This window comes from Nelumbo lutea, chromosome 4 (genome assembly GCF_056320005.1).
Source record: "Nelumbo lutea isolate HS-2025 chromosome 4, American lotus-T2T, whole genome shotgun sequence".
NCBI lineage: Eukaryota > Viridiplantae > Streptophyta > Magnoliopsida > Proteales > Nelumbonaceae > Nelumbo > Nelumbo lutea.
Window position 1 is genome coordinate 60,541,339 of NC_142687.1, and position 144,179 is coordinate 60,685,517.

The window sequence follows — 144,179 nt, forward strand, 5'->3', positions numbered from 1 at the left end:
TAATCTTGATGGTAATAATTAGGTTTTTTCATGCATTATATATATATATATATATATAGGTTTTTGGGTGACTTTGACTTTGAAGATTATCATCTTAATGGTAATTAGTAGAGCCCCACCCAAAAAAAGAAATTTTTTTCATCCTCAGTGTTTGCATTTGGATGATACTAGATCTCAGGGATAAATGGGCATAAAACCCATTTCAAATATTATATTGGAGATTGCCTAAAAATTTTTAACAAGTTTTTAGCCTAACATATCATTAGAAAAACATAGTTTTTATAAATTGGGAAAAGTTTTTAATGGCCCTTAACTAATAAATTAATTGACAATGTAATGCGTCTCTTGATGGCATTATCAACTTGGATAACCCGATGATGTTTTCTTATTAGAATTTATGATTCATGTGACTTGTTTTTTGTTTTTCTTTTTATTTTTTTTTTGTTTAGTTATTCTAATGCCTCAAATGAAATATACAATTGATTAATTTTGGGAATTCTTACCTTTATTTATTCAGGATGGGTTGAGAATCACTTCTGGATCAAGGAATAGACTGAGAAGTTTCAAAGGCTTTGTTTACGAGTCACCCAAAGTGGTTGAAACACAAGCACCTTTGAGCTTGGCTTGCTTGGTGCATTTGGTGGTAAACAATAATGAAGTTGGCAAACCCAAGTAGTTACCAAGGTTTGTTGAGAATCACTTTTGAATCAAGAAATGGATTGAGAAAGAGAAGGCTCAAGAGCTTTGTTTATGGGTCATCTAAAGTGGTGGAACACAAACACCTTTTAATTGGCTTGCTTTGGGAATATGATGGTAAATGATGAAGTTGGTAAACCCAAGCAGCAACAATAAGAAATACTCTTTGGAAACTACTATAATTCGATTAGTAGGTGTTGTCACAAATGGGACTGAAACCCCTTCCCCATGTACAAGTGGGATATTTTTTTAATTTTTGTTTTTAAATGTTACTTGGTGTTCGTATTTCATGAAACAATTGTTAATTGGATCCTTTTTATATTAAAAATAATGTATGCTATCATTTCATATGATATATTAGGGTAAAATCTCAATTCTTAGAGCATAAATTTTTAATTGATGTTGATCTATGCCAATGGTCATAGGATGTTTCGTAATTTTTTTTTTCTAAATCAATATCAATCTATGTTGGTGGTTGTAAACTACCAAAAAAATCTATTTGAAGTTAATACTATCTTTGTCGACAGTTGTTAAATGTTTCCAAAAATCACTTTTAGTGATGATTAAAGCGGGTTTTTTTTATGGCCAACATTTCCTATCCATGAGAATAAAAAAAGGGAGTTAACTGCAGGTTTTTCAATACTACAAGGGAGGTTTTGTGAAAATGAAACCATAGGGGAGGGTTTTATGATTGTCATAAACCTTAGGAGAGATTTTTATATTTTACCCAATTTCAAAAATTATTGAAGATTAAACTATTGTTATTTATTAGATATTAGACTATACTAATTTAGCTAAAATTAATCATTGTTATTTTTACATATTAAAAATTATTAAAAGTAGTATATAAAACATAAATAATTATTAATTATTTAAAAAGTTAAAATATAAAAGTTGTCTACTCTTATGTACTTTTATTGTTTAATTTTTGCTTAATAAAGCTTGTGCATTGCACAGGTCTTCGCTAATAACTATCTATATAGATACAACAGTCAAGGATGATGTAGCCATAGTTGTCTAGATATTTCTTAACCATCCGTCATTATTCATGGTGGCGGGATTTGCCCGAGTGGATTATTTGGATGATGAAACTATAGAGACATTTGCTATCTATCTAGCAATACAAAAGGGATTAAAGAATAAGGAATGCTTATGGTTTGGAGTGGTAACATGCTTGTTGTTAATGGGCTAAATGAGAAGATTCCCTCATGTTCATGGAGTTGTCAACCAATTATTCTGGAAATCCTTCACTTAGCTAAGGACTATTATGATGTGTCTTCATTGTCAAGTATAGTGAATCCCTGAGTCCATTAATATGGGCTCTTATGGGCCCATGATTTACACTAAATGATCATTGAGTCCAGTATTTCTATGAAGGCCAATGGACAATGGACTTAAATAAGATATAACCCATTAGGTAATCAACCCTAAATGGTCACTTACACTTAATCTCTCAGCCCATAATGATCAATATTACTCGACAGGAAAGGATCTCTTCCCCGGCTACAAGGTGTAGTGTTGCACTCCTTATTTGGATGGGTCCCGGGAATTAAAATCTTTTGCAAACCTTTTTCTTAAAACACACACACACACACACACACACACACATATATACTTTGCAAAACAAATCAGAAATAGTGCAGTCCTGATCATTCACTTTGTCCGACAAAGGGGTTGATTCTGTCACTATGATCACCCACTCAAGTGAATCCTCAAACTGCCCCAACATACCCAGGTTTTGACTCCAAAAGATCTCACTGATTGGCATATCAAAGACAGTCCAATCTAACATCCAATGTAGTATTATAATCGAGTATAAGGGTTATGTGCAACTTTTCAGTTTTGCCCACTAGTCTCCAATGTCCAAGGCATAACTGGAAATTGGTCTGGGTTTAGCTTTTCAAACAAACACACATTACATGTGCTTCGGGGTCCAACCCTAGCAGCTGAGACAAGCTGCCCCAACCTTCTTGGTAGTATATCAGTATCAGCCTTGGCAGGATAAACTTCCCCAAGTCTGTCCAATGGCTAAAAACATTCTAAACTAACACGAGTCTCATAGGTGTCCAATTTAAGAACATTCTAAACAATTATATACGTTTATTCATTTAAAATAAATGGAGATGTACATCAATCTGATTGAAACTAAAAGCATACACTATCTAACATTTGCAATACCTGAACCAATTGAACTTACACTAGTGCCAACAAAACCCAAAACCAATAGTGTTTTCGGGTGCCTACAATACCTTATAGTTTGGCTTAATAGAGATGCCAACAAAACCTTAATGGTGTTTGACAAGTTGAACACCTACTTGCTCAAATATTTTTTACTTCTTAAGCATAAGAGCATGTTTACATGCAATAAGCAAATATACACAATATAAACTTAAACTAACTCAATTGTTAGAGTTATCTATAGATGCTCAGCTTAGGGAAGAACATCGCAATAGATGGATGAAAATAAGCGCAAGGGCTTCTCAAACAATCTCATTTCTAACACAATTGAAGCTTAGGTATCTCTTCCTCAAAATGATCTAGACCTACCTTGCTTTTTTTGTAAAACAACTATATATATATATATATATATATATATATATATATATATATATGTATAAGTGAATGCACAAGTTATTTTTCACAAGCGTTGATTCAAAATTTTCCTTGCTTCATTGTGTTTTAAATCAAGCTGAACTCCTTTATTTATAGAGGATTTGAGAACAAGTGACAGTTTTGTAGTATTGGAGGGATTTTAATTAAATTATAACAATGGTTTTTTTATGATAAACTGTTGCTATAGATGACTTTTAATAAGGTTTTATATAAAAACCATTGTTGGAAGTGTGTTATAGAACAATTTATCAAGAAAACCATTCTTATAGATGGCTTTTAGCAATAGTTCTATATAAAAATTAATGCTATATCATATTATTAGCAACTGTTTTTATGTAGAAGCGTTATTTTTTTATGATAAACTGTTGCTATAGATGACTTTTAATAAGGTTTTATATAAAAACCATTGTTGGAAGTGTGTTATAGAACAATTTATCAAGAAAACCATTCTTATAGATGGCTTTTAGCAATAGTTCTATATAAAAATTAATGCTATATCATATTATTAGCAACTGTTTTTATGTAGAAGCGTTTCTGAAAGCCATAAATAACAACAATTCTATATAAAAGCCATGTCTATAGATAGTCTTTAGCAATGGTTACTATTACTATATAGATGATTTTAAGTAATAGTTTAATATAAAAAGGCGTGCTAGAAGTGTGTTATAGTAATGGTTTTCATAGTAAACTATAGTTATAAACAGCTTTTAGCAACATCACTAAAGAAAAAACCATTGCTATAAATAGTTTTGAGCAACAATTATATATAAAAATTATTGCTGGAAGTGTAATATAGCAGCAGCTTTCATGATAAATTGTTGCTATAGATAGGTTTTAGCAACAGTTTAATATAATAACCATCATTGGAAGTGTGTTGTAGCAATGGTTTCATAATGAACCATTGCTATAGGTATCATTTAGCAACGGTTCTATAGAATAACTATAGCAACATATTCACCATTTTTTGCATTGTTTTAGCCATAATTTTGTCCATTGCTATAGTCATTTTAGTAATGATCTTATCAACACCAGATTTTTCTTAGTCCTCTATCTGAACCCCCAATCACCCTCGAACACCAATCAACCATTCTAACCCTACCAAAACCCAAAGAATCCCAAGAACCCAAATATCAACCCCCAAATCCCTAAAATCCATCATTGAACCCACCTAATACCCTTGACCAGATTACCAAACTTACCCTCCATTCCAAATTACAAAAATTACCCCCTTAACCAAATCCCCAAAATACCCTTGACTAAATTCCCAAAATATGCCCTTGACCAATTACCAAAATACCCCTTGACCTAATTCCCAAATTACCCCTTCTTCCAAATTCCCAAAATAATTCCTTGGACCAATTACCAAAATACCCCTAACCTAATTCCCAAATTACCCCTTTTTCCATATCTCCCAAAATATCTCATGACCAAATTCCCAAAATACCCTCCATTCCAAATTCTTGAATTACCCTTTTAACCAAAATTACCAAAATGCCCTTATTCACAAAATTACCTAATTATCCTTCCTAATCTACCCCTTTTGACCCAAAATGCCTCAAAATTACCTAATTACCCTTTTGTCCCAAATTACCAATTTACCCCCCAAACCTCAAATTACAATAATACCCTTCATGAACCCAAGTACCACTCTGAATGGGCCCTTTCAAACCCTAATTGTCAAGTTACCCCAAACCCCCATTCACTTTGAAGTTTCTTTGAGAATCCCCTCCCTCCTATTATAAATAGAAGGCACCCATCCCAAGGAGAGTGGGGTCGAAGGGGAGGAGTTTAGAAGTGAAGGGGTTAGAGATCCATCTTATGGATGGCCGAACCCTGTAGGTAGGTTGGGCGAAATTTCAAAAATTTCCTCTCCCTTCATCTGGGAATCACATTCCCTGTTTTAGAAAATATGCATTTTCAAGGATCAATCTTGAACCATAAACCAAACCATATTTGAAACCAGAAGCAGGAGAGGGATATACCTGATACGGAGAAACGATATCTCACAATGGAGGTGTTCACGCCCAAGGAAGGATCCAAAAACTGCTCCCACTGAAGATGGCGCAATGTAGGATGGAGCAGAGTCAGCAATGTTCGTCCAACGAACCGAATCCTTCACAAGAATTCACTGGAGGCTATGAGCAGAACTTCAGATCAGCTTTTCCCCAAAAGTTGATATCAAGATCCAATCTTGATCGTTCCTACTAGAAGGAGGAGATCGAATTGGCAGTTATGGTGGCGGCAAGGAGAAAATAGATCAGTCTTACTGGGTGCTATGTTCTCTCTATGATTTAAATTGTTGATCTTCTAAAGCTACCGCCCCTTTCTCCTTTTATAACCTTAAAGGGATCAGCTCCTAATCCCATTAGGAGTTGCTGATCCAACTCATATTTGGATATGAATTCCCTTTAAGAGATAAAAATAGACCATTATCATATATGCAGATTAGATCAGCCCTCTCCTAATCTTATCAGGAGGTTTCCATATCTGAATCTGTATTCAAATTTGGACTCTCTGAGTGGATAGGGTAAGACCATATCCTATCTGCTAATCTAATCTCAGATTCGCCCCTTTCTTTAACTGATCAAATCGGCCCTGTTCGAAATGGGCTTTAGGCCCAATAAGAGTATATGTGCTCACTTAGCCTTCCAAATTGATGCCCAGTTGGGCTTTCTTGTGTGGCGTGAGACCCAAGCATTGATCTACACATCAGCCACAAGGGTTCGGCTCAGTCTTTGTTACAAGGCCTAGCCGAATTCACTAGAAAGCCCAGTGAACCCCCTGAGCCCATCACATGGACTCTATGGGCCCAACACTTACACTAAGTGGTCCCTGGGCCAAGCCACCTTGTAACACCTAGGGACTGTGGGCAGATGCAAGATTAGCCCATCAGGTATACCCTCAATGGTCTTACACTTAACCACTCATCCCATAATGATCATACACTGCCCGACAAGAGAGGACCTCTCCCTCGGCTACAAGGAACAATGCTGCACTCTCTACTCACATGGATCCTAGGAATTAAAACCTTTTGCAAACAATTTGAAACCGTAACATATATATACTTTTATATTCGTATATAAAATATATCTTGCAAAACAAATCTCAACGATTAAAATCGGCTGTCGGTAGTCTTGGTTTCCATCAGAGAGAGTGCATCCCCGATCATTACCTTTGTCCGACAAAGGGGTTGATCCCGTCACTATGATCACCCACTCAGATGAATTCTCGGACTATCCCAACATACCCAGGTTTTGACCCCCTCTAAGGATCTCACTGATTGGCATATCAAAGACAGCCCAATCCGACACCTAGTGCAGTATCATAATAGAATCTAGGGGTCAGGTGTAACTTTCCAATTTTGCCCACTAATCACCAAGGTCCAAGGCAATACTGGAAATCTGGTCCGATCTAGGGTTTCAAGTAAACCTACACTGCATGTGCTTTGGGTCTCACCTTGGCAGCTGAGACAGGCCACCCCAACACTTGGCGGCACACCAGTGTCATCCTTACATAAATCTCCCCAGACTTATCCAAAGGCTGTGAACATTCTAAACTAACATAAGTCTCATTAAGTGTCTAGTTTAAGGGTATTACATAGAAACACACCACAAGAACATGAATCAAATATGCACTTTATTCATTTACAATAAATGTCATAAGTACATCATTCCGATTGGAGCTAAGGGCATACAATTGTCTAATAGGAAGGGGAGGCTCTCAGTGCTTTCCTTTTGAGGAGCTGTTGAGTTGAGAATTAAGAGGGAAAGAGTGGGGGGGTGGGTGAAATTCGAGGAAGGGTCTTAAGGGGTTTGGTTAAGATGGTCGAAGGGTGTGAGAGAAAGAGTGAATATCAGGCAATAGGGAGAGAGAACTTTCCCATTTTTTTTGAGAAATTAGTAGAATGGCTCATGCGATGCATGGGATATTTGAACCAATGGATGATACCACAACCAGATATAGATCTTAACCAAGTTGGGTGTAGCCACTTTTTTTATTCTTCACTTGTGTTAGTGCCAATTTGTTTGATTATCCTAAAATAAAATCATACTTCAATTATTTCATCCTAGTTGAGTGTGAGTGGTAATGTTAAAGAAAACAAAACTGACTTAAAACATGATCAAGGATTCCATTTGACATATAATGTAATGTGTGTGTGTGTATAAGTACGCAAAAAGCTCCATATTGCAACATTAGCACAACGGCTTAGAAGGCTATGGAATAAACCATAGTGCTTCATGCCAGTCATAAATTAAAATCCAAGGACTGATCTTAGTTGGAATGGTGTGGCATAGATTCAGTTCAATTAAAGAGCATAGCAACAAGGGGCGTTTGCTCTTGACTTTCCAGTGCAAGATGTTGAAACCAAACCTAGAGGATGCCAAAAGCAAACTAGCACAAGGGTTTTGCTCTTATCTTGCAAGTGCAAGATGTTGAAAGCAAACAACTTGGATCTTCATGTAGAACAAGCACTAAGTTTTGGCAGTTTTATGGTGTCTTTCACTATTGGTTAAGAGAATTAGGTGTGTGAGAACTAAAAATTAGAAAACACCAGAAAAATGCTTAGAAATTACAAATACAAACTTGATTTGAGAAAGTGTAAGCCTGATAAAGATGCAAGATTAAACATTGAATTAAACCAAAAGATAAAAAGTGCTTGAAACTTATAAATCAAAACTTATTAAATCAAAACTAAATATGATCAACGAAACTCAGTTTTAAACTAAAGCATGATGTGAAACCAAAATTCCTATGGCATTTTGATAACTTAAAAGAGTGAAAGAGATAATAGAACTTTGCAGTTGTGATAAAGATGATATTGAGTACGATTTTGGCATATATTGTTGTTGAAACTTCTTGAGATGAAAAAAACTGAATATGATCGAAAATGAAGAGCAAAAACAATTGGAACTCCATTAGTTCCAAGTGTCTAAACACCTATATTATTTCTGTTAACATATTTTTCAATCAATCACCTAAAGGTGTAAATCGGGCCATGCTAGGCCAGCAGGGCACAGCCCACATGCGGCCAATGCAAGGTGTAGGTTGTGCTGTGTTAAGCCGGGCTGCGCCATGCTTCCCTCCCCTAGGATATTTTGGAGGGTTGGTCTGGCACAGCCCACGTAGGCCCGTGTTGTACCGTTCCATGGGCCAAACCTTGGTCTAGGTCGGGTTGCAAACTGGGCCAATTCATGTTTTTTTTTTAATTTTTGAAAAAATAATGAAATTTTTAACATAAATTAAAAAAAAATATTTAGAAATTTTAAAAAAGATACTAAATTTTTATTTTATATGAATTTTGATGTATACAAGTGTTTAATATGCAATAATAAAATGAAATAATATAATAAAATCGGAAATAAAATTATATATTAATATATTATATAATTATTATAATATATATACATATTATATATTATATATATAAATATATATGGGTCATGCTGGGCCCGACATGTGGGCTACAGGCAGCATGGCCCCCATGATCATGCCTTTCTGGGCTGGGCCGAGCTGGCTCAAAATTGTGTCAGACCATATTGCGACAGGAGTGGCACGGTCCAGTTTACACCTCTATAATCACCCCTTATTGTTGGTTTTTAAGAAAATAAATTAATAAACATAGTTACAGGAGTAAAACATATAAATGATATAATAAATAGGGAGGGTAATTTTGGAAATAAAAATCAGAATTTCCAAAACAAAAACTAATGGACTTTTAAACAACGACAAAGCAAATAGAAATAATGATAAGGGGTAATTTTGGAAATTAAAATTAGGGAGTTTAGACGAATGGGACGATTACCATTCCCATTTTTATTAGCATATGTTTGGCATCGATGTCGTTGCTCTAGGAAATGGTGACACATCATCGCCACGTCGAAAAAAATGGTGCTCCAGAAAACACCTATTTGTTTGGAACCATTTTTTCATTAAAAAAAAACGGTGCTTCAAGCCATGCCTTGGAAATTTGGAAGGCATGTCTTGGAGCAACATCAAATTTGGCATTTCCTGGAGTTGTAGCTCGTTGCTGCCAATAGGGACATGAGGTGGTAGTGATAGGGACATGATGTGGCACTAGATAATAGGTGCCAGTGCTGAAAGCATTTCCTAGAGCATTGGTACCAAATAGAAAACATTGTTGTTGCTCCATGAAACGTCCTAATTGCTAGCAACGCTTCCAAAAAAAAAAGGCATGCTTCCAACCCACACATCATTGGCAAATGGTGTTGTATATGCAATTTTGCACCATTGATGCCAAACAACTTAATGGTCAATAGCAAAGGGCACGGGAGAGAAAAAGCGCAAGAAGAGGGGGAAATCAAGAGACTAAGAAAGAGGGAGAAAGTTTGAGAGAGAGAGAGAGAGGAGCATTGATTCAGAGCAAAACCCACAATCCCCATTTCCCTCTCGGCACTTTCATCCTTGTCTAGTGAGCTTCGACTGTTCTGTCTTCGACCTACCACTGCTCTGCCATTAAAGCCTCAACCTACCACTACTCTGCCATCGACTTGCTCCCGCTGCCACTATCGAGCTGCCGAGGTAGGAATTCCTTAATACTCATCAAGCTCTCCAAACCCAAGCATTCATTAGTTCTATGAATACCAACAGTAGCATCATTGATCCACAAGAGGTAAATCTTCTACCTCATCCTCTCTTTTTTTTACATTAAGAGTCTTTCCTATTGGTTGAATTGAAAATCCTTAATCTAACTTTGATTTCTCAATTGCTTGCTATGGACTTAATCAGTGCATTCAGAGAAGGAAGTTATCTCACTCTCTCCAATCCTCAAACTTACCACCTGAGTCCGAAGGTGGTGATTTTGATAGAAAACGGGTGAGGATTCTCACCCTTTTGCTCAAGTCCCTACATCCAAAAGGGGTTGGTTTGAAAGAGGGGGAAGATGCGATCTCAATAACACCCCTCCAATTTGCTAGAAAATATGGATTCCCAATCCGCCGAGCTATGGTGTTTCTTTGTTTTAGAATCAAAATTAAATTAAAAAAAAAAAAAAAAAACAGAGAAGGGAAATGTAGTATTCACACTGATCAGAGAAAGGGGTGCCTAACCCCTTCCCTCTCTTTTTCTCAACTGACCCAAAATGGCCTTGTCATAGCTAAATGGTATGGAATCACTATTTATTTCAAGATGCTTTATGAAAAGCAAATCCGAGAGCCCCGTCACTCCCTGTTAGTTATTTCTGATGGGTGGCGACTCCATCTATTTGGCCATGAAGTGAACTGCCAAGGTCATTTTCCTGACGTTCACAATCAACATAGCATTTGTTACAAGAGATAAAAATCATAGCAACAATTATGTCCATTGCGAAATGATATTTCTACAAAACTGTTGTTAGAACATATTGTCATAATGGAAGCGGCTTAGGTTTTGTTTTTATTTCTAGCTCATTGCTATAGGTCTCTAAAAATAGTTTTTTTAGGAGTTCTAGCAACAGTTTCATTGCTAAAAGTTGATTTTCTTGTAATGCTAACATTTTGTACACATGAAGTACGGAGAAATGAGTTTATAAATTATGGGATCAATTGACATAGGATCGATCACTCCTATTTACATAATAGGATTAAGCGCTAGTTCACCAACTTTGAAGGAATTGATCTTCACTGCCTCTACCAATTAATGGGCATATACCATTAGTGCAACTACCGTTTACATTTACAGTTAATTTACTTTCAGCCACCCTTTTACATTCTATAGTTACTTACTTTTAGTGTTTTTATTTATTTGTTTAATTGCATTACCATTAACCTGATAGAAGGGTGTACATTTAACTGTTATATTTTATTTCAGTTGTTCTCCACTTGTTAGTAGTTATTTTTTCTTATTGTTTTACATTTATTAATTACTAATCTATGCAACTCCTGCTATTATATTGTTGATTTGTTTCTTGTAGTTGCAACTTTTGATTCTTCATTAACTATTGAATCCACTAACTAAGCTTATTCCATTGCATCTTGTTGAACTACCAAGAAGGCTTAGCTTCAATGTTGGGGGGAATGGCTGGAAACTCGATTTGCTTTTAACAATACTAACTTCACCCTTCCCTTTAGAAAGGAAAACTTCCAAAAGCAACTGAGCACCAAAACTCTTCTTATTTGCCTTCGCAAATGCTTCCAGAGACATACTCACGAGACACTGGCAGGAACCATTCTATCCTTTGAAAACAAGTTATCCAATCGAAAAGAGTAACGATAAGGTCCTTGTATAACTCTTATGGAACAAGTGCCATTTGATTCAAACCAAAACTAATAGATGACATGGTCCAACTTGTACTCATTGGTTGGAGCAATTATGCCCCATTGAATGAACCACAAGTCCACAACAGAGAAGCATGATAACACGAAATCTCAAAATAGCACTCCCTCTCCCAACATGGACTAACTTGCTGCCAACAATGGTCGCCCAAAAGTAGGTGTAGAAACAAGATCTAGATCACCTGCCTACAAGAACTTTGTCCACACCAACCCACAATACACTACCCCCCTGTGAATTGGGAACATCTCCCCCTACATAATATAATGCAAAGGATGAGATGTTCCCCATGTGTGTCTCCGATAAACGTGGGCAAAGTTCTCGTGGGCAGGAGGTCCGGAACAATTCTCAATGCAGGCAAGGAAAGGCTGACAAACAAACTCCCTAGAACTATCAATGATGTTTTAGAGCTTTCCAACTAAAACCAACACCCTATAGGAAACCCAACGCTTCCTATGGCAGAGAACATGGTCCGTTCTTCAACCTTCCCCTTTCAATCCATCTAAATTTTACAAGAAGATATTCTTAGAGTAACACCTACCCTCGAGAAACACTCACAAATGAACACACAAAAGTATACAATTCACAAAAGAATTAATTATTGATTTACAAGAAAAAGAAAAAGAAATGGTATTTAAATCATTGTATAAATCTATACTACTTTAAAAAGTACGAATGGCCTCTAGAATGTTTCGGGAATTTTCTAAGGACAATATTCACCCCTCTATGTTTAAATTTAATGATAAAAAATGAGGGCAAATAGGGTAATTGGTTCTTGATATTAAATGAGTTGAAAATATGTGATTTAAAGATATCCAATGCATTCAATCCTCTCTCATTAAATCCAATATTTAAGTTATTAACTTGCATTCATGTTCATTGAATCATATATTTAAGTCATGGTAATTTCTTCTCATCATTAAGTTATATTAATTAAATCCATACTTAATAAATTAATAATTCCAATAACATAAAAGCTTATACCTTTAAAATCTACCTAGCAAAAATAGTGTTTTCATCTAAGTGGTGGTAAGAAATTAAATCATTTTGGGTCAAATGGGTTAATCCATGTTGCCATGATTAAATAATAAAATTAAAAAATAAATAAAATAAAAAATAGAAATTAAGAAAATTGGGAACATTTTTAACATACATATTAAACAATAATAAGTATGTTAAATAAGAAATGTTTTTATTAATAATGAAAATGGAATATAAAATTTAAAATCAATTAGAAATAAAAATATTTACCTATTCTCTCTCATCGAATCCTATGTTTAAAATATATTTTTCTCATCATTAAATTATTGTAATTAAATCCACAATATTAATTTTAATAATATAAAAATAAATATTTTGAAAGGTAATTTGAAAACAACCCATTTTCTTCTCTCCTGGTGGTGGGCAAGCAATTTGACCATTTGGGGTAAAATGGATTAATAAATAATTTTATAATTAAATAATAAAATTTTAAAATAAATAACTATAAATGTAAAAAGTATTTTTATTAATGATGAAAATGGAAATCCAATTTCAAAATCTACCTAGAAATTAAATGATGTCATAGTCAAATAATAAAATTTTTAATAATAGAAAATACAAAGAATCACAAAAATAAAGAAAAATAAGAGAAAATTTTGGGTACATATCTAATGTTATATATTTATAAAAAATAAAATATTGGGTAAATCTCTAATGTTGTACATTCATTATATTAAATAAAAATAAGTTTTATACATAATAAATAATTTTATCAATAATGGAAATGTAATACAAAATTTAATGTCAACCTAGAAATCAAACAATTTTTATTTTTAGATGGTGGGTTAGTGATTTGAGTAAAATGATACCATAGACAAACAAAAATTAAGTGTGATAAGTAAAAAATATTTTATATAATGTAAATGAAATATATAATTTAAAGGAAAAATTATAGTCAGTCAGTTGTACATTTAAAATTAGGTTGCAGGTTGGTCCAGAAACCAACCAAACTCTGAAAATCGGCTCTACATTTCAAATTATAAAAACCCCTACAATGTCATCAAAGGCTTATGTGATTGTTGCAAACATGGGACTCTTATTCCATGTTGGACACAACAAAAACCTATATCGAAAATAGGTTTTCAGTTTCTCTCCCACTCCCTTTGTCTCTCAATCTCCCTCTCTTCTCTCTCACTCTCACAGTCATCTCTCGATCTCCCGCTCCCTCTGTCTCTTCCACTTTCTTTGTTTCGATCTGTAGCCAAATCAAAACCTCTCTCTCTATTGTTCCCCCTCAATATTTCTCATTCTTCTCCCTCACTCTCCCTCTTGGTCAAAATTTCATTCTCACTCAATCTCTATCATTCTCCAATTGGTGTAAGTTTCATAGCCAAGAGTTTCTTGTGAATTTTTATCAATTTGGTGTAATAATTTATGAACCATACCAAGTTGGTTTCATGTTCTTTTATATGATCTAATAAATACCATACAAGTGTGTAAGGAAATAAGAAAATAAAAAAATGAGAGAGGGAGAGGGAGAGAAACTGAGGGAGAATGATAGAAATTAAGGGAAAAGGAGAGATCAATCGAGAAAGAGAATGAGAGAAATTGAGGGAGAACGATAGGTAGAGAGAGAATGAGAGAATTTGACATAGAGAATATAAATATAGAAACCAAAAGCCATTTTTATTTATTTTCAAATTACATAGTCGTTGAGCAGATAAAGATGGCTGTGAGTGAAAGAGTATGTGTGTGTGTGTGTGAGAGAGAGAGAGAGACTAAAAACCCTTTTTTATTTTCTAATCACCCAACATTAAAGGGCAATTTCAGTATAGGCTTTTTATTATGTCCAATATGGATTAAGAGGCCCATGTCGGCAATAGCCACATAACCCTCTGATGACATGGCAAGGGTTTTTATAACTTGAAATGTAGAGCCGTTTGTTAGAGTTTTATTGGTTTGTAGACCAACTTGTAACCAAATTTTAAATGTACAACAGACTTCGACTATAATTTCCCCTAATTTAAAATTAATCCAAAAGCAATGCTATTTTTTATCTAGATGGTGGGTTAATGGTCCAACTTTTCAAAACAACGCATGATGTCATAATTGACTAATAAATATTTAAGTTTATTTTTAATCATATTGTTACTTTTTTTAATTTTCAATTTCTATCTTAACTATGATATATCTAAAATTCAAGTAATTAATATGGAAAAAAATTTCCAATGTGCAACGCATGTGCTTAATTACTAGTATTGTAAAACATGGGGGCTAAAATGAATTTCTTCCCCATGGCCATAGTAGAGGCCATCCTGATGTGATATTGGATCCCAACACAAAGGGAAAAGAAACCGAGAAAGCAAACAAGTATGGTATAAATTAAACACAGATCCATCAACCACATTACCAACATCATCAGCCCTCTTGCTCCAATACTCAGATGAATTCTTCAAAGATTGCTTCCCCTTTTCAGAAGAGGAGAGCCCTTTCTACATATTCTCATCCTTGGCTAATCATTCTTTAGAAACTTCCTAGTATCCTACCCTACCTTGCTTGAAGTTGTTCAGCATCAATTAACACCGGCCTTTAAACTTGTTACAATGAGATTCAAATATCTTTAGCATCAATTCCGATTCCGCGGTGACATGACAAGCATGGGATACTGGCAAACTTCCTAGTGATGGTGTCAAGGGTGAAATGAATAACAATATTCTACTTGGAAACCATTTTGGTCAATAGAAGGAAGAACAACGAAAGTTAAAAAGCACAAAGAAGAAATACAATAGCAGAGGAAGATGAACAACATTTATAGAGATTAGAGAGTGGAAATAAAATGAAAGCATAAGGCTCAGTTTGGAAGGAGTATTGCAAATACAGATATGTAGAGTGCAAAACCTTATATTTTATATTATTTTGTATGTATTTATACTGTATGTATTTGCATTTGCACTCTTTCCAAATTGAGCCTAAAAGGGAAATAAATCAAGCAGCTGCAGTATGGCTGAAGATCTTGACAGTATGGTACACATTGCAGCAAGCCACACAATAGCTTGTTGGGTAAGATTGGATTGATGTTTCATTTGCGTAAATTGCCATCATTACACATTTAAATTCTGGCCATAATATAAAACATGCATCCACATGGGCCCAACATTGGTGTGTTCACTTGGGTAGGGATCTGCTACCAACATGTCTCCCATGAATGATAGAGAACAACTTCTCCCAACCTTGCATTGGGAATATTGCTCCATGAAAGAAGGCACATAAGTACAAAGATATTCCTAATGCAAGACTATAAAGGTTGTTTGAACGGTCATTGCACTGACGGATGTTGGAATACTATTAGGAGCACTTTGTTGTTACAAGATCCAAATCATCCTATATTCACTCATATTTGATTACATTAATTTGCTGTTAATACATAGTGGTGAGAGTAGGTCCAATATGCTCCACAACCATGCTTCTAGCATGATTTGACACTGCACATCCCATGCATGGTGGGAGTCAAGATTGCTTCTCACATTGACTTCACAACATGTCTTGGCCACACATTGGGAACATTTCCTACACTTGTATTTATTATTCATGGAGAGATGTTCCTAATACATGGTGAGCAATTCAAATCTCTTACCCACAAGAATCATACCCACACCTACACACAGACACTAGACACTACAAATAGGGGTGTCCATGGTTTGGTTAACCGAACCATGGCCCTTTTTTGTAAACCGAATTAGCGGTACCGATTTTTCCATTTTGCTAAACCGAAACCAATCTGGTATCACATGGTCCGCTGGTTTCGGTTTTTGACCGGTTCTGTTCTTTGGTATTTCATTTTTTTTATATTTATAATATATTATATAAATATATGTATAATATTATATTATAAATATTAAATGATATGCAATATATTATAAATATTTTAAAAATGTATAATATATATAATATATTTATAAATAGATCATTATAAATATAATATAAGTATATATATATATATATAATGAATATATATTTACATATAATACATAGAAAATATGTGACATATATTAAAAATATATAAAATATACATATAAATATATGTACCGGTCGGTTTGGTTACCGTCGGTTTTTTGTAGGTTAATCGAAAGCCAAACCACTCCTTCGGTTTTTTTATAAATTCTGAACTGAAACCGAAACGATTGGTTCAGTTAATCACATTTTACGATTCAATTTTCTCGATTCAGTCTATTTTTTGGCTTTTCAATTCTTCATGGACACCCCTAACTGCAAATAAGACATTCCCAAAGTACATCTGGTTACTGGTTAGTGGTTAGTATCCTTGGGGGCAGAAGAGGTCCGAACTCCACGGTGGGATGTGGCTATGAGGTCAGTGTGAGGGATGTGGCTGTGAGGTCAGTGTGAGGAGAAGATCCAGCTTGCTGGGTCGCGGTGTGAGTTCACGTTGGAAGTGTGATGGTCCTGATGGAACAGGTTTTGTACGGAGCAGATTCCAACTCAGCAGTTCCCGTGTACGCGAGTTTACTCACCGCAAAATAGGTGCATTGAACTCAAAAACTCGTTATTTCCCATTTTCCCTTACTCTTCCAGTCTTCTGTATACTTTTCCAGTCTACCACGATCTGACGGTTGGATTTCCAATTTATCTACATTATAAGCTTCTCCGGTTTTCTCTCTCTTCAATTACGAAAATTTTCTTTCCTGTCCCCCGATCCACTCTCTATTTTTGCAAACATTATCTCTCAATCTCTCGATATTGCTGTGAAATTCGTTATTTCTTAGTTGCTACGACATATTTATTGGATCTAAAGGTATTTCTTTGCTGCTGTCCAAGTTTTCAGTTCAGTTCATTCTCTTTTTATGGTTCAGACTTGCGAGTATAATGAACTAAATCTCCATTTGCTTTAGCATAACTTCAGTATTCCATGCAGGAAGATAGAAATTTGGTTTCTTAGAAGTTATTTTAGTAATTTGTGGGAGTATGGCGTTATTTGCTTCCAATAATTTTTGGTTTTGGATGCAAAGCAAGACTTGATTCTCTTTAACTGAGTTGTGGGACTGATTATTTTTTTGTTATTCTTCATGCTTGTCAGATTTAGTTTAATGAATCGGTGAGTGAACTGCTCAAGATGGGAATTTTCGATGGACTGCCTACTTCGCCCGAAAAATCTGTAAGTATTTCTTATATGGTCCTAATCTTATAAGCAAGTAACCTTTTATTAGGAATTGGTTATTATATCCCAAGCATTGCTACTGATATGGTTACAAATTTCGGGTTCATTGTTAACTTCAATTTGTTGAAATGAGAATGTCCAATTTACAGTTTAAGCTCTTAGTTTCATACTCCCTGTAGACATATGAATAATCTTTCTCTGAGTTATGATGGGAGAAAATAATCCTAATTGATTTGGGCTCTTTTAATAGTCCTTAACAAGCTAAAAACAATTTAATTAATGAAAGACAATTGTTGAAAATGAGAATGTTTAATGCATGTATTATTTTTCATTCAAGCTATTTGGTCCACTTCTATGTGAATCGGACCTAATTGTTATATCTTTTCTTTCACTATGTTTGGTTGTTTAGTATTTAAAGGAAGAGCTCTCAAGAATTGATGAAAGCTGGGTGGCTGCACGTTTTGATTCGTTACCTCATGTCGTCCATATTTTGACATCAAAGGATCGTGAAGATGAAGTCCATTACTTAAAGGAACAGAGAGAAATCGTTGAAGAAGTTGTAGATGAAGTTGTGCATGCTTACCACAGTGGTTTCAATAAAGCAATCCAAAACTATTCCCAGGTTCGTGACATTTTTGTCCCTTGATCTATTTAATTTTTAATGGTTATAGCATTGGAAATCTGAGACCTTTAGGAATTGTTAGGGGGGGGGTTGTAGGAAACACAAATGGGAATTTATTTGCTATCTATTCTGGTCCAATAGGGGAAGGGAACTCCTGCACTACAATAGGATGGTTTAAGCACTAGGCTCAAGGAATGTGGCAGTATAGATATACTGTGAAGAAAACCGAACAGCTGGTTTGAGAATTGGCTGTTGACTGGAATTGGACCAATAGAACAGCTAATAATGCAGCTGACTCAATTGCAACACAGGGAGTTAATAGGGAAGATGGGGAGTAATCACATAATGTGCGTCTAAATACAAAAAGGGGTTAGGTATCTGCTGTTATCCTAAATACTGAAAATCTTGTAAGTACTACCTAGCTATCAAAGAGAAAAGGTACTCACTTATGGGCAAAACAATTAAAAAAATGTTGCAAGAGGATTCTTACTATTTTTATGTGATTAACTATCCATTGGAGGTACATCATTACATCATTTCTTGCTAAGCATAATTATACATCTTTTTTTGATATGGAAGGATAAACAATAGCACATTTATAACAAGGCTTCTAATTTATTCTCTTTCTTCTATTCCAGATATTGCGTTTGTTTAGTGAATCTGCTGAAAGCATTGCCATCTTAAAGGTTGATTTGGTAGAGGCTAAGAAACTTCTTGGTTCCCGCAATAAACAATTACATCAATTGTGGTATCGATCAGTTACATTGCGCAACATAATTTCACTGCTAGACCAAATTGAGGGAATAGCTAAGGTTCGTATAATTTGTTTTGCATTTCCTAGTTCAAATTGTAGGCAAAATTACACAATAAATATTCTAGAATATGACGACTCTGTGAATAAGTTTGCATAGGATATAAATTCTGATATTCTTCTTGATTGGTCTTATGATTGAACTTGTACTTTAAAATTTTGTCTAGGGTTTGGCTGCCTTGTGATGATAATTTTATGCCAACTAATTGGGTTCTATGCTCTGTTTCCGCGATGAACAGTGTATTAGAAAAAAAAATTTCACTCTTGATAAAAGATTGAAATTTGTTGAGATGTAGATATAGAGAACAGAACTGCTTGTATTGTATGATTTCAATGCAGACAAATTCTTTTTGATAGTGTAAAGTATTTTTTTTGGTAATAAATAAAAAATAAAATTTATTAATAAAAGAAAGTAGTATATCTGATAGTGATGAGATATCACCAGAAAACAAAGCTACAAAAGAGAGGGAAACAAGCAAAAAGGAGACACTCAATAGAAAAAAGAGAGATGCATAAAGCCATAAACCAAACAAAAGGGAAACTGTTAAGCCAGCTCCGGAATGTTCCAAATTCCAGAACCAAGGTCTTCTTTTGTGATTCCTTCAAACTCTGGGAGAATAAGCACCCAGTCCATAATTCTTTTGCCACATAGTAATGTGATATGCTCCCTTGTTTGAACCTTCTCTTCAAATATTCTTCTATTTCTTTCTTTCCAAAGTTCCCAATAGACAACAAAAGGAATGCAGCTCCAAGCGATCTTTGCCTTGACATTTCCCCTTGCATTTGCCATTTGGAGAAAATCTCCTCTACTAAATTAGGAGACCACTTGAAAAGCCCAAAGAAGAAGCCCCAAATGAACTTGGAGAAAAGGCATTTAACAAGCAAATGGTAGATATTCTCCTTTGCTTGCATTTAACAAGCAAGTGAAAACCTCTGTTTTGAAGATGGTTCAATGCGAAAATGCTATCTAACGCCACTAGCTAAGAAAAAGCTTCCACCCTTGGGGGGACAGGGGTTCCCCAGATAACTTTCAATTCTAAACTTTCTCCATTTGATCTTCACAAAGTCTTGTAGAAATATTTGATTGAGAACAGACCATTCGTAGATTCTTTCCACCATCTTGAATCCTTCCTTTCCACCTGGGTTTCAGCTGACTGGAGTTTTGCCAGAAGATGCACACACTCTTGAATTGCCCAATCAAAGAGAGATCTCCTAAATTTTGGATACCATACTTCTCTACCTTGATTTATCTCAAAATTCTTTTGCAATAGAGCTATTTTTTCATACCCAACCTATACAGATGAAGGCAAAAACCACAAAGATCATACAACTTTCCAATACCCAGCCAATCATCATCCTAGAATTTGATTGTTGAACCATCTCTAACATTGAAGGGCACAAGGTTGAGAAAAGCCAACTAGAAGCACATAATCCTTTTCCATACACTTACTCCATAAGATGTCTTCACTTCTTTGGACTCCGACCCGAATCCAATAACCCCGTATTTGCAAGTCACCACCCTTCTCCAAAGATCCTGCCTCTCCAAGATAAATCTCCACAACCATTTCCATAGAAGATCTTTATGAAAATCTTCAATCTTCCTTATCCCCAAGCCCCCATCTTTCTTTTCTGTGCAAACCTTATCCCACTTAACTCAGTGGAATTTCTTCTCAATCCTTTTAACTCCCCATAATAACTCCTTTTGCATTTTTTCAATTGAACTTATCACAGAAGTTGGAGCCTTTAATGGTGAGAGGTAATATACCGTGAGATTGGACAATATACTCTTTATAAGAGTAATCCTTCCACCAAGTGAGAGATACATTCCCTTATAACCTTCCAGTCTTTGATCTATTCTGTCAAGAACTGGTTTCCATGTTGAAGAAATCGAAGGTTTTGCCCCAATAGGGAGACCCAAATAAGTAAAACGGAAATCCTCCACCAAACAACCCAAAGTTGTTGTGCCTTCTTCCAAAAGAGATTCCGGGGTATCACCCACCCCAATCATCACACTCTTGTTCAGATTGATTTTTTGTCTTGTCAACATTTCATAAAATCTGAAGACCGCTCTTAAATTCAGCACGTGTAGTGTTGAGGCATCCAAAAATATCAATGTGTTATCCGCAAATTGAATATGAGTAATGGATGTTCCATTTCTTCCTGCTTTAAACCCTTTAAACATCCCAACTTCTGCTCCTTTACATAATAAGCGGTTTAGAACTTCCATCACCAAAAGAAACAATAGAGGTGACACCGGATCTCTCTATCTCAATCCTCTTTGGGCTTGAAAAAAGAAATCTATCAAGTCTCTTCAAAATATGTGGATCTTGGCCATTTGATCAAGTATAGCCTGACTCCAATTTGTTACTATCAACCAATCCATTGCTTCTGACAAACTCCCTGAAACTCCTCATAGCCCTGGTAACCCTATTATCCCTTTTGCCTTTTCTCTCACTTAGCTTCAAACAAACATTGAAATCTCCCCCCAACAGCCAAGGAAAAGCCCCCCACTATGAGCTCCCTCTAGCTCCTCCCACAACTCCTTCTTACCCCCTTCCCTTGTTGGGCCATAAACATTTGGTACCAACACCCTACAATTCAAGCCCACATGATCTAGAACCACTGACATAGAGAACACACCCTTGAAGAAACCCACCTTTGTCCACACATTAGTATACCAAATCACCACTAAACCCCCAGATAAACCCTCAGCTTCACAATTGGCCCACCCAAACTTTGGAGCCCCCCATAACTCTGCAATAAGTGCCCTGTCTGCCTTTTCTAGTTTTGACTCTTGAATGAGCAAGAGATCCAAACTAGACTCCCTCACGAAGTTCCTAATCACCTCCCTTCTAAAATCCCTCAACCCCCCTAACATTCCAGGAGACAGCTCTCAACATACTGCTGAAGATGAGAATTGTGTATAAAACTTCAAGACAATATTTTCCTTTTTTTCTTTTTTTTTTCTCTTTTCTTGTTTTTCTTTTTTATCTCTTTTTTTGTCTTTATTTTCTTTTTTTTTTTCCCTAAAACTGTAAAATAAGTAACTTGATGTTGGTAATTTGTAATTCACCTCTAGCTCTTGGAACATTTGTCTTGTGAAAGACTCACCCTCCAAAACCACTAGACCTAAAGCTTTGCTGACGCCCACTGCCTATTCTGCAATTTCAGAAGTTAAGTCAACAGTCATATCTAATTGGTGTGTTTCATCTAAGCAAACTTCTTTATCACCCTCCTCACTTAGATTTCCGTCCTCATCTGAAGAGGAGAATTCATCCAGACTCCTTTTACCCTAACGGATTCCAATTCAATCATTCTTGTTTGATTTGTGAATGCAGTCTTCTTGTTGTCTTCTGGCTCCATTTTTGTGTTTCCTTACTATCTTACTGGGCCCAATGTCAAATGGGCCTCCTCTTATCCTTGTAAAAACCTTTGATGCTGTTATCTGCTGTTGGCTTTTTTCTGTTTTTCTGAGTTCTGCATCTTCTAGCTGCATTTATATTTCTGATGACAGATTTTTGACCCCTATCTGACCCATCCTCCCCTTTCAATTCTTCTTCCTTTTCCTTGAATCTATTCTCACGGCCTTCTTTCAGCTCTTTCATCCCTTGAGATATTAAATACTAGAATTACAGTCAGCCACTGGATTATCTTTATTTTTGTTCTCTTCATTTCTTTCCTCAGACCTGAATGTTTCCTTCACAAACTCCTCTCCACCTAAGAAGAACAGACCCAGAATCCTGCTGACTTCCACTTATTTACCACTTTTTCAATGTCCCAATTCTTCTCCACCTTATGGACCTCATCAATCATCGGATCAACCTCACTTTCCTCTCCAGATCCCTCCCCTGAATCCATTTTCTCTCTCCCCTCCCTGTTTTCTTCTAAAGGAAAAGTTCTATATCTTTTCCTTTTGTAGGTACTAACCCACCCCTTTGAACTCTTTCCCTCCAGATTAGATAACAGAGCCGCACTAAAGTATGGGCCCTCCATTATTCTTCCCCCTTCACCATCAGTCAGAACTGTGAGCTGGTCCATGTCCACAGTCGAGGCAAGAGCCTCCTACATTCATTGGTTGTGTGTTTTTAACCCTTTTCCCCTCATCGAAGTCAGAAAACAGAAAGGGGTTGACATAGCCTACCTCCACTGTCGAGCATTTGTGTTCCAATACACTATATGGCTGAAGGAGATGTCATCCAAAAGTTCTTTCTCCATCCCTAAGAACAAAATTGAGTCTTCCTCAGTCTCATCTGGATGAGATGACGTTGAAGCAACTCCCAAACCTCCGTAGGCTCTAGTCCCTTCGCAAGTTTGCTCCTACATCGTTTGAGCTCTTAGATTTTCTTGGACTAAATCTCGCTGGCTCTCTGAACACTCACCACTACTGTAGGAACATTTCGTCACAAAGCATTTGTACTCACCCCTTCGAAAAACATTGGTAGTCTATGCCCTTGCTCGAAACAGAGGTAGCTCTGTTCATAAAAGAAAAAGAGCTGGGTCATTGCTGGGCCGAACTGGCCATTGGACCAACCTGACTTGGTCCAACAAAATTCTTATTTTCTTTTTTTTTTGATGAATAATTCTTATTTTCTTTTCAATCAAAGGGTTTAGAACTTTTCAAATTTACCACGCAGGCCCCTGACCTTTCACCTTCGATTTTTCCCCTGTTTCTGCATCTCTCCCAGAGCAGCACGAGCCAAATGCGATTTCTTTAGGTTGTCTGCTTTGAAGGCCTCTCTTGCCACCTTCTGGTTTTTCCAGCAAAACAACAGGTCTTTTTTTTGAAGGATAAGGAGAAAATTCATTAAAAAAAAAGAGAAGTACAGCAGAAGGTGGTAAGACATCATCAAAAGCATGAGAGCCAAACCCAAAAAGCTCAATACAACCACAGCTTACAACCATGATCATTGCCCAATCCCCCAAAAGAAAAACGAAAACATAGACCCATAGCAATCCCCTCCCCCACCCCCCCCCCCCCCAAAAAAAAAAAAAAAAAAAAAAAAAAAAAAACAAAAAAAACAAAGAAAAGGGCCAGTACCCCGACCCTAACCAGAAATAAAGGTCCTAATCTGTGAATTCATCTTCTTGGTCTGAGAAACCCTCGTCCCATTCCCCTCTCTGTTGCAACTGAGCTTTGTTTTTCTCTGTCTCTTCCTTTTTTCTTCTTTCAAATTCCTCAAATGCTTTCCTAGCAAATCCCTCACCACCCAAGAAAAATAGTCCCAAGCTTTTCCCAATCATAACTTCTCTGTTGACTAGATTTTGTAAATTCACTCTTTTTGGTTCTTCTTCAACTACAACAGAATTCTGCGTTGGGCTGGCCATATTGGGTCTTCACTAGTTATCATGACCCTGAGTTTGAAGACCTCCTCAAGATAGAGCAGATCCAGGAGTCCTAGAATCGAACTCACATCTTCAGTCTCAATTAAAATTCTTGCAAACCGTATAATCTCCCATCTTCTATTTCTGAAACCAAATCTTTTAAAGCTTCCCACAGCATTTCTGATCAGTGTTTTAAAGGCGAAAGGCGCACAAAAAGCGACAGGTTCCAAATGCACTGAGGTGCAAGGCGCAAGGCGAGGCGCACACCTTTTCAAAAAACAAAGTTAATTACTTAATTATTAGCTCCTATTTTTCTGTGAACAAGAAGAAGAAAAGAAGAAGAAGGAGAAAAGAAGAAGAAGAAGGGGGCAGGCGGAACCCCTGTTTTCAGTGTAAGAAGAAAAGAAGAAGAAGAAGAAGAAGGGGGTGGAGCCCCTGTTTTACTGTAAAAATATTTCAGAAGAGAAGGGGGCGGAGCCCCTGTTTTACTGTAAAAACATTTCAGAAGAAAGGCTGAAAAAAAAACAAGTAACAAGAGTGGGCGGAGCCCTTGTTTTTCTGTGAACAAGAAGAAGAACTGAAGGAGGAGAAGAAGAAGAAGAAGAAGAAAAGAAGAAGAAGAAGGGGGCGGGCGGAACCCCTGTTTTCAGTGTAAAAAGAGAAGAAGAAGAAGAAGGGGGCGGAGCCCCTGTTTTACTGTAAAAATATTTCACAAGAAGAAGAAGAAGGGGCAGAGCCCCTGTTTTACTGTAAAAATGTTTTTAGAAAAAAGACAATGAAAAAACAAGAGTGGGCGGAGCTCCTGTTTTTCTGTGAACAAGAACTGAAGAAGGAGGAGAAGAAGAAGAAGGAGAAGGAGAAGAAGAAGAAAAGAAGAAGAAGAAGAAGAAGAAGAAGAAGGGGGCGGGCGGAACCCCTGTTTTCAGTGTAAAAAAAGAAGAAAAAAAATACTGAAATACCTGATGCTGATTGCTGAAAGCCTGTTGGTCGTCCGACTAAGAGATGGCCTCTGATAGAACGTTGAAGGTGGCTGTTCGATTGAGAGATGGCCTGAACTTGTTGATCCAAGAAGAACGTGGGGGCTGAGGGCTTGCAACTTCGACTGATACTGGGAGTCTGAGAAGCCTTGCATGGCAAGTTTTTTTCTCTCGACAGGGTCATGACTTTCTTTTGGATTTGCTATACCATATCCAACCATTTTGGCACATAAAAGGAAATGATCTATACACATAGCATTATAATCTATCTATAAAAGTCAATTTATAAACAAATTAAAAAACAAAAGGCAACAAATATAGGCACGTGCCTGGACCGCCTGGCGCCTGGTCCGAGGCGCACGCCTTAGGCGCAGAGGCGAGCGCCTTGTTAACTACTCTCAAAAACGCCTCGCCTTGCGCCTTTAAAACACTGTTTCCGATGGCCCTAAAAACCTCTATACTCCAGGCATGCAACGGTATCCAATAGACATCGATCCATACATATCTCATTTTCTCTATATCCATTCCAAGGAAAGGTGACCAATGGCTGTAGAAGATTTCGGGATTTATTTTTTTCCCATTTCATTCCCTTGATAGGGCTTCTTCCATATCTTCTTTCCACCTAAAGCTGAACAGGGATAGAGGCACCCCCATCCTTAAAACACAGGAGAAATTTAGGTTTCTGACCCATTTCTCCACATCTTTGATGTCAGGATCTGAGCGAACAAATATATCTACTAAACATCTATTTAGGAATCTTTCTCTAACCTTGCCTCCATCCCTAACAGACACACCTCTTGTTGTAATCAAAATTGGTTCTAGCTATGTCGCTGATGCTGACCCTGAAACACTATTCAACACTGCTATTTCTTTTACTTTGTTTAACATATCCAGCTACTGTCGTTCACTTGCCCTACTGTCATTTCTTCAGGAGGAGAAGAAAAGAAGCTACGTAGAAGAACAGAATTTAACTCACTTGACCCTACTAGATGAATCCTGTTTTCCATATGTGCATAGTTGCAATTCTGCCATTGCATTATTATCAGGACTTTACTGATGTTGTCCAGATTTAATGGGCCAACAAGAGAATCACCATCTGACATTGAAGCAATAAGGAAACTGTTCTTTTCAATTGATTCTGAACCCATGCTATAAAGGTCAACCTGGCCAAAGAGTTGTTGGTTGTCTTAGTCATTATTAAATGCATTATTATCCATTTAGCCTAATTCATCAGCTCATGCACCCTCCCTATCTCTAACCCACCCTCCTACTCACCTTCTTCCAACATTTTAGGTGAGGACGAGAAATACCATCTTGTCATGAATAAAATCTAGGGTTAGAACAACCTGAACAGCTGGAATTGATCTTTTCCCAACTATCAAACAAAAAAAAAAAAAACAAATAATGATTTTTTCCCTCAGTGGTAGGAATTTCCAAAAATATATTAACCTTCATTTGATGAGTATGAGATTTTATGAAAAGTTCCATAAATTAACAGTTATCAGCTGGTGATGTTTCTTTGAATTCCAAGGTGAGTGCCTTGTAAGGCTGATGGCTATTGGCGGTGGAGAGTCTCTCTCAAGACTTAGACGTTATTATTTGATTCCAATTTGGTGTTCTGACAATGATTCTTTTGGTGTTTTGAGTGTATGGAAAGTATGAAAGAGGGGAAGGAGGAGGAAAGAAAGAAGGGAATGTGTGCTGGTTAACTGAGACTCACAACCCCCATTCACAATATTTTATTAGGTTGAATTATATGAAGGATGAAGATATCAGTTCCTCTCTACAAGAGATATAATGACAGATCATATATTGGATATATAAAAGCTCAATTATATCCTTACAACTTGAGCTCAATGCCTATGTTGTTATTGATTGATCAAATTTAAGATTGCATTGGATGTTACTTTAAGTCTTCAATAATTAACATGCATCCTAACATTGTCTTCTGGTGATCTATTATTTTTGTGGAAATGATTCCTGAGCTACAAAAATTGCAATTCTAAAGGTTTCGTCCATTTTTTTTCCCCATTTGTTTTTCAGGTTCCAGCACGTATTGAGAAGCTCCTTTCTGAAAAACAATTTTATGCTGCAGTGCAATTGCATGTCCAGTCAACATTAATGCTTGAAAGAGAGGGGCTTCAAGCGGTTGGTTCTTACCCTTTCCTTATTGTGGTCAACTTTTGGAATGCTATAATGCAGTTAATTGGTTCTTAAAGTCTTCATATAACCCATGCTGTCAAGTTCTATTTTGTGTCTTCATATTTGTTATTAAGGCTCAGTTTGGAAGGAGTGCAAATACAAATATGTCTTCATATTTTCTTTGTATTTCTGTTGATATCTCATCACTATCAGATGTTATGTACTCTCTTTTCAATCAATAAATTTTCTTTTTTATTTATTAGCAAAAAATATGTAGAGTGTAAAACCTTGTATTTTTGTATGTATTTGTACTGTACATATTTGTATTTGTACTCTTAGGGCTCAATTTGGGAAGAGTACAAATACAAATATGTTCAGCAGAAAACCTTGGGTATGGTACTTAGAAACCTTGTATTTGTACTGTACATATTTTGTATTTGCACTCCTCCCAAACTGAGCCTAAAGTACATCTCTTTTTGTTTTCTTCTCCTCTGTTTCAGGTTGGGGCTCTGCAAGATGTTCGCTGTGAACTAACGAAATTACGAGGAGTGCTATTTTATAAAGTTTTGGAAGATCTGCATAATCATCTCTATAATAAGGGGGAATATAGGTAATTCTTTTATCTATTCTCCATATCTTTGATTATTGTAATTCTTTTTGCACATCCAAGCTTACTACTTTTCACTGAACACAATGGAATGGTGAAACATGATTTATGTAGCTGATCCAATATAGTTTTGGACAAAGCTTAGATGATGATGACTCGTGCTTTACTAATTTAAAATCTGCCCTTAACTTTTTTCCTTTTACTTTCTTTTTTAAATCTTTTTGTGGACGTTGTTGTTGTTATTAAACTTACTATTAGTTCAGTAACTCTAGTCCTAGAATGTCCTGGTCTTACAGTTTAACCCTTTTTGTAACTGCTACCATCTGCAATGAGGCTGGTCATAGTTAGACCTGAGTGCATTCCCAAAAAATGGAGATTTGGTCAAATGGGTGCTCTGTCAACATCTGGTTAGCGACCTCCCTTGAAGCACCCCTTTGGAGTGATGGTTGCCATTGTTTTAAAAGGTTTAAGCTTTGAGGCAAGGTGCACTAATTTTTCTTCAAGGCTTAAGCCTCACAAATTTGATGCGAGGCTTAGGCACTTACCAGAATGAGGCATATGCCTCAAGTCTCAAGGTGCGGCGTGTAAAAAGGTGTAAGCCTCAAGAATCACATATTATTTAGTGATTGTAATTTTTCTGGATAGAGAGAAATGAGAGAGAAGAGAAGGGAGAGGAGAGGAAAAGAGAGAGGAGAAGAGGAGGGAGAGAGAGAGAGAATCGATTGGTATCAAAAGACAATAGCTGGCCGGTGCCCTGCTTACCATTTATATTAACTTAATATAAAGAGAAGAGAAAAATACAATTATGTCCCTGGCCACTCCCTACTAACAAACAAATAACAAGAAAATAAGACACTGGCTGACAGCATCTTAGGTTGACAGCATGCTATCAACAACTGTAAAAAAACAAAATAAACAACTCTCACAACACTCCCCCTCAAGTTGGGCTGAATATGTCTATCATGCCCAGCTTGTCACATAACTCATTGTGCTGAGAGTATGAAAGCCCTTTTGTGAGGATATCAGCAAGTTTTTCCTTGGAGTTGACATAAGGGATGCAGATTTCACTTTTTTCCAAATTTTCCCTTATGAAGTGTTCAGTTCAATGTGTTCAGTCTAATTTTTCCCTTATGGCTGCCTTGTTGTCACAGTAAAGAGACATAGGGTTATGAATAGCAACTCCAAGCTCCCCTAGAAGGTTCTATAGCCAAAGAACTTCAGCCACCCCATGTGCCATAGCTCTATATTCCACTCAGATACTACCAGGGCTTCTTGCATAGTTCTGGGAATGGGTATAGTAGCAATGGACACCAAAAAGGACTTATATGATGGTGAGAGGTGGTCATAAGAAAGAAACTAAGAGATGCAATGGGTTGTAGATGAGGTGCAACGATGCTTTCCTTTGCGTATTGTGATAGGAAGGTCAAGATCATCTATTGGAGGTTGAGGTTCAATGGTGGTGATAGGCATATCATCTGCAGTAATGGGTTGTAGATGAGGTGCAACGATGCTTTCCTTTGCATATTGCAATAGGAAGGTCAAGATCATCTATTGGAGGTTGAGTTTCAATGGTGGTGATAGGCATATCATCTGCAGTAGCTGTGGGTATAGAGGGTGAATTACCTGAATCTGGTGTTGTAGAGGAGACTGGAGGTGGCCCGGACTATTCATTACTTGAACCGACCTGCTTCCACCATTGTCTGTGGAACACTGTCAACTCTCTACACTTCTGATAGCTCCCTTCACTACACTCCCCTTCATTGATAGAAATAGGCAATGGAACTTCCTTAGCAAAAACACCCTTCTCACCACTCTCCCCCTGGGATGAAGTCCTGGAGTAATAAGGGACATCCTCAAAGAATGTAACATCCATAGACGCAAACTTAGTCCTAGAGATGGGACCATAACAACAATAGCCCTTTTGATTTTGTGCATACCCAATAAAAATACATTTGGCTGCCTTAGGATCAAATTTAGAACGGTGAGGCCCAAGGATTTGAACAAAGCAAGTGCACCCAAAGGTCTCAAGGGGAATAATGAACTGGTCCTTATCAGGGTATAGTAGGTTAAAAAGGCGCTTTTATGTCTAAAACCCGTGAAGGAACTCTGTTAATAAGGTAGACAGCTGTGTGGATGGCATCCCCCCAAAATCGAATAGGAAAATTAGAATTTAGCATGATGCTTCTAACAATTTCAAGAATGTGTCTACTCTTTCTCTCAGCCATTGCAGATCAAAATCTGTTCCTGCCGCCCAGATCTAATATTTATATGTTTCTACCATAAAACGATCTACAATGACATCTATGCCCTTGCTGCCCAAAAGACTCCTTAATAGACAATAACAGCAATATTAACAACAGCTAAAGCAGGCCTGGGAAGGCCTAGAAAGACTAATAACAAGGTCTAAAAAGACCAATAACAGGTAAATAAAAAAACAACTAATATGGCAGGGACTTCACTAATTTACTAAACTGTTTCTCCACATTTCCATTGAAGATGAACTCAGAAGCTGAAGAGACTGGTTCTAGTTTTCAAAAAGAAGAAGATCTAGACGCAAGGAATTCAGAAGGTGAGGATAAAAATCCAGACAAAGAAGAGAGTGAAGCGGTTGCATCCAAGACTTGTAAGAAGAATGTGATCATGGAGCTAGAGAGAATTATGGATAGAATGCAGAACTTGAGAGATTCAAATGGCTTTTCTAGCACAATCAAAATATCTAGAAACAAGAAAGATTATCTAATCTAACTGTCAAGGCTTCAGGTCAAAAGAGGCCTATTTGGGATTGGGCCTAGTAGGAAGATAGAGAAGTCAAAGAAAGTAAGAGGAGCAAAGAAGTTCTGATTCAAGCTTCTGGGGAAGCTGGTTAACTTGTGAAAAATCTTTGTTCTCTGGGACCCAATGTTTCTAGGTTTTTTTAGAGGGTCATAAAAGTTTATCTTGTGAGGGTGGCTGTTTCTCATTCTTTTGTTTGGGGTTTTAGAGGAGTCTGGGGATGGATTGATGATGTACTGGGGCTTTATCTCTTGGTTTCTGATATTTAATGGGATCTTTGGGTCGTTAGTTTTTAGGGTTGTATTGTCTTCTCTTGGGTGACTTCTGGTCACCTTCCTTTGTTTCTTATTTTTTTTAATAAAATTGTATTTTATTTACCAAAAAAAACTGCTACCATCTTAGGTTTTCATTGGTGCCCTACCATCAGATTACACCACTTAGAATCTCCTGAGGAAAAACACCAGAACATCTAAAGGAAGGTTCTTTGTTTTGAAGAAAAGCTTAGGCAATTATTTGTGTTATTGACATTTGCGCCCATTAATTTCTGCTGATCATTTTAAGTTTTGTTTATTGTTGCTATCTTCTATATGGTTTTCTCTTTCAAATATTCTATTTTCAGAACCTTGTCTATCTCATTTACGATTTACCGTAATATTGTTAATCTGGTCATTGCAGTTCAACTACCATAAGCATACATGAAGGGGATGATGAAGTGCTGACAACAACCTCTATTGCATTTTCAATGAATAATTCGCAACCACTTTCTCGAAGAACTAGGCTACTGAAAGGTGATAATCAATTTAATGCAGCTGGACATGGAGATGGATCTTATAGGCCAGGCTCTGTTGATGGAGGGTAGGGCTGGATGGTTTTTGTACTTGCATGCAATATTATATATCTGTTCTTTTGAACTTTCTATTTTAATTTTTAATTTTCATTTCATAAAATTTTACTTTTTGTAGTTTCACCTTCATTTCTTTATTTTTTTGAAAGGTAAAGTAATAAATTTATTGAATCAGAAAGAACTTGTTACAATAGAAGAGCAAGCCACAAGCAGCTGCTCAGATTACAGGACATGTTACAGATCCCAAATGGATATAGACCTAAATAATTCAGGAACATTCAACTCTTTAAAATCAGGTGTAATAGACACCCAAGAAATTAGCTTGCTAACCACCTGCTGCACAATCTCCTCAGTGCTCTTAGCTTTGTTGCTGAAGACTCTTTTATTCCTCTCTGATCAAATTACATCACTGCTGCAGGAATAGTTCTCCAAATTATATTTCCTTTTTTCTTCAAACCTTGGAGATTCCAGCAAAGCAGCAGGTCTTTAACTGAACTTGGCATGACCTAATTAAGACCAGCTGCACCTATGAAATGGTACCAGACTCTCGAAGAGATAGGACAATGTAAACACAGATGGTCTGTGGACTCAGGCAACAAGCCACACAAACCACACATCAGAGAAGGGAGCTGAATACCCCTTCTGTCCAGGTTGAGTCTTGAGAGACATTTGTTCAGCACCATAATCCATACAAGGAAGATAGACTTCGAGGGAGCACAAGACTTCAATACTTGCTGGTAGAGGAACTCAGTAACCCCCGTACTACTAAGTTTAAAAGTAAGGGATTTGACTGAGAAACAGCCATCCTTACTCCAGGACCAGATCCATTCATCTTCACCTGCAATGTCTATCGTCTTCTCCTGTAAAATCTGCAGAAGCTGTATCACACCTTCTATTTCCCAATCAAATAACTCTCTTCTGAACTGAGGATTCCAGATCACTGAGTTGTTAGTAATCACTTAAGACTCCACCACTGAAATTTCTTGATTTACTGTACATTGAAACAGAAGGGGAAACGCCTCAGCTAAAGGTCTGTCCAAGCACAAGGGATCTTTCCAAAATTTCAGCTTGTTCCCATTTCCCACCTTAAACCTACACACCCTCATACATCACAGGAAGAGATTTAAGAATCCCTTTTCAAACCGAACAACCCCATGTTGGGTATGGATTCTGAGACTTCCAATTCCCCAATCCACACCAAATTTTGTTGCAATTAGGGACCTCCACCAAGAAGATCTTTCTGCAGAAAATCTCCAACACCATTTACTCAATAAAGCCGAATTAACCACCTTTAATCTTCTAAGACCTAAACCACCCTCTGCCTTAGTAAGACAAACTTGATCCCTATTCACAAGATGCATCTTCTTCTCTTCTTCCCACCCTCTCTAGATAAAATCTCTCTGCATCTTCTCAAGTTTGCAATTTTAGATGGCATAGGAAACATGGGCATGAAGTAGGTAGGGAGGTTGGCAAGGGTACCCTTGATAAGGGTCACTCTCCCTCCTATAGACAAATATTTTGCCTTCCAGGAGGCCAATTTTTTCCAAACTCTCTCAATTACTGGATCCCATAAAGCAGAAGAATAACATTTGGCACCTAGTGGGAGGCCAAGGTACTTACCCGGAAGATAATCCACCTGGCAGGCCATGCATCAACCTAGCAAAAGAATCCTGCTTAGGAACGGGGCCCACAGGGATTATCTTACTTTTATGAAGATTAACTTTAAGACCTGTGACTACTTCGAACCAGCAAAGTATACCAAGTAGAACATCCACCTGGTCAAAAAGAGGCATGAACATCAAGGAAACAGAGAGTATCGTTAGCAAACTGCAATAGATTGACTTCGAACCAGCAAAGTATACCAAGTAGAACATCCGCTTTTGGAGCAGTTGCAAAACCATTCCACAAACCATTAGCTGCTTCCTTTAGGGAGAATTGGGTCAGGAGTTCTGATATACAGATAAAGAGCAGAGGAGAGAGTGGGTCCCCCTGTCTAAGACCCCTCGAACTATCAAAAAACCCCACAGACTAGCCATTGATCAACACAGAGAATTTGGGAGAAGAAACACATACTTTTATCCAATTCTCCATTTCTGTCCAAAGTTCATTTTCTCCAGCACCTGATCCAGACACCTCCAGTTTACACGGTCATATGCTTTTTCTATATCCAACTGTTTTTTTTGATCAGCAAAAGGATTTTATTAATAACAGAGAAATATTGAAATGCAATAGATATTGGTTGTAGAAAGCATTAACCCAATCTGCAAACACTACAGAGCATTTACAGTTTTGCCCAGTACAAGGTAGATCTATTTGCCCCCTGTTTTGCTAGAGTGTCCGCCAACTCATTTGCAGTCCTTTTGATCCAGCCAAATTGAGTGTTGAACTTCCTTGCAATTATGTTAATTTCTCTGTATATAAATTTGAGCTTCCAAGGTGTTGATGTAATGTTTTTAGCCCAAGAAATGATCAGCAGTGAGTCTCCTTCTATTTCAAAGTTTGTTGTGCCAATCTGCTCAGCCATTTAAGCCTTGAAGTAGAGCCAATGATTCCGCTTGTATCGAGTCACCAATACCTATTGGTCCCGAGAAGAGTGCCACAACTTCACCTAGATGATTTCTAATAACACCTCCTATACTTGCCCTTCCCGGGTTGCCGAAGGAATTCCTGTCAAAGTTTAGTTTTAATTTGTTCAGTGCAGGTGGCTTCCACTCCGCTCTCACAACTTCTTTGGGAACATCTGTCTGTGCTACTTCAGTCCAGCTTCTTAGAATTTCATTCGTAGAGAAATTTTTGAATAGATCCATGGTCATCACCCAATGTGCAGTTCTCATTTTTATGGTTTCAATGACTTCCTCCTTTGATTTACTTTTTCTAGAGAAAATTCTTTGGTTTCTTTCTGTTAGACAGTATATGCCCTTAGCTCCAATCAGAATGATGTACATTATGACATTTAATGTAAATGAATAAAGTACTGATTTGATTCATGTTATTATGGTGTGTTTCTGTGTAATACTCTTAAACTGGACACATATGAGACTCGTGTTAGTTTAGAATCTTCACAGCCGTTGGATAGATCTGGGGAGATTTATCCTGCCAAGGCTAACACTGATGTGCTGCCAAATTGGTTGGGGTGACTTGTCTCAGTTGCCAGGGTGAGACCCGAGGTACATGCAGTGTGGGTTTTCTTGAAACCCTGAACTGGACCAGAATTCCAGTATTGCCTTGGACCTTGGAGATAGATGGGCAAAACTGGAATGTTACACATGATCCCTAGACTCGATTATGATACTGCACTAGGTGTCGGATTGGGCTGTCCTTGATATGCCAATCAGTGAGATCCTTAGAGGGGGTCAAAACCTGGGTATGTTGGGACAATCCGAGAATTCATTTGAGTGGGTGATCATAGTAACAGGATCAGCCCCTTTGTCGGACAAAGTGAATGATCGGGGATGCACTCTCTCTGATGGAAACCAAAACTGCCGGCAACTGATTTCAAGTGTTGAAATTTGTTTTGCAAAATATTTTTATATAGAGATATACAATATATATATATATTATGGTTTCAAAATGTTTGCAAAAGGTTTTAATTCTCGGGATCCATGTGAGTAGAGAGTGCAGCACTGTACCTTGCAGCCGAGGGAGAGGTCCTCTCTTGTCGGGCAGTGTTTGATCATTATGGGTGAGAGGTTAAGTGTAAGACCATTGAGGATAATACCTGATGGGCTAATCTTGCATGTGCACACAATCCTTGGGTTTTTATAAGGTGGCTTGACCCAGGGACCATTTAGTGTAAATGTTGGGTCCATTAAGAGCCCATGGTGATGGGCTCAAAGGTTCACTGTCTCCTATAATGAATTCGGCCAAGCCTTGTAACAGAGGCTGGGCTGAACCCATGTGGTTGATGTGTAGATCAATGATTGGGTGCCACGCCATACAAGGATAACCAATTGGGCAGTAGTTAGGAGGCTAAGTGAGCAGATGGACTTAATGGACCTAAAGCCCAGTTCGAACTGGCTTAATGAGATTAATTAAATAAGGGCGGTTCTGGGATTTAGATTAGCAGATAGGATAAGGGATTATCCCTATCCACTCAGAGAGTCCAGATCCAAATAAAGATTTGGATAAGGAAACTCCTAATTAGATTAGGAGGGCTGATCTTTATCTATAGATAAGATAAGGGATTATCCTTATCTCTTAAAGAGAGTCCAGATCCAAATACAAGATTTGGATTAGGAAACTCCTAATGGGATTAGGAGAACCTCTCTTTAAGGCTATAAATAGAAGAGTAGGGCGAACCTCCAGTTCATTCAACAGTCTACTGTTTTAAGAGAGAAGACAACATACAGTTTGACTGCTTTTGTCTTCTGCTTTTGCTCTCTCTTGCTCTTGCCGCCATACCAGTTCGATCTCCACCTGTGGGAGCGATCAAGAAGGGTTCTTGATATTACCTTTTGGCAGAAAAGGTAATCTGAAGTCGTGCTCACCAGCCCTCCATCAGATTCTTGCTGAAGAATCGGGTTCTTGCTGAAGAACCATCCTGCTGATTCTGCTTCATCCTACACCGTGTCATCTTCGGTGGAAGCAGTCTTTGGATCTTTCCTTGGGTGTGAACACCTTCATTGGAGGTTGTTGTTACTTCATATCAGGTATAACCCTCCACTCCTTTTTGGTTTCAGATCTGATCTGGTTTGGGTTCAAGATTGATCATTGAAAATGTAGTTTTCTAAAATAGGGAATGTGATTCCTGTGAATAAACCCTAGTTGATTCTAGGTCAAAGTAGAGAAGGAAGAAGAAAGAAAAGAGAAAGAAGAAGAAGAGTGTTAAGCCAAACTAGAAGAGAGAATGTGAAAAATCACTCTCCTAGCCGACCCACTTGAATTTTTATCATAAAACTTAGAGTTACAAAAAAGATAGTTTTGTCCCTCATATAAGATGGGACACATAACTTAAACTCAGATACAATAGACCTTTCACTTTCAAGAAGATAAACTAGAATGACCAAAATACCCCTGACTCGAGCATTCTAACACTCCCCCTCAAGCTAGAGAGTATATATCATATAGTCCTAGCTTGTTACAAATGTAATCTATTCTTCCCTGAGACAATCCCTTTGTGAAGAGATCCGCCCACTGATTTCCTGAGCTCACATGAGATGTAGTTATTACCCCACTTATCACTTTCTCTCTCACAAAGTGATAATCCACCTCAATATGTTTAGTTCTTTCATGGAAGACGGGATTGGATGAGATGTGAACAACAACTTGGTTATCACAGTATAGTTTCATGGGTTTGTCAATTGAGAACCTCATCTCCTGTAGTAAGTTCTTCAGCCATACTAGTTCACATGTGATATGGGCCATAGCCCTGTACTCTGCTTCTGCACTACTTCTTGCCACCACTGTTTGCTTCTTGCTCTTCCAAGTTACAAGATTGCCACCCAGGAAGGTACAATACCCTGTGGTTGACCTCCTGTCTGATATAGAGCCAGCCCAGTCAGCATCTGTGTACGCTACTATCTCAAGAGCTCCCTCCTTTTGGTATAACAAACCACGACCTGGAGCACCCTTTAGGTACCTAACAATTCTCAGAATGGCATCCCAGTGAGGAACCCGGGGATGTTGCATAAACTGACTCACCACACTCACAGCAAATGATATATCTGGTCGGGTAATGGTCAAATAGTTCAACTTTCCCACCAACCTTCTGTATCTTCTAGGATCATCAAACTCTTCACCTGCATCCACACTTAACTTGGCATTGAGTTCCATAGGAGTCTCTGCTGGTTTAGCACCTAACAATCCGGTTTCTTCAAGTAGATTAAGAACATATTTTCTCTGACATAGGTTGATCCCCTGTTTTGACCTCGCAACCTCAATTCCTAGGAAATACTTTAGCTTCCCCAGATCTTTCGTATTGAAGTGGTCCTATAAGAATTTTTTTAGCCTGTCAATGCCATTGCTGTCACTTCCAGTTATAGCTGAACACAGAATGATCAACTTGACACTGTTTCATCCCAAAGGCCTTCACCACTTCACTGAACCTGCCAAACCATGCACGTGGAGATTGTTTCAGTCCATAGATTGCCTTTTTGATCTTGCACACCTTACCAGCCTCTCCTTGAGCAACAAACCCTGGTGGTTGCTCCATATACACCTCAACAAGATTACCATGTAGGAAGGCATTTTTGATGTCAAGTTGCATGAGAGGCCAATCAAACATAGCAGCTAATGAGATCAACACCCGAACTGAACCAATTTTAGCCACAGGAGAGAATGTCTCCATATGGTCCACACCATATAACTGAGAATAGCCCTTGGCCACTAACCGTGCCTTCAATCGTTCCACACTGTCATCAGGAAGATGTTTCACTGTATAGACCCATTTACACCCAATAGTGTGCTTACCAGGAGGAAGGGTGGTGAGTTCCCACATGTGATTATGTTGTAGAGCAGAGAGTTCTTCTTCCATGGCTTGCCGCCACCCTAGGGAGGTAAGGGCTTCCTGTACAGTCTTGGGAATGGGAACCGATGAGAGTAATGATATAAACTTGCAATGAGAAGCAGAAAGGTGAGTAGTGGAAACATAGTCTGAAATGGGATGAGAAGTACAAGTATGTTTACCTTTCCGCAAAGCAATAGGAAGATCAAGATCTGAGGGAGAAGGAGCAGCAGCAGGATCTGTCGACAGGTGCTGAAGCGGAGGAGGGGCCGAAGCACTTCTGCGGGTATACACTTGAGTAATTGGTGGCCTCTCTGTAGTAACAGGCATATGATGTGCATCTGCAGTAGGAATGAGAGCTATGGGGAGAGGGTCCATAACCAGTATAGGAAGAGGAACCACAGAGGGAGAAGAAGAGACCCCGACATCTGAGAAAAATGGAACTGATTCAAAGAAGGTGACTTCAGAGCACACAAACGATTTATGAAATTTTGGGTTATAACACTTATACCCTTTTTGAGTCCTCGAGTAGCCAAGAAAAATACATTTCGTAGCTCGAGCATCTAGCTTGTCTACTCCAAGCCCCAAGTGTTGAACAAAACAAACACAACCAAAGACTCTTGGGGTGAGAGGAAATGGAGACAAAGTGGGAAACAACACGGAGAAAGGGGATTGGCTTCCAAGGATTGACATGGGCATCCAATTTATCAAAAAACAGGATGTAAGAACAACATCACTCCAAAAATGCTTTGGGACATGCATATTGATCATCAAGGACCGAGCAATTTCAAGAAGATGTCTATTTTTCCGTTCATCTACACCATTTTGTGGCGGGGTGTAGGCACAAGAAGTTTGATGAATTATTCCATGATGTTCTAGGTATTGCTGAAATGGTGAAGAGATGTATTCTTTGGCATTACCGGAGCGAAGTATTTTTATATGAGCACCAAATTGAGTGCGTATTTCAGCATGAAATTTCTGAACAGTAGAGAATAATTCATTTCGGTCTTTCATAAGATAGATCCATGTCATCCTTGAAAAGTCATCAACAAAGATTACAAAGTACTTAAACCCATTGTATGACACAACTTTAACTGGACCCCATACATCAGAATGAACTAAAGCAAAGGGACTTGAGACACGACTATCAATTCTTGGACTAAATGAGACTCGATGATGTTTTTCCAACTGACATGACTCACAATCTAATGATGAAAGATGACTCAAAGAAGGAACTAGCAGTTTCAAAGCCTTGAGAGAGGGACGACCGGGTCTGCAGTGCCATTGGAGAGGAGTAAGAGACGACTGAAAAGCCACTGGGGGGCCACCACCATCAACGTAATACAAACCACCTGCTTCATGCCCTCCACCAATCTTCTTCCCCATCTTGAGATCCTGAAACACACAAGAAGAAGGATAGAAGGTTACAAAACAATTAAGAGACTTGGTTAATCTGCTAACAGACATAAGGTTAAACGGGAACTTAGGAACATATAAAATAGATGCTAAAGACGAGGAGGAGAAATCAACATCACCAACACCACAAATAGGAGATGTAGAGCCATTAGCAAGAGTAACTGACCGAGATGTGGAGGAGTGAGAAAGGGAAGAAAATACATCAACAGTCCCAGATATATGGTTCGAGGCTCCGGAATCAATGATCCAGGGTGAGGCTTTGGAAGCTAAGCAAGTCATACCTGAATGGGCAAGTGTAGCTGTGTTTCGCTGAGATGTTTGAAGGAACCGCTCATATACTGCCCATGGTACACTCACCATTTCCTGCCCGGAAGCACAAGCGGGTGTGGAGGGGGTTGAGGCAGTTTGTTGGCTTTCAGTAATTGTGCTACTACTCTTAGATGTAGCATGGTTAGCCCAAGTGTTGGGTGGACCACGCAACTCATAGCAGAATTTAACTGTGTGCCCCTCTAAGCCACAATGTGTACATTTTCTCTGAGCGTTACTCCTTCCTCTTCCACGACCTCCCCCTGACTCTCGGCCTCCAGTCCGGCCACTAGCCCGCTTAAACATGTGTCCACCACGGTTACTTGGAGGGTCACTGCTGCTACCACCACTTCTACTTCCACGGCCACTCCCTTTAGTCACTACCAAACCAGATCTATCAGAGAAGGAAGAATGTTCCACCGGCTCAATGGATGTCCTTTTAAGACGGGCAAAAACTTCTTCAAGTGAAGGGAGAACTGACCCCCCCAATATCTGTGCTCTGACAGGCTCATACTCAGCCTTCAAGCCCACAAGAAACCTAGTCACATCAAGCTATTCACGTTGCTTTTGTTGGATCTGGACATCTGATGTTAGAGGGTGATACACATTTAGCTCATTGCGGATGTTCCTCAAACTTGAATAATACTCCTCTAAGCTTTGACTTCCTTGCTTCAAATTGAAGTACTCTTGGTATAACTGATATACCCTAGTTGTGTTGTCTTGTCCAGAGTACAATTTTTTATCATGATCCCAAATCTCTTTGGCTGTATCTAGGAACATGAAGTTCACACTAATCTTTGGTTCCATGCTGTTCCAAAGCCATGTCATTATCTGTGCATCATTTTGTTCCCAATCACTGAACCCAGGGGAATTAGAGGAAGGTTTCTCCTCCCTCACATGTTTTACTTTCCTCTTGGTTTTCAAGAACACCTCCACAGATTTTGCCCATGGTACATAGTTCTCACCATTCAACTTGATGGATGTCATTTGAACACTTATATAATCTGAAGAAAGCATGATGCTGGTTTTGTTGTAATTCCCATCTACGGAAGAAGCCATCTCAATTATTTCACCTTCAAATATACAACATAACCCCACACTCTTTCACAAGGCTTATCTCACTTATAACACCACCAACCCCAGCTTCTTTAAATACACATTACACACCACAGACTAAGGCTGAAATCACTCAGTCTTCACATCAAACACCTGGGCTGCACTCTGCAGAACCATTCACCATCAACACACTAAGACTGAAATCACTCAGTCTTCACATCAAACACTTGGGCTGCACACTGCAGAACTGATTACACACAAGGTCCAGGACACAACCACCACCACCACCAATCACCACGACACAACCTCCACCAATCTACTGCTGTTGTGAACTTCAGCAGTCGACAACTCTTATTTCAGCATACATATGAAGAGAAATGCAGAGAAACATGACTGAAATGCATATCAGTCACATCGAGCATCACCACAACCAACTTTTGAAGCAAAAGGAAAACATTCACAGTCCCTTATTTGGACAAACAACAATAGTGTTCATACTTGTCCACATTCAGCCCTCTTCGATACTGAATAGAGGGTTTAGTATACCACTTCAACGACCACCACAGCAATGACCGGAGGCATTCTCACTTCCAGGCCCACAAAACGATAGCTCCTTTTCAGCCGACCCACTTGAATTTTATTCATAAAACTTGGAGTTACAAGAAAGACAGTTTTGTCCCTCATATAAGATGGGACACATAACTTAAACTCAGATACAATAGACCTTTCACTTTCAAGAAGATAAACCAGAATGACCAAAATACCCCTGACTTCGAGCATTCTAACAATTCCCACACGGGAGAGAATTTTTTGAAATTTCGCCCAACCTTCCTGCAGGGTTTGGCCATCCATATGATGGATATCTGATCCCTTCACTTTTCTCCCATGTAGTCCAAACCACAAAAGCTCTTGCTACCTTCCATAGGAACTTTCCTCTTTTCTTCTGTTGCCTCAGGAAGGAGGGATTGAACAGACTTACCACATCCTGTGGGGGAGCCCATCTGCATCCAAAGAGAGAACAAACAATTTCCCAAATACAAGAAACAAAAGAGTAGGATAAGAGTAAGTGGGGTAGGGTTTCACCACAATCCATACAAAGGACACACACATGAGGAGAGAGACATTTATTTGGCCTTCTTTTTTGTAGCACATCACAAGTATTAACCTTCCCTAGGAACACTTCCCAACAAAAGGCTTGCACTTTAGGAGGGATCGGTTTACACCAGATTTCTCTCACTAGAAAGTTCACCCCCAAAGGATTAGAATGAGTGAGTAGACCGAAGAAAGAGGCACAAGAAAATAAACCATCAGGAGTTGGGGACCATACTCTACTATCAGCTGTAGTTTGGTCTAAATAGACCTTCTCAAGGGTTGAAAGCAAAAGCAATAGGAATTCACATTCATTTTCCCTTAGCCCCCTTCTAAAGCCAAAGTCCCAAGAGATACCCAAATCTGAAAGTATGCCAACCCTAGCAACAAGTTTGTTTTTAAGGTTTGACAAAGAGTAGAGGTCCGGAAAATTATCCTTAAAAGGCAAATCCTCAACCCAAAGGTCTTCCCAGAATAAAACTTTATTGCCACACCCAACATCGAAACGAATAAATTGAAGAAAAGTTGGTAGTACCTCAAAGATTGCCTTCCAGGGGGAGTTCGGAGCTGCATTGGAGGCTAATTTTGTATCGCAGCCGTTTCCTGCTTCACCATGAATGCTCTTAATGACCCTATGCCACAACCTATCTTCTTCACAAGGGAATCTCCATAGCCATTTCCCTTGAAGGGCCTTGTTTTTTTGTAAGATGTTCCCAATACCTAGGCCACCTTGCTCCTTAGGTTTACAAACTTGCTCCCACTTTACTAAATGATCCTTCTTTTCATCACCAGGTTCCCACAAGAAATCCATCATTATCTTCTCCAACTTCCTTGCTGTTTTCATTGGGATTTTAAAGGTGGAAAGGAAATAGGTAGGGAGGTTTGCTAGGGTGGATTTTATCAAGGTGATTCTACCCCCTAGGGAAATATAATTTCTCTTCCACATTGCCAACTTCTTTGTGAATCTCTCTAATTGGATTGGAGGAATTAGTGGGTAAATTTATAGTCTCAATCAAATTCAGGCAGGTGACATTAAACCATGCCAGGTATTATAAACAGTACCAGATCAATATTTATTTCAAACATAAAATTCAATATTAGCTTTTGTTTCTGCAATAGATTTTTTGGTTGATCTATTAGAATCATTTGCATTTTCTATAACCTTATATCATTGTATATATATTTTTTTGATCAGCAATATATATCATTTATATTTTTTGCATATTTAAAAATGTTTCTACCATGACTATAATTTTTATAAATATTTCAAAATGATATTTTTGACATTTCTGACATGTTTCCTATATTTGGACAACTAATATTTCTATTGACATCAACATTTTAAACCTTGATAAAGAGTCACACTCCAATCTAGAGCCGGAGTCTTGCAATGCTTATCCTGTTGTTACGTAGGGATTTATATAGGAGTCTTCGTCTCATTAGGTTTCCTCTACCAAAGTCTTACTCCAATTAGGATTCCTAGCAAGTGTTGTAAATCTTGCTAGTGACACCCTCCTCTTGTTTGAGGCTATAGATTTTTTTTTTTTTCCAGTAAGCAACACTTTCATTAATTAATGATTAGTAAAATTACAATGATCCGGATGGTTTTTCTAGACACCCAACATTGTCAATGGAAATTACAATTCAGCCCAAAACAATTGGTCTCTATGCATACCCTGTTTTTCCATACAGTCTGCTACTTTATTTACTGATCTTCTAACCCATTTGAAAGTAGTTTCCACTTCCTTGGCTAAGGACTGTATTTGATTTAATGTCTGTCTGTAGACCTGTCTCGGTGAGGAGTTCTAGTTGCAATAAGAGTCTAGTATTCTGGCTCCAGGTGATTCTAAAATGAATATGGGAAGTCCTAATCAAACAGGGACTCTCAGTAGATCTAGGTGGACATTTTAGTATTTTGCTTTAAAAGAATTTTAATGTTTACTTATTGGTGTCTATAAATATTCATATTTTGAAAGTGTTTTTAAAACCAATTTCTTGGAGGTGTCCTTATGGTTTTAAAATTCTTGGCTAAATCCATATGTGGTGAGGATTAGTTAAAATGGTGACTCATTGTGGTTTTCGAATTAGAATTTAACACTGTTGTGTGGAACAGAACCGTTAGTTCACTTTGCATGAAAGAGCTTTTGTTGTAATTTACATTATTTAAGGATACAATTGCAAATCTGTTGTTGGACTTGTTTGCAATTTTAGGAAGTCTTTCTAATCCTAACCGCAGGTTAGAGAGATTAGAATGGAGATTTCAATAGGGCATCTCTTTGCTAAATCCTAATTCTCAAGGATGGAAACCCTAATGGATCTCACATCACTTGGATGTCTTACACTATATATGATATAGATGCTCAAAAAATGCAGTTTGTCCAGTCCTAAAAGAGCAGATCGTATAGCACATATTGGTGCCCAAGAGTTCCAGTTTTGAGTGCAATGATTGCATTAGACAAAGGAAGTAGTGTGGTTTTGATTGGAGCAATCAATTGGCTACATTGGATCTTTTTTTCTTAAAATCACTTTCAGTTATTCATGTTTGATTTTTTTTTTCTGATATAATCAATTTTCAACATGTAGATCTGGGTTTAGGATGAATCGATTTAAATTTCTTCTTCCATTCACTCTTCATCTGATCTGATTTTCTTTCTTTCTTTTTTATTTTTTATTATTTTTTATTTATTTTTGCACTTACTTGAATCGATCAAAGAATTATTTCTGGTTTGTCTTGCTACTCAAGAAGTGATTTTAAATAGTGCAAGTGCTACACTCTTTATGCAGCTTACTATTAAGGGGCTCTAGGCAACGCTTAGTCTGGTCATGGATAAATGAAAAAGATGACCTAGCAGCTTCTGGAATTTTCCTTTGTCTGTCTACAACTTACCGTCATGAATATTCAACCTATAGTTGGCATTTGTTGGAATATCAGCCATCTAGGACCTTAGCTTACCAGCTTCCTTCAATAGGTACAACACATAACTCTAATAGGAAATAAAGATTTCTCTCCTTGACCTGACAACCTTAATGTCCAGGAAGTACTTGGGGTTTCCTAAGTCCTTGATGCCAAATTTGGATGCCATAAAAACCTTGAGCTACTTGATTTCCTCAAAAGCATTACCAATAACAGGTGTAGTAGATTCTATGTCATGTTTTATAAACAGGGTTTGATCAGAATGGTTCGTTGTATATTCAGTCTTCTTAACGGTCCTGTTGAACCTGTCAATTCTTAAGCCTGTAGATTATTCAACCTAGAAACTTTCTTTTCTCTCCCAATAGGAAGGTAACATGAGCACTTAGTGGTCTTGTGTGATTTGCTATAATAGACAACACTGCACTGATGGAATTCACATTAGCAACTGGAGCAAATGTCTCTATGTAGTCAAGGAAACATCTCTAAATGAGTATTTGGGGATTAAAGTTTAAGGGGGAAGCTATTTAGGTGGGGATTTCACCACCAGAAACTAGGATTGTTGGATGTTGTGATTTCTTGGGGAGATTTCTTTATGGGAAAACAATAAGAATCTAGGGTTTTGTAGTTTTTTTGATCAAAAAGGAATACAGGGTTTTGTATGAATGAACTTAAAAACTTTCTAGAGAGAAAAGGCCATTACCCACCGTTGGCCCAACTATCTGGGTTTGGGATGGGTAGACTGGATGCGGTCCTAACCATTGGCATTTTTGCAGAAAGTGACCACTCTTAGACTTGAATTTCCATTCTCCTACTTGCTAACTTGAGATTTTACTGTTACACCAAGTAATGACCCCTTAAAAACTTACTAGAGATCAACTTATCAATTGTCCTTGAATAAATTGGTTATTCATACTAGGCTCTGAAAGCCTGTAATAGAAAATCTAGAGAGAACAAGATGGAGAAGATAAAGGTGACATTACTAGTAGGCGATCAAGACTACAATCAACCTTGAATCCTAATGGATTTCAGATTAGAAAAGGTAGAAGAAAAGTAATGAAAAGAAGAAAAGAGAGGAGAAGAACAGGAGAACACAAAGGTTTGAAAGGAGGGACAGATTCACCAATTGATCTGCCGCCGCCACTCTCTTAGTATTTATAGGTTATGTTCAGTACATAGAGGAAATGACAGATCTGCCCTTAACAAGCTGACCACCATCTAACACTAACACGACTGAAACAAATAATTGCACATAGCGTCCTACGAACATAGTGGGGACCACAACTGTGGGGCCCACATCAGTGTTCTCTACACTCCCCCTCAAGTTGGGAATACATATTTATCATTCCAAACTTGGATAGGTCTGCCTCTAACTTCTTCCTTGGTACAACCTTGGTTAGGATATCTGCGAGCTGCATGTTGGATGTGATATACGAGAGACACACTTCCTGTGATGAGACCCTCTCAGACAAAATGTCGATCAACTTCGATATGCTTAGTTCTGTCATGCTGCACCGGATTGTGAGCTATATTAATAGCCACCTGATTATCACAATACAACATCAAGGGCTTCTCATAATCAATACCCAACTCTTCAAGTAGTGATCTCAGCCATAGGATTTCAGCTACTCTGTTAGCCATTGACCTGTATTCAGCTTCGGCACTAGAGTGGGAAAACAACACTTTGTTTCTTACTCCTCCAAGAGACAAGGTTATCTCCCAGAAGGGCACAATATCCAGAGGTAGACCTCCTGTCATCAGCACTCCCAGCCCAATCAGCATCTGTATAGACCTCCACCTTCATGTGATTATCGTTCTTGAATAGTATACCCCTACCCGGGCATCTCTTCAAGTATGCTAATATTCTCTCTGCCGCAAGAAGATGAGTAGTTTTAGGGGAATGCATGTACTGGCTGACAACACTAACTACATAACTGATATCTGGCCGAGTGAGGCAGAGATATAGGAGCTTTCCAACCAATCGTTGGAACATAACTTTGTCTTCAAGAGGCTCCCCGCCTTCTGCACTGATCTTGTGATTCTGTTCAATGGGTGTATCAGCAGGCTTGACACCTAACTTTCTAGTTTCCGCCAACAGATCTAGAACATATTTTCTCTGAGAGATAAAGATCCTTTGTTTAGATCTAGCAACCTCAATACCCAAAAAGTACCATAGTGCACCAAGATCTTTCACCTCAAACTCTTGATGAAGGAGCTGTTTGAGGGACTCAATCTCACTACTATTATTTCCTGTCACTATAATATCATCCACATATACAACAAGCAGGGTCAAAGAGGAGTCCACCCTTTTAATGAACAGTGTATGATATGACTGGGCTTGTACATAACCGAATTTTCCAAGGGCTAGTCAGAATCTATCAAACCAAGCTCTAGGTGATTGTTTTAATCCATACAATGCCTTATTCAGTCGGCAAACCTTCTTACCTATCTCTGTATCATAGAATCCAGGAGGCAACTGCATGTAGACCTCTTCTTGTAAGTCTCCATTCAGGAAAGCATTTTTAACATCCATCTGGAACAAGGGCCAAGAATAACTTGCTGCAAGGGATAATAGAACTTGGATGGTGGTCATCTTGGCTACTGGGGCAAAGGTCTCCAAGTAGTCTATACCATAAGTTTGGGTGAACCCCTTTGCAACCAGCCGGGCTTTGTACCTTTCAATGGATCCATCAGCATTATGCTTCACAGTAAATACCCATCTACAACCAATTGGCTTCTTTCCTTTGGGTAAGTCAACTAGCTCCCAAGTGTTATTTTTCAACAGGGCATCCATTTCAACTTGCATTGCATCTTTCCACTCTGGAACTGATAAGGCTTCTTGCATTGTTCTGGGAATAGGGGCATTGGCAATGGAAGTGAGATAGGACCTGTAAGAGGGAGATAGGCGATCATAGGATAAAAACTAGGAAATGCAGTGAGCTGTAGATGTGGTGCAATGCCGTTTCCCTTTTACGGACGGCAATAGGGAGGTCAAGGTCATCCGCAGGAGGGGAAGTGGCAACAGTGGAAGGTGACTCAGTGGGCCCTAGGACTGTAATACCTGGATCTAGAGCTGTAGAAGGAACTGGAGCTGGCCTGGACTACCGATGACCGGGATCAACCTGCCTGCATCGCCTGTGATAGACTTTCAATTCCTGATCCCTCTGACCACCCTCACCATTACAGCCCTCACCATTACAACTGTCATCACCCAATGGAATAGGTAAAGGAACAGCCTCAGATGTGTTAACCCCACTCTCACTACGCTCCCCTTGAGGAAAAAGATCCAAATCCCCACTCTCACTACTCTCCCCCTGAGGAGAAACCCTAGGATAATAGGGTGTCTCCTCAAAGAAGGTGACATCCATGGAGACAAACTTTCTCCCGGAAACAGGATCATAGCAGCAATAACCCTTTTGAGTTTGTGCATAACCGAGGAAAATGCATTTGGAGGCCTTAGGGTCAAACTTGGAATGATGGGGCCCGAGAAGCTGAACGAAGCAGGTACAACCAAAGGTTTTAAGAGGAACAGTAAACAACTCCTCGTCTGGGTATAGAAGTGTAAAAGGGGGTTTCATATCAAGGACCCGTGAAGGAACCCGATTAATGAGATATACTACCATGAGGATAACATCACCCCAGAAGCGAATAGGTACATTGGAGGTAAACATAATGCTTCTAGCCACCTCCAAGATGTACCTATTCTTCCTTTCGGCAACCCCATTCTGCTGTGGTGTATGAGGACAAGTGCTATGGTGAATAACCCCATGATTAAGGAGGTAAGAAGTTAATGGCTTAGCAAAGTATTCCTTTGCATTATCGGATCTGAGAACTTTGATTTTGGCCCCAAACTGGGTTAGAATCATCTGATGAAAGTTTTGGGTCAAAGCGGGAACCTCATCTCGAGAACGCATTAGATAGATGCATGAAAATCGGGTATAGTCATCAACAAACAACATAAAATATCTGTACCCACCCATAGAAGGGATGTGATGTGGTCCCCAAACATCAGTATGCACAATATCAAAAGAATTATTACTCCTTTTATTACTCAAAGAATAAGATGTTCTACAATGTTTGGCAAGCTCACAACTCTCACATCTCAACCGACTCAAATAAAGAAGGAAACTGACTCTTCAAAGACCGGAAAGATAAATGACCTAATCGATTATGCCAAAGCATAACTGAACTCACAAACCGAGAAACAAAGGACTTCTTATCCACTGGCTCCTCCCAACGAGAACTCTCTCCGAGCAGATAGATCCCATTCGTCTCACGGCCAGTCCCAATCACCTTCCTCGTCTCGAAGTCCTGAAAAACACATCGGTCAAGGAAAAAGGTTACTGAACAATTCATATGTTTGGTAGTACTATTGACTGAAAGCAGGTTAGTTTCAAGCTTAGGAACATGCAAGACAGAAGATAAAGAGATGGTATCAGATAACTTGATGTCACCCTTGCCAGAAATGGGAACAAGAGAGCCATCAGCAATGGATACTTTATCTCTACCAGAGGATAAGTGATATGTAGTGAACAAGGATGGCAAGCTAGTCATATGGTCGGATGCACCTGAATCTATTACCCAACAGTGTTCAATATTACCTGGAACTGAAACATGGTAGGCTGAGGCTCGAGTACCTGAATGTGCAAATGCAGATGTGACAGGGGCTGATGGTGACTCAGATGGCTGAACTGAACTCCCAACTTCCTTTTCCAACTGTATTAGGGCAGCCCGAACCGCGACTAAGGTCTCTAGGGGTGTGCCTTTTGTGCCTGACGAGGATGCTGAATCAGTATTCACAGCCACATGAGCATTACCCTTCTTATTTCTCAGTTTTGCTGGGACCAAATGAGGGTGCAACTTCCAACAAGTATTTTTTTTTATGCTTGGGTTTCTTGCAATGTTCACATACCAGATCCCGTTTGTCTTCCTTCTTTTTGTCCCTTTTTGTATCCCCCCCTGACTTAGGTTTAACAGCTGCCAGGGCTGGGGAAAAGGGCTGAGGTTTAACAACTGCCAAGTCTCACCAGCACCCAATAGCCATCATGGTTGATTGGGCCCATTCCAAGTAGTTTGACCCGTCAAATCTCACAGTTGTAATCTGAAACCTAGTTATAGATACACTACCATAACTGCTGTTCCCAAAACTACCTTCTCCCTGATTTTTAAACTCCATTCTTGGTCAAGAATCAGTAGTTACGAACTATTAGGGTTATTACAACAGAAAACAGCACTTGAACAGTCGATCACAATCAGAAATCAGTATGGAATCAATGTAAGTCTGATCTGAAACCAATCTGTAATCATGGTATATGCATGAAAGTAGTGCAGGTCTGCTCTGAAACCAATCGACAATCACAGTACCAAGCAATCTGTACAAGTTTTCACCCCCTAAAAGAGTTCGGAACCAAGAGACAGGTCTGAAACCAGCTTAGAGAGCAATCTGAGACACTAACATGACTGAAACAAATAATTGCACATACTGTCCTATGAACACAGTGGGGACCACAACTGTGGGGCCCACATCAGTGTTCTCTACATTACTGAATGCTGGTCCTGGTTATCTGGGGAGGGTTGGACTGGATAAGAACCTAAACTTTTTCATATTCATGCAAAAAGTGGCTTCTTAGGCTCAAATCCATGTTCTCATGCATGTCAGCCCTAGATTTTAAAAGACACATGCTGTCTATGAACTAGAGAATCAAACAACTAATAAAACAATGATTTTGGTGCTTATGACCCATATCATAATTCCCATAAATGTATAAACTATCCTTTTATGATCTCCATGATAATGTTTTTTGATTTTTGGAAAATTAGATGTTAATAAAGTATAATATTTTCCAGATCTCTCTGTATTCCCCTTATTTGTCTAACCTTAGATAAAGAATGTATCCAGATAACTTTTTCACTGTTTGTGGGTGAAAGGAAAAATTTTCATATGCTATGATATCCAGATACAGAAAGGGCAAGTTGGATGGAGAGTTTAAACTTAAAATTCAACTGTACACTGGAATACAATACCCATCTAGATAGATATTCATATATGGTGACAGACATGGAAACCATTGATTATGTTGCTTCACATATAGGACTTTGTGAATTGTATATTATTATCTTAAAATTTTGATGATTCATATTTGATTTTGAATTTGCATTTGCAGTTCTTCATTTGATGGCCATGATGATGAGAGCGCTATTGAAATACTTGATGGGTCTGCCTCAGATGGCTATGCTGCAGTGACAAGAGTAGGTGGTGAATGTAACACGAAAGACATCAAATTTGTTTCTCGTCAAATTCCAACATGGCTATCTTATTCCACTCCAAATGAGTTTCTTGTATGTCCTTCCAACTATATATGAAATATCTGTAAACAACACTATTTTGTGCCAACTTTGATGTGATTGGCCTTGTATGAACTGAAAATTGGGAGTCTAAATTGTTTGTAGGAAGCAATGAAAAAAAGTGATGCTCCTCTCCATGTGAAGTATTTACAGACCATGGTTGAATGCCTCTGTATGCTGGGCAAAGTCGCAGCTGCTGGTGCAATAATATGGTGTGTTACTTGAGTACATGATATTCTATTCTGAGCATTTTTTTTGAAGCTACATTTTGCTATCCAGCATCTATCTGCCATCCCCTCAATATTTCAGTCAGTCACTCCTTTAAATTTATTACACACTATGGCTCAATGTGCATTGATTTAAATCTAAAAGGAAGATAACATCTGTAATTCTTTGGTTGAGGGGGTCCACTGGTTTTATATTTTTCTTGTATGGCCTGTGGTTGGGTTGCCTATTGGACCCTTTTTTTTGGACATGGACTATTAAACCCTTTGTTTCTTGTCTCCTTTTATTGTCTTCAATGTACTTTTATATATCTAGATTGCTTTGCATATTGATCTTTCATACAAAGTAATGATTATTGATTAAAATGGTATACTTGTGGAGGTCTACAAATTGTCAGCATGGGGATATTAGATGTGTGCTAATTGGTTGATTTTAGTTGAAGAACTAGAGAGACCGCTGTGAAAGATTATTAAGAATCTAATTGTTGACTGTCATCTTGTAATTATTATTAATACATTATATTATTTATGTACAATTGCAGAGCTACCCCTATAGGTTGAAAAAAATAATGAAAGTAAGTTATTAACAATGAAGTACATGCTACTATATAGCATGAATTATGCCAACATTGTTGCTGTGGTTGTTATTATTATTACTTAGAAAGTTGAAACAAGTATTTTATTTGTCTCTGTCAGATCTATGTCTACCTTTATAGTTTATATTTGATGATAAGTCCTTTGTTGAATCTTATTCATTTTGTTGTGAACCAGCCAAAGATTACGCCCCACCATTCATGAGATCATCATATCGAAAATAAAAGGACATGCAGCAGCTGTAAATTCATCAAGGCCTGGCACTGGCCAAGGTGCTAAAACTGTTAATTCAGGTTTACATTACTTGAAGGGACAGCTGGAAAGCTATCAGTTGCAGAAACAGAAGCGCCAAAATGGGATATTGCTGGCTGGAACACTATTGGCAGTTAGTCCTGTCTCACCGCTCATGGCTCCCACAGGAGCAGCACAAGTTGCAGCCAAAGAACTTCTTGACTCAATATTGGATACTATCATTCGGATCCTTGGTAAGATGTTATGACATTCTCTAGTTCGTATATAATTCTTTTTGAGAATTAGTTCTTACAGTCCTAATCTGTTCAGAGAACCATGTTATTGTTGGTGAGCTTCTGGAGTCAAAATCAACACAACAGAGTGAAATGATCACACCAAAGTCAATGAATGGAGACATGAACTGGAACCCTGATTCTGAAGCATCCCAAGTTACTGGGGGCTACAGCATTGGGTTTTCCTTGGCAGTGTTGCAGGTATTCTGTCCACCTATTATTTCTCTCTTTTTCTTTCTTCTTTGGAATTATATTTTCACTTATAATGGTTGTTCTTTTGAACCCCTTATATTTGGTCTTGTCATTGTGTTTTATAGAGTGAATGCCAGCAACTCATATGTGAGATTCTACGAGCAACTCCAGAAGCTGCATCTGCAGATGCTGCTGTGCAAACAGCTAGGCTTGCAAACAAAGTTACTTCTAAAGATAAGAGGCAAGTTCAAACAATCAGTTTAGTAGATTTTTCAGTTTCAAATATCATTTCATTGTACATTTCAAATGGTTGTTTTTGCCATTTATTCTCTATTAGTTCTCATAGCCAATTAAATATCTGCTAAATCTTTTGTAGAGTCACTATTTTTCTAATTTTTGTTATATGTATATATAGATTCTAATTTGTCTTATAAGATATTTGGGTATCTAAGAAAAAATAAGCAGAATATGAAAAACTTACATTGAACTTGTTGGGTTACAGGGATGGCTCAGACGATGGCCTTACTTTTGCTTTTCGCTTTACTGATGCAACGGTTTCTATTCCCAACCAAGGTACTATTACTATTACTACTACCATTGCAAGCTTTTTTCCCTTTCAACTTTAGGGTCCGTTTGCTTCGCAGTTGGAATCGGAATTGAAATCCTTCGAAATTGGAATCAGAATGGTCTATTCCCATAGTCTGTTTGGTTCAGACAGGAATGGGAATGGGAATTGGAATCAGCAGGAATGAGATTTCATTCCCAAGGGAGGGGCAGGGAATGGCCATTCCCTCAAATGGGGGAATTCATTCCAGCAGGAATGGAATGGGATTCTGATTCCACCCAACCAAACAGTTGGAATCAGAATAACCCATTCCGGTTCAGATTCCAGACCCCTATTCCTGTGAACCAAGTGGGGCCTTGGTATTATTGGGTTCTAATAATGGGGGCTATTTTTGTTTTAAATTGTTTTATAACTCTCATTGTTAGAGACCAGATGACTTAAATGGTTCAGCCATGATGGGAAGAGTCCAAATACATGGGAAGATCCCAAAAATACCCCTACATACATGCATATAAGACTTCTAATACACCCCCTGACGTTGGTGTAGATATATCTATCATGCCCAATTTGCTCACAATTTCTTAGAGATTAACTTTGGTAACACCTTTTGTTAGGATATCAACCAATTGTAGTTGAGAGGTGGTATAAGAAGTGCAAATCTGACCATCTAGGAGCATCTCACGGATAAAGTGATGATCAACCTCAATGTGTGTGTGTGTGTGTTTTTTTTTGTTTTTTACATCTAAATTCTACTTGATCTTCCTCCCACCATTCCTTTACTTTTGGCTAAAAGTCAGGGTGCAGTAACCACATATTCTCAAGTTTGAATGGGCACGGGCCACAATCTATTCTCTCTTGGTCCAAACTAATTAGGCAATGATCTGAATAAGAATTGATAATCCCCTCCATTCCCTTTCCCTATTATTTAAGAATAGGAATCTGTCCAGATTGCAACAAATGGAAACTTCTTAAAAATTTGACCAAGTAAATTCTTACGTCCCATTTGAATTATATAGAACACGGATGTTGTGTGCCAGAAGTAGAGTATTTAGAATCCGATGGTCTATGTAAGAATGGAAATGGTGAACTTTGTAGTGGAGAAGGAAACACAAATCCCAGGGAAAGAGGTAGTAGTATCTGTTGAACTCCCGACACTTACTGGCTGGAAGAAAAAGATGGAAGACTTTGTTCCAGTTAGGTGATGGAGAGTTCTGAAGATCGAGGCAAAAACATATGTTATGAAAGAGGTGTGGACAAGAAGGGGAGATGCTTTGAAGATTGCAAAATTGAGAAGAGGGTCGCTAATCCTTGAAGGAAGAGTAGTGCCTTGGTTCGAAGGTTTCTTGGAAAGAGCTAAGAGAATAGTACGTACAAGAGAATGAAAGTACTACATTATGGAAGAGGGATGAAGTTACGTTGCTAAAAGAAAAGAAAACAGGAAGAGGAGATATGTTTGAATCTATGAAAGCTATGGAGAGGGTGGTATGAAGTAGTTCACATGCTTCCCTAAAGGTAAAGAAGCTACAGGGTGAGATATGATAGTACAGGCACTACAAGAGTCCCTAGAGATGTGTATGAAAAAAAGAAGCCTCTACTAAGACAAGAAGAAAATGGTCTGATGATTGGGTGGAGGATATGGAATGAAAGTTGACAATTTACCCGTACAATTGGGGATACTCAGTTTGATGCAAGAGTGAGCTCATTGAGGTTATGTGTGAAAAATCCAAAGAAGATTGGGAGAATAAACTAGTAATCTCGTTGAACAAGTTATAGAAAAGAAGAGACTGGGATAAGAGATTCAACAAGTTTTGAAGAGTCTAGAAGAGTCGCAAATAATCACATTCGTCGGACAGAAGGCTCTATTTTACAGTCTCTTCGTTGGGTTGGAGTTTGCAGCTATCTTTACAGAAACAAAGCAAAGGCTGGCATTAGTTGGAAGATGGTCCCCATGCTGCAACGTGAAAAGTGTAGATGTAACAACCTGTATTGAAATAAAAATTATGGGGTTGTCTTTCCATTTATGGTCGGATGAGACACTTATTAGAATTTCTAAATTATGTGGTGGAGAGTTGTTGTCAGTGAATGATTCAGAGCTGCGAGTGGCATCAATTAGGGTAAATGGTGCAAAGCTGGATTTAATTCCTAGAGTTGTAGAGATTTTTTCAGATGGCTTATTGTTCAAGGCTTGGATTTCTTCTGTGGAAGCAAGATGGTGGAACAATGAGCGAACTGGGAAGATGATGGTGACATGGCTAAGAGAAGGATTCGAGTCAACCTCAGGGAAGGGGGGTGACAGAGGAAGAAGCATGTGAACTACTTCATACCCCCTCCATAGCTTTCATAGATTCCAACATTTTCTCCCCTTCCTGTTGTCGTTTTTTTCAGCAACGTAACTTCATCCCTCTTTCCATCATGCTGTACTTCCATTCTCTTGTTTGTACTATCCTCTTAGCGACCCTCTTCTCAATTCTATAATCTTCAAGGCATCTCCCCTTCTTGTCGACACCTCTTCCATAGCATATATTTTGGCCTCGATCTTTAGAACTCTTCATCTCCTAGCTGGAACAAAGCACTCCATCTTTTTTTTTTCTAGCCAGTAGGTGTCGGGAGTTCAACATATACTACTTCCTCTTTCCCTGGGGTTTGTGTTTCCTTCTCCACTACAGAGTTCGCCATTTCCATTCTTACATAGACCATCGGATTCTAAATACTCTACTTCTGGCGCACAACATCCATGTTCTATATAATTCAAATGGGATGTAAGAATTTACTTGGTCAAATTTTCAAGAAGTTTCCATTTGTTGCAATCATCATCCATTCTTACATTCCCAACGTAAGTGCGGTGGTGAGGCTACGTACGAGGGTCTCCTTGAAAGACGAAGGAAGACTGGATGTAGGAGGCAGGCTAAAGGCTAGGGCAAATGTGAGTGATAAGATGATGATTACATTATGAGACGGGCCCCTATTTATAAGGAGGGATCCCGAGGTCCCGAAAGGAAGGAGCCAAAGGCGTTTGATTCCCACTAGGAAAGGGAATATTTTTTTTTTATCAATAACACTTTCATTAATTCGTTAGTAGAAAATTTACAAGTGGAAGACAAACACACTTATCTTCCAAGAGTCACAAATAACTTCAAGAAATGAAAAAAGAAAATACAAAGATACAAAGACACTAACGTTACAGCTTAGCCCAAAACAAAGAATCCCTTTCTGCCCCTTGTTTTGCTAAACCGTCAGCTAGGGAATTAGCTGATCTTTTAATCCAACATGTCTTAACTAACATCTCCCGCACCAGCCATTTGAATTTCCTCTTCTCATTATTATACTTCCATAAATCATTTTGATCTTTAGTCAGCCACCCTATCACCATCTCTGAATCCCCTTCAATTATAAGTTTCTTGATGTTCAATTCCTTAGCTTTCCTGGCTCCTTCCATAACTGCACATATCTCAGCTCTAAGGGAGTCACCCACTCCAATTGGGTCTGAGAACATAGCAGAGATGACCCCTAGGAAAGGGAATATTAGATCTGCTGTCAGTTGTTAGGGAACACTACTAGGGTTTTGCTACGTGTCTTAGGAGATATCTCCAGGATGAACTTTCCTTTTGTTTGGAGATTCTCATAATCCACGTGTGCTACTTCCTTTTGCGACCCATTTAAACGATGTAGCACGAGTGACATCATCATTTAGTGGGCGTGCCTTTACTAGGTCTACGGAGTGCCTTGTTATGCACGTAATTTAAAGATGCACGTGTAACTAATATTTATTCCTGGTCTACAATGACTCTATGTTTGTTGTGGTCATAGTTGTCAAGGCGACGCCTAGGCGACTAGGCGGCCTTGGAGGCTCGCCTCGCCCCGCCCAGTTGCCTAGCTGTTTTGTATAGTGTCTTATAAAATACTTTTGTGTTTATAAACTAATTTCTTTTTATTATTTTCTTATTTGTTAGGGTTTAATCAACACAAACATCGCTAACAGCTGTATTGAACCCTCAAAGACTTCAGAATTTGAACCATTAAGTAAGGGAAAAACTTAAAGTTTTGTCTAATCAACACATTTCTTTTCTTCTTTTCCTATAACAAAAATAGGGGTTCAGTCCCCATATGTTTTGAATTTTCTTTTCTTTCTTCTTTTCTTCTCATAAATATGTTGATTTTCTAGACATAAACATGAAGTTTATAAATTTTTAATGAAAATTATGGATAGTTATTAAGGAAAGATGGTTATGGAACCTAGGGAACTACCTAGGATATCTATTTTTTACTTAAAAAAATCCATCGCCTAGGTGCCCGCCTTGGCGCCTTGAAAACTATGGTTGTGGTTTTGTAATGACTTTGAACTCATTGCAGCTTTGCGCATGTCTAAGGATCTCAGATTTGCGCTAGTCAAAGTTCATTGAGACCCGTTTCAAGCACGGGTTTGTTGCAGTTGTGCGATGAGATATGTACTCATTGTAGTTGTCCGATGAGTTATGAACTCATCGCAGGTGTCCAATGAGTTATGAACTCATCGCAGGCGTCCATGTGGTATAAATTCGGTATCCTCAGTGCTCTGATGTTTTGGGCGATCACTATGAATCTACACCGAGGCCTACCCATTCAGATTTGAGAACATGTGGTTACTGCACCTTGACTTTTTGCCAAAAGTAAAGGAGTAGTGGGAGGTGGATCATCACTTTATCTGTGAGATGCTCCTAGATGTGTTGTAAAAAAAGAGCCAAATTTCCGCTTCTCTTCCCATGTTTGTAGTCTTTGCTTGAGTGCTGGTGAGACTTGTGGGAGATTATATGTCTTTGAAGATAAAAAGAGTGGCTGATGATCTTTTGTGGGTTGTGACAAATGCCTATAGCTTAAACATGGATAGGAAAAGGAATGAAATGTGGAATGAGTTAGTTTAAATCCCACCTGCAATAATCTGAAATAAAAGAAAAGAAAAACAGGAGACAAGAAGAAGATTGAAGGAGATGGAAGAGAGAGAATTGATAGAGGAAGATGGAAGAAAGGGAAGGGGAAGAGAGAGTAGTTCGATCCTCTCTTCAGCCCCCAACTATATCTTTTATTTTTTGATCATAATTGTTAGAGTTGGCTGAGTAGGGATAATTCCGTCTTTTCATCATATTTTAAGTTGTACTTTGTCAGTTTAGTTTTAATTTAAGTTACAATGTCCCATACTTAAGTAGGGACATATTGGACATTGTAACCTGAATTGGTAAGTATATATATTTGTGGTTGGCTGGGAGAGATGTCTCGTCTTCTCAGTTTGATAGTTTTCTCTTCTCCCCTTCTTCTCTTCTTCTTTCTTCATCTTTTTCTCTGAACTGGAATCGACTGAATCATCAAAATATGGTATCTGAGCAATAAATGGGAGGAAACAAGACTGCAATATCAAGTTTTTGGTGCTGCTATCAGTGCTTTTCTTTTTTTTTTTTCCTCTTTTTCTGGGCTGCAATCTGGGTTGCAGGTGATAGAAGGCTGAGGCAATGGCAACCTATTCTGGTGCTCCCAGAACTGCTGTGGTGTGGGTTACAGGTGAGAGAGAAGTGCGGCAGCCCTAGTTTGGTGTTTTCTGGACTGCTGTGACCATGTGTGACAGCCCCAGTGATCATGAGGTAATGTGCGTGGTGATCTGAGCCCTCCACTGAGCAGTTTCAAGAGGGGTTTCTCTAGTTGGAAGACAGTTTTTGGTGTTAGAAGAAAATTATGATTTTTTTTGTATTGGAAAAGGTGGCCGAATGTCTCTGATTGGTATCCCATATGTAGTGTCATGGTGGTTGGATGAAAAAGTGCTGTAAGGTGGTGAGTCATGAGTGAACTACTGTAGTGATCAAATAACAACAGTAGCTTTTTTTCTGGGTTGGAAATTAAATATTAGGAAGGGCAGTGATGGTTTCTTGAGTTGAGAATATGATGGCAGCAATTGGAGATGTTGGTGGTGATCAGAAATCTAGTGTGATGATTTCCTCAAATTTTCTAAGTGTATAGATGACATCAATTAAACTCAATGGTGAAAATTATGTGCCATGGGCCAAGTCGGTGGAGTTTTTGATTAGGGCTAAGAAGAAAGTAAAACATGTGGAGGAGGAAAAACCATTGGTTGAATCCCCAGGGTTTAGTGATTGGGAGCAACAGGATGTTCAAATTATGACATGGTCGTGGAACGGTATGGAAGCCAAGATAAGTGTAAACTTTGTGTTCTTAGATACAACAAAGGGAATATGGGATCATGCTAAGAAAGTTTACTTTCGACAAGACAATAGTACAAGAGTATTTTGGCTCTATCAAGAGTATTTTAGTTTGCAACAGGGAAATCAGACACTTGAAGAGTATTATGCTAGTATGAGGAATCTCAAGAGTGAACTTAATGTCTATCATCCCTTGACCTTAAATGTCAAAATTCAGCCACAACAAAGGGGGCCACTTGATGTAACTAGGTTCTTGGTGGGGCTGAAATCGGAGTATGAACCAGTCAGAGCACAAATATTGGGTGGATCTACCCTTCCTACTCTCGAGGAAGTATTTGCTCGTTTCTGTAGGATCTCTCTAGGACCCACAGAGAGTACCACAACTTTTGATAGATTAATGTTTGTTGTAACAAGAGGAGGAGGTCGTAGAAATAGAGGGGGAGTTGTGCAATTCGAGAAGGTCGTGGTAACCCCATGTTTGGTCCTGGTAGTGGAAGTGGTGGAGGTTGTGCTTTAGAGGGAGGTCGTGGTAGAGGAAGAGGTAGCACTACTAGAAAGTGTACACATTGTGGGGTTGAAGGACACACAATTAACTAGTATTATCATCTATATGGCCCACCTTCCACATGGGCTAATCATGTAGTTGTTGGTGGTGATGAAGTGAGTGATAATTAGCAAATTGATCAAACACCTTCTACATCTATAATTGTTTCTGGGAAGGAGATGATGAGTGTCCCACGAGATGAGTATGAGAGGCTCCTTCAAGCTACATCATAGCAGAGAACTTCTACCATTGCAAAAAATATAGACTTAAATTAAAAACAATGAAATTACATAAATATATTAAGCATAATATTAATAAAAAATATAAACTTAAACTTTAAAATAAATGTTTTAAAAAACCTATTATCTAAAATTAAAATACATAAATATAAGATGTAAAGTATATTCAAATGAGAATTTAAAAATAAAATCAAACATATAAAACATTTTCAAGCATGTAAAGCTTCTAATCTCTTTTTTCACTCGTTTGTATTACTTCAATTAGCTAATGTAATGTAAAACATATTACATTCTTGATTCTACGAGCCGCCTTTGTGCCATGCCCCTCAAGGTAAGCGCAAAAAAGTCCATGTTAGGTGTTAAATTCTTAGTTCTCACTCAAAAAATAATGGATTTATAATTTTAATTGCTTTTTAAGAAAATATTTTATCAGGATGAATGATGAACAACATTAGCAAATAGGGGGTTCTCGGAGCTTTGGTGAGCGAGCGAAAAAAGCGTCAAATTTTTAAAAGGCACACTCCTGGGCTGAGCACCTAGGACCTAGGCGAGGCGCATACCCTAAGAAGCACCTCACTTGTGCACATAGGAGAGTCCAAAATTCCTCTTGTTTCTTCCTTTCTTCAGTACCTTGATGGGATTCCCCTTGAACCTAGTAAACCTGATGGGCATATTTGGACTCCATCTCTTAGGTGTCTTTTCATCTGCTTCCTTTTTCAAAACTTTGGTCACTACCAATCCTTCTTCTTTGCTGGCCTTCCTATTATGTAAGTGCGGAGTGCTCTTACCCTCCTAAAATTGGAGCCTTCTACGGGGAAGTGCTCCATGGGAGTATCAAAACATGTGACATTCTTCAAATGAGGAGACCTAAGTGGTGTTTATCTCTGGATGCCTCATGTGTATACTTGATGCTTGTGTAGTCATCTCCTGCATTGTACAGGCCCTTTTCTCTACTGGATTGCTTTTTTCTCAATATAATACACTATACTTTACTTTTTCTCAAAAAAAGTTAGATCAAATGGTGAGATTTCATGTTGCTTAACAATCTCCTGTCCTTTTGTCTCTTTCCTTGGTATAGGTGGACTTTTCGTGCTAGTTTGGCTACATTGTTTGAATTGGCAACCTTTAGATGCTAAAAGAAAAGAACTGATTTGTACAATATTGGAGGAAACTAATGTTAGAATTTTTGAAGACAAAAAGAGATGTGGCGATTATTGAGACCATTTCAGTAAGGGTGGCATATTGGGTAGAGACCATGTATGTCTTTTCACTTTTGACGACTAATGATGTCATTAGGAATTGGGGTGCAGTGGCTGGGTCTTTTTTTGACAAGTAACAAAATTTCATTAATGACAGTTTAATTGCAGTGGCTGGGTCTTCTTATTCAAAGAAAGGAAAGTTGATGAGAACATGGTCACTGCTGGAAAGAGGAAGTGTGAAGCTGATTTTTGATAGTAATGGCTTTGGCAATCCAGGACCTTCTGGAATAAGAGTTTTTAAAAATGAAAATGGGCCTGTGTTAGAATTGTTTTTTGGGACAATTGGGATAGGGGATTCAATGAACGCAGGATTGACAGCAGCAGTTTTTGGGGTTGAGAAGGCAGTAGAAATGGGTATGGAGAAACTTGTCATTGAGGGTGATTAAAAAATTGTATTACGCTGACAGCTGGCTACGTAATGATGCAAGAGCATTGTGGATTTATAGGAAAGAGATCCAAGCAGTTTAGATGGCTATCAAGAAATATTCAATTGATGAGGGTTCAATGGGTGTAAAGGTTCACAAGTAGTATCATTGACACTCTTGCCAAAGTGGAATGAAATCAAACTTTTTTTGGCTCAAGTGTAAATCATAATGATATGGGGTGAGGTAGAGGGGTTATTTTCTTTTTGTTGTAATTAATGGTAATAGTGTACATGTTTTAATTTAATAAAATGTTTCTGTTACTCATAAAAAAATGTGGATTCAAGCAATTAAGAACAACAGAGAGGGAAGAGGGAAAGAATAGAGAGAGAAGAGAAGAGAAACAAGTGAGAGGCCTTGCTATGCATGCACAGGATTCTGTTACTTTATATGAGACATTATAAAAGATGGTAAAAGACAAGTAATGACATGGCAAAATACAAATTCAAGGGAGAAACTTTCTAGGCCCTTTTGGGTTGCCATATCCTCCATTTTTCTTTACTTTATTGAGGGGTTAGTTCCATATACGTCTTATACTTTTTTTCCTTTAATGAAATTAGTTTTTTTTTTTTTTTTTTCTGCAAAAGTACAATAGGATTTCAAAATGCATCAGACGCCTCTTTCTTTTACTTCTGTATATCATGATATATTTCCTTAATTACTTTTATTAACAGATGCTGTTCTTTATTTCAGGTGTTGATCTCATTCGTCAAGGATGGAGTAGGAAGGGTCCAACTGTACTGCAGGAAGGTTATGGGACTGCATCTGTTCTTCCAGAGCAAGGAATTTATCTAGCGGCATCTATGTACCGTCCTGTGCTCCAGGTCTTTGTATTAGCATAGTTCATTTATGTGGTTTGAATATTATACAATATTAGTACATTTTGTAACTTTAATTGACTTTTAATGTTCTGTTTAATTCTGCAGTTTACTGATAAGGTTGCCTCCTTGTTGCCTCCAAAGTACTCTCAGCTTGGGTGAGCGTAGAATCCATTCACCATTTTCTGCTTCTTTGAAGTGCATATGAATTAACTATTTGTTGCAAAAACTCTTTACTACTGGACTTAAGATGTATTTTTATTTTTTTTGTATTATAAAGATAAATTGTTTAATAAATAATTACACATACGTAGAATTACAAAAGCAAGGTATATTTTTTTAACAGAAAATAGGTAAAAAATGCATACAAATCCCCCTGTATGAAGTTAACATAAGGCGCATATTTCACCCATCTAGTTTTTCTCTAATAATGTGTGTTAACTTCAATGTGTTTAGTCTTGTCATGTTGGACAGGGTTATATTCTATATCGATGGCTGCCTTTTTGTTGCAATAGAGGCATTAGGCTAGTAATAGGAAATCCCTATTAAAGTAGCACTTCCTTTATCCACAAAACGTCAGCCACATCATGTGCCATGGTGCAGTATTCTGCCTTTCTAACAATCACCGCCTAGTTTTTACTTTGCCAGGTCACCAAATTATCTCCTACAAAATACTGTAACTGGTAGTAGATATATTATCAGTGGAACTTGCCCAACTGACATTGGAATATGCTCCTACTCTGAGGTTCCCATCTGTGAAGAGTCCTGATGTTGTACTGTATTATCATAGTCCCAGTTGTATGCTGTACATTATTTATTTTCTCCTTCTTTAGTATATCTATTATCAGTTGAATGCTGTATTATCATAGTCACCAAATTATCAATTCATTCGGTTGGACACCCCAGAATTCTTGTGTCTTCTCTTGTATGAACTGGGCTGGTGACATGGTGCAGAGCAGGTCATGAATAGCGGCTTGTAACCTCAGTTTCTTGCTTCAGTTTGAAGAGTAATCCTCAGGCTTTTGACTTCCGGGGCTGATATAGTCTTTATTGCGTAAGGGAGTAAAAAAATCTACTATCAAGGACTTCTCTAAAACACTCATAAAAAAGGTTTTCTCTAAAACCCAATGTCATGAATGTAAGGGGTGGTGTGTCCGGAAGCGTATCGTTAACCACTTCGGAACACCAGTTTCAATATTTATAAATTTTTCGATTCTCAAAAGAACTACAAAACGCAGTTAGTGGTGAGAAAGGGGTCGTATCCATAGGAAAGCGGGGGAAAAATTATTACGTACTTCAATCCGGACAAAATAACAAGATTTGAGATTGCAGAAACACAAAATTTAATTAACTGAACTGGACTCCATTAAAATAAAATTCTAACACTACTGAAAGTAAAAATTGCAGAAAAATAAATAAATAACAGATATAAAAAAACTAAATAAAAAATCTGCAACTTGGTCAGATGTAGCAATCTTTGGATCTATCCTTGACCCTCGAACTCCTCGAGTTGGACCTTCCATCTTACTTGGCCGAATTTCAAATCTGCAGAAAGGAAGACAAAAATTAAATTTGACAAAAATAAGTTGCAGAAATAAAATAAAAGCTGGAAATTAAAGAACTAAAAATAAAAACACGCGTAAAAAGTAAATCTAGAACTATGGGGAACTGGTTGGGATCTGGATCCAAAGGTGGCAGTAGTGGCTAGGCGAACTGCAAGCAAGAACCCCTCCTCTTGCCTGGGCGTTCTCCTCTTCCTCTACCCTTGAACTTCTCAAGAATAGCCTTCCATCTTACTAGGGGGTAGAATCCAACACAAAATAACATAAAAGAAAATAAAGAAAACAAAAGGGATGGCTTATCAAATCCAGTGGCGGTAGTTGTAGATTGGCTAGACTGCTTGTAGAAACCCCTCCGGACAAGATCCGGGCATCCTTCCCTTCTACAACCCTTGAACTCTTCAAGAAACCTTAGACTTGAACTGGGTGAATTTACCAACCCTTTCTCTAGGGCCCTTGGGTTCCTTTATATAGAGAAGGGTGGACAAAACTGGGATTAGAGAGGAAGAGATGGGTAGCTCTTGGGTTTATGCAAAAATATGGGCGCCCTAGGGTTTGAGAATGGAGGGTTAGGATTGTTCTAAGGAGATCTTAAGGCTGAGATGAGGAGGAGAGGGCGCCCAATATTATGTACGGCTGAGATTTGAGCACCTATAGTTGGAGAAAGGTGATTGGTTGAGGTTTAGGGAGTGAGGTGTAAGGCTAGGATGCTGTCTAGGGAGAGATCTAAGGGTATGAGGGGCTGCTAAGGCTTGGATGGTTGAGATTAGAGGTTAGGAGAGAGTGGAGGGTGGAGATTTGATAACTAGGGGCGGCTAGGGTTTGTTAGAGGTGAAAAGGATGAGTGGGGAGGCTCCCTAGGGTTTGCTAAGGAGAGGGGAGTATGCTAATACAGTAGGAGGGGTGCCTATCTGGGTTTGGCAGATAGGAGGTGCCCTCCTGTGTTCAGTTTTTCACAGAAACACCCCCTCTCAGCTGGAATTCACACTAGCTTCCCAAAAACTGCATTTCAGCCTTGGAACTTCCTTAGTTTTGCCCAGGATTTGAACAGGGACCCTTAGAAGTCACAATATTGAATTTAACTGGGAAAAATGGCACATTTTGACTATTCTAAGGCCTAGGTAATCGTAAAATGATGCCCGTTAAGGCATCAACATACAGAGCTATCAAGGGGTTTGGACACATTGTCTCTCATTGTAAGAAGAATGTTTGCACCTATTGCACGGTCATATTATTCCAGATTGCCCAGTTCGGCCATCTAAGGGAACTATGAAGAAGAATCAACCATGAGCATATCAAGTGACCGAGGGATAGGCTACTGATGCATTTGCTACTAAAGCCTACCCTAAACCCTCCAAATTACTTTTTTGAGACCCACTACACATTGTTACTGCCAATGGTTAGAAGTTGAACATCATTGGGAGTAATGATTTTTGCCTCAATCTCTCACCCTCAACTTCCTTTTCCCTTTTGTTCCCAATCTTACTACTAGTCTCGTTTGAGTTGGTCAACTTGTTGATGAAGGTCACATTTTGACTTTTTCCTCTAATGGTTGTTTCATTTAGGATTTGAGTTGGTCAACTTGTTAATGAAGGCCACATTCTGACTTTTCCTCTGTGGATGATATGTTATTGATCGGAGATGGTGAAGGAATTTGAGAACTCAAATCACTTCTTAGGACTTGAAATCCAAAGGAGTAATTGGGGATATTTTGTTTTCCAACACAAGTATGCATTTGATCTTGTCAAAGTTAGCAGGTCTTACTGATAATAAGCAGGTTTACACTCCCTTGGAACTAAATGTTAAGTTGTCTTAGTCAGAAGATTCCTTACTGATGCTTCCCTCTATCGACAACTTGTGGGGTCTCTTATATATCTCACTATGACTCGTCTTGACATTTCTTATCAATTTGTTTCTGCCCCTTGTCAACCTCATTTGATTACCTTTTCAAAATAAATTGTTGATAAAGTGCTCCTTCACATTGTTTGATTGGAAATTTGAATCTCCATATGGAATTGTGTAAACGCCATCCATTGAAAGTCTTGTATTATTTTTGGAACTTCTCTAGATTGTGGTGAATAAATCCTGGTATATATGGAATTGTCATTAATAGAATGGATACAATATTTGTACCTACTAGCACTTGCAATGGTGGTAGGGCCCCCACACATCAAAGTGTACATGAAATGCAAAATCAACACTTTTATTAATCAAAATAAATGAAGTTTTACAATGTTTGCTCACTTGACATGTCTGACACTACTACAATGACATAAATACAATTATAAAAGAATTTTGGAAACAAGATTCTCAATGACTGGAAGGACACATGGCCTAATGGCAATGTCACATATAGATTTTGCTGTTATTACACTGACTCAAAATTATCCACAAGTACAATGGGTTTAAATGCTTCTAGGCTATTATCCAAAATATAGGGTCCATTGACAACATATTCCCTATCAATCGTTTTTCCTAAAGTCAAATACTGAAAAGTATAAGAATTAGGTAGAAAGGTTACACAACAATTCAAGGAAATTTCTATATTACTGATGGAAAAAGATTAGTAGATAACATAGAAACATGAAGAACAAGTGATATGTCAATACCAAGCGGAAGAGATATGGTTATTTGCATACTCCTTGCTTTTTCCATCTGTTATTGATGACGATGAATATACATACATACTATATATATGTATATGTATGTACGTGTGTGTGTTCTTAATGCATTATTTAATTTAATATTTATTTATTGCATTCTCTCTTTGCTACGGTTCTTAGGGGTTGCATACTCTGCTTTTTCCATCTGCTCTTGATGACTGCATATCATATGGTTATTTTTTCTTATATGTTTTATTCTATTGGGTCCATGTTGATGTCATTCACTGTTTGAGTTTTGAAAATTTCACAGGAACGATGGTCTTCTAGCTTTCCTGGAGAACTTTCTGAAGGATCATTTCTTGCCTACAATGTTTGTTGATTATCGGAAAGGCATACAACAGGCTATATCGAGCAAGTCTCATGAACTCATAATTCAATCAGTGAAATATTACTATAATAATAGCAAAGATACAAGGCGGGGATCAAATATTTTATATTTTGAGTATGCTTAAGACAAAATTAGAGTATTGTAAATTGCTAAACAACAGGTAGAAAATATTATCATAGTTTAATTGCTATTGATGATTTGAATGACCTGGAGTAGGTTATAAACTCGTATTTTTATTATAATGAGTAAACATTTAAACCTTTTCCTTTCTTATCAGTAACAATTCTTTCATTGCTAGAGTGGAAATCATGAAATGAGCAAGGGAAAATTTAAACACAAGAGAAATAACAAGCTCCCAAGGCATTAACTCTTCCCTTGTACAGACTTTTCCTCATTATCCCTGATGTGCTCAGATTCAGCTAATTTTCTGTTATTCTAATTCAGGTGAACAAGATATTCACTGAATTCAGAATTTCTGATTTTCTAATGACTAACGAGGTGATAAAACTGTGATAGGCTTGCTTCCCCTCCATTTATCCAGCCTATGAAAACCTTACAATTGCCTTCTACTTCCAATTTTTGACATTCCTGCAGGTATACAAGTCTTAGACCTTGAAACAGAGTCTACATTTTTTCTCTCATAGAAGTAATGCTGGCTTATGCTGTGAAAAAATAGATAATATCATGTTCTCATTCTGGTTTTCTACATGTACGTTTGTTACCGAATTTACCAAGGAACCAGCAACTATAGTTTGACACTTCGACTTTATAGCACCTTTTTCTTGTGGGGACCAGCGTTTCACTTGATTCTGTCTTCTTTTTGAAGGGTTTTAGATCTCATACCATGATATAAGGATGTCATCAACTGAATAATCAGCGTACTTTTCCCTTGATAACACCTATTGAACTGTCCTTAAATGAATCGTATTTATCTAATCTTCCACCTTTTTTTTTTTTTTTTTGTAAATAACATTTCATTGGAAAGAACTCCTACCTGCCCCCCAAAGAGAGGCAGAAGGCCAAGAAAGTATAATTACAAATCCATCAAAAAATAGATGTCAAGCTCTGGAAAGCCTCCCTCCAACTGTCCTCTAAAAGCTCCATCTCAAGTCAAATAGTCAGCCACAGAATTCACACTTCTAGGCATCCATTTGAATGAGCTTTTCATCCTGTTGCCTAGATATTGTGCATGTCTAACCAATGGCCTAAAACTCCATTGGATCTCTTGTCTCTGCAACCAATATATCACTGTTTGGCAGTCTGCCTCAACCTCCAGAACCCTTATGCATTGCATGTTTATCAGTTCAAACCTTGAACCATAGCCATCTCTGCCCTATAGAGCCTGAAAAACTATGCTGTTATGATCTATAACACCTCCATTTTGTTGCTCACAGCTTGGTGACCAGCCTCAATCTGCCACCCTCTTTTTTTATTTTTTTCCTTTTTTTTGATCAGTAACAGAAGTTCATTAACAACAAATTGGTTACAGTTTTGGCATTACAATACAATAGTTTGTTTGGGATTCACTTTCCTTCCCATTCATAGTACACCCATATTACATTACAGTTGTATCCAAAATAAGTGTTCCCTCTGAAATCTTACACCCATAGTACACTCTTATTTGGCCAAAGAGTCAGCTATACCATTGTCTGAACTCTTAACCCATGTAAAGGTTGCTCCCAAGTCCTTGGATAAATTGTCAATCTTCCTTACGTTTTACATGTAAGTCCAAACAGCTGAAAAATTGTTATTCATCTAGAATATTAGCACTTTAGAGTCCCCTTCCACCTCCACCTGTTGAAAGCCAAGCTGTTTAGCAAATCTCAGCCCCTGCAATACTGCCATCACTTCAGATCTGACTCCCCTATTCCATTTTCTACTGAGAACATTCCTATTACGGTGCCATTTCCATCTCTGAATACACCTCCAATCCCTTAGGGTCCAGGGTCACGAAGTGAGCTCCCATTGGGATTCAGTTTCAATCTATTTCTTGATGGAGGTTTCCATTTCATCATAATTGTGTCTCTAGCAGTGGGAGGTTCTACCACCACAATCTGCCATCCTCTTAGCAAATTATGGAGGGTTTCCCCCTCTAGCACTGGAAGATTTTACCTTCATATGATATACCTACAGCAGAATTGAAAAACACTACTTGGAGATGGTGACAAAAGAATTGAAGAAAGAAGTACAAGAAAAGAACCCCTTAGGATCAAAAGACAGTATTCTCTTATCCCAGCCAAAGAGAAGTTAAATACTCCTGACAAACAGTTTAACAACTCAATCATTTTTGGAAGGTAAATAAAAATTTTATTAAAAGAGAAAAAGAAATACAAGGAAGGTGATAAGCAATCACCTGAGAGAGTAGACAACCCAAACACTAAATCCCAATAGAAAAGCCCCAGGTCCCTTGACATAAAAAAAACTAGCCCTTCAACCATTTACTGTTACAAGAGCATCATCATCATCATCATCCATGCTTTATCCCAAGTACAAGAGTTCGGCTACACGAATCCTGTTTTGCCTATCTGTTCTATTTAAAGCCATATCCATTTTGAAATTATTAGTGATTAAATAATTTCTTACTACTTCTGCCCCTGACCTTTTTGGTCTACCCTAAGCTCCTCTATCTCCTTCATTGTGAAACATATCACTTCTTCTAACTTGTGCAGTTGGTAGTCTTCTATGCATGTGCCCAAACCATCTCAGTCTACTCTGTCCTCATTTTGTCACCTATTGGAGGTACTCCTAGGTTCCTATTGGATAACTTCCTTCTTAATCTTATCCTTTCTACTTTTTCCACTCATCCATCTAAGCATTCACATTTCTACCACATTCGTTTTCTGGACATGTTGTTTCTTGACTGCCCAACACTCTGCTCCATACAACATAATTGCTCTTAAAACTTTTTTTATAGAATTTTCCTTTAAAACTTTTTTTTTTTATAGAATTTTCCTTTAAATCTAAAATAACTTTCTAACAACCCTCATGAAGTCCAACGGAGACCCTAACCTACCCCCCTCAAAAAAAAAAAAAAAAGACCAACTCTTCTCTATTTCTTGAATGATGTCTTCTTTTAATTGGCCTTCTGTTTTTCTCTTTTCATTATCTTGTTAAGCCATACCAAAACAATCCTCCTTTTAATTTCATGAACAGCTTTGAAACAGGAATTTGATGCTGGTTCTTTTGATTTTTGTTTTTGAGTTTTAAAATGTGTAAATTGATAAAAAAAGAAGAGTTTTAAAATGTGTAACTGTATTTGAAGCTTCCACAACTTCTTTTGACTGCCCAAAACAGTCTTATCCCTATTTGAAGCCAAAGCCCTTCTGCCTTATCTTTCCCTCTTTGTAATAATTTCCCTACAGTCTACATCATTATTTTCCTTGTCTTGGAACACTGGGTGGTTATCAAAGTTGCAATTAACTGCTGAAATATTTTTATCTCCTTCTCTCTTCTCCTTTCCTCCATTGTTTTGAAAGCTTCCCTTGCAAACTCTTCTCCTTTCCTCAACCCTATGAGTTTCATTGAGGATTTCCTCCTCCGAATCTGACTTCAACACCTCCTCTCTTCTTCCACAAGGGAAAAAGTTCTAAATCTTGTCCTAACTATATGGGGTCGAATACATGAATCCCGTTTCACCATTCCTTTTTGTTCAGTGTCATATCCATTGTCAAAATACTAACTTTAATAAGAACCAAGCTGTTGGAGAGAAAGGTAAAGGTGTAGTTGCTAGTTCATCTTAAAACAGCATTACTCAAGGGCATAGAACTGTTACAAATATAGTCATGCAATATGGGAAGAATTTAATAGGAGGTTGTAATTTTTAATTTCCTTGAGGAGGGTTAAGGGTTAAGAAAGTATACCTCCTTCCTCCCTTGTATTTATTTCTAAAATCTTATGAGATTCTCTTATTGATAAAAGAAAGAATTTAATAGGAGGCAATGGCAGAAACCAATGCCTAGGGCAGCGGATTACTTGTTGTAAATGCAGAGGAGGGTCATATCTCAGCCTAATGTTGTGCAAGGCAAATAATGTATTGATGATGAGCTTGAAGGAGATGCTATACTAGCTGGGTTATTAGATCAACGTGAAGAAGAAAAGATCCATGATGTTTTTAATGTATTGACTCTAGTAGTTAGGTGCATTCTTTATACCCCCTAAGGCGATTGAAGAAGAGTGGCCAAGGATCAACATCTTCAGGACAAGTTGTACAACAGGTGGAAGATTATGCAATGTCATTAATGATATTGGTATTTGTGAGAATTTTGTCTCAAGAAATGGTCACTAAGTTGAATCTGAAAACTAAAATACCTCCCAAGGCTTGTCACATTGCATGGATCAAGAAAGAAGAAGTTAACATGACTAAGTAATGCTTGATTTCTTTTTCCATAGGCAAGAAATGTAAGGAAAAAGTTTTATACTTCTATGTGATGTTGTAGAGATGGAAGCATGCCGTTTACTCCTAGGCAGGCCATGACAATTTGATAGAAAGACAGTTCATTTGGGAGACAAGAACACCCATGTCTTTATCAAGGACGGGCAGAAAATTGTTCATGCACTAATGAAGGATGAGGATTTTTTCAAATCCTCTAGGGAGGTGGGAAAGCAAGTGCTGACTACTGAACCATTTAAAGACAACCTGCAAGAAAGTGGCATAGCATATGTGCTAGTTGTTCAAGAAGTGTAAGAGGAAGGTTAACTTGATATTCCTCATGAAATTCATCAACTACTAGAAAAATACATAGAAGTTATCCCTATTGATTTGTCTGATGGATTGACCTCTAAGTCTAAGAGGAGTATCCAATACCATACTAATTTAGTTCCTAGTGCTAGTCTACCCTATTTATCAGACTGTATGATGAGTGCTAAGGAGCATGAGAAGCTGCAAAGACAAGTTGATGAGTTACTAAGAAAGGGTTTCTTCTTTTGTGAATCAATAAGCCCACGTGCTGTACCCGCCTTGTTGACACCAAAGGCAGGAACTTGGACAATATGTGTAGACCACATTTCATAATTTTGATATTGATGAACATTTTTCCGTGTAGAGTTGGAGAAATTTTTGAGATATTTTGCTAATCTTGCTAAGATATTTGGAATATCTGAAAAATCAGGAATGTTTTCTAGAAACATGGAGTTAGTTAATAAACCTTCTGTTAGAGTCAACAGTTCAGGGGTATTTGAGTCATTTCAGAGTAGGTTATTCTAGGTTGTTTTGTTTATTATGTTTGAGATTCAATAGTGTCCCATACTTAATGAGGGGCATAAAGGTCATTGTATCCTGATTAGAACTCCATATATATATATTATTCTGGTCAGCTGAGTGAGTGATTTTTCCCTCTTCTGGGAACAGCCGAACCATCTCTTGATCTTCCTCTCTCTTTCCTTTCTCTTCTCTTTCTTCTGTTTTCTCTTTCTATTTTTCCCTCTATTTCAGGAAGGAAATCAGATCTGATCTAATATCTAAGACCTTCAAGAGATCATTAGAAGAAATATAATACATTTAATGCTTAAAACCATAGCAAAGAATTATATAAATCAAATAGGAAAAATTAAGACACTGTAATAGGTATATTTTTCTTTGTCTCCCTTTTGGTCTTTAGCCATCTTCTCTTCTTTATATATATCAGTTTTTTGCAATTTTTACTTTCATCTTTATTTTACTATGTGCTTTGATTAGATTGAGAATACTCTTTTGTAGTTATATGCATCTCATAGTTGTCAAGGTGAGTAGGCGGTTTCCCATGGGCGCCTCACCCAAACGCCCCGGATTTTGTATTCTAGGCGCCCCGCCTAAAGACTTAAGCGGGCGCCTAGGCGACTAGGTGGGCGCCTATATACAAGGCGGGCGCCAACATACATCTAATAATTTTTTTTTTAATTTGTTATTTTGATATTTTATTAGATGTTTTTTTCTTTTAAAATAAAACTGGTTACATACTATCATTATTTTATTATTAAGACAACAATACAAAGCCTTTTCTTCTCTGGTTACATGCATAAGGGTTTTTTTGGTTCGATTGGAGAGGGAGGAGAACTAAACACTTCATTCCCCAGCCAAACTCCATCGCACCTCAGCTTCAGCAGGCAAGTTTTTCTCTTCTTCCGCCCCTGATTGTTCTCAGTCGCTAGTCCTAGTCTCAGTCCCTTATTTTTTTTTTGAAAAAACAGGGGCTCCGCCCCTATACTCCTCTCTGCCCTACTGTTCTCAATCGATAGTCTCAGACTCTCAGTCCCTTTTTTTTTTTGGAAAAACAGGGGTTTATACTCCTCCCTGCCCCTAATCTCCTATACTTCTTCTTCTTCCTCTTCTTCTTCCGCCCCTATACTCCTCTCCTCCCTTCCTAGTTCCTGCACTTATTTATTTATTTATTTTTTCAGTTAATAGTTAGTGTACATGCTTGCTAGTTAGTGTATAGTTAGTGTACTGTGTACTTACTTGCTAGTTATATGAAATTTATAGTTTTATACTCATTTGAATGATTTATAGAGTTAATAGTTAGTGTACATGCTTGCTAGTTAGCATGCAAAACCAATAAAATAGCTTACAAAAGCATAGATAAAGTAAAAACTCAAGAAAATTAATATTTTAAAATTCCAATGCCTAGGCGCCTGGGCGCCCTGTGGTCGCCTAGCCTTGCCTTGGCGTCTTGAAAACTATGATGCATCTTTTCATTTTCTTTTGAATTACAGTGACTTGTTAAGTGAATCGTATAAAAGTAGTAGGCCAATTATCCAATCACCGATTCCCTGCTATTTTTTTTGGAAAATATTTTTGAAAATTGTGATGATTTAAACGAAATATTGGAAAGCTTTGATAATATTTTAAAATTTCAAATTTTACATATAGTCTAAAATTAAATTCCGCTGGCATATCAGTAAAATATCAAGGATATTTGGAAAAAGAAGATTCCTGAAAGATTTTGTATTACCACCTATAGAATGGGGATATTTCAGGGATATGCTGCCAAATATTGTTGATATTGTGAACCATGATGTAGACAATTGTGCCATCAACAAGATCACCATCAAGTACCTCTTTCCTATACCTCGACTAGATGACATGTTAGATCTACTTCATGGTGCTAAGGTGTTTTCCAAAATTGACTTGAAAAGTGTCTACAATCAATTCAGAATTTGAGGTGACAAGTGGAAGACAACTTTCAAGATCTGGGATGTCCTTTATGAGTGATCAGTGGTGCCTTTTGGCTTATTTAATGTTCCTATCACTTTTATGTGTTTAACTAATAGTCCTAAAACCATTTATTACGAAGATTGTGGTTGCTTATTTGATGACATCTAAAGAAAGTTCTTGAGACTTTATGCTAACTTGAAAAACTGTCATTTTCTAACAGTGTAGCTGCTGTTTTTGAGTTATAATGTGAGTTAAGATGGCGTATAAGTTAATAATCACAACTACAATTGCCCTACACCTACTACTATTGAAGAAACATGGAGTTTCTCGATTTAGCATCACGTTATAGGTGCTTCATCAAAGATTTCTACACTATAGCAGCACCCATGATTGATTCTTTAAAGAAAGGCAGGTTTATATGGAGTAAAGAAGCCGAGAGGAGCTTTCAGCTTCTTTAGGTGAAGCTCTGTACAAGACCAGTGTTAGCTATGCCAACGTTTTGAGAAATTGTTTGAGGGTGGACTATAATGTGAGTTAAGATGGCGTATAAGTTAATAATCACAACTACAATTTCCCTACACCTACTACTATTGAAGAAACATGGAGTTTCACGATTTAGCATCACGTTATAGGTGCTTCATCAAAGATTTCTACACTATAGCAGCACCCATGATTGATTCTTTAAAGAAAGGCAGGTTTATATGGAGTAAAGAAGCCGAGAGGAGCTTTCAGCTTCTTTAGGTGAAGCTCTGTACAAGACCAGTGTTAGCTATGTCATGTTTTGAGAAATTGTTTGAGGGTGGACTATGATGTATCAGGTATTGGTGTAGGAGCAATTCTTAACCAAGAAGGAAGGTCCATTTCTTATTAGAGTGAAAAACTTAGTGAAACATGAAGGAGGTACAACACTTATGACCATGAGTTATATGCAGTGGTGGAAGTGCTTTGGCATTGGAGGTATTACCTAATCCAATGTTCCTTCGTTCTTTATTCGGATCATGAAGTCTTGAAACATAAAACTAGTGGCTGTCAACATGGTGGATGGGTGAATTTTATGCAGGAGTTAACTTGTGTCAAAGTACAAGTCAGGAGTGAAAAACAAGGTGACAAATGTACTTGGTAGAAGAGAGCAATGTTACTGTCTACAATGACAACTAAGGTGATTGGGTTTGCCTCTATTAATGAATTGTACCCCAGACCCTGACTTTGCTCAATTTTGGAAGGTTTATACTAATGGGGTGCAAGATGTATATGTTCTGGATAGTTGTTTTTTCTTTAAGGGAAGTTGCTTGTGTGTTACCCAATCTCCTCCTTGAGAAGCCAACATATCAGGTTTACATAGAGGTGAACCAGGAGAACATTTTGTGAGAGATAAGACCTATGCACTTGTGGAAGACACGAATTTCTGGGCAAACAGCACTATGGGAAGATATAAGCATGGCGAAACAGCACTATGGGGAGATGTAAGCCATTTTATGAAATGGCACATTTTATAAGCTGTAAGAAGACAACTAATACTTCTAACATTGCTAATGTGTACTTCCAACATCCAAGAAGTGGTTCATTTGCATGGGGTTCATAAGTTGATTATTTCCGATAGGGATTTGAAATTTCTTTTTTTTTTTATCAGCAAATAAAACATTTATAAAACATTTATTTATTCATTAGTTACTGATTAAAGTACAAGAATTTAGAGTTTCAGCAATATGGTGATCCAGGTTACAAATAAATTACAGCTTTGCCCAGAATAAAGTAAATTTTGTTTGCTCCTTGTTTTTCTATAACATTTGACAATCCATTTGCTTCCCTTTTATTCATCTGAAACTAGAATTAAACCTCTTTGAAAGTAGGTCAATTTCTCTGAAGACAAATCTGAACTTGCAAGGTGCTGAACTGATTTGCTATGACCAGGAGTGAATCTCCTTCAATTTCTATTTCTGTTGTTCCAATTTGTTCCGCCAATTTCAAACCTTGTATGAGAGCCATAACTGAGTGCCCAAAGCTGATTGTTCCTGAGAATAGTGCCACTACTTCTCCTTGATGATTTCTAAACAGTCCCCCTATACCTGCTCTCCCCGGATTACCAAAGGAACTCTCATCAAAGTTCAGTTTTAGTTTATTTGTTGCTAGTGGTTTCCAATCATTCCATTCTTACACTTCCTCTATGTAATTCTGTTTGTACCACTTCAGTTCAATTCCTTAGAATGCCATTTATAGAGATATGGCTGAAGAGTTTCAAAATTTTAAACCAATGTGCAGATTTGTTTTTTATAGTTTCAATCACTTCCTCCATTGACTTGCTTTTTTCATTGAAAATTCTTTGGTTTCTTCCTACCCAGATAGTCTACACCACGGGGAAATCAGAGCTGAATAGACTCATTACATCCTGGGGGGGGGGTGCTATTTTCAACCAAAGAAAGAGCAGAAGTATTCTCAAATACAAGACACAAAGGAGCAGGGGACTGGTAAGTGGGGGAGGGTTTCATCACAAGCCTTACAAAGGACACACACATGATGAGAGGCATTTATTTGGTCTTCTTTTCTGTAGCACTTCCAACAAAAGTCTTGTGCTTTAGGAGGGATTGATTTACACCAGATTTCTCTCACAGGAAAGCTCAACCTCAATGTTTTTGAATGGGTTAGAAAAGTAAAGGAGGCACAGGAAAACAAGCCATCATGGGCTGGGAACCGGATTAATTGTCATAAACATTTTGGCCCAAGTAAACCTTCTCCAAAATTGAAAGCAAGAGAAGTAGGGAATCACATTCATTATCCCTTAGACCCCTTCTGAATCCAAAATCCCAAGCTAGGCCCAAAATCCCAAGTAGGGAATCACATTCAAGTTCCTTTCCTATTTTTGAGTTTTTGAAGAAATTTGGGACTAAATTGCAATATAGTTCTTCCCACCATCTCCAAATTGATGACCAAATAGGAGTGGTAAATAGGAGTTTGAGAAATCTATTGCAATGTTTGGTAGTAGATGTAAACCAGAACAGCAAGAAACCTATGGTTTAATCAAGAAAACAAGCAGAAAAATAGAGAAGTGTGTATCAATAGAGAAGAGAAAAGGAGAGAATAGGGTTGTAAATGGATAGTGAGAAGTGCTAATGCACTGGCAGATGGTCTAGCTAGGCAAGGGTTGAACAGAACTCTATGTTTTGGGCTGTTTTGTAATTGCTCCATGATTTGGGGTTTATAGGGTATTTGGTTGTTAAGATTCTTTAGCTCCTTACCTTGTAATTTTGGTTTTCCAAACTATTAATAAAATCCACTGTTAGTGATAAAAAAAAAAGAAAAGAAAAGGAGAGAATAGGGTTTTGGGAGAAGAGGGTCAAACTGTCTCCCAGCCCCCTTAATCGTATTTTTTAACTCTAATCATAATTTACAGTATAATTACAAGATTGCCCTTAATAGGGTGGCTTTACTAATAAACACTTAAAAGAGAGCTAATAAACTTAGACCCATAAACATAAAAGATAGATAACAAAAGAAGATTATGGCCCAATAGCTAACAGTAGATCATGCAAAATCATGAGAGGTTATATTACTTAGGATGAATTTGCTTTTAAGTCAAACCACAGGTAGGAGTCCTTTTAAGGTTGTTTATGGAAGGCAGTCTACACATTTTCTATGTAAGGTTCCTCTTTCCCAATCTAGAAAATACAGTGTTCAAATAGAAAAGATAACAGATCAGATGTCAAAGCTTCATAACGCCATCTATTTGAAGATAGGAGAATTTAATGCAAGGTAAGGCATGAGCAGATAGTAGAGGAAGACTTAAAACTTTAAAGGAAAGGTTTCCAATTGCCAATTATTCAGAACTTGACCAAGACAGTTCAAAAGAGATTAGACAAGTTGAATGGGTTGTGTAACCCTCTACACACCCAAAAGATTTGTATTATATATCAAAAGATTACATAAAGGAGAAAGGACAATTGTGCCCTTCTAAGAAAAAGTAAAGTAACATGCAAGAATAAAATATATGCACAATAAGGTACAAGGTAGTCCCAACCGGTCAGCCCGTAGTATCTCTACAGATTTGGGATTCCATTCTCTTTTTGTCATAGCCAGCAGCCATGGTAGAACTAATTCTTGCTTCTTCTATTTTCTCTTCTTTATTTTCTTGTTAATAATTGTGGCAGGAGCCTATTGTTGTGTGTTAGAAAATTCCTGCTTGAAAGTCCATTTCAGTCTGCCCCTTAACTCTTCTAGCCCCTTCAACTTGTAACAGATTACTTCTTCCAATGGGTTCTGTGGATGGTATTCTATGCATGTACCATACCACTCAGTCTAATCTATCCATTTTTATATTGGAACTACTCCTAGGTTCCTTCATACGATTTAATTCCTGATCCAATCCTTTCTAATTTTACCACTCACCCATCCAATTTTAACAACTCAATAGCAGATTGAAATTCAGAATCTCTTAATTTAAGCAGATCAAATAAGCAGTAATAGAGGCTCATTTAAAACTTTTTTCTTTTGATTTCAAGGAAAGCCAAGGTATTGAAAGTATGTAAAGATTGTTTTAAGGAAAGTAAGAAGCATACACACCCAAATGAAATCATGTTGATGTAGAAAGAAAAGCAAATGAAATCTTTAGGGGGGGGGAGAGTTTTACACATCTTCAATTTGCCAAATGACATCATTATTTTTTCCGAGGATTGTAGTGTAGTAGGAGACGGTAACGTACATCTTTAGATGCTTTGAGAGAATTTCAAACTTAAAAATCACTAGTTGAGAGAGTTGCTTAGCAGAAGTTAATATTGAGAATCTTATAGGTAAATAAACTGATATAGGTTGTACCATAATGTAATTATTGATGAACTAATTTGGACTTCTAATGGTAATCTTAAAGCCCTTGCTTTCTGGAACCTGGTTTTTGATGGATTTTCTAAAAGACTTGTAACTTGTAAAAAGTTATTTATCTTTGGTTGGAAGAATAATCCTAATCAGGTTGATTGTTGCAAATTTGCACATTTATTACATGTTAGTTTTCAAAATTCCTTAGTTGTGTAAAGACTTGAGAGAATAATGAGAGGTTTTTTTTGGGCACTGGGAGCTACTAGGGAAGATCACTTGAGAAAATGGGCTAATTTATGCGAGAGCAAAGTGCACGGTGCACATTCTGCTTCTACTTATGCTACATGTACCATGCACCAACTTGTTGACTTGTGAATGGTCTTCTCATCTATTAATTTAAATGATTAAATCTGATTCTAAGGAATTTCTTTTGTAGGTCCAGCTGCATTTCGTCCACGAGCACATGCTGCTTCTACTTATGCTCCATCAGTTGAGAAGGGACGTCCTGTCTTGCAGGGGCTTCTAGCTATTGATTTCTTAGCGAAGGAGGTAATAGAGTTAGAGAAATACAAGCATCTTTCAACATCAGACTTATAAATCCTTTGGTCTATTCTTCACCCCTCCCTGTCCCCACCCTGTAGTCAAGATATTTTACCCCATCATTGCCCTGTCCTTGGTGGTGGGGCAGGTTCAGGGTGGGGCATCCATTCCTCGTAGGGGACGGGGAATCCCCAAATTTTCCCTGCTCCAAGGCAACTACTTGAAAATTATCTATTTTGTGGACAATTTACACATGATATAGGAATTTGGGGGTATTTCAGGAATTGAATTATAATACTTTAGCAGTAATTCAAAAATGGAATTATGGGATCCTAGGATTTTCAGAATTTAGGGAAGACTTAGAGATATTTTAAATATCAATATTAAACCTAGAGATATTTTACTAATTTACCTTCGGGTTCGGGGAATTATATATGAAACCCGTCCTCGGTTTGGAAAAAAAATAAACCCCCCCCCCCATTTGGGGCGGGGCCCCGATTTTACGGGGGAAATTGCCATCCCTACCTAAGGGGCAGTTCTCAGTTCAGAAAAGAAAAAAAAAAGGTAGAAACAAGAAACAAGCAAGAATAGAAAGTAAGGGCCTGTTCGTTTCCTCTTAACTCTTATCTCTTAAAAGGAATCTTTTAACTTTAAGAGAAATATGGTTGTTCGTTTTCTGTTGCCTCTTATCTCTTAAAGTGCAATCGTACAACTTTTTGTTTTCCACTGATACCCCCAAAAAAGACAAACAAAACTCTCATATATGGGGTCAAAATGGATATTTGATAATTTTCAAAATTCAGAATTCGGAATTCAGAACAACATTCTCTGCATTCAGAGTTCAGAGGAAAGAAAAGTTCACCAGTACCAATATACCTCTTAAGGTAATTTTGCACTTTCAGATGTTAGACTTCAGAGCAAACGAACATGCCCTGAGACACTCCCTTAGGGGTTCTCGTTGTAAGTTTGAGCTATGGGAAATGGATATATGTATCTGTACCTAGATCTTTTACCAAAGCTACTGTAACTTATTCCTGAACTAGATTATGCTATTTTTCTTAATGGCTATAACTACCTTTGTCGACAATTCTGATGTACCCTGATGATATATTATCATTGATGTTAGGTGCTTGGTTGGGCACAAGCAATGCCTAAATATGCTGGAGATCTTGTGAAATATGTGCAAACATTCCTTGAGCGGACTTATGAAAGATGCCGAACATCATACACGGAGGCAAGTTATTTTATTTTCATCAATATTGTGGCAGTTTTGCTCCCATTTGTTTCCAATCTATTCTACACTGTTCCTCTGTCTGCTGATCTTAATTTGTTGCCCTTATTCACTATGGAGAATGAAACCAAGTTAATGAAAATGGTTGTTTTGAGGACTTTTTGGATATTTGTATAACTTTCCACAAATAAGGTATAATAGTTCCATAAGATAGTGATTTTAACTGTCACAATCAACTAGAATTAAATATGTGTCTCTGCTAGTGTTCTATCAGTGTTGACACTATAAAGCAAAGTTTTAAAACGCGGAGGTATGACGCGAGTCCCTGGCCCACTTTCTTTCCCCTCATCTTTCCTTCCCTTTCCTTTTCTTTTCTTTATTTTTCTCTTTATTTTTCTTGTCTTTCATTATTTTTCTTCCCCTTCCTTTCTTTTTTTTTTCTTTTTCTTCTTTCTTTTTTCATTTTTTTTCTGTATTTTTACATGAGGTGTGCATGAGGCGCATGAGGCGTATTCCTCTAGCACGCCTCATGAAAAAAACGTAAGAGGCGTACGCCCCTTGCACCTGAGGCATATGCCTCAGAGGTGTCAGCGCTTCTGGCATACGCCTCAGGGTGTTTTGGGGGAAGCTCACCTGGAGGTGTGCTTCCAGGTGTACGCTTCCCATGCCTTTTAAAACACTGCTATAAAGGTTTTAGAAGCATGTTATGTACTTGCTGCATAACTGTAAACTGGCATATGCCTCAGGGCGTTTTGGGGGCACCTCACCTGGAGGTGTGCTTCCAGACATGCGCCTCCCATGCCTTTTAAAACACTGCTATAAAGATTTTAGAAGCATGTTATGTACTTGCTGCATAACTGTAAACAAACAACGATTAGTTGTTCACTACTTTTCCTGTTGAATCAAATGGTGCCTATTGATTCATTGTCTTCTGATCAATATCCAGGCTGTTCTTGAGAAGCAGAGTTATATGCTTATAGGGAGGCATGATATTGAAAACTTGATGCGGCTTGATCCATCTAGTGCATGCTTACCAAGTTCATTTGGTCAGCAAAGTATGGAATGTAGTGCTTCTGATGCTGAGACTGTTGAAGTTGAGGCAGAAATAAGTGATCTACTGTGGAGCTTGCGCCCAATCAAGCAGGTACACCTTATATGATATAAAGTTGTTACACTTGATAATTAACCTGGTAAGCCGTATATATTTTCAGTAAATTGGTAAGTCTCTTCTTAATGTGTAATTGGATTATTTGAACTGTTGTTCTTGAGCTATGCATCTTTTCTGGATTTAAAACCCTTTCTTTTGTACATATAATTTTATGTTATACTTATTATCAATCTTTAATACAAGCTTTACTCAAGTATATTTCTGTTATTTCCAATGCTTCTTGTGTAGGAGAATCTAATCCGAGATGATAACAAACTCATTTTGCTGGCATCCCTTAGCGATTCGCTGGAATATGTAGCGGACTCTATTGAGAGGCAAGTGGTTGCATCCGCTAATGCCTAGTTCTTTTTTTTTTTTTTTTTTATTATGTCGGAGCTATCTTTAGTTAGATTTGTTCAGATTAAGCAAAATATATTTGCTAGTCAGTGTAGCTAATGTTTTTATAAGCAATAGAAAATTAGCAAAATGAGGTAATAATATAAGAGTACCCAAGTAAAGACCCTAATAACAATAACCTTGGTTATGTAACAGTGGAATACCCTCCACCCATGTGGACTTGATGATGGTGATGATATTTATAGCTTCTTTATTTTATTTTATCTTATAGCCAACATTACCCAATCTTTCTGTGTTGCTTCTTCTGTCTTATTTCCTACACCTTTTGAAGCCAATCTGCATACGCATTGCCTTGCCGCTCCTTTATGATAGGCACTATTACATGAATCTATTTTGTTGTAAAGCATGACTAATATTTTATACCTTCAGAGTTTTATGCCCTCATTTTCCTATCAAAGGCAGAGATTCTACCTTCTTTTGTAGGTCTAAGAAAGTAAGAAGTTTCCTGTCATATTAGAAGCTTAAAATATCTACTTCATTCAGAGAGCAAGGCATGAGGAAACTTTTACATTATAATCTTCACATTGTTGTTAATAGCATACAGTATGCAATTCTTGTTTTGGATCAAAGACCATCCATTATTGGGGTGTTCAGGGTTTATTAATGGTACAACTCAATAATTTAGGCTTGGGCAAGCATCCTTAAGGCCACCAGAAGAAGGAGAGGAGAACCCCAAGGATAAGACTCATCGGCATACACGCACTAGCAGTGCTCCTCCCCGGGATTTGGCATCATTTGCTGAAGAGTATAGGAAATTAGCAATTGACTGCCTTAAGGTTTTGCGTGTAGAGATGCAGTTGGAGACAATCTTTCATATGCAGGTATATAATATTCCTTAGTAGTTGATACGCATTTTTATGCTTTTCAAGTTAATATTTATGAGGTTAAGTCTCCCTGGAGCAATAGAAAATTTGAGTCACTTAATTCAAACAGGAAATCACTAGTAGGGAATACTTGGACGATCAAGATGCAGAAGAGCCAGATGATTTTATTATTTCACTTACTGCACAGGTTAGATTACTTTCTTTTCATTTTTTCGCTTGTCCTTTACTTTTTTCGCAAAGCAATACAGTCTAGGTAGTTTCATGTGAATTTCCATGCAGTTGATATGAATTCTTATCTTTCTAATTACTGTGGGGTTTAAACAAAATCAAATCCTTTTCATGTCAGAAGACATTGAGGCTATTTTCACTTGGGAATAACTGTGAGAGTCACCCAAAAATTTTTCTCTGCATTCTGAAAATAATTAATATGTTGGTCATTCCTTCTTGATACATCTTAAAGAATGTGTTCTGAACCTGCGTGGTTGCTTTAGTCCTGGTTCTCTAATGACTCATGTTGTATTGCACTCTGTCTGTTGAACAGTCTTTGTGTATCTTTATGTGGCAACCATCAGAAGGATGATTTTAGCAGTATTATGGAGAACAAAATGTACATTGATTGAGGTAGTGAGAAATGATCTGAGGGCCGACAGTTTCACACAGGATATGACCCCTGAATTTGATAGAGTTTACTGGAAAAGAGTATTCATGTAGCCAATTCTGCACATTGGGTGATGACCATGGAACTATTCATAAACTTCTCCACGAATGACATTCTAAGAAACTGGACTGAAGTAGCACAAACAGATGTACCCGGGAAGGGCAGGTATGATGGGTGTGATTAGAAACTATCTAGGTGAAGTTGTGGCACTCTTCTCAGGACCAATAGGTATTGGTGACTCAATACAGGCTGAATCTCTGGCTCTACTTCAAGGTTTAAAGATGGCTGAACAGATTGGAACAATAGATTTAGAAATAGGAGACTCACTATTGGTCATTTCTTGGGCTAAAAACATCACATCAGCACCTTGGAAGCTCAAATTTATCTACAGAGAAATTGAAATACTTGCGAGGTTCAACTCTCAGTTTGGTTCATAGTTTTCAATGCGCCAAGGCGAGGCTGGGCGTCAAGGGGGCGCCTTGTCACCTAGTCACCTAGGCGGGCGCCTAGGCATCCCCTAGGTGATAAGTTTTTTTATATAGAAAACATAGATCCAAGGGTAGTTCCCTAGGTACCATAGCTATATTTCCTTGATAATTATTCATAATTTCTATAAGAAAAGTATATAGTTCATGTTAAAGTATTGAAAATCAACATATTCATGAGAAGAATAAAAAGAAGGAAAAGAAAATTCAAAAAATATAGGGGCTGAACCCTTATTTTTGTTATAGGAAAAGAAGAAAAGAAAAAATTTTAAGTTGTAGTAGTAGTAGTAGTAGTACTGTAGTTGTAGTAGAAAATGTGTTGATTAGACAAAGTTTTAAGTTCTTCCTTACTTATTGGTTCAGGTTTTAAAGCCTTTGAGGGTTCAATACAACATTTAGCAATGTTTGTATTGATTAAATCCTAACAAATAAGAAAATAATAAAAACAAATTAGTATATAAACACACAAAGTGCCTATTTTAGTTTAATAGTGCCTATTTTATAATTTTAATGTCAAAAAATAAAGAATAAAAAAGTATTTTACAATACATAGTACAAAACTGCTTGGCGAGTCTCAAAGGGTGCCTTGTCGCATAGGCATCGCCTTGACAACTTGGTTTGGTTGGGTCAAAAGGACTCCAAATGGGTTGGTGGTTACCCTAGCAAAACAGGGGGCAAATAGATCTACTTTGTACTGTGCAGAACTGTAACTGTTTGTATGTGTTTGTAGATTGGGTTAATGCATTACTGCAACCTATAACTATTGTAATTCATTATTTCTCTATTATTAGTAAGTCTTTTTTGTTGATCCAAAAAAAATCTATACAGTTGGGATAAGGCCTTGTTAAGTTATGTTGTTTTTATAAGATGAGAAGGATGATGCACAATTATGTGAATTTATTTATCATCCAAAAGAAATCCATTGTAGCAATGCTTTACAAAAGCCATTGAGGTGTTTAAATGTAATCTGATCCAACTTAACATTGTCTGAACCCGGCTATCCTTTTACTGATGCCAACATATCTCACCATTAAGCAAAGTTGTCAGAATCAAGAGTCTTGGTGCTTATTTAAATTAGTGTTATTTCCATTTCTTTTCAACACAACTGTCTTCTAAAGGCTGTCGCCCCCTCCTCCTTTTATAAGCTTAAAGGGATCAGCTCCTAATCCCATTAGGAGTTGCTGATCCAAATCATATTTGGATAAGAATTCCCTTTAAGTGATAAGGGTAAACCCTTATCTTATCTGCAGATTAGATCAGCCCTCTCCTAATCCTATTAGGAGGTTTCTAGATCTGAATCACATTCAGATTTAGACTCTCTGAGTGGATAGGGTTAAGACCCAATCCTATCTGCTAATCTAATCTCAGAATTCGCCCCTCATTTAACTAATCAAATTAGCCCAGTTCAAAATGGACTTTAGGCCCAATAAGGTTATGTGCTCACTCAGCCTTCCAAACTGCTGCCCAATTGGGCTTCCTTGTATGGTGTGGGACCCAAACATTGATCTACACATCAGCCACATGGGTTAAGCCTAGCCTTTGTTACAAGGCCTAGCCGAATACACTGTTATGGACAGTGCACCCCTTGAAACCCATCACATGGTCTCTATGGGCCCAACACTTACCCTAAGTGGTCCCTGGGCCAAGCCACCTTGTAACACCCCGGAACTTTGGGCAGATGCAAGATTAGCCCATCAGGTATTACCCTCAATGGCCTTACACTTAACCTCTCAGCCCATAATGATCAAACACTGCCCGACAAGAGAGGACCTCTCCCTCGGCTGCAAGGAACAATGCTGCACTCTCTACTCACATGGATCCCGGGAATTAAAACATTTTGCAAACGTTTGGAAACCATAATATATATACTTTTATATCTCATATAAAATATATTTTGCAAAACAAATCTCAACGATTGAAATCGGCTGCCGACAGTCTTGGTTTCCATCAAAGAGAGTGCATCCCCGATCATTACCTTTGTCCGATAAAGGGGCTGATCCTGTCACTATGATCACCCACTCAGATGAATTCTCAGACTGTCCCAACATACCTAGGTTTTGACCCCCGCTAAGGATCTCACTGATTGGCATATCAAAGACAGCCCAATTCGACACCTAGTGCAGTATCATAATCGCGTCTAGGGGTCAGGTGTAACTTTCCAGTTTTGCCCATCAATCTCCAAGGTCCAGGGCAATACTGGAAATTTGGTCCGGTTTAAAGATTCAATTAATCCTACATTGCATGTGCCTTGGGTCTCACCCTGGCGGTTGAGACAGGCCACCCCAACATTTGGCATTACACTAGTGTCAGCCTTGGCAGGATAAATCTCCCCAGACTTATCCAATGGCTATGAACATTCTAAACTAACACGAGTCTCATAAGTGTCCAGTTTAAGGGTATTACACAGAAACACACCACGGGAACATGATCAAATATGTACTTTATTCATTTACAATAAATTCATAATGTACATCATTCTGATTGTAGCTAAGGGCATACAACTATCTAACAAGATCTACACAACTATTACTGTACAAAAGAGATCTGTCCATCAAGTATGACATCACTTTGTTTTATTTATTGAACAATATCATCTATACCAGAATAAGTGATTCCTTGAAGATGGGAATAGGCAAGTAAACATTTTGCTTAGTATTTGATAAAAATAAAATGGGTTTGTAGAAACTTTCTGTCTAACTTGCACTGTTCTTGACTGATCCTGTCACATGTTTATGAGTTGATGATTCTCAGTCAGAATTTAGTCATATTCTTTGTGGAGGAAATAAAGAGCCCATGAATACTTGAAAATGTTAAGTATTGTGAGTCCAACAGTGTAAGACAGTTGATTTATAAAACTATACTAGTCAGGAACCGTGAAATGCACAAGCTCTATTTATAAGAAAAATTGAAGATGGAGCTCTATGATGTTTCCAATTAAATGGTGTCCATCTAATATCAATTCATGTATTATTTTTTGGGGTTATGTCTAGTTTATCCAATCACAATCTAAGTTGTTCTTTAGTGAGAGCTTTTTTATTAAGTTTATTGGTTTATTATTATTTTTTGTATTTGTTTTAGGTAAAATTATAAAAAAAAATCCTCTTGTAACAAATCTACAAAACTACCTTTGTGTTTTGACCATAACAAAAGCCTCCCCTATAGTTTTGAAAAAAAAAGTGCAAATACCTCATTTCTCTTGGATTTTTGGTAATAAAGACATATAAGTTACCAAAATACCCATATGATTGTTAATGCATTATCATACATAATTTAAAGTTTTAAATTTACCCTCCACTAATTTATTTTGCTTGACAACTTTCTTGGACAAAATAAGGTAAAAAGGCTGAAGTGAAGTAAAATTAATGCATTACAGCAACATTTTTTATTTGGAATGATGACGAAAGGAAGGTATTTGCACCTTTTATCAAAACAATAGGGGAGGTTTTTGTCAAGGTCAAAACATTGAGGAGTTTCATAGGATAATTAGAAAACCCAAGGAGGTTTTGTATAATTTTCCTTATTTTTAAATGGAATTGAAATTGATTTTAAAATAGATAAACTATATTTAAAATTAGTATGTTTTATTAATTTTTGAAATTATTAAAAATTGAATTTATTTAAGTATATTAAGTTTTTATTAAATTTAAATTCCTTTGAAATTTAATTAACTATATAATGTTTTATTTTTCAGTGGAACTTAAGTTGGTTTTAAATTAATAAATTTAATTATAAAAATAATTATTGTTTGACAATTTTGCATTAGTTATATTAGTTTTAAATTGATATAAGTTTTTATTTTATCTTTTTTATTTTATTAATTGAATTTTTTATTATATTAATAATTTTTTTATCAATAACAATAGTTAATATAAATGGATTATATTTTTAAATGGAAGTAGATTATTTAGCAAAATAATATATCATTGAATATCTCAATTTCAATATAATTAATCTTTACTAATAATTACAGTTTAATACAAAAATATCTAATATTTATAAAATTATAGTTAAATTGTATTTTATGCAATTTAATGGAATAATGGAGATGAGATAGAATTAGTGGCATGGGTTATTGAAGGAGAGAGTTAATGGCATAATTAATGATGATAGATTATTAAAAGAGTTAATAGGAAAGAAGGGGGAGAGAGAGAGAGAGAGAGTTAATGGTGTATATGAGGACCGTTAAAAGTCTTAGAGTTGTTTGGTCATTTGAGTTATTTTGTTCAATTTTAAAATTAGGAAATTCAAAAAAAAAACATGAAAAAGATAGTTGCCTTTGAGAAGAAACCAGAAAAAAGACATATATATATATATCTAAATAGATAGATAGATAGATAGATAGATAGATAGATAAAGTTAATGTATTTTATGCAATTTAATGGAATAATGGAGATGAGATAGAATTAGTGGCATGGGTTATTGAAGGAGAGAGTTAATGGCATAATTAATGATGAGAGATTATTAAAAGATTTAATAGGAAAGAAGGGGGAGAGAGAGAGAGAGTTAATGGTGTATGAGGATTCCATTTTAATATGTAGATATAGATTAACCTGGTTGACGTGGCATGAACTTGAGTCAAACTGAATCGGTCTAAGACTATTATTCATTTAATTAAATCCATTAGCACCAACTTAGTGCTAGAACATTCTGAAATACCAATTAAAAGTTAAAACCCATATAAATATGGGCTCCATACCCACATGGGGACCTATGAGCAATAATACACAATAGACCCACCTGGGGACCCATATTGTCTCTCCTCTCTCTCACTCTCCATTCACTTTTCCCTCCAAACTTCTCTCTCTCTCTCTCCATCATCTTCTCCATCTCACTACTAGAACTCTAGATATGGTGAACTATAGTGGCCTGATCCATTGCCGAAGGGGATGTAGGCAGTCCCTCAAGGGGGCCATCTGATCCCTTTTCCCTTCTCTCTCCTTTTCTTTCTCTCCCAATCTAGTCACGCCATTGCCTTGGACCTTTGGAGGCTTGATCACAGCTTGGGTGCAGCCAATCAGCTTACACATAGTTTCCAAGCACCTAGGTGATGGATTTTTATTTATTTTTTGAATAATAACCATGAATCCTAGGGTAATTCCCTATGTTCCATAGCAAGCAGAAACCATATTTCACTAGTAGTTGTATACAGTCTTCATAAAAAATGTATAAACTTCATTTAAAACAAAGAAAATCAACATATTCCGGAAAAAAAGTAAGTGAGAAACCAAATTTCAGAAAATAGAGGTGAGCTCCTATTTTTGTCCTAGAAAAAGAAGAAAAGGAATGATGAAACAAGAAGAAAATTTTTTTCCTTGCTTATCATTTAAGGTTTTGAAGTCTTCAAGGGTTCAAGACAATTTGCATGTTGATTGAACCCTAACAAATAAGAAAATAAGAAAGAGAAATTAGTATTTTAACTCACAAACTGAATATTTTAGTTTAATAATGTTTGTTTCATTATTATAATATAAAAATTAAGAATATAAAAGTATATTATAGTACCATGTACAAAATACATTGACGATTAAGCAAGACAACCCTCCATGGGGACCTTGATGTACAAAATACATTGGCGATTAAGCAAGACAATCCTAATACATTTTGTCTAAAAATTAAAAAAAATTATTCACAGACCAAAATCAAATGAATAAATCACAGGGTGCACAAATCTTGGCGCTAATAAAGAATTTGATCTCCATAACACCAACAACCCAAAAATTCAAGAAATAATAATAGAACAATTCTAAAGTTATTGTAGAATAAAATAAAATTAATTTCAGATCAAATCGCTCAAAAACTGAGAACTGATTTCTCAGAAAACTGCTAATTGTGCAAATCAGGTAGAACAATTCTACCGATATGGGTTTGTTTCAGATCTGATTTAATTTTGGTTCAAGATTAAACCTAGCTCTGATACCATTGAAGGAAGGGAAAATACATCATATGGATGGCCGAACCATGTAGGGTGGCTGGGTGAAATTTAAAAAATTTCTTTTCTCCCTTCCGGGAATCGTATTCCCAGTTTTAGAAAAACTACATTTTTCAAGGATTGTTCTTGAACCAAACCGGACCAGATCTAAAACCAAAAGAAATGGAGAGCAATACCTGATACGGAATCCACACATGTAGCTCCCAAAGTAGGTGTTCACGTCCAAAGAGGATACCAAAACCCGCTTCCACTGAACATGGCCCAGCTTGAGATGAAGTAGGTTTAGCAATGCAGTCCTTCAGCAAGAAATGCAATCCAGTAGCTTGGGTCAAGCATGGGAGGTGAGCACGAAATTGATATGATATTTTCTTGCAAATATTTGAATCAGAACTGATCTCTATCAATTCAAGAATGGATGTCGAATTAGGGTTTGGGCGGCAAGAGCAGAAGGAGAGAGGGAGAACTGGGAGCAGTGTGTAAACTTGGAGCAGTTCGCCCTCTTCTATTTATATAGATCTTAAAGAGATGATCTCCTAATCTAATTAGGAGTTATCTAATCCAAATCTTTATTTGGATCTGGACTCTTTAAGTGGATAAGACTTATCCTCTTATCCTTATCTGCTGATCCAAACCCATATCCATACCCAAATTCGCCCATGCTGATTAATCCAATTAATCTTTGGGCTTTAGGCCCATAAAGCAGGTGACTCACGTCCCTTTATTAATTGTTGGCTAACTTGGCTCTCTATGTATGGCGTTGGACTCTAACATTGACCTCACAAAAGCCATATGGGTTCAGCAAGCTTCTTTGACAAAGCTTGGCCGAATTCACTACTAAACACAGTGAACCCCTAAGTCCATCAGTATGGGCTCTTAATGGGCCCAACATTTACACTAAATGGTCATTGAGTCCAGCCATCTTATGAAGGCCCAAGGACAATGGTCTTAAGTGAGATTAGCCCATCAGGTATAATAGCTCTAAATGGTCTTATACTTAACCTCTCAGCCCTTAATTATCAAACACTGCTCGACAAGAGAGGACCTCTCTCTTGGCTACATGGTACAGTGTCGCATTCTATGCTCGGATGGATCCCAGGAATTAAAACCTTTTGCAAACCTTTTTCATAAAACATAATATATATTTTCATATAAATATATTTTGCAATACAAATCTCAAACACAGTTAAAATCGACTGCCGACAGTTTTGGTTTGCATCAGAGAGAGTGCAGTCCCTGATCCTTCACTTTGTCCGACAAAGGGGCTGGTCCTACCACACTGTCACCCACTCGAGTGAATTCTCAGACTGCCTCGACATACCCAGGTTTTGACCCCCTCTAAGGATCTCACTGATTGGCATATCAAAGACAGCCCAATCTGACACTTGGTGCAGTACCATAATCAAGTCTAGGGGTTAGGTGCAACTTTCCAGTTTTGCCCACCAGTCTCCAAGGTCCAGGGCATAGTTGGAAAATGGTCTTGGTTCAATGCTTCAAACAAACACACACTACATGTGCTTCGAGTCTCACCCTGGTAGCTGAGACAAGCCACCCCGACCAACTTGGCAACACATTATGTCAGCCTTGGTAGGATAAACTTCCTCAAGTCTATCTAACGGCTGAGAACATTCTAAACTAATACGAGTCTCATAAGTGTCCAGTTTAAGGGTAGTTACACAGAAACATACCAAATATAACACGAATCAATTATGTACTTTCACTCATTTATTATAAATGGATCAGTACATCAATTTGATTGGAGCTAAGGGCATACATTGGTGCATGTGAATATTCCTTTTCTATTTCTTGAGAAGGTAAAAGGATGAAATATGTACAAGCAAACAATATATACAAAGAGTTCCCTATGTCAAAGTTCTCATGAAACTTTTTTCTATCTATTTATCTGTTTATTTTCCCCTGTAGATAACACGCAGAGATGAGGAGATGGCACCTTTTGTTGCAGAAGTAAAAAGGAATTATATTTTTGGCGGAATATGTAGTGTTGCAGCAAATGTGTCAATTAAGGTTTGCATGTAAACATTCCATGTTTTATGCTTAAAAGTCTTTCTGCTGTACCTGCCTCATTCTAAAATGAAAATTCTAGTTAGATTTATAGATTAATTAATTTAACTCTTTGTACTCATTACTGATGATAGAAAATGTAAAACTTTTTGCCAGGCATTGGCGGATATGAAATCAATCAACCTATTTGGGGTTCAGCAGATATGCCGAAACTCCATTGCATTGGAACAGGTAGGTCTCATTTGTAGGGATTTGCTTTGACATTTTAATCTTTCAATGTCACAAGTTCTTTTCATTTTTATGGAAAATTATTATTTAGGATATTCATGTATATTTGGTTTGTCAATATTTTGGCATTTTTATCTGCAACATTTGTATATATGGTGAAACTTAGCTATATTTTAGGATATATTCTCGATATGAAGGATATTTTACTTTTCTATATCCACATGCATATGATGGGTATTGTAATTGAAGAATAATTTAACCTTAGTTTTATGGAAGGGTTTAGGAAATATGCTGTGTATCCGTGATATTTGCAGCCAAAATTTTACATATAAAAACCAATATGCCTAGATACATATTTGGACATGGACATGGATATGGGAAAGAGGGACATTGACTCCTAATTTTCTCAAATTGAAGGCATGAATTTGGGTAGGGATATCCTATGTAACATGCTTATAGCATGCTTCTATATCTAGTTTTTGAGGCTAATAAAATTTCTCAAGACTTGTCTTGCCAAATTTAACTAAATTTCTGATATCTATTATTATTATTATTATTATTATTTATTATTATTATTATTATTATTATTATTATTATTATTATTATTTCTACAATGTACTTTTTAAAGTATCTATGCAGTATCCAGTGTCACACCCTAAGTATCTTGTCCAACACCTGTATGCTAGTCATGTGCTAATATCCAGGTATAACATCTAGAATCCTGTCATCTGGAACTCTCTTCCCTAAAATTGGAAGCTATTTCTAGAAAACCTGAAATCTGGAAAGCATCACCAGAATGCTCAATACTTCTCAAAGATTTGTAGAACATCTTTAAGAGCCTAAGATTCTAGAAACACCATTCGCACTTCTTAGAATTTAATCACAAGGACATTCCTCTACCTTGCAAGGATATTATTCAGGTTTCTTCCGAAACATTAGTAGTAATAAGAATATTATCCAGATTTCTCCTGAAATTTCAGGAGGTTTCCTCTATGTGCATGGAAGACTTTTCCCATGTGGCTGGCTGCTATTGTCAGGCTCATAACAGCATTTTCTTTTCAGTCTTCATCCGCTCACTTTTTCCACTAAATATTTGTCTTGGTGGAAGTTGGCAAATAGTAGGCATGAGGTTACATGTAAATGTGATATGTGCATGAAAAATGTAGTGGTGGACCCTCTTGATTGAATGTCTGTGCGATCTTAAAGTTTATATCGAGCTGTGACTGAACTCTTACTAGTGTTTTCCAAAAATAATTGTCTGTTGGAAGTTTCAGGGTTTATCAAGTCTGACCACATAGCAAGGATTTTTGTTTCAAATATGCCCCATTTATAGGTTTTCTCTTCTTATGAAGGTTTCAGAAAAGGAATTATTAAAGTTTATGGTGATTATGATTCTCTTACTGAATAAAGTTGGGAAATAGATCTAATATCACATTTCGGAGAGACCATTGTAGTAAAGAAGGCACCTTTATGTTTCTTTCATCACAATTCTATGGGGTTTTGCTCAGATTAAAGAAACATTTTAGTTTATTCTCATTGCAAGTATCACTGCTTTGGAATCCATTATTCTATATACCCTTTCGGAAGCTTGAAGATATACTCATCTTGCTGGATGAAAGAGATGAAATTTTATGAAAATAGAGCAATGGTAAAATTTCTAGTTGTTCTTTCCATGTTTCCTTAGCTAGAAAAGATGAAATTGAAACTTTAGGATTGTTGTAGTGAGTGGTGGTATGAGAGAAGAGGAGAAAGGAGAAAAGATGGAAGAGGACAAGAAAATTATGGCTTCAAATTATAGCAGATGGGCAGATATCACATTATAAAGTAATCCTAAATGGGCAGATATCACAATAAGATCCCTGATTATAACTTCTTTACCCAAATACCCTTTTTTTCAGCAAACATGTCCACTACAACATGTGCTAGTAACAGTCCAATAACAAAAAGTGTTGTGGAATTGGAAAGCTCAGACAATCTCACAAGCATTTCTTCAAACAACTTCTATGCATCCTAACATGTACATGCTAGAAACAGAATTTATTAGACAAACATTTACTGCTCATTACCACCATGTCCTTTACCTTTAAATATGAAATTTTACATCTTGGTTTATTTAAAATCTTTCAATAATCAAATCAGCATCCCAAAGAAAGCACCTTCTCCTTAAAACAGCCAAGAACAGCAGGTCAAAGAAACAACCAATTCTCACCCGTCATAGACAATAGAATCAGCTGCCTAAAACTCTCTCAAACTGCAAGATGAGTGAATTGTAAAGACAACAAAGGCTGTACAAAGGAATGATTTCAACTATTAAAACTAGACTTTGATGAGGGAAGGAGTACAACTTTTAACATGTTAGATGATTCGAAAATAGGAACAAAAACGAGGGAGTGGTCTAGACTCTAGAGTAGTCATCATACTAACACGACAAATCAGTTTATCTGAACACAAACCAATCAAATAAAAAGGGAGAACTAGTATTACAAGAACAAAAAGATTTGAATTATAGCAGAAAAGTCTAGAAAACTTGTTAAGAATGAGTAGACACTAAACTAGACAAACAGGTAGCAAGAACTATAGAAGGAAAGAGAAGAAATGCCCCCCTCCCCTTTTATTCCCAATAAATCTTGGTTAAGTTTTCTCAATAAAAAAAAGAGAAGAAATGCTGATCAAAATACAGAATTAGATTTCACAACTAGATCTAATTGTTGTCATTTTCATCATCCTCATCAGAGTTTATCTGCTTTGATACCATGCTGTCATGAGAGATATAAGAGAAAAGAAAGAATAAAATGAAATTTAGGGTTTCAAATCATAGTATCATCTCACTCTTAAATAAGAGAGATGCTTCAAATTAACACTGTAGATATCCAAATTGCGAAGTAGACCCTAATGGAGCAGATTTACATTAGGATCCATGATTATAACTCCAACAATGTTATTCTTCGGTATATGCTAGCATTACTTTGGGTAAAAGGGACACCGATATTTTCTAATTACCATAACATTGCAGGCCCTTGCAGCTATCCCATCAATTGATAGTGAAGCTGTCCAACAAAGATTTGATCGTGTTCGGACATACTACGAGCTTCTAAACTTGCCATTTGAGGCATGATCAATCACTTTTATTGGCTTGAGATATTTATTCCCTTTGTTCTCCTTTCTAAACATCTTTTTTCATTCTATGTTTGCACTTTGCAGGCCTTGCTTGCCTCCATTACCGACCATGAATACTTGTTCACAGCAGCAGAGTAAGTTGATGAAAATGGATGTCATTTACCAATAGTTTGGAAGTGGTTGTCAATAACACATGTATTTTGTTTTGCAGATATTTAAGTCTTCTAAAGGTCGCTGTCCCAGGCAGAGAGATCCCTACTGATGCAAAGGAGCGGGTATCACAGATTTTATCCCATTAGCCTTCTTTGTGTTGGGTTTTACTGCTATATGGTGGATTGAATATCAAGGCAACCTGTTAGGGAAAAGGTGCAATGTTGCAAGCATGTGTAATATCCAATTATTCCTCTTTAATGATATCTGGATAAGCAGCAGTTACTTTCCATGAGGCTGCTCAATCTTTGTTACTTGAAGATGCTATGTTGTGTAATCTTTGTGTAGTCATATACAACATTTGTATATAGCTCTATGAGGGTGTTAGTTCCGGCATTTGATGTATAAGTTGTTGATTTTTTGTTTTGTTTTGTTTTTTGTTTTTTTTTTGTTTTATTTTTTTGTTTTATTTATTTTTTTGCTTAGAGTATGCCATATTGATTGTGTAGTCATAACTTACAACATTTTGTGTATGGATCTATTCAGGTTTTTTTTTTTTTTAAGTTGTGTTTATTATTATTATTATTATTATTATTATTATTATTATTATTACTAAAGTAGTTGGTGCCACCTCACATATAGCCTTTGCTTTCTCCCCCTTGGATTTGCATTTGGGAATTAGACCGGTGGGGACCATTTTGTCCTTTGTCGATGGTGTAAGGGGGAGCTTGGTAGTGTATGAGTGGTGTGGTAAGGTTACATGCGATGGTCTCCTTGAAAGATGAAGGCAAAGGGCAAAAGGTGTGTTAAGGGCTTTGATTAACAAAATGTCCTCCCTTATTATAAATTTGTCCTTTTTTTTATAGGAAGAGATCTCGAGATCCTGAAAAGGAGTTAAAAGAGTTTGATTCCCATTTTGAAAGAAAATTTTAGATTCGGTGTTAGTTGTTAGGGGGGACACCGTTAAGAGTTCGCCATGTGTCTTATGAGATATTTTAGGGATGATGTTTTCTTTCATTTAAGGGTTCTCATAATATACGTGTGTTACATTCTTTTGCAGGTCTTTTATACCGATGTCCTTATCATATGTCTTTCATGGTGGTTTTGGGCTCATTGCGAGCCCACAATGGCTCTGAACTCATCGCAAGTTCACAATGGCTCTGAGTTCATCATACGCTCATGGAAACCTTGGGTTCATCGTCAGTTATAACTATAATTATATAACCCCAATAAGTATTAGAACTACCCTCAATTATTTGGACAATCGAATTTTGGATCTAACAATAGGAACTATTGAAAATCAAAGATAGAAAAAGAAAATAGATAAAAACAAAGGCAATCAATGACTGAACTTGCAATGATTTAACTAAAAGTGTCAGGACTATTGCTCCACCTAACATTTCCAATGAATATCAATTTATTAAATTAACCAAGATAATTTATTATTTTCATAAACTGAAGTTTTCCAAATTTATTTAATATTCCCTTCTAGGATATATCAAACTTACTTCTATCAAGTAACCCTTCGTTTCCTCGATTAGAGTTCTTGAGATAGAAAGTGTGTTAAGTTCTATGAAAAACTTGTATCAGATGAATTATGTATATATATATTCTTATGTACCAATCAATTCACACTATGAGTTATTTAGTCTATTATATGAATTTCCATTCCGGTTCATTCACATAAACCAAATCAACTAAGAGGTGGCCAAGCTCCTAATTGCATTACGCATAATAACTCATAGACAATATGAAAATAAAAACAGCTTGGTTGAAATAAATAAAAATTAATCCATGGTCGTGGTTAGGCTTTCCATAGCCCCAACTATAAATAAACTAGTTCATGATAAAGAAGATTAAACAAGCAATGTATATGAAAAAACTCATGATGTTGCCCTTGAAGTTGAGATCAATGAGCTTGTCTTCTCCTTGTTGCCGCCTTTTTCTCCTCTTAGGTTGTTGACTGCTTCATTGAAAGCTGAAGCTCTCTTGGAGGACTTTTGATTGGTCCCTAGATTGATTGATGCCTGGTGCTAGTCCCCCCCCCTTTATATAGCTTTAGGAGGAGGGGTTGTTTCCAACTCTTTTTTAGAGTTCTTTCTTAAAAATAAAAAGTCATAATTCCTAATGATTAGTTTTGATTTAATCCTATCATATTTCTTATCTAGTAATATCAATCTCTTTTATCTTTCTAGAATTACATCAAAAAATTAAATCTGATAGGACTCTTTGCAGTTTGCTTATTCTTGTATTCGTATTGGGCTTCTTCAACGAATTGGGCTGCTGCAAGGCTTCTTTGTGAACTGGGCTTCTGTTGCGAATTGGGCTTCTACTGCGAACTTGGCTTCTCTACGAATTTTCTCAGACTTCGGACCCGATTTTGACTTTGATGTAGTCCGAATCTATCAAAACTCAAAGCACTAAAGTTGTAGAGTTTTTCTTATCTTTTCAATGCATCTTGAATCATCTCAATCGGAGTTTGGATTGGAGAGTTATGCCCAGATTACTACATGGCGCCGAAACTATGCAAAATTACCTGATTAGCCTTATTTTTCTCCTGACGCCTTCTTTTATGCCCTGAATCGAAATATAAGCATAATGAGTCCAATTAAGTACTAATTAAGTATAAAAGAGTGAATATTTAGGGTTAAAAATATGCTAATTTTTATTCTTATCAAATCCCCCCATACTTAAACCTTGCCCGTCCTCGAGCAAGACAAAATTCAAGCAAAAACAAAACAAACAACTATCCTTCCAATCTTTAAACTCAACTCTCCTTCATCTTTCTCCACAAATATTCTAGGTTAACTATTGCAAACCGTTAAATTAACACAACCAAATCATACACAACTCATTCATTAGTCAATCCAATTTTTGCTATTGCAAGCCAGGTAGTAAATCAGGGAAAAACTCTATTTTTATTTTCTTATTTTTTTCTTTTTATCGGGAGTGAGTGCATTTTATGCTCCATCCTACTGTTGAATTTGCTGGCTAGTAGGTGCATTTTATGCTCCATCCTATCAATTGTACTAATGGTAAAACAACTACTCCATTTACTTAAACTTGAATTTTGGACTAGCTTAACTAGAAATGGCTTTAGATAAGTCAAATACTCCTTGATTGTACCTCATTACTAGGTTTATATATATTTTGAACTGAAATAAAATCCTATACTCTCCCCTCCTCCCCACTTAGTCTATGTATTGTCTTCAATGTAAGGAAAAAAGAAAAGGTGGAAATAACTTAACTATAAAAACAAGAAGAAAAAAAAAGAAAAACAAACTTCCCTGTTTTTAATCATAAACCGGATCCTCCAAGTCTCGTAGTTGCAACTTTTGATGTTTTCCCTTCTCATCCATCATGGGTGGGTTTAAATCTGGAATAGAGGCCTGCATAATAGATGGGAGGAGTTTTGTGTGAGCTAGAGGTGTTTCAATGGAAGGTTGCAATTGCTTGGTAGAGGTCAATCAAATAGCTGCCAAAATATCAATGCAATCAATTGCATATATTTCATGTTCAATTGTGTTAGGATATTTCATGGTTTTAAATACATTAAATACTACTTCACTGTTGATTCTAAGAGTAAGTAGACATTTTTGTGCGTCAATTAAAACATTAGCAGTAGCAAGAAAATGTCTCTCTAAAATCAAAGGCATTGTCCTATCTTCCTCCATATCCAATACAATGAAGTCAATAGGAATAATAAAATTGCCCACTTTAACTAAAACATCTTCTACTATTCCCCTAGGATATTTAATGCTTCTATCAGCTAATTGCAGGGTAATAGTAGTAGGTATTAGTTCATGAAATCCAAGCTTTTCAAAAATAATATGGCGTTAGATTTATACTGGCACCTAAATCGCATAGAGCTTTCTCAAACTCGGTATCTCCTATGGTGAAAGGAATAGAAAAACTCCCTAGGTCTTTGAGCTTTCGGGGCAATTTGTTTTGAAGAATTGCCGAGCACTCTTCGTTTAGTTTCACCATTTCACATTCCTCCCATTTCCTTTTATTTGGCATGACTTCTTTCAAGAATTCGACATATTTTGGCATCTGCGACAATACATCAAGAAAAAGAATGTTAATATGTATTTTTCTAAACACCTCTAAAAATTTTTCAAATTGTTTATCCAAGTTAGCTTTCAAAACTCTTTTAGGGTAGGGGAGAGGAAGTTTAATGACATCTAAATTTAGTTTAGGTATACTCCCTTTGATCTCCATTTGTGAATCGGCTACCTCAACTTTTTGATCATCATCCTTGATCTCGCCAAGAGTCTTTCCACTTCTTAAGGCAATGGCATTCACTTGCTCCCTTAGGTTCTTCTCTGTATTGCTAGGCAATCGTCTCTCTCTTCCTTTTGACAGCATGCTCACAATCTGCCCCACTTGAACTTTTAAGTTTTTAATAGATGCCTCTTGATTTAAGAATCTCTTTTCGTGATCTTGGAACTTTGCTTCAGCAATATTAATGAACTTAGAAATCATGTCCTCTAAATTTCTCTTCTTCTCTTGCGAGGGCGGCTGTTGTTGAAATCCTACGGGTGCTTTTTGTTGGTTGTTATTCCATGAAAAATTCAGATGACTCCTCCACCCTAGATTGTATGTATTTGAATAAGGGTTAAAATTTGGCCTGCCACCATGAGAAACAAAATTAGCACTTTCATGTGAAGCAAAAGGATTACCTACCTGACAATCAGAATTTATATGTCCCAATTGGCCATAAAGATCACATGGATTACAATATGACAAATTTATTGCTGTAACACTAAGATTGTCTAATTTTTTCAAAGTAGCAAGCTGAGCAGATAAAGCTGAAAAAGAATCTAGATGATGCACTCCCCTTCGATCAGCCCGGTCATTATTCCATTGGTAGCTATTTGATACCATCTTTTCACTAGATCATAGGCTTCCTTTGGAGTTTTCCTCATGATTGTGCCTCCTGTAGCTGCATCAATAATGGAGCGATTAGATGGAGTAATACCATTATAAAAAGTTTGAATTTGACGCCAAACTAGTATTCCATGGTAAGGACACTTCCTAAGCATCTTTTTAAATCGTTCACACACCTCATACAAATATTCCCTCTCTAGTTGAACAAAAGTAGTAATATCATTGATCAATTTTGCTGTTTTAGAGGGAAGAAAATACTTAGCCAAAAATTTTTGAGTCAAGTCGTTCCAAGTAGTGATACTTTTTGCAGGGAGTGAGTTAAGCCAATCCTTAGCTCTATCATGTAATGAGAATGGGAAAAGTCTAAGTCTAATAGCATCATCGCTAACTCCATTATGCTTGAATGTGTCGCATATTTCTAGGAAGTTAACGATATGTGCATTAGGATCATCACTTGGCAACCCACTAAACTGAATACTCGTTTGGATCATTTGGATATTTGCATGCTTGATCTCGAAATTATTGGCTTGAATCGTTGGCTTGCAAATGCTAGAAGTAACCCCATCAATTGTTGGACAAGCATAGTCCAAAAGAGTTCGATTTGCTTCGTCTGCCATCTCTTCCTGAACTTCTTCTGCTGGTTCGCCTCCTTCAACCCTCTCTCTCTCTCTCTTTACTTTTGTTGCCTCTTTGCAGTATGTGAAGGGTTCTCTCTATTTCAGGGTCGAATTTTGCTAGTTCTTCGCCTCTAGTGCGTGCCATACACTAACTAATCTGAACACAACAAGAATTTGAACACATTAAATAAAGAGTAAAATCCAAATTAACCAAGGTTAACAACTTCTAATATTATTTTAGGATTAAATCCCCGGCAACGATGCCAAAAACTTGATAGCTATAATTATATAACCCTAACAAGTGCACTAGTTATCAAGTAGTATAAAGATATCGTTCCCACGAGGATTTAACGAAATAAGTATTAGAACTATAACTTCCCTCAATTATTTGACAACCGGATTTTGGATCTAACAATAAGAACTACTGAAAATTAAAGACAGAAAAAGAAAAGAGATAAAAACAAAGGCAATCAATAATTGAATTTGCAATGATTTAACTGAAAGTGCCAGGACTATTGGTCCACCTAACATTTCCAATGAATATCAATTTATTAAATTAACCAAGATAATTTATTATTTTCATAAATTGAAGTTTTTTCTAATTTATTTAGTATTATCTTCTAAGATATATCAAACCTACTTCTATCAAGTAACCCTTCGATTCCTCCATTAGAGTTCTTGAGATAAAAAGTGCATTAAGTTCTATCAAAAACCTGTATCATCAGATGAATCATGTATGTATATTCCTATATACCATTCAATTCACACTATGAGTTATTTAGTCTATTATATGAATTACCCTTCCGGTTTATTCACATAAACCAAATCAACTAAGAGGTGGCCAAGCTCCTAATTGCATTACGCATAATAACTCATAAACAATATGAAAATAAAAACAGCTTGGTTGAATTAAATAAAAATTAATCCATGGTCATGGTTAGGCTTTCCATAGCCCCAACTATAAATAAACTAGCTCATGATAAAGAAGATTAAACAAGCAAGGTATAAGAAAGAACTCATGATGTTGCCCTTGAAGTTGAGATTGATGAGCTTGTCTTCTCCTTGCTGCCGCCTTTTTCTCCTCCTAGGTTGTTGACTGTTTCCTTGAAAGCTGAAACTCTCTTGGGGGACTTCTGATTGTTCCCCAGATTGATTGATGCCTGGTGCTAGTCCGTCCCCCCCCCCCTTCCCTTTATAAGCTTTAGGAGGAGCGGTTGTTTCCAACTCCTTTTTGGAGTTTTTTCTCAAAAATAGAAAGTCCTAATTCCTAATGATTAGTTTGGATCTAATCCTATCCTATCTCTTATCTGGTAAACTCAATCTCCTTTATCTTTCTAGAATTACATCAGAAAATTAAATCTGATAGAACTCTTTCCAGTTTTCTTATTCTTGTATTCGTATTGGGCTTCTTCAACGAAATGGGCAGTTGCAAGGCTTCTCTGTGAAATAGGCTTCTGCTGCGAATTGGGCTTCTGCTGCGAACTGGGCTTCTCTATGAATTTGCTCAGATGTCGGGATCGATTTTGACTTTGATGCAGTCTGATTCTATCAAAACTCAAAATATGAAAGTTGTAGAGTTTTTCCTTATCTTTCCAATGCATCTTGAATCATCTCAATTGGAGTCCGGATGGGAGAGTTATGCCCAGATTACTATATGGCGCCGAAACTGTGCATAATTACCCGATTAGCCTTATTTTTCTCCTGACGCCTTCTTTAATACCCTGAATCGAAATACAAGCATAATGAGTCCAATTAAGTACTAAATAAGTATAAAAGAGTGAATATTTATGGATAAAATAATGATAATTTTTATTCTTACTAGTCAGTACTAAGGTTTGTGGTGACCTTGAGCTCATCACAAGCCCATGTAGGCTTTGAGGTCATTGCAAGTTTGTGTGGGCTTTGGGTTCATCTCATGCTTGTGCCGAGTTATGAACTTGTTGTAGGTGTCTTCGTAGAATTGCTTTAGCACATTCTGTGTTATTATGGTTGTGGTGAACATGTACCTACAATTAGCCCCCTTGTTTATTGGTAAATGCGAGTTTATCAATAAGCATTTGCCTCATTGGTTTGTTTTAGAGGTCTATAGAAGGGTAGGGGTTTGTTTCGGGTTGGGGAATTATTGCGCTTGTTTGTCTCATTATTTCAACGATGGAGATTTAGTGTAAAGAACCATTGTACGCTCGCTTGGTTGGGCTGGGTGATTTTTCCTGTTCTTGGATAAGGTGCACAATGGATTGTATATATGTATTTATTTATGTTTTTTTCTTTTTTAATTTGGGTAGCTTATTAGCCCCCTGCTTATTAATAAGTGTGAGCTTATCAATAAGCATTTATGTCTTTGATATATCATGGTGTCATTTGGGTGGCATGTGGGGGTAATTACTTTGAGTTCATCTCGCGTATTGTTGTTGATTTTATCTCTGAGATCTGCCCTTGATTGTTTGGTCATCGGGGTCGATTTGTTTTGGTATACTCATCCCCCATGTCTTTTGATGGAGTGCTTTTTATGAAGAAGCATTTCAGTATTTTGGTCATTTGGCGAAGTTCTCAGCCCCCTATTTTTCAATGGGAAGTGCTTTGTTAAAAGACTATTGCTAGTTTGTGGTTTGATTTCTGACCCCCTTGTTTCTCGATAGTAAGTGCTTTGTCAAAGACAGTTTTGGTTATGGTTTGATTTTCATCCCCTTTGTCTTTGGCAGAGCACCTTCTATCGGGAAATACTTTAGGCTTTTCGATTGTTTGGGCAAAGTTTTCAACCCCCTTGTGTGTTACTTGTCATGTCCATTTCGCGGTGCTTTGGTTTCTGGAGAGTTTCATTGGGGAGTGGCATGTCTCTTCATCTTTTGTTGCTATGTGATGGTAGTGTGGTTGACCGTTATATGTGTGGCATAATCTTCATCATGTCTTGTGTATAATTGTTGATTCGTATTTATGTGTGATGAGTCGTGTGTGGTTTGGGATGTAGAAAGGTAAAATCCATCATAAGGTTGGCCAAACCTGTTAGATGGTTGGGCAAAATTTCAAAAGTTTCTTTCAGCCTTTCAGGAATCGAATTTCTTAGTTTAAAAAAAGCTGCATTTTTCTAGGATCGATCTTGCACCGAAATCGGATCAAATTTGAAACCAAAAGGTAGATGTATACTTGATAGGATTCCACAGATATAGCTCCCAAAGTGGTAGTTCACGCCCAAATCAAATCCCAAAACCAGCTTCCATTGAAGATGGCATAGCTTGGAAGGAAGCCATTTCTAGGGATGTTCATTAGAAGACCCAACCCGACCAAACCGACCTACTCGGTCCAGCCCAACCCAAGTCGGTTGGGTTTTCTTCAGCAGGTTACAAAAAAGCATAAACCAATGGTTTGGTTTGGTTTTGGTTTACACACATGAAAACCGAAACCAAACTGACCCGAACCGACTTAGTTCCTAGTTAGTAGTTACAACCTAACTGTAACTTAGTTTCTAGTTACTTATTAGTTATTACTTAACTAGATTGTCTCTATCCTAGTTACAACCTAACTTAGTTTCTACTCTTCTCTTTAGGAATGACATTAATGGCAAGCATTGCAAGATAAGGAATCCCTAGTCCTACTCCCTATACCTTTCCTCCTTTAGGTGATAGATTCTTGCATTTTTTTGAAAGGTTTAAAGAAAGGATCCTACTCTCTAAGGTCCTTTACACCAAATAGGCAATTACAATTAGGTGTCCTTTTTGATTTAGATTAGAAGCCTTCTTGAAATTTCCAAATTTCAGTCTTCTTTCTCTAATATAATTTGACTTTCTCTTTTCTTTGTAACTTACTAACTTGGTCTGCGCTTAGCCCCTCAACTCAAGCACTCTTCTTTCTCTAATACAATTTGACTCTCAAGAATCAAAATTTTGAAAATTCAAGTTCATTGTTCAACTTCAAGACATCACTTGAACTTGGCTCTCCCATCTTCTCATTCTCTCAACTCAAGCTCATGTCTCAACTCTCAACTTCTAAAGGCTCAAGCAACAAGCATCAAATTTAGTCATTCAAAGGTTAGTATTTTTTATTTAATATTTTTAAAAATTAATGCATGTTACAAGTTGATATATTTTATTTGTGTTTTGTTTAAGTTTAAGCTTTGAAAAAAATCCGGTTATTTATGATATATTTGCACAAAAAACTTTCAGTTTTGTATGAAAAACCTAATCTATTTAAATATATATTTTGATTTTAATTTAAATATATATTTTATATTTAAAACTGTTAAATAAAGATATTTCAGTTTTTCATAAAAACCAAAGTATCTGAAAAAATATATATCTAAAAAATATATATTCTGAAATATATCAGATATATATTTCCAGAAAATATATATTCCAATATATTTGTATAGATATATCTTTGTTCAAATATATATATATATATATATATATATATATATATATATTTCTAAAATATATATTTCAGTTTTAAATATATTTGTAGAAAATATATTTTGAAATGTTATATATAATATGCATATTTTTGAAATATATATAATATGTATATCTCTGAAATATATATACATATATATATATATATATATATATATATATATATATATATCGGTTTTAAATATATTTTGAAATATTATATATAATACGTATATATTCCAGAAAACTGAAATATAGTAATATATATCTGAAATATATAATAAGGCTGAGATATATATATTTCCATAAATATATATCTGATATATTTCAGAATATATATTTTTGAAATATAGTAATAGATATTTATAGTAATTTCATAATTTGCACAAAAACTATATATTTTTATATATTTCAGTTTTAAATATATTCCAGAAAATATACTCTGAAATTTTATATATAATATGTATATTTCTGAAATAAAGCTAAAAAATATATATATAATAAAACTGTAATATATCAGATATATATAATATATCTGAAATATATTATATAATATATATATATATATATATATATATATATATATATATATATTCTGAAACATATTTTTATTGTTTTATATATTTAGTTTTATTGATGTTAGATAAAAAAATAACATATATAGTTTTTTGATTATAACCAATTAGTTGTTTTTTTCTTAATTTGTTACATTAGGGATGTTTATCTTGAGAAACTCAATAATCATTATAAATTTATAATGGTATTTTGTTTTCAGATGGATCATAAAAGAAGTGAAAATGTGCATGGAGTTGATGAAGTTGAAGATCCAGTAGCGATGGGCTCAAAGCAATAAGATTTTAAGGCTGCAAATCCGGTAAAAAATCCCCCTGCTCGTCGTAAAATTATTAGGACATAGCCCACTAAGCAAAACAAAAGGCAAGGTTCTAGATTAAAATCAGAAATTTGGGATCATTTCAGTAAAATGGAGGATAAGGATGAACCTAGGGCTGCATGTAACTATTGTGGCAAAGACTACACATGTGACACAAAAAATCATGGCACTAGTAACGTGTGGAGTCATTTGCAACAACAACACATGAGATATCCCTATAGGGTTGATAAAAGACAAAAGACATTGTCTTTTGAGCCTAAAAATGAAGGAGGAGAAGATGGCCTCACTACTGGTAAGCTAAAAGCAGTGACCTTTAGTGTTGAGGAAGTTAGAAAGGAGCTTGCTAAAATGGTTATAATTGATGAATTGCCTTTTAGGATTGTGGAAGGGGAAGGATTTAAGAACTACTTTTGAGCTTTGTAACCTAAGTTTACAATCCCATTCCATATCATAGTTTTCTAGAGGTTGCATGAAATGTTTTCTTGAGGAGAAGATGAAACTGCAAAAAGTGATGAAAAATCAACGTATATGTCCTACCACTGATACTTGGTCATCAATCCAAAATTTAAATTATATGTGCTTGATTGCACATTGGATTGATAATGAATGGAATTTAAACAAAAAAAATTTAAACTTTTGTCAAGTTCCTAATCACAAGGGAGAAACAATTGGTAAGACTATTGAGGATTGCTTGCTAGAGTGGGGCATTGATGGAATTTTTACAATTATTGTTGATAATGCAAGTTCTAATGATGGTGCAATTAGATATTTAAAAAGAATAACTAGGATTGGAAAGGCACCATCTTAAAACATGAATTCATGCATTTAAGATGTTCTACTCATATTGTAAATTTGATAGTGAAAGAAGGATTGGAAAACTTACATAAGTCTATTCTCAAAGATATGTGAGATCATCTCCATATAGGCTTTAAATTTTCAAAAGGTGTGTTGGGAAGGAGAAAATAGAAAATAAGAATCTTATATGCCTTGATGTTGCTGAAGGGATGGGAGATCCATCATATGGATGGACGAACCCTACAGGAATGTTGGACAAATTTTCAAAAATTTCTTTACTCCCATCCAAGAATCCTATTCCTAATTTAAAAAACTGCACTTTCAATGTTCTTTCTTGTAACCAAATTGGACCAAATCTGAAACCAAAACTAGGAAGGGAATACCTGATACGGAATCCACACAAGAATGCTCCTTCCAACGTAGGTGCTCATGCCCAAAGAGAATACCAAATCCTCCATCCATTGAAAATTACACAACTAGGGATGAGGTAGGATCAGTAGGTAGTTCTTCACCAAGAACTAGTGATTCTTCAGCAAGAATTGAATAGGGTAGTGAGCATAACTTCTAAATTGTTTATTTTGGCAAGAAACAATATCAAGATCAAATCTAATCCAAGAACTAGAGATCGAACATGGGGTATGACGACAATAGCAGGAAGAAAAAGATCCGAAGGCAAGATCAGTCCAACTAATTTGTATTCTCTATGTATTGAGTGAGTGTGCATTCAAGGTTTGCCCTGCTCTCTTATTTATAGCCTTAAAAAGACAATTTCTTAATCTCATTAGGAGTTTCTTGATCAAAATCTTTTATTTCGATCTAGACTCTTTAAGTGATAAGGATAATCCCTTATCTTATCTACTAGTAAAGATCAGTCTTCCAAATCAAATTATGAGTTCCTAGGATCCAAATCTTTATTTGGATCTGGACTCCTTAAGTGGATAAGGATAATCCCTTATCTTATCTATTGATCCAAATCCCAGATCCACCCCTATTTAATTAATCTAATTAACCCAGTTCAAAATGGGCTTTTAGGCCCATTAAGCTTTCAGGCTCACTTCTACTTTAATGTTGGCTAGCTTGGCTCTCTTTGTAAGGCGCAGGACCCTATCATTGATCTACACATCAGCCACACGGGGTCAGTCTAGCCTCTTTTACAAGGCCTGGCCGAATTCACTGCTGAATACAATGAACCCCTGAGTCCATCACTATGGGCACTTTGTTAGACAGTTCTGTATGCCCTTAGCTTTAATCTGATTTGACGTACTTTAGTGTAAATAAATAAAGTGCATGTTTGATTCATGTTGTTCGGTATAATTCTGTGTAAAACCCTAAAACTGGACACTTACTGAGGCTCGTGTTAGTTTTAAATGTTCACAGCCATTGGATAAGTCTGGGGGCATTTATCCTACCAAGGCTGATACTGGTGTGCCGCCAAGTGTTGGGGTGGCCTGTCTCGGCCACCAGGGTAAGACCCAAGGCACATGCAATATGGGATTACTCGAAACCTTGAACCGGACCAGATTTCCAGTATTGCCCTGGACCTTTGAGACACATGGGCAAAACTGGAAAGTTGCACCTGACCCCTAGACTTGATTATGATACTTCACTATGTGTCGGATCGGGCTATCTTTGATATGCCAATCAGTGAGATCCTTAACGGGGGTCAAAACCTGGGCATGTTGGGGCAGTCTAAGAATTCATTTGAGTGGGTGGTCATAGTGACAGGATCAGCCCCTTTGTTAGACAAAGGTAATGATTGGGAATGCACCATCTCTGATTGAAACCAAACTGCCAGCAGTTGATTTCAATCGTTAGAATTTTGTTTTGCAAAATTTATATATATTTATATATATTTATATATATATAAATGTTTGCAAATGGTTTTAATTCCCGGGATCCATGTGAGTGGAGAGTGCATCACTGTTCCTTGCAGCCGAGGGAGAGGTCCTCTCTTGTCGGGTAGTGCTTGATCATTGAGGGTTGAGAGGTTAAGTGTAAGGCCATTTAGGATAATACCTGATGGGCTAATCTTGCACCTACTCATAGTCCCTGGGTTTTTATAAGATGGCTTGGCACAGGGACCACTTAATGTAAGTGTTGGGCCCATGGGATCCATGTGACGGGCTCTTCTCAGTGAATTTGGCTAGGCCTTGTAATGAAGGCTGGGCCGAACCCATGTGGCTGGTGTGTAGATCAATGCTTGGGTCCCACGCCATACAAAGAAGCCCAACTGGGCAGTAGATTGGAAACTAGTTAAGCACTAAACACTTAATGAGCCAAAAGCCCATTTCGAGCTGGGCTGATATGTTCACCCATCTATGGGGCGGATCTAGGATTAAAGTTAGCAAAAGGATTGGGCTTTTAACCTTATCCACTCTGGGAGACCAAATTCAAATCAGGTTTCTTAATCAAGAAGAAAAGAGAAAAAACCCTAAGTGAACATAATCAGAATTCAAACCTAGGGTTTGTGTGCAAGAAATCATCCTGCGAATTGAGATTGGATCTCATACATGCTCCAGAGAGAAGAGAAGCAATTTTCAGCCATCTTCATCTCAGGAGTTCTCCTCCAGCCACCGCCATTTTTTGACAAGATTCGATCTTTGAAGGAAAGAAATAAAAAAATCAGTTCTTGATATCATTTTTGCAAAAAGAACTGAAAAGATTTGGTGCTCGGAGTTTCCAAAGGATTTTTGCGAAGAATTCAGTGTGTAGGATGCACTTTATTGGTTTCGTTCCACATATTGCTGTGTCATCTTCAGCAGGAGCGGATCTTGGTGTCTTCTTTGGGCGTGAACACCAAATTTGGGAGATATTGCTTCTCTGAATCAGGTATAATCCCTCCCTTTGTTTTTGGTTCAGATCTGGTTCGATTGTGGTTCAAGTAGGATCCTTGAATATTGTATTCTAAAATTAGGGAATATGATTCCCAGCTGGAAGAAGGTTGGAAAATTTTTTTAAATTCGCCCACCCATTCCGCAATCTTTATGGCATCCATATGATGGATTCTACCATTCTTTCAGTGGTACCAAACCCAGGTGTGAATCTTGAACCAAATGAAAATCAGATCTGAACTTGCGTAGATGGACAAAAGATGTTATGCCAAGATTTGCACAGATTGTTTTCTTTATTTCAAGAAACTATTTCTTTATTTCAAAATTCATGGTGTGTTGACTCTGGGGCTTCAACTCAAAGTTAGTATAAGATTGAGTGAAGGAGAGGTGACACTATTATTGGGAATGACTGCAAGTGTTGCAGCTACGGCAATAGAAACCATAGAATTAGTCTTTAGAGGAGTACTTGTACTTAAAGATTGTTTTATGTACAAAACTTGAGAAGAAATTTAGTTTCTGTTTCTAAACTGTGTGCTGATGGATATACTGTTTATTTTAGTAATGTGATTACTGTTAAATGGAATAACAAATTCATCGCATGCGGGGAATTGGAGAATGGTCTCTATGCACCACTAAAAGAATAGTAGGATCCATCTAATGGACGTCATGAAGGGTGCAAAATGATGGGCGAATTTCAAAAATTTTTCCTACCTTCTCCCAACCGGGAATCATATTCCCTAAATTTAGAATACAATATTTAAGGATTCTACTTGAACCATAATCAAACCAGATCTGAACCAAAAAGGAATAGGAAGGATTATACCTGATCCGGAGAAATGATATCTCCAAAAGTTGGTGTTCACGCCCAAAGAAGATACCAAGATCCGCTCTTGCTGAAGATGACACAGCTGTAGATCACAAGAACCCACTGGAAACTCTGAACACTGAATCCTTTTTCAGTCTTTTTTGCAAGACTGATGTCAAGAACTGATTTCTTGACTTCTTTCTCCTACAAAGATCCAATCTTGCAAGAGGGGTTGACGGCGGCTGGAGGAGAGAACTCCTGGGACGAAGATGGCTGGACAGCTTTTCTTCTCTCTGGAGTTTTGAGATCTAATCTTTGTATGTAGAAGACTTTCTTCTCAATGGAAAAACTTGGATCAAAATCTGGTATATTCAAATTCAGTTTTCTCCTCCTTTCTTCTTGATTAAGAAATCCTCCTAATTAGGAGTTATCCCAATCCAAATCAATATTTGGATAGGGGATAATCTTAATCCTATCTGTGGATTAAGTTAGTTTACTCCTGATCTTATCAGGAGGTTACTAGATTCAAATCTGATTTGAATTTGGTCTCCCAGAGTGGATAAGGTCATAAGCCCAATCCTTTTTACTAACATTAATTTCAGATTCGCCCTAACTGATGGGTGATCATATCAGTCCAGCTCGTAATGGGATTTTGGCCCATTAAGTGTTCAGTGTTAAATTAGTTTCTAATCTACTGCCCAGTTGGACTTCTTTGTATGACATGAGACCCAAGCATTGATCTACACACCAGCCACATTGGTTCGACCCAGCCTTTATTACAAGGCCGAGCCGAATTCACTAAAAAACTTAGTGACCCCCTTGAATCCATCACATGGACCCTATGGGCCCAACACTTACATTAAGTGGTCATTGGGCCAAGCCATCTTATAAAAACCTAGGGACTGTGGGCAGGTGCAAGATTAGCCCGTCATGTATTATTCTAAATGGTCTTACACTTAACCTCTCAGCCCTTAATGATCAAGCACTGCCCGACAAGAGAAGACCTCTCCCTTGGCTACAAGGAACAGTGCCGCACTCTCTACTCACATAGATCCCGGGAATTAAGACCTTTTGCATATCTTTTGAAACCGTACATATACGTGTATATATATTAATTTTGCAAAACAAAATTTCAACGATTGAAATCAACTACCGGCAGTTTGATTTCCATCAGAGAGAGTGCATTCCCAATCATTACCATTGTCTGACAAAGGGGCCGATCCTGTCACTATGATCACTCACTCAGATGAATTCTCAGACTGCCCCAACATGTCCAGGTTTTGACCCCCCACTAAGGATCTCACTAATTGACATATCAAAGACAATCTGATCTGACACCTAGTGAAGTGTCATAATCGAGTCCAGGGGTCAGGTGTAACTTTCTAGTTTTGCCCATCTGTCTCCAAGGTCTAGGGCAATGCTGAAAATCTGGTCCGGTTCAAGGGTTCAATCAATTTCATACTGCATGTGCCTTGGGTCTTACCCTGATGGACGAGACAAGCCATCCCAACACTTGGTGGCACATTAGTATTAGCCTTAGCAGGATAAATCTCCCCTGACTTATCCAATGGCTGTGAACATTTAAAACTAACACGAGTCTCTATAAGTGTCTAGTTTTAGGGTCTTACACAGAAATATACCAAACAACATGAATCAAACATGTACTTTATTTATTTACACTAAACGTCAAAAGTACATCAAATTGGATTGAAGCTAAGGGTATACAAAAATGTCTAATAGATAGGGGCATCATAGACCGATGTGGGAGGACCTCACCAGAAAATGGGAGACTCTCACAGTACCTTGGCGTTCACGAATATGATGAGTGAGCACTCACTGGACAAAAAGTTTTAACCTAAAGTGGCAATGAACCTTGTCTGACAGAGGCCAATGGGAAAGCTCATACGATGAGTGGATATGATCGTTCATATAAAGGTGGTGGGGTTATGCAGTTGAAACAATTGGCTCCATACACCCTATGTGATTTCCCACATTTCTAGAGACAAATCTCAGTCTCCGTCACTGAGATAGGAGAAAAATATCAGAGATGAATAAATGGGAATGGAACATAGATTAAAAGCCATATCTATGTAGATAACATGAATCAAATTAGGTTGTGCACTCATGTTTGTCTTTTATTAGAAAATGACAAATGGACAATTTGCGAAGCTTTTGGATGACAATAAGCTTATGGGCCCAAACTATGTCGACTGGTACCGTAACCTAATGTTGGTCTTGACCTCTGAGAAACTGGATAAGGTGGCCAAGAGTCTTGCCCCAGAACGTCTGGGAATAGGGTTTCTGAGGCACGGAGAAGGGACTATCAAGAATGGGAGGAGAAAAACTTCCTCACCCGGTGTTATATCATTGCCTTCCTAGACAATCCAATACAGAGGCAATTTGATAAGATCGAACTTGCCAATGACATATTGGATAGTTTAAAGGCAATGTATGAAGAGCAGAACTGCTCTACTCGACAGAAGGTCTTGAAGCAGTTCATGACCGCACAAATGTCCAAGGGGCAACAAGTTCGTGACCATTGTCTTCAGATGATGGGTTACATCAATGAGCTTGAGGCTCTTGGATCCGGGCTGGATCACGCAACCTAGATAGATGCCATCCTGAATTCTTTGTCTCCTTCCTTTAATCCGTTCATCATGAATTACAACATTAATAAGTTGAATGTCTGCGTTCAGAAACTCAACAATATGTTGTAGAGGGCCGAGGAACTAATTAAAAAGGATGAGCCTATTGCTATGCTTGTTGAAGCTAGCAAGTCAGGCAAGAAAAAGAGGAATGCAAAGAAGAAACCCCAGAAGAATGCCACCATGTTCAAAAAGCAGAAGAAGGACAGGACATCTAATGCATGTCATTTTTGCAAACAGACCGACCACTGGAAGAGGAACTATCCTCAATACCTAGAATCAAAAAATGGTAATTTCGAATCTTGTGTCATAAAACCAATTTGTTGGTAGCTTCTGCGTCCTGGTTTATTGACTCCGGGGCTTCAACTCTTGCGTGTAACTCATTGTAGGGGTTCAACGTAAGCAGAAGGTTGAGTGAAGGTGAAGTAACGCTTTACTTCGGGACTTCTGAAAGTGTTGCAGCTACGGCCATAGGAATCGTAGAATTAATTTTTAGAGAATGATCCATTGTACTTAAAGATTGTCTTTTTGTACAGAATTTAAGAAGAAATTTGATTTCTGTCTCAAAACTGTGTGCGGATGGATATTTTGCCTTCTTTAGTAATATGATTACTATCAAAAGAAACAACAAATTCATCGCATACGGGGAACTGGAGAATGGTCTATATGTTCTACATTCTTCTCTAGAAACTAACATAGCCGAAACTACATCGGCTGATATCCCCAAGAAAAGAATCCGTGATACTGTTAATCCCATGTGCCTATGGCATATCCGACTTGGCCATATCAGTATTGATCATATTACAAGGCTAGTAAAGGATGGTCCTTTGGATTTTATAACTATAGAAGATCTTCCCACTTATGAGCCTTGCTTTTAGGGTAAGATGACGAAACAACCATTTAACGGTAAGCTTGAAAGATGTATGAGCATGCTTGACCTAATAAATACTGATGTATGTGGTCCCCTGAGTGTTAGGACTCGTAACCAGCACGTGTATTTCATAACATTTACCGATGATTATTCTTAGTATGGTTACGTGTACCTAATGAGACATAAGTCTGAATCCTTTGAAAAGTTCAAGGAGTTCAGACAAGAGGTCAAGAAACAATTAGGGAGATAAATTAAGACCCTTCAATCGGATCGAGGTGGCGAGTATCTCTCTAACGAATTCAATGACTACTTGAAGGTCAATGGGATAGTATCACTGTTAGCTCCTCTTGCTACACCACAACTTAACGGTGTTTCAGAGAGGAGGAATAGGACCTTATTGGATATGGGCCAGTCACTTCTCGTACACTCAGAGTTACCCACATCCTTTTGGGGTTACGCATTAGAGACTACGATATACATGCTGAATCGGGTACCAACCAAACCAAGTGTCAGACAAATTAAGATTTGGGGTTGTCCAGCACACGTTAAAAAACGAGTGTGGACAAATTGGAATCCAAGACCAGCCATTGCCAATTTATAGGCTACCCCAAGGGCTTTGTGGGTTACCTTTTCTATGACCCAAGTGAGTAGAAGGTGTTTTGCTGTCGAAATGCACAGTTCTTGGAAAATGATTACATCCTGGACACCCATCGTCAGGAAATAATTCTTGATGAGGAGAGCTCAGGAGCAGTGGGAGGTGTCCCATAGGTTCCAGGTATTGACCAACCTAGAAGATCTACCCGGGTATCCAAGCCACCGATCCGTTTTGGCTATGACCAGGATAATTACCTGGTGGAAGCTATGACAAATGAGGAGGATCACATGACTTATGCGGAAGCTATGTTGGACATAGATTCCCTCAAGTGGGTAGATGCCATGAGAGCTGAGATGGACTTAATAGAGACCAATGGAGTTTGGACTCTAGTAGGTCCTCTCCCTGGGGTAAGTTTGAGACCTACAATGCTCGTTTGGTGGTGAAAGGGTATACTCAGAAAGAGGGCATCAATTATGAGGAAACCTTTTTGCCCGTGGCCATGCATAAATCCATTAGGATCCTACTAGCTGTAACAGCATACCATGATTACGAGATTTGGCAAATGGATGTCAAAACTATGTTTTTGAATGGAGATCTTACTGAAGATATCTATATGCAGTAACTGCAAGGATTCATAGCTACAGGTCAGGAACACATGGTATGTAAATTAAATAAATCCATATATGGACTTGAGCAAGCTTCTAGGAGTTGGAACATCTGGTTTGACTCTATTGTCAAAAAAGTTTGACTTTGAACAAAATCCAGATGAGCTTTGTGTTTATAGGAAATTCAATGGGGATAATGTTACGTTTCTGGTTCTGTATGTAGATGACATTCTAGTCATTGGGAATGATGTAGGAATGTTGACTACAGTGAAAGTATGGCTTTCACAGCAATTTTCCATAAAAGATCTTGGAGAAACCTCTTATATACTAGGTCTTCGACTCTATAGAGATAAATCGAAGTGGATAATAGGATTATCCCAATCTGTTTACATTGACAAAATTATCAAGAGATACAACATGGAGAATTTCAAGAAAGGAAATGTTCCTCTCAGGCATGGAGTCACTCTCTCCAAGAAGATGTTTCGCAAGACTTCTGAGGAGATTGAGGTCATGAAGGATGTTCCCTATGCCTCAGATGTTGGGAGCATCATGTATGCCATGCTGTGCACTCGTCCTGACATTGCTTAGGTAGTGTGTGTTAAGCAGATTCCAAGCCAACCCCGGGCAGGAGCAATGGAATGCTGTGAAAAAAGTACCTTCGAAAGACAAAAGAGTTTTGTCTGGTATACTGATGTGAAGGGATAGGAAATTCATCACATGGATGCCCGAAAATTGCAGAATAAGGGGGTGAATTTCAAAAAATTTTCTCTCCCTTCAACTGGGAATCGAATTCCCCATTTAGAAAATGGTATATTGATGACATTCTAGTCTTCCTTTTATAGACTCAAAGGGATCAGCTCCTAATCCCATTAGGAGTTGCTAACCCAAATCATATTTGGATTAGAAGTCCCTTTAAGTGATAAGGGATAACCCTTATCTTATTTGAAGATTAGATCAGCCATCTCCTAATCTAATTAGGAGGTTTCTAGATCTAAATCTCATTTAGATGTTGGACTCTCTAAGTGGATAGTGTCTGGGCCCAATCCTATCAACTGATCCATCTCAGAATTCGCATCTTAAGTGACTAATCAAATTAGCCCAGTTCGAAATGAGATTAAGGCACATTTAAGATTATGTATTCATTTAGCCTTTCAAACTACTGCCCAATTGGGCTTCCTTGTATGGCGTGGGACCCAAACATTGATCTACACATCAGCCACATGGGTTCGGCCCAGCATTTGTTACAAGGCCTGGCCGAATACACTGTTATGGATAGTGCACCCCCTGAAACCCATCAGATGGGCTCTATGGGCCCAACACTTACCCTAAGTGGTCCCTGGGCCAAGCCACCTTGTAACACCCAGGGACTGTGGGCAGATGCAAGATTAGCCCATCAGGTATTATCCTCAATGATCTTACACTTAACCTCTCAGCCCATAACGATCATACACTGCCCGACAAGAGATGACCTCTCCCTCGGCTACAAGGAACAGTGTTGCACTTTCTCTTGTATGGATCCCGGGGATTAAAACCTTTTGCAAATCATTTTGAAACCATAATATATATACTTTTATATCTCATATAAAATATATTTTGCAAAAAGAAACCTCAACGATTGAAATCGGTTGCCGACAGTCTTGGTTTCCATCAGTGAGAGTGCATCCCCGATCATTACCTTTGTCCGGCAAAGGGGCTAATCCTGTCACTTTGATCACCCACTGAGATGAATTCTCAAATTGTCCCAACATACCCAGGTTTTGACCCCTGCTAAGGATCTCACTGATTGGTACATCAAAGACAGTCCAATCCGACACCTAGTGCAGTATCATAATCGAGTCTAGGGGTCGGGTGTAACTTTCTAGTTTTGTCCATCAATCTCCAAGGTCCAGGGCAATACTGTAAATCTGGTCCAGTTCAAAGATTCAATTAATCCTACACTGTATGTGCCTAGGGTCTCACCCCAGTAGCTGAGACAAGCCACCCCAACCGACTTGATGGCCCCACAGTGTCAGCCTTGTCAGAATAGGTCTCCCCAGACTGACCCACTGGCTGTGAACATTCTAAACTAACACGAGTCTCATTAAGTGTCCAGTTTAAGGGTATTACACAGAAACATACCAAGGGAACATGAATCAAATATGCTCTTTTATTCATTTACAGTAAACTCATAAAGTACATCATTTTGATTGAAGCTAAGGGCATACAAAACTGTCTAACATGATGCTGATTTGCAGTCGGATCTAGATGATAGAAAGTCTACATTTGGGTATGTTTTCACGATAGGATCGTGTGTTGTTTGTTGGAAAAACAACCAACAGGGGTCCACGGCAGACTCCACAACCAAAACTGAATACATAGCCGCAAGTGAAGTTGTGAAGGAAGCCGTGTGGATGAAAATTTTCATTGACGAATTGGGAGTAGTTTCATCCAACACATCACCCATCCCATTGTTGTGTGACAACAATGGAGCTATCGCTCAGGGTAAGGAGCCATGAGCCCGCTCGAAGTCGAAGCACATCGAGAGGAAGTACCTCATACTGCGGGAGATTATTGGTAGAGGGGACATCCTGATTCAGAAGGTAGCGTTAGTAGAGAATGTTGTAGACCCATTGACTAAGCCCCTGACATAGAAAGTGTTTGAGAAACACGTGGAAAGTGTTTGCCAAATATTTTTTATATACGGGTATAAATATATATATATATATATATATATTATGGTTTCAAATTGTTTGCAAAATGTTTTAATTCTCGGGATCCATGTGAGTAGAAAGTGCAACACTGTTCCTTGCAGCCGAGGGAGAGGTCCTCTCTTGTCAGGCAATGTATGATCATTATGGGCTGAGAGGTTAAGTATAAGACCATTGAGGAAAATACCTGATGGGCTAATCTTGCATCTACCCACAGTCCCTAGGTTGTTTTAAGGTGGTTTGGCCTAGGGACCACTTAGTGTAAGTGTTGGGCCCATTAGGAATCCATGTGATGGGTTTCAGGGGGTTCACTATATTTTTAGTGAATTCGGCCAGGCCTTGTAACAAAGGCTGGGCCGAATCCATGTGGCTGATGTGTAGATCAATGTTTGGGTCCCACGCCATACAAAGAAGCCCAACTGGGTAGCAGGTTGGAAGCAGATTTGAGCACTTAGATTTATTGGGCCTAAAGCCCATTTCGAAATGGCCTAGTTTGAGTAGTTAAATGAGGGGACGGATCTGTGATTAAATCAGCAGATAGGATAGAGTCTTACCTTATCCACTTTGAGAGTCCAAATCTGAATTCAGATCTGGAAACCTCCTAATGAGATTAGGAGAGAGCTTATCTAATCTGCATATAAGATATGGGCTTATCTTTATCTCTTAAAGAGAACTCCTTATCCAAATACAGATTTGGATTAGGAAACTCCTAATGATATTTGGAGCTCTCTTTAAGGCTATAAAAGGAGGAGGGGCAAACCATTCAGATCATCCTCAACATCCCAAGCTTCTTAGAGATCAGATCTCAGAGCACCCAGAGAGAAGACAATAACAGCGTGACTGCGCCATCTTCTCCCTGTGTTTCATCTAGTTGCCACCATACTGCCAGTTCTATCTCCTTCCTTTGTAGGAGAGATCAAGAGGTGTCTTGATATCAGTCTTTGGAGAAAGGCTGATCAGAAGTCGTGTTCACTGCCTCCATCAAATTCTTGCTGAAGAATTCAATTCGTAGGACGAACCCTGCTGATTCTGCTCCACCATTCACTATGTTATCTTCAGTGGGAACAGTCTTTGGAGTCTTTCTTTGGGCGTGAACTCCTTCATTGGGAGATATTTCATCTTCGTATCTGCTACATCCCTCTCCTACAGTTTTTGTTCAGATCTGGTTTGGTTCTTGGTTCAAGATTGATCCTTGAAACATGCAGTTTTTCTAAAACAAGGAATTTGATTCCCAGATGGGAGAGAGGAAAAATTTGAAATTTCACCCTACCTTCCTACAGGGTTCGGCCATCAATATGATGGATCTCTCATCCCTTCATATAAGACCATTGAGGGTAATACCTGATGGGCTAATCTTGCATCTGCCCGTTGTCCCTGGGTTTTTATAAGGTGGCTTGGCCTGGGGACCATTTAGTGTAAGTGTTGGGCCTATTAAAAGCCCATGGTGATGGGCTCAGGGGTTCACTGTCCATAACAGTATATTTGGCTAGGCCTTGTAACAAAGGCTAGGCTGAACCCATGTGGCTGATGTGTAGATCAATGTTTGTGTTCCATGCCATACAAGGAAGCCCAACTAGGCAGTAGTTTGGAGGGTTACTGAGCACATAGACTTATTGGGCCTAAAGCCCATTTCGAGCTAGTTTAATATGATTAGTTAAACAAGGGCGGATCTGGGATTTGGATTAGTAGATAGGATAGGGAGTTATCCCTATCCACTCAAAGAGTCTAGATTCAAATAGAGATTTGGATCTGTAAACCTCCTAATGAGATTAGGAGAGCTGATCTAATCTGCAGATAAGATAAGGATCTATCCTTTTCACTTAAAGAGAGTCTAGATTCAAATAAGGATTTGAATCAAGAAACTCCTAATAAGATTAGGAGCTGATCTCTTTAAGTCTATAAAAGGAGGTGGGGGTGAACCGTTCAGAATATCTCAAAAAGCCCTAAACATCAGATCTTTGATCACACAGAGAGAAGACAACAACAGTGTGACTACGTCATCTTCTCCCTGCATTCTCCTCTAGTTGCCACCAATTGCCAGTTCGATCTCCACTCTTGTAGGAGTGATCAAGAAAAGTTCTTGATATTAGTCTTTGGAGAAAGGCTGATCTGAAGTCGTGCTCACAGTCTCCATTGAATTCTTGCTGAAGGGTCGGTTCTTTGGAAGAACACTGCTGATTCTGCTCCACCCTACACTGTGTCATCTTTAGTGGGAGCAGTCTTTGGAGATTTCTTTGGGCGTGAACACCTTCATTGGGAGTTACTACAACTCTGTATCAGGTATATCCCTCTCCTACCTTTTGGTTTCAGATCTGGTCTGATTCTTGGTTTAAGATTGATCTTTGAAAATGCAGATTTTCTAAAACAGGGAATGTAATTGCTAGATGGGAGAGAGAAAAATTTTTGAAATTTTGCCCAACCTACCTGCAGGGTTCGGCCATCCATATGATGGATTTCTCATCCCTTATGTGGTATCAGAGCCATGGTTCAAATCTTGAACCAAAATAGACTAGATCTAAACCTGCGCAAATGGGCAGAAGGTGTTCTACCCGATTTGCGTAGATTAGGGTTTTTTTGGGAAATCGGTTCCCAATTACAGGGTGAATGATTTGAAAATATTTTTTATAAATCTGGAATATATTTAGAATTATTCTTTATGATTTTCTTGATTTATGGGTTGTTCGTACAAAGGAGATTGACATCTTTATTGGCGCAGGATATCTGCGATTTGCAATTCTATTATTCCAAGATCGAAGCTGGATGTGCTGGAGAAGGAGAATTCGCAGAAGGAGAAATCGCTATCTGTGATTTACAGTTTATGAAACTGCAAACTGAGATCTAACGATTATTTTGTAGGTTTGAGATGTGCAAACAACCCTATTACTGATTCTTATTTATTCTTTAATCAGTAAATTTAATTTAAGATCATTTTCTTGAATTAATTTTTAATTAAAAATCAAACCCTAGACCCATTCGAACCAGATTGGTCCAAACTGGTTGCACCGAATCTGTGGTTCGATGGAGGCTGATGTCAGCCCTAATTTCCCACTTTTGGGTCAAGGGATTGATGGTTAATTATGAGATTTAATTCGGCCCACACCTGTAAGGCCCAGATTTAAAGAATTAAAACTGTTAAAGCCCACTAATTGCAGAAAAGCTATATGGGCCGAACTATTTAAGCCTATTCAGCCCATATACCTAGATAATATTAATTAGTAATATTATGGATTAAAATGGGCTTTAATAATGGGCTTGATAGATATTAATTTATTGGATCAATTCTATCCTTGCATGTGATGTATGGATGTGTGATGTGCAACGTTCATGGGCCATAAGTCCTTGGCCCATGCTGATACGATAGTGGCTCTTGTGTACACCATGGCTGAATGCACATCATTGCCATGGTGTCCCTAAAGATCATTGGATGATGTCCCTCAGTGGTGGGCTCCACACCTCCCTAAAGAGGATCCGTGCGAAACCCTAGCCGTTTAGGGCCCACCTAAATCTGGCTTTATGAAAGTGACGGGTTGTTGAAGCCATCAAAATTAATTCTAGTCCCACCTTACTATAAACTTGTAGTAACTATGGTACCATGTCAAATCCCACAGGGAGCCAATAATTAATTTCTCAGCCGAATGTGCAATATAAAGAGTGGACAATTTGAATAATTTAAAATTCTAAAATAACAAAAGAGCAATTAACAACTAATTTAATTGACCAAACCCAGTATTCGATCAACACTTATCATTAACCGACTGGGTACGATAGCGTTCCATATCAATTAATGATAGCAATAACCTTTGTGAAAACAGTTAAACCAAAATAACAATAATTAAGATAGCTACAATTATCGAATCTTGTTCCATTGATTCCCCTTAGGTTAAAACATACCCATACAATGGTCAAAGGCTGTCACGAGCAATTGACCCATGTAGGATAATAACCTAATTGCTACTTGTACTATTCGTGACAATTATGGATCATCAAATCATGGATAGCAGTAGAAAGAGTAATACTAATTAATTTGTCAGACTAATCAATATTAACTTCCATAAAAACAATATATGCAAGAATCAACGATTACTTGAATTAAAAGCAAGAACTTAAATTAAACACATAACCTCACGATGACTCAATTGAATCAGAAATCCCCCTTGAATCAGAAAAGAAAAGCTCATCTGCTCATGGTCACCATCACCTTCTTGCTTTGCTTCCTAGATGGATGGACTGATCTTCTTAATTGATTGAGTGCTGGAAGCTAGTTTGCCCCCCTGCTGGAAGCTAGTCTGCCCCCCCCCCCCCCTGTATATAGCTTTAGGAGGAGGACTGTTTTCCAACTCCCATTAGGAGATTATCCTCAAAATTAGAAAGTCCTAATTAGATCTAATCCTATCCTATCCTATCTAGTAATCTTAATCTCTTATCTTCCTAGAATTAAAATTAGAATTTAAATCTGATAGGACTCTTCATTCTTGAATCCGAATTGGGCTTCTTTAATAACTTGGGCCGCTACAAGGCTTTCTTGTGAATTGGGCTTCGGCTGCAAATTGGGCTTTACTATGAATTTTCTCCAACTTTGGGCCTGATTTTGGCCTCAATGCAGACTGAATCTGTCTAAAACCAAAACAAGAGAGTTGTGGAGTTCTCCCTTCTCTTTCCATTGCATTTTGAATCATCCAAATCGGAATTCGGAGTTGAGAGTTATACCCCGATTACTAAACGATTCCGAAATTATGCAAAATCATCCGATTTGCCTTGTTTTCCTCCCGTTGCCTTCTTGCTTGCCCTAAACCGAAATACAAGAGTAGTGAGTCCAATTAAGTGAAAATTTAGTGTAAAAGAATGAACATTTGGGGATAAAAATATGATACTTTTTATTCCAATCAGAAAGTCTGTGGGAGCCACTTTGTTTTGACCTAAATTAAAGTAGGGCGTAATAACTTTGTTCCCTCTTGCAATATAAGTGCATGTGATAGGGAGATTCATATGATGAACTCTCTAAATATCTTCCATCATTAGCATGAAGATGAGTCCTTCAGTAATGAGGAAACGCACCATAAAATTGGGCTATCCATTTGCTACTGGATTTGTTGGAAAGTTTCATAAGATGATAGGGGCATCATAAGATGATAGGGGCTATCCATTACCGACTTGGCCATTGAAGCGAATAAAATTTATAATATTCTTATCTATGAAAATTCAGTATTTCTACACTTAATTTACATTTAAATGGACTCATTACTCTTGTATTTCGGTTCAGGGCATGAAAGAAGGCATCAGGAGAAAAGCAAGGCAAATCGGATGATTTTTCACAGTTTCGGCACCGATCAGTAATATGGGCCTAACTCTCGTATCAGAGATTCGATTGGAATGATTCAAGACTAACTGGAAAGATAAGAGAGGAAGCTATAACTTTCATATTTTGGGCTTTTGCAGATTCAGCCTTCATCGAAGTCAAATCCGGGCCCGAAGTCAGGGTAAGTTCGTAGGATGGCCCAATTCGCAGCTGAAACCCAACTTGCAGAAAAGCCTTGCAGCAACCCAATTCGTAGAGGAAGCCTAATATGAATGCAAGAACAAGAAATTGAGAAGAGTCCTACCAGATTTAAATTTGTGATGTAATCCTAGAAAGATAAAGATATTGAGTTCACTAGATAAAGAGATAAGCGTAGGACTAGACTAGGACATTTTATTTTTGAAAGATAAACTCCAAGGAGTTGGAGACCATCCCCTCCCCTTTAAGCTATATAAAGGGATGGGGGTGGACTAGAGTGGTATCAAAACAGAGAGGAGCAACGAATCTATCAAGCAAGAAGACTACAAGAAGGAGGTGGTGGAAAAAAGAAGAGGAGATCTCAATACCATGGGCAAATTCATGAGTTCTTTCTTTCCTCTTGGTTGCTTTATATCCTTTATCATGAACTGATTTATTTTTAGCTAGGGTTGTGGAAAACCTAACCATGAAAATGAATATATTTTTATCATTATGATTTATCCAAGATCGTGATTTCCATATAGTCTATGAATTATTTGCTTAATGCAATTAGGAGTGGCCATCTCTTAATTGATTTGGTTTATATGAATGAATCGGAAGAGGAATTTATATATTCGACCACATAATTCATGGTGTGAATTGAATGGTATATAGGGATATATACACATGATTCATCTGAATATATGAGTTTTTTTTGCACATAATGCATTCCTATCATTGAGAGCTCTAATCGAGGGATCGAGGGGTTACTTGATAGAAATAAGTTTAATATATCTTGGGAAAGAATATTAAATAAAATTGGAAAAACTTCAGCTTATGGGAATGACAAATGATCTTGGTTAATCACATCCATTAATATTCATTAGAATGGTTAGGTGGACCAATGGTCCTAGCGATTTCACTCATTGCATTTTCGGTTATTGATTTCCTTTGATTTTATTTTCTTTTGCTATTTTTATTTTCAGTAGTTCTTACTCTTAAATCTGAAATTTGATTGTCCAAATAATTAGGGAAGACTGTGGTTCTAATACTTATTTTGTTAAATCCCTGTGGGAACGATATTTTTATACTACTTGATAACTAGTGCACTTGCTAGGGTTATAATTATAGCTATCAGCCATATCAGCATTGATCATATCACAAGGTTGGTAAAGGATGGTCCTTTGGATTTTCTAACTGTAGAAGATCTTCCCACTTGTGAGCCTTGCCTTCAGGGTAAGATGAAACAACCATTTAATGGTAAGCCTGAAAGATGTACGGGCATGTTTTTTCTTATACATACTGATGTATGTGGTCCCCTGAGTGTCAATACTTGTAACCAGCATGTGTATTTCATTCACCGATGATTATTCTCGGTACGGTTACGTGTGCTTAATGAGACACAAGTCTGAATCCTTTGAAAAGTTCAAGGAGTTCAGACAAGAGGTTGAGAAATAGTTAGGGAGAGAAATTAAGACCCTTCGATCGGATCGAGGTGGCGAGTATCTCTCTAGCGAATTTAGGGACTATTTGAAGGTCAACGAGATAGTATCACAATTAGCTCCTCCTGCTACACCACAACTTAACGATGTTTCAGAGAGGAGGAATAGGACCTTATTGGATATGGTCTGGTCACTTCTCATACACTCAGAGTTACCCACATCCTTTTGGGGTTTTGCATTAGAGACTACGATATACGTGCTGAATCGGGTTCCAACTAAATCGGTTCCAAATACTCTATATGAACTTTGGACCGAAAAGAAACCAAGTGCCAAACACTTGAAGATTTGGGGTTGTCCAGCACACGTTAAAATAACGAGTGCAGACAAATTGGAATCGAAGACTAGCCGTTGCTTATTCATTGGCTACCCCAAAGGCTCTGTGGGTTACCTATTCTATGATCTGGGTGAACAGAAGGTGTTCTATAGCCGAAATTCCCATTTCTTGGAGGATGATTACATCCAGAACAATCATTGTCAGGAAGTTATTCTTGATGAGGATAGCTTTGAAGTAGTGGGAGGTGTCCCACAAGTTCCAGGTAGTGACAAACCTAGAAGATCTACCCGGGAATCCAGACCTCCAGTCTGTTTTGGCTTATGACTAGGATAGTTACCTGGTGGAAGCCATGATTTGTGAGGAGGATCTTATGACTTATACGAAAGCTATATTGGACATAGATTCCTTGAAGTGGGTAGATGCCATGAGAGCTAAGGCAGACTTAAAAGAGACCAATAGAGTTTGGACTCTAGTGGATCAACCCCCCGGGGTAAAAGCAATTGGTTGCAAATGGATCTACAAGAGGAAGAAGGGCCCCGATGGTAAGGTTGAGACATACAAGGCTCGTCTGGTGGCAAAAGGGTATACTCAAAAAGAGGGGATCAATTATGAGGAAACTTTTCGTCGATGGCTGTGCTTAAATCCATTAGGATCCTACTACTATAACAACACGAGATTTGGCAAATATCAAAACTGCGTTCCTGAATGGAGATCTTATTGAAGATATCTATATGCAGCAACCGCAAAGTTGCATAGCTGCGGGTCAGGAACACATGGTATGTAAATTAAATAGATCCATATATGGACTTAAGCAAGTTTCTAGGAGTTGGAACATCCGGTTTGATTCTATTGTCAAAAAGTTTGACTTTGAGTAGAATCCGGATGAACCCTATATTTATAGGAAATCCAGGGGGGATAAGGTTACGTTCTTGGTTTTGTATGTAGATGACATTCTACTCATTGGGAATGGTGTAGGAATGTTGACTATAGTGAAAGTATGGTTTTCACAACAATTCTCCATGAAAGATCTTGGAGAAGCCTCCAAGAAGGGAAATGTTCCTTTCAAGCATGGAGTCACTCTCTCCAAGGGGATGTCTCCCAAGACTCCTGAGGAGATTGAGGGCATGAAGGACGTTCCCTATGCCTCAGTCGTAGGGAACAACATGTATGTCATGCTGTGCACTCGTCCTAACATTGCTCAGGCAGTGAGTGTGGCAAGCAGATTCCAGGCCAACCCAGGGCAGGAGCACTGGACTGCTGTGAAAAACATACTTAAGTACCTTCGAAGGACGAAAGAGTTTTATCTGGTATTCGATGGTATCTCACTACAAATCTAGGGGTATATTGATGTCGACTTCCAGTCAGATCCAGATGATAGAAAGTCTACATTGTTAGACAGTTTTGTATGCCCTTAGCTTCAATCAAAATTGTGTACTTTATGAGTTTATTGTAAATGAATAAAAGTACATATTTGATTCATGTTCCCTTGGTATGTTTTTGTGTAATACCCTTAAATTGGACACTTATTGACACTCGTGTTAGTTTAGAATGTTCACGGCCAGTGGGTCGGTCTGGGGAGACCTATCCTGACAAGGCTGACACTGTGGTGCCACCAAGTCGGTTGGGGTGGCTTGTCTTAGCTATCGGGGTGAGACCCTAGGCACATACAGTGTGGGATTAATTGAATCTTTGAACTGGACCAGATTTTCAGTATTGCCCTAGACCTTGGAGATTGATGGGCAAAACTGGAAAGTTACACCCGACCCCTAGACTCGATTATGATACTGCACTAGGTGTCGGATCGGGCTGTCTTTGATGTACCAATCAGTGAGATCCTTAGCGGGGGTCAAAACCTGGGTATGTTGGGACAATCCGAGAATTCATCTGATTGGGTGATCATAGTGATAGGATCAGCCCCTTTGTCGGACAAAGGTAATGATCGGGGATGCACTCTCACTATTGGAAACCAAGACTGCCGGCAGCCGATTTCAACCGTTGAAATTTGTTTTGCAAAATATATTTTATATGAGATATAAAAGTATATATATTATGGTTTTTAAAATGTTTGCAAAAGGGTTTTAATTCCCGGGATCCATATAAGTGGAGAGTGCAACACTGTTCCTTGCAGCCGAGGGAGAGGTCCTCTCTTGTCGGGCAGTGTATGATCATTATGGGCTGAGAGGTTAAGTGTAAGACCATTGAGGATAATACCTGATGGGCTAATCTTGCATCTGCCCACAGTCCCTGGGTGTTAAAAGGTGGCTTGGCCCAGGGACCACTTAGGATAAGTGTTGGGCCCATAGAGCCCATTTGATGGGTTTCAGGGGGTGCACTGTCTTTAACAGTGTATTCGACCAGGCCTTATAACAAAGGCTGGGCCGAACCCATGTGGCTGATTTGTAGATCAATGCTAGGGTCCCACGCCATACAAGGAAGCCCAACTGGGCAGCAGTTAGGAAGGTTAAGTGAGCACATAAGCTTAATGGGCCTAAAGCCCATTTCGAACTAGGCTCTTAATTTAGTTAATTAAAGGGGCGAATTCTGAGATGGATTAGCAGTTAGGATAGGGTCTTAATCGTATCCACTCAGAGAGTCCAGATCTGAATGTGATTCAGATCTAGAAACCTCCTAATAAGATTAAGATAAAGCTAATCTAATCTGCAGATAAGATAAGGGTTTGTCCTTATCATTAGAAGAGAAGGCTGATCCAAATATGATTTGGATAAGCACCTCCTAATGGGATTAGGAGCTGATCTTTTCAAGTTAACAAAAGGAAGGAGGGGGCGGCAGCCTTGAGAGTGAGGCTAAGAAACACATCAGATCCTCTTTAGTGCTGAAATCAAGAAGAGAGAATTCTGCACCCTGCGAATACTCACTTGCCGCCTCCCTGCTCTTGCCGCCCTGTTTGCCAGTTCGATCTCCAACTGTGGGAGAAGTCAAGATTGGATCTTGACATCAATTCTTTGAGAAAGAATTGAAAAGGAAGCTGTGCTCACGTTCCATCCTGCTGTTTCTTGCGAAGGACAGAGTTCTTGGGGAAGAACACTGTTGATTCTGCTCCATCCTGCACTGCGCCATCTTCAGTGGGAGCAGTCTTTGGATCCTTCCTTGGGCGTGAACACCTTCGTTGGGAGATATTGCTTCTCGGTATCAGGTATAATTCTCTCCCATTCCTTTTGGTTCAGATCTGGTTCAGTTTAAGGTTCAAGATTTATCCTTGAAAATGTGATTTTCTAAATAGGGAATGTGATTCCCAGTTGAAGGGAGAGAAAAATTTTTAAAATTCGCCCCTTATTCCGCAATTTTTGGGCGTCCATGTGATGGATCTCTCAACCCTTCAGTGGTATCAGAGCCACTGGTTCAAATCTTGAACCATTCTGTTTTAGATCTGAACCTGCGCAATTAGGGAGAAGGCGTTCTACCCAATTTGCGCAGATTTGGTTTTGGGAAATTTGTTCCCAAAACAGATGGGCAAATAATCTGAAATTATTTTTAAATAAATCTGATTATTATTTAGAATTTTTATTTATAATTTTCTTGATTTATGGGTTGTTCGTACAAGAGGAGATCGAATTCTTGGTTTGCGCAGGGAATCTGCGTTTTTGCAGTTCTTGATTTATTTTGGGTCTGTAAATTTTTTTTTATTTCCTAGACTCAATGTATAGGTATTCGATCTGATGTAATTATTAATAGAAATAGGATTTCTATTTATTTTATTTTGGATCGAAGATGGCAGCGCAGAGAAGGAGATTTCGCAGATAAGAGAAATGCTATCTGCGATTTGCAGTTTGTGAAACTGCATTCTGTGATCTAACCTTTGTTTTGCAGGAAGGATTGTGCGAACAGCCCTGTTTGACTGATTCTTGTTTTTCCTTTTATCAGTTATTAATTTCAGATTATTTTCTTGAATTAAGGATTTAATTAATAATCAAACACTAGACCCATTCGAACCAAGATTGGTTCAAAACTGTTTGGACCAATTCTAGGGTTTAATCAAGGCTGAAAGTCAGCCCTAATTTCCCACTAATTGGCCTAAGGATTGATATTTAATTAAATGGTTAATTCGGCCCAGCCTGTAAAGTCCCAGTTTTAAATAGTTAAAACTGCAAAAGCCCATTTTAAAGGATAAAGCTATATGGGCCGGACTGGGTAACCCTAATTCAGCCCATATAACTAGATAATATTAATGGTTAATATTATGGAATTTTAACGGGCTTCCAACGGGCCTTACAGATAATTAATTGATTGGATCAATTTATCCCTGCATGTGATGTATGGATGTGTGATGTGCTGCGTACATGGGCCATAAGTACTTGGCCCATGCTCATTCGACAGTGGCTCTTGCGCACACCATGGCTGAATGTACATCATTGCCATGGTGTCCCTTTTGGTCATTGGATGACTTCCCTCAGTGGTGGGCCCACACCTCATCAAGAGGTTGCGTGCGGAACCCTAGCCGATTTAAGGCCCACCGAAATTTGGCTTTATGAAAGTCAGTGGGAGCCACTTTGGTTTAACCTAAATCAAACTAGGGCGTAATTTTGTTCCCTCCAGCTAATATGAGTGCATGTGATAGGGAGATTCATATGATGAACTCTCTAAAGGCCTTCCATCATTAGCATGAGGATGGGTCCTTCAGTAATGAGGAAATGCACCAGAAAATGGGCTATCCATTTGCTGTTGGGCTTGTCTGAGTGTTTCATAAGATGTTAGGGGCGTCATAGACCGAGGTGGGAGGGGCTTCACCAGAAAATGGGAACTCTCTCACAGTACCTTGGCGTTAACGAATATGATGGGTAAGCACTCACTGGACAGAAAGGTTTACCTGATAATGGCTCTGCACCTTATCTGACAGAGGCCAAAGGGAAAACTCATATGATGAGTGGATGTGATCCTTCACAGAAAGGTGGTGGGGTTATGCAGCTGAAACAGTTGGCTCCATGCACCCTATGTGATTTCCCACATTTCCAGAGACAACCCGTAGTCTCCGTCACTGAGAAAGGAGGGAAATCTCAGAGACGAATAAATGGAAATGGATCGTAGATTAAAATCCATATCTATGAAATGAACATGAATCAAATTAGGTTGTGGACTGATGTTTGCTCTTTTATCAGAAAATGGCAAACGGATCTTTTGCAAAACTACTTGATGACAACAAGTTGAAGGGCCCAAACTATGCTGATTGGTACAGGAACCTTATGCTGGTCCTAGCTTCTAAAAAGCTGGACAAAGTGGCAAAGAATCCTGCCCCGGAGCGTCCGGGTGATAGGGCTTCTGAGGCCCGAAGGAGAGACTATCAAGAATGGGAGGAAAAAAACTCCCTTGCCCGGTGTTACATCATTGCCTCCTTAGACAACCCGATACATAGGCAGTTCGATCAGATCAAACTTGCTAAAGACATATTGGATAGTCTCAGGACAATGTATGAAGAGCAGAATCGTTCTACTCGACAAAAGGTCTTGAAACAGTTCATGACCGCACAAATGTCCTAGGGTCAACAAGTTTACGACCATTGTCTTCGGATGATGGGATACATCAACGAACTGGAGGCTCTTGGATCCGGGCTGGACCTTGCTACCCAGATAGATGCTATCCTTAACTCTTTGCCTCCTTCCTTTAATCCGTTCATCATGAACTATAACATGAACAAGCTGAATGTCAGCTTACAAGAGCTCAGCAATATGTTGCAAAGAGCTGAGGAACTGATTAGAAAGGATGAGCCTGTAGCCATGCTTGTTGAAGCTGGCAAGACAGGCAAGAGAAAGAGGAAGGCAAAGAAGCCTCAAAAGAAAGCCACCAAGAGCAAGAAGCAGAAGAAAGACAAAGCATCGGATGCCTGTCACTTCTGCAAGAAGACCGACCACTGGAAAAGGAATTGTCCTGCCTACCTGGAATCCAAGAAAGGTAATTTCGAAACTTGTGTTATAGAAACCAATTTGTTGGTAGCTTCTGCTTCCTGGTGTATTGACTCCGGGGCTTCGACTCATGCTTGTAACTCACTGCAGGGGTTCAAGGTAAGCAGAAGGCTGAGTGAAGGAGAAGTCACACTCTTCTTGGGGACTACTGCAACTGTTGCAGCCGTGGCCATAGGAACCGTGGAATTAATTTTTAGAGAATGAATAATTGTACTAAAAGACTGTCTTTATGTACAAAATTTAAGGAGAAATTTGATTTCTGTTTCAAAACTGTGTGCAGATGGTTATTCTGTCTTCTTTAGTAATACGATTACTGTTAAAAGAAACAATAGATTCATCGCATACGGGGAACTGGAGAACGGTCTCTATGTTCTACATCCTTCTCTAGAAACTAGCATAACCGAAACTACGTCGGCTGAAATCCCTAAGAAGAGAGCTCGTGATACAGTTAATCCCACGTGTCTGTGGCATTATCGACTTGGCCACATCGGTGTTGACCGAATCACAAGGTTGGTAAAGGATGGTCCTTTGGATTTTCTAACTGTAGAAGATCTTCCCACTTGTGAGCCTTGCCTATAAGGCAAGATGACGAAACGGCCATTTAACGGTAAGCCTGAAAGATGTACGGGCACACTTGACCTAATACATACTGATGTATGTTGCCCCCTGAGTGTTAGGACACGAAATCAACACTTGTATTTCATCACCTTCATAGATGATTTTTCACGATACGGTTACGTGTACCTAATGAGACACAAGTCTGAATCCTTTGAAAAGTTCAAAGAGTTTTAGACAAGAGGTCGAGAAACAGTTAGGGAGAGAAATTAAGGCCCTTTGATCAGATCGAGGTGGCGAGTATCTCTCTGACGAATTCAGGGACTACTTAAAGGACAATGGGATAGTATCACAATTAGCTCCTCCTGCTACACCACAACTTAACGGGGTTTCGGAGAGGAGGAATAGGACCTTATTGAATATGGTCCGGTCGCTTCTCATACACTCAGAGTTACCCACATCCTTTTGGGGTTACGCATTAGAGACTACGATTTATGTGCTGAATCGGGTTCCAACCAAATCGGTTTCGAATACTCCATATGAACTTTGAACCGGAAAGAAACCAAGTGTCAGACACTTGAAGATTTGGGGTTGTCCAGCACACGTTAAGAGAACGAGTGCAGACAAGTTGGAATCCAAGACCAGCCGTTGCCTATTTGTAGGCTACCCAAAAGGCTCTGTAGGTTACCTATTCTATGACCCAAGTGAGCAGAAAGTGTTTTGTAGTCGTAATGCGCAATTCTTGGAAACCGACAATATCCTGGACACCCATCGTCAGGAAGTTGTTCTTGATGAGGAGAGCTCAGGAGCAGTGGGAGATGTCCCACAAGTTCCAGGTAGTGACCAACATAGAAGATCCACTCGGGTATCCAGGCCACCAGTCCGTTATGGTTATGACCAGGATAGTTACCTGGTGGAAACCTTGACTAGTGAGGAGGATCCCGTGACTTACACGGAAGCTATGTTGGACATAGATTCCCAGAAGTGGGTGGAGGCCATGAGAGCAGAGATGGACTCAATGGAGACCAATGGAGTCTGGACTCTAGTAGATCAGCCCTCCGGGGTAAAAGCAATCGATTGCAAATGGATTTACAAGAGGAAGAAGGGCCCTGATGGTAAGGTTGAGACCTTCAAGGCTCGTCTGGTGGCGAAAGGGTACACTCAGAAAGAGGGCATCGATTATGAGGAAACCTTTTCGCCTGTGGCCATGCTTAAATCCATTAGGATCCTGGTAGCTATAGCAGCATACCATGATTATGAGATTTGGCAAATGGATGTCAAAACTGCATTCCTGAATGGAGATCTTACTGAAGATATCTATATGCAGTAGCCGCAAGGCTTCATTGCTGCAGGTCAGGAAAACATGGTATGTAAACTTAATAGATCCATTTATGGACTTAAACAAGCTTCTAGAAGTTGGAACATCCGTTTTGACTCTGCCGTCAAATCGTTTGACTTCGAGCAGAGTCCGGATGAACCCTGTGTCTACAGGAAGTATAGTTGAGATAAGGTTACCTTCTTGATTCTGTATGTAGATGACATTCTACTCATTGGGAATGATGTAGGTATGTTAACTACGGTTAAAGTATGGTTATCATAGCAATTCTCCATGAAAGATCTTGGAGAGGCCTCCTATATGCTGGGTCTTCGACTCTATAGAGATAGATCGAAGCGGATAATAGGATTATCCCAATCTGCCTACATTGACAAAATAGTCAAGAGATACAGCATGGAAAACTCCAAGAAAGGAAATGTTTCTTTCAGGCATGGAGTCACTCTCTCCAAGAAGATGTCTCCCAAGACTTCTGAGGATATTGATGGCATGAAAGACGTTCCCTATGCCTCTGCCGTAGGGAGCATCATGTATGCCATGCTGTGCACTCGTCCTGACATAGCTCAGTCAGTGAGTGTAGTAGGCAGATTTCAGGCCAACACAGGGTAGGAGCATTGGACTGCTGTGAAAAACATACTTAAGTACATTCGAAGGACAAAAGAGTTTTGTCAAGTATTCGACGGTAGCTCACTACAGATCCACGGGTATACAGATGTCGATTTCCAGTCAGACCCAGATGATAGAAAGTCTACATCTGGATATGTTTTCACGATAGGATCGTGTGCTGTTTGCTGGAAAAGCAGCAAATAGGGGTCCACTGCAGACTCCACGACCGAGGCCGAGTACATTGCCGCAAGTGAGGCTGCCAAAGAAGCCGTATGGATGAAGAAGTTCATTCATGAGTTGGGAGTAGTTCCGTCCGACACATCACCCATCCCATTGTTGTGTGACAACAATGGAGCCATTGCTCAGGCTAAGGAGCCACGAGCCCACTCGAAGTCGAAGCACATCGAGAGGAAGTACCACGTACTGCGGGAGATTGTTGGTAGAGGGGACGTCCTGATTCAGAAGGTAGCGTCAGCGGATAATGTAGCAGACCCATTGACAAAGCCACTATCACAGAAAGTGTTTGAGAAACACGTGGAAAGCATGGGACTCCGGCTAGTACCTAATTGGACCTAAGTGCAAGTGGGAGCTGTTAGACAGTTTTGTATGCCCTTAGCTTCAATCAAAATTGTGTACTTTATGAGTTTATTGTAAATGAATAAAAGTACATATTTGATTCATGTTCCATTGGTATGTTTCTGTGTAATACCCTTAAACTGGACACTTATTGAGACTCGTGTTAGTTTAGAATGTTCACGGCCAGTGGGTCGGTCTGGGGAGACCTATCCTGACAAGGCTGACATTGTGGTGCCACCAAGTCGGTTGGGGTGGCTTGTCTCAGCTACCGGGGTGAGACCCTAGGCCCATACAGTGTGGGATTAATTGAATCTTTGAACTGGACCAGATTTCCAGTATTGCCCTGGACCTTGGAAATTGATGGGCAAAACTGGAAAGTTACACCCGACCCCTAGACTCGATTATGATACTGCACTAGGTGTCGGATCGGGCTGTCTTTGATGTACCAATCAGTGAGATCCTTAGCGGGGTCAAAACCTGGGTATGTTGGGACAATCCAAGAATTCATCTGAGTGGGTGATCATAGTGACAGGATCAGCCCCTTTGTCGGACAAAGGTAATGATCGGGGATGCACTCTCACTGTTGGAAACCAAGACTGCCGGCAGCCGATTTCAACCGTTGAAATTTGTTTTGCAAAATATATTTTATATGAGATATAAAAGTATATATATTATGGTTTCTAAAATGTTTGCAAAAGGGTTTTAATTCCTGGGATCCATATAAGTGTAGAGTGCAACACTGTTCTTTGCAGCCGAGGGAGAGGTCCTCTCTTGTCGGGCAGTGTATGATCATTATGGGCTGAGAGGTTAAGTGTAAGACCATTGAGGATAATACCTGATGGGCTAATCTTGCATCTGCCCACAGTCCCTGGGTGTTACAAGGTGGCTTGGCCCAGGGACCACTTAGGATAAGTGTTGGGCTCATAGAGCCCATTTGATGGGTTTCAGGGGGTGCACTGTCTTTAACAGTGTATTCGACCAGGCCTTGTAACAAAGGCTGGGCCGAACCCATGTGGCTGATGTGTAGATCAATGCTAGGGTCCCACGCCATACAAGGAAGCCCAACTGGGCAGCAGTTAGGAAGGTTAAGTGAGCACATAAGATTAATGGGCCTAAAGCCCATTTCGAAGTAGGCTATTAATTTAGTTAATTAAAGGGACGAATTCTGAGATGGATTAGCAGTTAGGATAGGGTCTTAATCGTATCCACTCAGAGAGTCCAGATCTGAATGTGATTCAGATCTAGAAACCTCCTAATAAGATTAGGATAAAGCTAATCTAATCTGCAGATAAGATAAGGGTTTATCCTTATCATTAGAAGAGAAGGCTGATCCAAATATGATTTGGATAAGCACCTCCTAATGGGATTAGGAGCTGATCTTTTCAAGTTAACCAAAGGAAGGAGGGGGCGGCAGCCTTGAGAGTGAGGCTAAGAAACACATCAGATCCTCTTTAGTGCTGAAATCAAGAAGAGAGAATTCTGCACCCTGCGAATACTCACTTGCCGCCTCCCTGCTCTTGCCGCCCTGTTTGCCAGTTCGATCTCCAACTGTGGGAGAAGTCAAGATTGGATCTTGACATCAATTCTTTGAGAAAGAATTGAAAAGGAAGCTGTGCTCACGTTCCATCCTGCTGTTTCTTGCGAAGGACAGAGTTCTTGGGGAAGAACACTGCTGATTCTGCTCCATCCTGCACTGCGCCATCTTCAGTGGGAGCAGTCTTTGGATCCTTCCTTGGGCGTGAACACCTTCGTTGGGAGATATTGCTTCTCCGTATCAGGTATCATTCTCTCCCATTCCTTTTGGTTCAGAACTGGTTCAGTTTAAGGTTCAAGATTTATCCTTGAAAATGTGATTTTCTAAATAGGGAATGTGATTCCCAGTTGAAGGGAGAGAAAAAGTTTTGAAATTCGCCCCTTATTCTGCAATCTTTGGGCGTCCATGTGATTGATCTCTCAACCCTTCATACATCTGGGTATGTTTTCCTATATCTGGGTATGTTTTCATGATAGGATCGTGTGATGTTTGCTGAAAGAGCAGCAAACAGGGCTCCACTGTAGATTCTACAACCAAAGCCGAATAAATTGCCGCAAGTGAAGCTGCCAAAGAAGCCATATGGATGAAGAAGTTCATTCATGAATTGGGAGTCATTCCATCCAACACATCACCCATTCTATTGTTGTGTGACAACAATGGAGCTATAGCTTAGGCTAAGGAGCCATTAGCCTACTCAAAGTCGAAGCATATCGAGAGGAAGTACCATGTACTGCTAGAGATACGTTGTAGAGGGGACGTCCTGATTTAGAAGGTAGCATCAGCGGAGAATGTAGCAGACCCATTGACTAAGCCACTGACACATATGAGACTCAAGTTAGTTTAAAATGTTCACAGCCGTTGGATAAGTCTGGGGAGATTTATCCTGCCAAGGCTGACACTGATGTACCGCCAAGTTGGTTGGGGTGACTTATCTCAGTTGCCAAGGTGAAACCCGAGGTACATGCAGTGTAGGTTTACTTGAATCCCTAAACCGGACCATATTTCCATTATTGCCCTGGACCTTGGAGATTGATGGGCAAAACTAGAAATTTACACTTGTCCCCTAGACTCGATTATGATACTGCACTAGGTGTCAGATTGGGCTATCTTTGATATGCCAATCAGTGAGATCCTTATATGGAGTCAAAACCTGGGTATGTTGAGACAGTCTGAGAATTCAGCTGAGTGGGTGATCATAGTGACAGGACCGGCCCCTTTGTCGGACAAAGGTAATGATTGGAGATGCACTCTCTCTGATGGAAACTAAGACTATCGGCAACCGATTTCAATCGTTGAAATTTGTTTTTGCAAAATATATTTATATAGATATATATATATATATATATATATATATATATATATGGCTTCAAAATGTTTGCAAAATGTTTTAATTCCCGGGATCCATGTGAGTAGATAGTGCAGCACTGTTCCTTGCAGCCAAGGGAGAGGTCCTCTCTTTTCGGGCAGAGTTTGATCATTTTGGGTTGAGAGGTTAAGTGTAAGACCATTGGAGGTAATACCTGATGGGATAATCTTGCATCTGCCCACAGTCCCTGGGTTTTTATAAGGTGGCTTGGCCCAGGGACCACTTAGTGTAAGTGTTGGGCCCATTAAAAGCCCATGGTGATGGGCTTAGGGGTTCACTGTCCATAACAGTGTTTATAGCCGAAATGCCCATTTCTTGGAGGAAACTTATATCTAGAACAATCATTGTCAAGAAATTGTTCTTGATGGGGAGAGCTCAGGGGTAGTGGGAGATGTCCCACAAGCTCCAAGTAATGACCAACCTAGAAGATCTACTTGGGTTTCCAGGCCTCCAGTTCGTTTTGGCTATGACCAAGATGGTTACTTGGTGGGAGCCATGACTAGTGAGGAGGATCTCGTGACTTATACGGAAGCTGTGTTGGACATAGATTCCTTGAAGTGGGTAGATGCCATGAGAGCTGAGATGGACTCAATAGAGACCACTGGAGTCTGGACTCTAGTAGATTTGCCCCCGGGGTAAAAGCAATTGGGTGCAAATGGATCGATAATAGGAACAAGGGCCCCGATGGTAAGGATGAGACCTATAAAACTCATCTTGTGGCGAAATGGTACAATCAGAAAGAAGGAATCGATTATGACAAAACCTTTTCGCCGGTGGCCATGCTTAAATCCTTTAGGATCCTACTAACTGTAGCAGTGTACCATGATAATGAGATTTGGCAAATGGATGTCAAAACTGCATTCCTGAATGGAGATCTTAGTGAAGATATATATATGCAGCAACCACAAGGTTTCATAGCTGCAGGTCAAGAACACATGGTATTTAAATTAAACCGGTCCATATATGGACTTAACCAAACTTCTAGGAGTTGGAACATCCGGTTTGACTCTACCGTCAAAAAGTTTGACTTTGAGCAAAATCCGGATGAACCCTATGTTTACAGGAAATCTAGTGGGGATAAGGTTACGTTCTTGGTTCTGTATGTAGATGACATTCTACTCATTGGGAATGATGTAGGAGTGTTGACTACAGTAAAAGAATGGACTTCACAACAATTCTCCATGAAATATCTTAGAGAAGCCTCCTACATACTAGGTCTTCGGCTCTATAGAGATAGATCGAAGAGGATAATAAGATTATCCCAATCTGCTTACATTGACAAGATAGTTAAGAGATACAACATGGAGAACTCCAAGAAAGGAAATGTTCCTTTTAGGGATGGAGTCACTCTCTCCAAGGGTATGTCTTCCAAGACTCCCGAGGAGATTGAGGGCATGAATGACGTTCCCTATGACTCAGCCATAGGGAGCATCATGTATGCCATGCTGTGCACTCGTCCTGACATCTCTCAAATAGTGAGTGTGGTAAGCAGATTCCTTTCAAACCCAACGCAGGAGCATTGGACTATTGTGAAAAACATACTAAAATACCTCTGAAGAACAAAAGAGTTTTGTCTGGTATTCGATGGTAGTTCATTACAGATCCGGGGGTATATTGATGCTGATTTCCAGTCAGATCCAGATGATAGAAAGTCTACATCTGGTTAAATCCACATGATAGGATCGTGTGCTATTGGCTGGAAGAGCAGCAAACAGGGGTCCTAAATAGTAAGAATAACTGTCCACAACCCAAGCCGAACACATTGTCGTAAGTGAGGCTACCTAATGAATGAAGGTGTTCATTCTAGAATTTGGAATTCAGCACATCACCCAATCCACTGTTGTATGACAATATTGGATCTGTGGGAAATTGATGTTAAAAGGTAGCATCAACGGAGAATGTGGCAGACCCATTGACTAAGCCACTGACATAGAAAGTTTTTGAGAAACACGTGGAAAGTCTGGGACTCCGACTTGTACCAGATTGGACCTAAGTGCAAGTGGGAGCTGTTAGACAGTGTATGCCCTTAGCTCCAATAAGAATGATGTACATTATGACATTTAATGTAAATAAATAAAGTACATATTTGATTCATGTTATTATGGTATTTTCTGTGTAATACCCTTAAATTGGACACATATGAGACTCAATCTTCACAGCCGTTGGATAGATCTGGGGAGATTTATCTTACCAAGGCTGACACTGATGTGCCGCCAAGTTGGTTGGGGTGGCTTGTCTCAGCTGCTAGGGTGAGACCTGAGGTACATGTAGTGTGGGTTTTTTGGAAACTTTGAACTGGACCGAAATTCCAATATTGCCCTGGACCTTGGAGATAGATGGGCAAAACTGGAATGTTACACCTAACCCCTAGACTCGATTATGATACATCACTAGGTGTCGGCTTGGGATTTCTTTGATATGCCAATCAGTGAGATCCTTAGAGGGGGTCAAAACCTAGGTATGTTGGGACAGCCTGAGAATTCATCTGAGTGGGTGATCATAGTGACAAGATCTGCCCCTTTGTCAGACAAAGTGAATGATCAGGGATGCACTCTCTCTGATGAAAACCAAAACTACCGGCAGTTGATTTCATCTGGGAATGCACTCTCTCTGGTCGGGGATGCACTCTCTCTGAAGAACTATCTTGCTGATTCTGCTCCACCCTACGATTTGTCATTTTCAGTGGGAGTAGTTTTTGGTATTCTCCTTGGGCATGAACACCTTCGTTTGGGGGTTACTACTACTCTGTATCAGGTATATCCCTCTCCTACCTGTAGGGTTCGGCTATCTATATGATAGATCTCTCATCCCTTCATTGACCCCGCTTTAAGGATCTCATTGATTGGAACATCAAAGACAACCCAATCCGACACCCAGTGCAGTATCATAATCGAGTCTAGGGGTTAGGTGTAACATTCCATTTTTTCCCATCTAACTCCAAGGTCCAGGGCAATACTAGAATTTTGGTCCGATTTAGGGTTTCAAGAAAACCCACTTTACATGTACCTCAGGTCTCACCCTAGTAGGTGAGACAAGTCATCCCAACCAACTTGGTGGTACATCAATGTCAGCCTTGGCAGGAAAAATCTTCTCAGATTTATCCAACAGCTGTGAAGATTCTAAGCTAACACGAGTCTCATATGTGTCAAGTTTAAGGGTCTTACACAAAAACACACCTATAATAACATGAATCAAATATGTACTTTATTCATTTACAATAAATGACATAATGTACATCATGCTGATTAGAGCTAAGGGCATACACTATCTAACATATACTAGGTGAAATTCTACCTATTTTATGTTGGAAATTGCTGAAAATTTTGAAAAAGCTTTTGACCGGCTAGGTGAGGATGACCCAATATATCTTTTATACTTTGAAGGTGGTGATAAGAGTGAAAATGAGGAGAGTGGGGGTTGGAATAGGAAAGGAAAAGGGAGAGGTAATAGGCATGTTGGGCCTCTTAATTATGATGATTGGGACTATGCCAGATCTTTTGTGAAGTTCCTAAAGCTTTTTTATAATGTAATATTGCAATTTTTGGGATCTTTTCATGTCACATTGAATGCATTTTTTCATGAACTCGTCGCATTGCAAAATAGGTTGGTTCGTTTGTCTAGAGTGGAGATAGTCTCTTGAGTTCTATGGCAGAGCGCATGAAACGAAAGTTTGATAAATATTGGGAGAAACTTAAAAATCTGAATTTCTTGTTATATGTTGCCATTGTTTTGGATCCTTGTTACAAATTAAAATATGTGAAATTTTGTTTTGGTCAAATATATGATAGTTTGAGGGCTAGAGAGATGACTGAAAGAGTAGAGGCAACTCTTAGTCATTTATATTGCCATTATCATGATCATGAATGCAATTCAAATTTTAATGTTGGACATGAAGCATCAAGTTCAAGTAAAGCTTCTAATGAGATGGATTTTGATGATAATAAAGAGGATACATAGAGATTCTTAGCATCTCAACTTGCAAAACACTTAGAAAGTAAAGAAAGTGTAGAAAGTAAATATGACGTTACATGGTATTTGCTAGAGAGTTGTGAAAAGCCAGGTGATTCATTTGACATTTTGATTTAGTGGAAAATGAATTCTTAGAAGTATCATATACTTTCTCCAATAGCAAGAGATGTCTTGGCCATGCCAATTTTGATAATTGCTTCTGAATCAACACTCAGCACAAGTGGGCATTTACTTGATCCATTTGGGAGTTCACTATCTCCGAAAATGGTGAGGCTCTTATATGTGGCTAAGATTGGTTACGGTCTCAACCAATCCCAATTGATGTTCGAGAAGCTAGGGATGAAGTGGAAAAAATTTCATTTTTTCCAATCGATGTTCAGCACAAGTGGGCGTTTAAAACAAACTTTTCTTATTTGTTTCTTGATAGTTATGTCATTAGCATGGCAGCATTTTATCTTCAAACATGAAGTTCTAGTGTAATCCGAAGCGTGTCGTTAACCACTTCGGAACACCAATTTAAACATTTATAAAATTTTCCAACTCTCAAACAAATACTAACACAATAAATGGGTGATAACAGGTTGTATCCACAGGGAAGCGAGGGAAAAATTAATGTACACTCAAATCTGTAAAAGAGAACACAAGAGGGAATTGCAGAAATATAAAAATTAATTAATTAAACTGAGAAAAATATAGAATTTTCAACAGTATTGAAAGTTAAAAGTGTAGAAACATAAATAAATAAACAAAAAAAATAAAATAAAAATTTGTAATCTGATCAGAGGTAGTAGTCTCCAGATCTCTCCTTTGACCCTCAAACTTCTCATGTTAGGCCTTCTGCTTACCTAGCCAAATTACAGATCTGCAGAAAACAAAATGAATATAAAATAAAATGAAAATAAATTGCAGAAAGTAAATAACAAAACTAGAATTGAAAGAACAAAAATTAAAATTAAAATAAAGTAAAAGTGGTTTGGATCCGATTCCAAAGGTGGCAGTAATTGTGTTGGTGAACTACAAGTAGGAACCCCTCCTCTTGCCTAGGCGTCCTCCTCTTCCTCTACTCTTGAACTTCTCAAGATTAGACTTCTGTCTTACCTGGGGGCAGAATCCAACCCTTTCTCAGGAGCCCTTGGGTTCAAGGATGGACACAATTGGGATTAGAGAAAAAGAGGGGGCGGCAATTGGGTTTTAGCAAAGATATGGCCACCCTAGGGTTTCTAATGAAGGCTTAGGATGGTTTTGGTTTGATCCTAAGGCTGAGAAGAGAAGGAGAGGGCGCCCAATATTATGTAGGGCTAAGATTTGGACGCCTAGAAATGGAGGGTGGAGATTAAAGCGCCTAGGGTTGAAAGGTGGAGATTAAAAGGAGTGGGTGGCACCCTAGAGTGGATGGCTGAGATAGAAAATGGAATGGAGGGCTAAGATCTAATGATTAGGGCTGAATGGTGAGGATTAGAAGTTAGGTGGCACCCTAGGGTTTAAAAGCTACAAAAAGAGTGCCCTAGAATGAATGGTGGAGATTAGAAGAAGTGGAGGGTGGAGATTAAACAACTAGGGGTGACTAGGGTTTCCTAAGGATGAAAAGAATAGGTTAAAAGGCACCCTAGGGTTTGCTAAGGAGAAGGGAGCTTGCTAATGCAGTAGGAGGGGCGCCATTCTGGTTTAGCAGATAGGAAGCGCCCTCCTGTTCTTAATTTTTTACAAAAAAACCCCCTTTCTCAGCTGGACTTCACACCAGCTTCCTAAAAACTGCAATTCAGCCATGAAACCTTCTTAGTTTTGCACAAAATTTGCATAGAGACCCTTAGAGGTCACAACATTGAATTTGACTATGATAAAAGGCATACTTTGACTATTCTATGGCCAAAAATACCCCTGAAATGATGCCCTTAAGGCATCAAAATACAAAATTATCACACCCCCAACTTAACCATTGCTAGTCCCTTAGCAATGTAGCCTTAAAATTATACTGAGCAAAGAGATCCTTTCCATCTCAAGATCATCCCTGACAGAATTAGTTAAGCATCCTGATTCCAAAATTCTCAAACTCTGTTGAGATCTATATTGGGCTTAAGGGGTGAAACTATCTTTGAATATTACAGAAACTTGGCTTAAAAATTTTATATACCCTTCCATTTGCAGACTGTCTTGATATGTTGAGATTGATTTTTAAAATCAGACAAGTATTCTTCTTATCATTTCTGACAGTGGATACATCCCTCTCTAATAGTGGCCACAATATGATGGTTAGAGAGGTAGCCTGCAAGAGCAT

The 144,179-nt window shown here is 38.1% G+C and overlaps 2 protein-coding genes across 3 annotated transcripts; both read left to right on the forward strand.

Moving 5' to 3' along the window:
* Positions 1–17,099: 17,099 nt before the first annotated feature.
* SEC8 (subunit of exocyst complex 8) lies at positions 17,100–96,744 on the forward strand. 2 transcript variants are annotated; one of them, XM_088985101.1, is made up of 27 exons: positions 17,100–17,368; positions 17,651–17,728; positions 18,141–18,353; positions 18,992–19,165; positions 27,507–27,611; positions 28,106–28,215; positions 31,660–31,839; positions 51,213–51,387; positions 51,499–51,605; positions 52,389–52,696; positions 52,773–52,936; positions 53,053–53,168; positions 53,430–53,500; positions 62,832–62,962; positions 63,065–63,114; positions 67,429–67,529; positions 79,875–79,987; positions 81,105–81,212; positions 82,156–82,353; positions 82,606–82,691; positions 83,399–83,594; positions 83,707–83,784; positions 92,590–92,691; positions 92,845–92,919; positions 95,930–96,025; positions 96,118–96,167; positions 96,245–96,744. In XM_088985101.1, exons 2-27 carry the CDS (start codon positions 17,687–17,689, stop codon positions 96,330–96,332), a joined length of 3,237 nt encoding a protein of 1,078 aa, XP_088841227.1. In that variant the 5' UTR covers positions 17,100–17,368; positions 17,651–17,686; the 3' UTR covers positions 96,333–96,744. The 2 variants fall into 2 exon arrangements, with proteins under 2 accessions (XP_088841227.1, XP_088841228.1); XM_088985102.1 differs by having other exon boundaries at positions 17,111–17,368; positions 79,881–79,987.
* A 10,313-nt stretch (positions 96,745–107,057) lies between these two features.
* On the forward strand, positions 107,058–107,381 carry LOC148860823 (uncharacterized). The gene has a single exon (XM_088984970.1). It carries the CDS (start codon positions 107,058–107,060, stop codon positions 107,379–107,381), a length of 324 nt encoding a protein of 107 aa, XP_088841096.1.
* The last annotated feature ends 36,798 nt before the right edge of the window (positions 107,382–144,179 follow it).

Bases quoted from the DNA above. Each gene is read 5' to 3' on its own strand.
- SEC8 (XM_088985101.1), top strand. From the start codon at position 17,687: ATGGGAATTTTCGATGGACTGCCTACTTCGCCCGAAAAATCT. The intron at 63,115-67,428 runs GTGAGCGTAGAA...AAAATTTCACAG, and splicing joins CCAAAGTACTCTCAGCTTGG to GAACGATGGTCTTCTAGCTT. The intron at 82,692-83,398 runs GCAAGTGGTTGC...TCAATAATTTAG, and splicing joins GTAGCGGACTCTATTGAGAG to GCTTGGGCAAGCATCCTTAA.
- LOC148860823 (XM_088984970.1), top strand. From the start codon at position 107,058: ATGGAGGATAAGGATGAACCTAGGGCTGCATGTAACTATTGTGGCAAA.